Source organism: Phoenix dactylifera, unplaced genomic scaffold (genome assembly GCF_009389715.1).
Source record: "Phoenix dactylifera cultivar Barhee BC4 unplaced genomic scaffold, palm_55x_up_171113_PBpolish2nd_filt_p 000842F, whole genome shotgun sequence".
Classification (NCBI taxonomy): Eukaryota; Viridiplantae; Streptophyta; class Magnoliopsida; order Arecales; family Arecaceae; genus Phoenix; species Phoenix dactylifera.
Genome location: NW_024068207.1, coordinates 55,957 through 200,135, shown reverse-complemented (window position 1 = coordinate 200,135; position 144,179 = coordinate 55,957). Strand labels below are relative to the sequence as shown.

The following is a 144,179-nucleotide window of genomic DNA, read 5'->3' as shown; positions in this document are numbered from 1 at the left end:
TTACCCAAAGAGTAAAAGATCAAAATGACAACCCCATTTGGATCTTCTCACATTGAGGGCCAGTCCACACATAGACCTCCATTCTTTAATGGATCCGACTACTCATATTGGAAGGCTAGGATGAGAATATTTATCCAAGCCCAAGACTATGAGATGTGGACCACCATTCTAAATGGACCATACATCCCATCCATTTATGTAGAGGGTGTCACCATACCCAAGCTTGAAAAGGATTGGGATGACAATGACATTAGGAAGGCACAACTAAATGCCAAAGCAATGAATGTGCTTTATTGTGCATTAGATAGAAATGAATTCAATAGAGTCTCTACTTGCATTTCTGCAAAAGAGATTTGGGATAGACTTGAAGTGACCCATGAGGGCACAAATCAAGTAAAAGAATCCAAAATAAATATATTAGTTCATAAATATGAATTATTTAAGATGGATTCTAATGAAACAATCACTTATATGTTCACTAGATTTACTGACATTGTCAATGGCCTAAAAAGCCTTGGCAAAAATTATACTAACAGTGAGCTTGTCAGGAAGATTCTTCGTTGTCTACCAAGGTCATGGAAAGCCAAGGTGACGGCAATCCAAGAGGCTAAGGATTTAAACAAGCTGCCACTCGAGGAGCTACTTGGATCCCTCATGACGCATGAGCTAACGATGAAACAACACAATGAAGAAGAGTCCTCTCACAAGAAAAAGGTAATAGCACTAAAATCTGTTTCCACTAACAAAGATGTGTCTTGCAGCAGTAGCAGTGAAGAGGAAGACAATGAGGGAGATGATGATGAGGCACTCCTTGTAAGAAAATTCCGAAGATTCATCAACCGGAAGAAGTCCTCTCATCAAAGGAGAGGCCCCTTAAATTCCTATCACAAGGATAAAGGTAAAGAAAGAGAAAATGAGGGGATTGGATGTTATGAGTGTAAGAAGCCGAGGCACTTCAGAGCTGAGTGTCCTTTGCTGAAGAAGGGGAGCAAGTACAAGAAAAAGAAAGTCCTTGTCTCCATCCTATCGGACTCCAACACATCATCATCATCATCGGATGAGGAACAAGAAGAAAAGGCCAACCTTTATTTTATGACTAACGACAATGAGGTAACATCCGGAACACATTTAGACTTTACTTTCGATGAGTTATATGATGCCTTCAATGAATTAATGGACGAGTATAAGACAATAAACCTTAAAAACAAAGAATTAAAACTAACTAACCAAACTCACCTCCGTAAGTATGATACATTAGTTAAGGATGAAGATGTTATTATTAAAGAAAATTCAGAACTTAAGACAAGCAACCAAATCTTAATTCAAAAGACTAATACCTTAACTAAAGATAACGAAAGGCTGACCAAAGAAATATTAGAACTTAAAAATAATAAACAAATCTTAAAAGAGAGTCTTACAAAAGATTTAAATGGACTAAAAATAGAAAAACAAAAATTGACACTAGAACTTGAAAAGTACAAGCCTTTTGTAGAAAAATTTACATATAGTTCAGAAAAATTAGAAATGATACTTAATAGTCAACGAGCTGTATTCAATAGAGCTGGTTTAGGGTATAAACCTAAAAATAAGCAAAAAATTCTTAGTAATTTCTTTGTTAAAGCAGGGGAAAGTAAAACTAAGAAAATAACATGTTTTTGCTGTGGAACATTAGGACATAAAGCAAATGTGTGTGATTATAGAAAAGGAAAAACTAAAAGAAAAATTTAAAGGGTTTGGGTTCTAAAAGGAACCAACATTACTAACCATGAAGGACCCAAGAAAACTTGGGTACCTAAAATTGTATGAATTGCTTGTGTAGGAGTGTCTTGCAGCCAAGGTCGACAAAAATTATTGGTACTTGGATAGTGGCTGCTCAAGACACATGACGGATGACAAAGACCAACTCTTCACCCTTGAGGCTAAGAAGGGAGGTGCTGTGACTTTTGGAGACAATAACCAAGGTCACATCATTGGTATAGGTAAAGTACAAATTATCCCTTCAACCTTTATTGATAATGTTCGATATGTTGATGGTCTTAAACATAATCTACTTAGCATTAGTCAATTGTGTGATAGAGGTTTTGATGTTTTGTTCAAACCATCCTTATGCATCATAACCAACTCAAAAGACAATAGTTTAGTTTTTAAAGAAATAAGACGAGGGAATGTGTATGTAGTAGACCTTGAGGATCTTGCCAAACATAACCCATGTTTAGTTGTAAATGAAACTAAGGATAATGATGCTAGTTGGTTATGGCACCGTAAGTTAGGTCATGCAAGTATGGACACAATTTCAAAACTAGTTAAAAGAGATTCCGTGATAGGTTTGCCAAAACTAAAGTTTGAAAAGAATAAAATATGTGAAGCTTGTCAATATGGCAAACAATCAAGGAACTCCTTTAAATCCATAAATTGTGTCTCTACCTCTAGACCTCTAGAACTACTACACATGGATCTATTCGGACCAACTAGAACCACAAGTCTAGGAGAAAATAAATATGGTCTAGTTATTGTAGATGACTTTTCTAGATATACTTGGGTCATGTTCTTAGCTCATAAAGATCAAGCATTTTCAGTTTTTAAGAAATTTCATAAGGAAGTAACAAATGCTAAAGATACTTCAGTCATAGCTATTAGAAGTGACCATGGAACCGAATTTGAAAATCATTTATTTGATGAGTTTTGTAGTAAAAAGGGAATAACTCATAATTTTTCTGCACCTAGGACACCACAACAAAATGGAGTTGTAGAAAGGAAAAATAGAACCCTAGAGAAAATGGCTAGAACCATGCTATGTGAAAGTAACCTCCCTAAGTACTTTTGGGGAGAAGCCATTAATACCTCATGTCATATATTAAATAGAGTTTTATTGAGACCCATTATAAAAAAAACACCTTATGAACTTTGGAAAAACAGAAAACCAAAAGTAAACTATTTTCATGTCTTTGGATGTAGGTGTTTTGTTCATAATAATGGGAAAGATAATCTAGGTAAATTTGACTCTAAATCTGATGAGGGTATATTTTTGGGATATTCTACAACTAGTAAAGCCTATAGAGTTTTTAATAAAAGAACCCTTGTTATAGAAGAATCTATACATGTAGTTTTTGATGATTCTAGTGATATCTCTTCTAGCAAGAGAGTTGATCTTGATGATGATGCTGAAATACTTGAAGAAAAGATTGATGAGATGACATTACAAGAAGATGAACAAAAATTAATTGGAAATGCATCATCAAGCCAAGAGGCTATTGTGGATCATGGGCTGACTAAGGCTTGGAGGTATGCTCACGGGCATCCTAAAGAATTGATTTTAGATGATCCATCTCAACCTGTTAGAACTAGAGCATCTCTTAGGAACTTAAATAATCATCTAGCTTTTGTCTCACATTTTGAGCCCAAACACATAGAAGAAGCTGAAAAAGATGTAAATTGGATAAATGCAATGCAAGAAGAATTAAACCAATTTACTAGAAACAAGGTATGGAATCTAGTTGAACGACCTTCTGAATATTCAATTATAGGTACCAAATGGATTTATAAAAATAAACTTAATGAAAATGGAATTGTAATAAGGAATAAGACTAGACTAGTAGCAAAGGGGTATAATCAAGAAGAAGGTATAGATTTTGATGAAACCTTTGCTCCTGTAGCTAGACTTGAGGCAATTAGACTTTTACTAGCATTTGCATGCTCTAAGGACTTCAAATTATTTCAAATGGATGTAAAAAGTGCATCTTTAAATGGGTATATTAATGAGGAGGTATATGTAGAACAACATCCTGGTTTTGAAAATCATCAATACCCTAATCATGTATATAGATTGAACAAAGCACTTTATGGTTTGAAACAAGCACCTAGAGCATGGTATGAAAGACTTAGCAAATTCCTACTAGATCATGAGTTCTCTAGGGGAAATGTAGATACAACACTGTTTCTTAAGAAGAAAAACAAAGATATGTTAGTAGTGCAGATTTATGTTGATGATATTATTTTCGGTGCTACTAACAATCTTCTCTGCGAAGAATTTGCTGACTTAATGCAGAGTGAGTTTGAGATGAGCATGATGGGAGAGCTGAACTATTTCCTCGGGCTTCAAATCAAACAATCAAAAGAGGGGATCATCATCAATCAAGCTAAATACATCAAGGAGATGCTTAAGAAGTTTGATATGGAAGGAAACAAGCCAATCAGCACACCCATGAGCTCATCATGCAAACTAGACCAAGATGAATCAGGTAAATCTGTAGATCAAAAGTTATATAGAGGTATGATAGGATCTTTATTATATCTCACTGCAAGTAGACCTGATATCATGTTTAGTGTATGCATGTGTGCTAGATATCAGTCTAATCCTAAGGAATCTCATCTAATTGCAGTCAAGAGAATCTTTAAATACCTAATAGGAACAAAGAATATAGGTTTATGGTATTCTAAAGATTATAGTCTGAACTTAATAGGATACACAGATTCAGACTTTGCTGGTTGTAAACTTGATAGAAAAAGCATCAGCAGGTCATGTCAACTCTTAGGAGAAAATTTAATCTCTTGGTTTAGCAAGAAACAAAACTTGGTTGCATTATCTACTGCTGAAGCTGAATATGTTGCAGCCGGGAGTTGTTGTGCTCAAATCATGTGGATTAAACAACAACTTGAAGATTATGGCATTAAACAAGATAAAATTCCCATTAATTGTGATAATACAAGTGCCATTAATCTAACTAAAAATCCAATTCAGCATTCAAGAACTAAACATATTGAGATAAGACATCACTTCATAAGAGATCATGTACTGAATGGTGATGTGACACTTCAATTTGTTTGCACTGATGATCAATTAGCTGATATTTTTACGAAACCCTTAAGTGAAGAGAGATTTAGTGTGCTTAGAAGGGGATTAGGAGTGATTGATCCATCCTAGTGGTGTTCTCCTCTAGTTCATTGATTTTGATGTTTAGATTGTGTTAAAAATAGAGTTTCTCAACTATGATCATCAAATTAGATCATAACTTAGTGAGTGTCTCTGGTTTGGTACGAAAATAGCATGATTTTTAGGTGCGTGCCAGAGTTCGAGTCGACTCGGATACGTTTCAGAGTCGGCTCATGACGGGGAGTCGACTTGCACATAGACGGGAGTCGACTCGAGGTCGATGGCAGCATAAGGGGAGTCGACTCGCGCATATTTTGGAGTCGACTCGAGGTCGAGTCGACTCGAGGTCAAGTCGACTCGCAACTTACTGGAGTCGACTCGCGGTCGGGATCCGAGGTTTTAACCCTAATTCAAGCGTTTAATCAACACTTCTATTCACCGCCTCTACTGTTCACAAACCCTAGAGCCGTCTCCGACATCGTCTCCGACCTCCGTTAGGGTTTTTCCGTCGAGCTTCTTCCGTCCATTAGGTTTTTACCCCATCTCTAGGTCAAGCATGCCCCGTAAGATGGTTGTCCCAAGCCGAAAGAGGCCCCAACCCGCGAGCGGCGCCGAGCGACGGTCCAAGGCTCGGAATGATCCCGTGAGGCCACAACCTCCGGTTCGTTCCCCGCCGAGGCCGGTTCCCTCGCGTCCGTGCGTCGGGAAGGCGGTCTCCACCGGGAGATATGTTAACTTCGACTATCTCTCCCGGAAAGGCTTCACTATAGGGGATAGGTTGAGGGCCCAAGGACTAGAGTTCTTTTGCTCACTAGATCTCCCCACTTACCCAGGGCTAGTTAGGGAGTTCTATGGGACAGTGTCCAGGGGCAATGGTGGAATACAGGGAACCGTAGCGGGTGTCCCTTTATTCATTTCTGAGGATTTTATAGCACAAATCCTACATCTTCCCCAAGTAGGAGTATTTCCTACTCACCCGGCCGATAGGACTGAGGCCCTTACGGCCATATTAGGGAGTCCACCCCAGTCCCCACTAGATGAGGTGTCCGCTAGTTCACTATCAGTTGAAATGCGGCTCCTCTTGAGTATTATTTCTAGGACCCTATTTCCTAAGACCGGCCGCTTCGACTTTGTATCCGAGAGGGACCTAGCCCTCATGTATTACATTCTCCAAGACACCCCAATTAACTTCCCTAAACTGATCTACAAATATCTATGTGAGCCACTAGACAAACCTAGGCTCACCCTTCCATATGGGATGATGTATACCCTGATTTTTAGGGAGTCCGAGATCCCTATTCCTGAGGGGAAACCCTCTCGCGCACTGCGACTCCAGATCGCGCGAGTCGACTCCGATCCCAACGGAAACATTATCAGGATGTGCAGAATGTGCAGAACGGCTAGAAGATTGTGTCTAACGGCTAGTTTCCGTGGGGAATGGCTTAAATAGCCACAGAGAACTGTAGCAAGGTAGAGAAGTGATATTCCTTTCAAAGAAAACACGAAATCTTCATCTGCCAAAGGATTTCAACGGAAAAGAAGGAAGAGGGCCATTAACTCCATTCAACCAACTCTTCCCAGCATTAAAGAAGTCTCCTTCAGCCTTCAAGTCTTTAAGACATTCAAGAGGAGACCCAGAGTTCGAGAAGCCCTCCTCTACATCATCATAAACTTGTTTGAGGGCTCTTAACTTCTCTTCTATTTCATATTGCTGAATATCTGCTTGTTTAGAAGCTGTATTTTTCTGTTTGTTTTTCTATTCATTTGGTCCTTACTTGATTCAATCAGGGGATTGAATCAAGGGTGTAAAGGTTTGTTGGTGAGCCTAGGTTGAAACCAACGTGTAAGCGTTTGATTGTGATCCCGGGAAAACAATCGGGTGGTTCTAGTTGGTGAGCCTGGGAAAACCGACCGAGTTCGTTGCGATCTCGTAAAACAACAAGTTAGGTTGTGAGCTTGTAAAACAACCGGCTGTAATCCGAGGGGTTATAGTGAATTCCCAAGTGAGGCTTGGGGAGTGGACGTAGGAGCAAGGGTTAGCTCCGAACCACTATAAAATCATTGTGTTTGTGATTGCCTTGTTGTCTTTTACTTTCATTTCTTTTACTGCACATAGCATCTGTTGCTGGTGGTCCAAACCGAGAACGATTGACACAGCGGTGTGAACGGGGTTCCGTCTGAGTTGTCTTGGTTGGTGTTGGTTACGCTCCACCTTCCACCGGAAAACCTGCAAGCAAGCCTCGCACCACCACTGGGGTAGTGGGGGCCCTCCGACGATCAAGTCAGAGGAGATTGGAGGAGGAGGAGAGATGATAATCGCAAGCAAGAGAGTGCTCTGGAAGATATTGCTTACCCTCCCCCTTCTCCCCCCAGCCGCATATATACCTGGCTGGGGGGTCTCTCAGGGGGGTTTGTCATCGTGGGGCGCGATGGAGTGGCCACTGACATGGCCGTTACAGGGCGTCGTGGAGCAGCGCTGGGTACGGCCATGACAGGGCGTAGTGGAGTTCCGCTTTGTACGGTTGATACAGGAGATCGTGGAACAGCATCGGATACAGCCGTTGCAGGGAGTAGTGGAGCAGGAGGTCTCGGCGTGCCTCTGGGAAGCAGCCTGTCGTTATCAAGAGATCTCCGACTCGGGGTCGGAGTGCTGGATCAGGGGGCAGCCGACTCGGGGTCGGGCTGCGTTGCTGAGGACATCCAACTTGGGGTCGGATTGCTAGATTAAGGGACAGCCGACTCGAGGTCGGGCTGTGGAGCCGAAGATGTCCGACTCGGGGTCGGATTGCTGGATCAAAGGACAGCCGTAGTCTTCATGGGCGCGCGTGCCGGTCACGTGGAGCATGGCGGCTTAGTTCCCCCGTAACAGTAGCCCCCCACTTCCGAGCCTGGAACCAGAAGGGGAACGGGTGAAGGGAGTGATGCTTCGAGATTGCCGCCATCCCTTGGAGAGGCGCGCGCGCTTCGAGCTCCCCGCCTTCTTTATGGCGTATGGCGGTTGTTGCTGATCTGGCAGTCTAAGGATTTCGGCGGACATCCTTCCTTAATGGTGTCGATTCGCCTTTGGGGCGCGAGCGACCCTTCGGCGGCCAGGCGTCCTCTGGCGTCATCGAGGCATCACCCGCCTTTCCGCCTATTTAACCGGGGACCCTCCCCCGTCCGTCTTCCTCTTTACAGACATTTTCGAGTTTCCCCTTTGCGCTGCCGTTGTTGCCGTCGGACTGTTCGCTTGCTTCTCCTTTGACGCTCTCGGAGCCGTTCTTCCTTCTCTTCCGGTGAGTTACCCCATTCTTCTACTTAGGGCTCTTCATACTTTCTCCTTTTGTACTAGTGTACCCCAGTCGTCCCGGTCTTTCCTTCGGTTTCTCAGCCCTCGACCATCTCGTTCTTGTTGCAGAGATTGACGACGTCATGCGGTCGGACAAGGGACCGGCTGTTGGTAGGTCGTCCCTACTGGAAGCGGTCCGGAGGAGGAAACGAGCTCCTCCGAGCGGGGCCCCGCCGGCGAAGAAGTCCCGCAAGGAGGTGCCTCCGACGCCGACCGACGAGTCCGGGCCCACCGATCAGGGAGACGCCGTGGGCACGGACCGGCAGCTGACGCTGTATCAGCCCTCCGGTGGTGAGACTGCCGCTATTCCGGAGGTATCATCCGAGCCCGCTCGAGACGGACGGGTCGGACGTGATCGGTCCCCGGCCCGGCCTTCGACTCAGCCGGCTCCTGATGATCCGAGGAGGGACGCGCCGAGGCCCCGGCCGAGCGGGGCCCTATCAATTCCTGGAGTGACCCCCGCCCCGAGCACAATCAGCAGGACTCTTCCCCAGACGATGGATAAGGGTAAGGCTGCAGAACCACCATCCGGCTCCGGGGAGAAATCGGGGTCGGCCTTCACTACCGATGGCGCCCGAAACCTCATCGAAACAGTGCTGCTGGAGAAGGACCGTCGGCGGGTCCGGGAGTTGGGGGTCTCTGACGTCGGGGCTGCCAGCTGTGTCTGTCTCATGTCGGTGAGTGTTCTTCTGGCCGCTTTTCACCATTTATTAGCTCTGTTGTTCTCCGCCTGACGCCCTCACTTTTCCTATCTCTTAGCTCGCCCAGTACATGATCCGTCTAGAGGAGTGCTACAAGGAACAGGCGGGGCTTCTGGCGAAGGCCGAGGACCGACTGAAAGCAGTGGAAGAGGGAGGCCAGGCTGTGGCGGGCAGGACGACCGGGGACCTCGAGGCGAGGCTCCAGGAGGCCGAAGAGCAGGCACTCGGCTTCGCCGCCCTCGAGAAGCAACTGTTGGAAGCTCGGGAGCAACTCAAAGTCGCCTCGGGCCTCGAAAGCAGGGTTAAAAAGGCGGAGGAACGAGCTGAAAAGCAGTCCCGGAAGGTCGCGGACTATCGAGAGAGGTGGGAGAAGGCTCAGCGGTCTGCCGACAGCGCCCGCAACCGAACCCGATCTCTTGAAGCCAAACTAGGCGAATTGGAGTCAGCCTTGGAGAGGTCCCGCGCGAACGACCAAGAGCTCCGTTCGCGCCTGGAGGAAGCTGAGGCCGCTCGCACTGCTGCCGAGGCGGAGCGTAAGGAGGCTCAGGCTAATCTGCTGAGGGTCTCCTCCGAGGCTGAAGACCGGATTGTGGCGAAGGTCTTGGAGGCTAAGGCTCAGATTACGGAGCGAGCAGAGGCGGCGCTGACCGAGAAGAGTGCGGAGATCGGGCGCCAGGCGGTACAGGCTTATCGTCAGTCCGCCGAGTTCACCCGTGATATGTCGGAGGCGGTACGGGCCTATCGTCAGTCTGACGAGTTCGTCCGTGACGTGTCGGACGCGGGGTCCGAATCCTTCATCTTAGGCTTCGAGGAGGGCCTGGCAAGGGTGTCGGCTAAGTACCCCGAAGTTGACCTGAGTGGGATTTCCCTTCTCGACTCCTCTCCGGCGCCATCGCCTGCTGATTCTCCTACCGCCTCCCTACCCCCTGCGGACGAGCCCGACGCTCCCGACCCGGGGGTTCCTCCAAGCTGACCTCTTGTACCTTTCGTTGTCCTCTTTTTTTGTATGTCGGCATTTTGCCAAATTGTATGGGCCTTGGCCCTGAAACAATGAAAATTAATACAAGTCGAATGTTTCTTCATCTCGCTTTCGTCCTCCTCTTTTTTTTTCTTTTTAACCCTTGGCAGCGTCTTGCCGACTCCTGACTCTCGAAGTTCTTCCGACCCTAAGCCAGGCATCCGAGGGTTAGGCCTCAGGAAATTCTTCCGGCGCTAAGCCAGGCATCCGAGGGTTAGGCCTCAGGAAATTCTTCCGGCACTAAGCCAGGCATCCGAGGGTTAAGCCTCAGGAAATTCTTCCGGCACTAAGCCAGGCATCCGAGGGTTAGGCCTCAGGAAATTCTTCCGGCACTAAGCCAGGCATCCGAGGGTTAGGCCTCAGGAAATTCTTCCGACACTAAGCCAGGCATCCGAGGGTTAGGCCTCAGGAAATTCTTCCAGCACTAAGCCAGGCATCCGAGGGTTAGGCCTCAGGAAATTCTTCCGGCGCTAAGCCAGGCATCCGAGGGTTAGGCCTCAGGAAATTCTTCCGGCGCTAAGCCAGGCATCCGAGGGTTAGGCCTCAGAAAATTCTTCCGGCGCTAAGCCAGGCATCCGAGGGTTAGGCCTCAGGAAATTCTTCCGGCGCTAAGCCAGGCATTCGAGGGTTAGGCCTCAGGAAATTCTTCCGGCACTAAGCCAGGCATCCGAGGGTTAGGCCTCAGGAAATTCTTCCGGCGCTAAGCCAGGCATCCGAGGGTTAGGCCTCAGGAAATTCTTCTGGCACTAAGCCAGGCATCCGAGGGTTAGGCCTCAGGAAATTCTTCCGGCACTAAGCCAGGCATCCGAGGGTTAGGCCTCAGAAAATTCCGCTCGTTGGTCGGCCAAGGCTGGCGCAAGCCAAGGCGACCGGTCGGGGCTTCAGGCTAGTCTGCTCCCGGGATGATCATCGGGTTAGCCTGGCATCCGAGGGCCGAGCCTCGGGAGATTCCGCTCGTTGGTCGGCCAAGGCTGGCGCAAGCCGAGGCGACCGGTCGGGGCTTCAGGCTAGTCTGGTCCCGGGATGGTCATCGGGTTAGCCTGGCATCCGAGGGCCGAGCCTCGGGAGATTCCGCTCGTTGGTCGGCCAAGGCTGGCGCAAGCCGAGGCGACCGGTCGGGGCTTCAGGCTAGTCTGGTCCCAGGATGGTCATCGGGTTAGCCTGGCATCCAAGGCCCGAGCCTCGGGAGATTCCGCTCGTTGGTCGGCCAAGGCTGGCGCAAGCCGAGGCGACCGGTCGGGGCTTCAGGCTAGTCTGCTCCCGGGATGGTTATCGGGTTAGCCTGGCATCCGAGGGCCGAGCCTCGGGAGATTCCGCTCGTTGGTCGGCCAAGGCTGGCGCAAGCCGAGGCGACCGGTCGGGGCTTCAGGCTAGTCTGCTCCCGGGATGGTCATCGGGTTAGCCTGGCATCCGAGGGCCGAGCCTCGGGAGATTCCGCTCGTTGGTCGGCCAAGGCTGGCGCAAGCCGAGGCGACCGGTCGGGGCTTCAGGCTAGTCTGGTCCCGGGATGGTCATCGGGTTAGCCTGGCATCCGAGGGCCGAGCCTCGGGAGATTCCGCTCGTTGGTCGGCCAAGGCTGGCGCAAGCCAAGGCGACCGGTCGGGGCTTCAGGCTAGTCTGCTCCCAGGATGATCATCGGGTTAGACTGGCATCCGAGGGCCGTGCCTCGGGAAATTCCGCTCGTTGGCCATGCGCCTGTCGCTTGCAGCCCGACGGGGTTTCTCCGTGGCCAGCTGCGATCGTGTTTCTCCTCTTCTCCAAGCGTTGCCTGGGGAACACCAGAAGGGCATTAAACGCTAATTGATGCGTTACCTGGGAAATCGGATCGCCAGTTGCTGCTTGCGAGGAGTGTCAGTTAAGCGGCCGCGATGCGCGCGTTCTTCGAAGCGGATGCGGCCTGGGCGCGAGCGGAGATACGTGGACCTAGGGGTACAGGCCATCCGGAGTGTCCTGCACAAAAAATGCGATTAAGGAGAATGACGCTTAGGAAATCGCGGGAAGATACGCCTTGAGAGCCGGATCGGCTCCGGATTCAATGCGCCCGCATTTATCGGAGCCACCCGTATCGGAATGACCGGGGGGCCGCAGTTTGGCTATAAATATAGGTGCAGGTGCGATGGAGCCTGCCAAGCCGGAGCTGTTCAAGTTGCCATGGATCGTGGACCTTCTCTCTGGCGCATGGCTGAGAGACTCCTGCCGAAGGAACGGGAGGCGCGCCCCTCGCGACTTCAGCCAACTAGCCGTTTCATCTGGGATCAGCAAGGAGGGTCTCCCCGGCGGAACTCCGCTCTAGGCGTTTCATCCGGGATCACATCTCCCCTCCTTGAAGTTCAGCCTCCCGATTGAGCTCTGCACCAGGCGCCTGATCCGGAACCGCGCCTCCATATGCTCTTCCCCCTCGTATTCCTTCTCTCCCCTAACACTGGGGAGGTCCGGAATATCCCTTGGAGGTGGCGTTCCTCTGGAGGCAGCGGGAGCTTCGTCGGCAGCGGCTCCTCATCCTCTTCGTGGGGCGTGGATGGCGCCTCCGGTTGGAGGCGGTGTGGACTTCTCCTTCGTCCACTTCTTCTTCATCCGCGCCGGCTCTTCATCTCTTTCATGAGACGCCGATGGCGCCTCCGGTTGGAAGCACCCACTTCCGACGGGATTGCAACCGCTTCAGATGGAGGTTTCGGGATCCCAGATCTTCAGCTCCTCGGAGTCTCCACCTCTTCTTTACTTTCTTTACACCCTAATTCCCCCCTGGGAATTCCTTGTAATCACACGAGCACGCCGTTGTAACCAGAAATTATTGAAATGCAAAGTGTTATACATTTTTGAACTGTCTTTCTGGCATCGTCGTTCTACTGGTAATACATCCGCAGGTTAGCGGAATTCCAGCTCCTTAGAATTTCTCGACCATCTAGGGCCTCCAGCTGGTAGGAGCCAGGTCGGTTTACCCAGCGAACCTTATATGGGCCTTCCCAATTTGGCGCTAGCTTCCCACCTTCCGCAGGTCGAGATGCTTTAGCTCGCCTTAGCACCAGATCTCCGATTCTGAAAAGCTTCGGTCGGACCTTGGAGTTGTAATATCGGGCCACCCTCCGCTGATACATCGCCATCCGAACCTGCGCCATTTCCCTCGCTTCTTCCAAGAGATCCAGGTTCCCTCGGAGTTGTTCCGAATTGGCCTCGGGTCGGTGCGCGGCCACCCGAGGTGAGGGGAGTCCGAGCTCCACGGGGACAACGGCTTCCGTGCCATAGGTTAGGCTGAAAGGCGTCTCCCCGGTAGGGGTCCGATGCGTGGTCCGATACGCCCAAAGGACATTCTCGAGTTCTTCGACCCAAGCTTGCCCCGTCCGACCGATTCGCGCTTTGATTCCTTGGAGGATTGTCCGATTTGTGACCTCGGCCTCGCCGTTGGTTTGGGGATGCAACACAGATGTGAACCGATGCTCGATCCCGAACTCCTCGCAGAAGTCACGGAAATGCTTGTTGTCGAACTGTCGCCCATTATCCGAGATGAGGACCCGAGGTATCCCAAATCGGACAATGATGTTCTTCTTCACGAACTTCCGGACTTGCACCTCCGTGATAGTGGCCAGCGGCTCTGCCTCCACCCACTTGGTGAAGTAGTCGATTGCAACAATCAAAAATTTCCGCTGAGCTGAAGCGACGGGGAATGGTCCGAGGATATCCATTCTCCACTGGGCGAAGGGCCAGGGTGCAGTGATTGGTGCCAAGGGGACAGAAGGGACTCTCTGGACGTTGGCGTGGCGCTGGCAGGCGTCGCATTTCCGCACATGATCCTTTGAGTCCTCCTACAAGGTAGGCCAATAATAGCCTTGCCTCATGATCTTATGCGCCAAGGACCTAGCCCCCAGGTGCGATCCGCAGATGCCTTCGTGGACTTCGCTGAGGGCATAGGCCGCTTCCGAGGGGCGGAGGCACCTTAAGAGGGGGGCGGTGAACGAGGTCCGATACAGCCTCCCTTCATAGAGTACGTAGTGGGCGGACTTCATGACGAGTCGCCGAGCTTGATCTTCGTCCTCTGGGAGGATCCCTTCGGCGAGGTAGGCGACGAGCGGGTCCATCCAAGATGGCTCCGGATCAATCGCCATCACCGCTCCGGCCTCGCCGATGCTCGGGGCATCCAGGGTCTCCAGGTAGATCGCCCTCGACAAGTTGTGCGCGTCTGCGCCCACCAAGCGGGACAGCCTGTCGGCCCTGGCATTTTCGCTTCTTGGGACCTGCTGAATGTCAACACTGCCGAGGTCGGGAATGAGTGCTTGCACCTTCCAGACATAGCTCTGCATGGTCGGGCTCCGAGCCTCGAACTCCCCTCGGACCTGCCCGACCACCAGCTGGGAGTCGGTGAAGACCTTCAAACGCCGGATGCCGAGCTCCTTGGTGAGTTTGAGTCCTGTGACTAGGGCCTCGTATTCCGCCTCGTTGTTGGTCACTGGAAATCCGAACCTCAAGGCATACTCGGCTATCACTCCATCGGGACTGGTAAGGACCAGCCCGGCCCCTCCACCTTCGGGGTTCGACGACCCATCAATGTGAAGCGTCCAGATTGGGAGGTCGAGGCTGGGTGTTTCCGGTGGCCTAGGTTCCGCCTCCTGCACAGTGCACTCAGCGAGGAAGTCCGCGAGCACCTGGGCCTTGATGGCGGGTCGGGGCTGGTAGCGGATGTCGAACTCACCAAGTTCTACTGCCCACTTCACCAGCCGTCCCGCATTCTCAGGATTGCTGAGGATCTGCCGCAGTGGTTGATCGGTCAAGAGGGTGACGGGATGAGCCTGGAAATAGGGGCGAAGCCTCCTGGCCGCGGTGAGCAGCGCGAAGGCGATCTTTTCCGCCTTCGTATACCGCGTCTCGGCATCCCGTAGGACCCGGCTGATGTAGTACACAGGCTTCTGGAGCTTTGCCTCTTCCCGAACCAGTACTGCGCTGACTGCGGTTGGGGAGACCGCCAGATAGAGGTAGAGCATCTCCCCCTCTTGCGGCTTGGACAGCAGGGGAGGAGACGCCAAGTACTCCTTGAGTTGGTCGAATGCCACTTGACATTCGGCCGTCCAAAGGAAGTCTTTCGGGCGCTTCAACACCTTGAAGAACGGTTGGCAGCGTTCGGCCGATTTTGCCACAAATCGTCCGAGCGCGGCGACCCTTCCAGCGAGCTCCTGAACCTCCTTCACTTTGGTCGGAGGGGACATATCTTGGATGGCCTTGATTTTGTCAGGGTTGGCTTCGATCCCCCGCTGGTTGACAATGAAACCGAGGAACCTCCCGGCCGAAGTGCCAAAGGCGCACTTCGCTGGGTTCAGCTTCATGCGAAACTTCCGCAGGGTGGCAAAAGTCTCCTCCAGATCCGCAATGTGCTGGTCGGCATGGCGGCTCTTCACCAGCATATCGTCCACGTACACCTCCATGTTCCGGCCGATTTGCCCTTTGAAGATTTTGTTGACGAGGCGCTGGTAAGTGGCGCCAGCATTCTTCAGACCAAAGGGCATTACCTTGTAACAGTACAGCCCCCGGTCTGTTATAAAGGCAGTTTTCTCCTCGTCCTGTGGAGCCATCATTATTTGGTTGTAGCCGGAGAAGGCGTCCATGAAAGACAGCAGCTGATATCCGGAAGTCGCGTCGACCAGTTGGTCTATCCGTGGAAGCGGAAAGCTATCCTTGGGGCACGCCTTGTTCAGGTCGGTGTAGTCGACGCACATCCTCCACTTTCCGCTCGCCTTCCGGACAAGTACGACATTTGCCAGCCATTCGGGGTAGCTGACCTCCCTTATGAATCCTGCCTCCAAGAGCTTGTCTACCTCCTGGTCGACCACTCGGATCCGATCCGGGGCACAGTGTCTCTTCTTCTGCTTTACTGGTCGGTGGGTTGGGTCGACGTTGAGGGCGTGAGAAATGACCTCCGGGTCGATCCCAGGTACATTGGCCGCCGACCAGGCAAATACATCAGCATTGGCTCGGAGGAATTCCACTAACCTGAGCCGAGCTTCCGAGTCGAGGTTGGCACCGACCCGGACTGTACGGTCCGGGCGACCCTCTTCAAGGGGAACTTCGATCACACCCTCGGCCGGCTCCCCGTGCCGCAAAGCCACCTCGTCTCTGGCGTCAAGGGACTCGACGCTTAGGGCCTCCACGGGCTTCTTCCCTTTGAGAGTTGCTAGGAAACATTGCCGTGCGGTCGGTTGGTCACCTCGGACCTCTCCAATCCCGGCCGCCGTGGGGAACCGCATTACAAATGGTATTTAGAGACTACCGTGCGAAGGGCGTTCAGTCCGGGTCGTCCGAGGATAGCGTTGTAGGCCGAGGGAACACGGACGACCAAGAACCCGAGCCGCACCGTGGCTTCTGCGGGTGCAACGCCCGCAGTCACAGGCAGCTCAACGACACCTTCGGCCGAGATAGCGTCTCCAGTGAATCCTATGAGGGGGGTGGATGTTTTGTGCAACACTTGTCGGGACAAGCTCATCTTTTGAAAGGCCTCGTAAAACAAAATATCAGCTGAGCTTCCACTATCCACAAGAACACGCCTTACATCATAGTTCGCCATAGTGAGGGAGATCACCATGGCATCATCATGGGGGGTCTGAACCCCCTTTACATCCTCATCACAAAAAGTGATTACATTTTCGACCCGCTGCCTCTTCGCGACGGCCACCCCTGATGCTTCCACCGAGCCACCTGCGTTCCTCACGGGCCGAGAGCAGCCCCCAGTGATGGTGTGGATCACGCCCGCGACGGGTCGATTCTGCTCTCGAGGCTCCTGAGGGGCCGGGTCGGCCGGACGCGGGTCTGCGGGGGGACGTCGGTCGTTTACATATCGACCGAGACGCCCTCGGCGGATGAGAGCCTCGATCTCATCCCGAAGCTGGAAGCAGTCTTCGGTGTCGTGGCCGTGGTCTCGGTGGTACTCACAGTACGCTCGAGAGGGCCTCCTCCCAGGGATTTTCTTCATCTGCCTCGGGACCGAGAGGTTCTCCCGCCCCTTGACCTCCATAAGGATCTGGGCCCAGGGGGCCAGGAGTGGGGTGTACCGGTTGAAGCGTCGGTGCGGAGAACGAGGGCGTGGGGCACCGCGGTTCCTCGCCGGTGACGGGCTTCTGCGCCGATGTTGAGGCGTCGGGCTCCTCCTCTGGGGTGCCTCTTTTCGCCTTTTCTTCCCGAGCTTTAGAGGGGCCTCGGCGGCCTCCTTGTTCCGGTGGGCGGCTGCCTCCTCGGCGTCTGCATACTGGTTCGCCCGAGACAACAGCTCCGGGAAGCTCCGCGGCAGGCGTTTGTCCAGGGAGAAGGTGAGTCTGCCCTTCCGGAAGCCACGCTTCAGGGCTGAAAGAGCCACCTCCTGGCTCAGGTTCCGGACCTCCAATGTAGCCTTGTTGAAGCGGGTAAGGTAATCCCGCAGGCTTTCTCCCTCGTTTTGCCGGACATCAAAGAGGGAGTCGGAAACCAATCGCCGCCGGCTACTGACGGCGAAATGGCTGATGAAGAGGCGAGTGAACTGGTCAAAGGACTGGATAGAGTCAGCCTCCAGGCCGGCGAACCACGCCCTGGCTGGGCCACAGAGGGTCGCCGGGAAGGCCTTGCAGAGGAGAGGATCTGATGCTCCATGGAGGAGCATAAGAGTCCTGAAACTCTCCACGTGATCCCGCGGGTCCGCCGCCCCGTCATAGGGCTCGATCGCCGGCATTTTGAATCCCGGCGGATTTGGGGTCCGCAGGATCCTCGAGGCAAGCGCCGGTTGGGAGGAGATCTCCAAGTCGGCGAAGGGATCTTTAGAGTGGCCCTTCAGGACCTGGAGTTGTCGGTGGAGATCGTCCACCCGCCGGTCCAGGGAGCGCGACCGATGGGTGGGGGACAAGGAGCACCGAGAGGGGGACCGACTGGAGCGCGGGTTCCTTGAGGACTGGGGGGTCTGGGAACGCGCCCGGGCCCGCCTCTTGTACCCCGCGCAGCTTCGATGGGACGGTCCCGGCAGAATGGACCGTGCTCGAGAATCTCCCTCGCGCCGGCGCTCCTCCCCATGGGAGAGGAAGGAGCGCGGGTTAAGGAGGACAGGTGAGCGCTCAGGGAGCAGCGGCTCCTGGGCCCGCTGCGGCGCCCGAGACATCACACCCTGCAGGTTCTGCACCGCCTCCGCGAGGGTGCGGACCTGCTGGGCTAACTGGTCGAACTGAGCGGCTTCGACCATTTGAATCGGGGGTGGAACGGTGGAGTGTTGCTGAGAATGTGTTGGAGACGCAGCGGCCTCCCGGCCGGAGGCGCGAGAGGCCCCGCGACCGGAGGCATTGGAAGCTCCACGACCACCTCGCCGTGCCATTACGATCGCTCTGAGATCAGTCCCTTCCTCCAGCGCCAACTGTTGCTGGTGGTCCAAATCGAGAACGATTGACACAGCGGTGTGAACGGGGTTCCGTCTGAGTTGTCTTGGTTGGTGTTGGTTACGCTCCACCTTCCACCGGGAAACCTGCAAGCAAGCCTCGCACCACCACTGGGGTAGTGGGGGCCCTCCGACGATCAAGTCAGAGGAGATTGGAGGAGGAGGAGAGATGATAATCGCAAGCAAGAGAATGCTCTGGAAGATATTGCTTACCCCCCCCCTTCTCCCCCCAGCCGCATATATACCTGGCTGGGGGGTCTCTCAGGGGGGTTTGTCATCGTGGGGCGCGATGGAGTGGCCACTGACATGGCCGTTACAGGGCGTCGTGGAGCAGCGCTGGGTACGGCCATGACAGGGCGTAGTGGAGTTCCGCTTTGTACGGTTGATACAGGAGATCGTGGAACAGCATCGGATACAGCCGTTGCAGGGAGTAGTGGAGCAGGAGGTCTCGGCGTGCCTCTGGGAAGCAGCCTGTCGTTATCAAGAGATCTCCGACTCGGGGTCGGAGTGCTGGATCAGGGGGCAGCCGACTCGGGGTCGGGCTGCGTTGCTGAGGACATCCGACTTGGGGTCGGATTGCTAGATTAAGGGACAGCCGACTCGAGGTCGGGCTGTGGAGCCGAAGATGTCCGACTCGGGGTCGGATTGCTGGATCAAAGGACAGCCGTAGTCTTCATGGGCGCGCGTGCCGGTCACGTGGAGCATGGCGGCTTAGTTCCCCCGTAACAGCATCTAATTAATCAACTTGCAAAAAGTATTAATTAGTATTTCACAAACCATTTAATTGCAATAATTATTTTAAAACCCAATTCATCCCCCCTCTTGGGTTGTCTATCTGGGCAACATTTTTCTTACTTGATTCAATCAGGGGATTGAATCAAGGATGTTAAGGTTTGTTGGTGAGCCGAGGTTAAAACCAACGGTGTAAGGGTTTGATTGTGATCCCGGAAAAACAATCGGGTGGTTCTAGTCGGTGAGCCTGTGAAAACCGACCGAGTTCGTTGTGATCTCGTAAAACAACAAGTTGGGTTGTGAGCTTGTAAAACAACCGGTTGTAATCCGAGGGATTATAGTGAAATCCCAAGTGAGGCTTGGGGAGTGGACGTAGGAGCAAGGATTAGCTCCGAACCACTATAAAATCTCTTGTGTTTGTGATTGTTTCATTGTCTCTTCCTTTTCCTTCATCCACTGCATATAGTAACTAATTAATCCACTTGCAATAAGTTTTAATTAGTTACTCACAAGGTTTTTAATTGCAATAATTACTTTAAACCCAATTCACCCCCCCCCTCTTGGGTTGTCTTTTTGGGCAACATTTGATTTTCACTAAAAATCAACCAAAACTACTCCCAAGCCTCCTTCTAGGCTCAACATAATCCAATTCAAAATTTAGATGAACCTTTTTTCCAAGTTTCAATCCCCAAAACTTATCAACAACAAAGTACAGAGAGAACTACATAGTAAATGGATTACAACTTCTAAAATTTAAGTACATGAAAATAAATGGAGCCCTAAATCAATTGGTTGCTCTTGATTGCACTTGAATGCTCTTCACCAACTCTCTCGGTAGTGAAGGAGGTGATCTTTCAACACTTAATGACTACACTTAAATGTTCTCCTTTTTTAACCCCTTTTGTTTGTCTTGGCTATTCAATTACTCTTAATTTATTTTCTTCACAATCACTTCTTGTCCTCCTTTTGGCATTCTCATGCAATTATACCATCAAAGAATTGTTGGAGGACACTTCTAGCCGTTAGATATGCCAAAAAAGCCGTTATGAAACAACAATGGTTATTCTTATCAAACGAGTCAACTCGTCTCTTTCAGGGGTCGACTTATTATCTTTAGGGGTCTACTCGAACTAGATGTTGTTTTTGTCGCACTCTGTCTTTCTTCTATGATAATTGTAGGGTCGACTGGTCGATTAACAGGGGTCAACTGGTTATTTTCATGGGTCGACTCTCCAACAAATTAAATTTTGTTGTTTTCTGTCTTTTGTCTATGGACATTCAGAGGTCGACTCGTTTGCTTTTGGGTTCGACTCTTCTCTGACTAGAGTCAGTTCATGATCTTCATAGGTCGACTTGCTAATATGCCGAATTTTATAGCTCTCTATTTTTTATCTATGGCCCCTTAGGAATTAACTCGTTTGTTTTTGGGGTCGACTCTTGTTTGACTGGAGTCAGCTCGTGATCTTCATGGGTCGACTCGCCAATATGTTGAATTTTATAACTCTTTGTCTTTTGTTTAATACTATTCTGGGGTCAACTCCTTTGCTTCTAGGGTCAACTCGTGAAGATGTATTAGTCTATATTAGTGTGCTAGGGTCGATTCATTGTATTCTAGCGGTCGACTCTTGAGATAGCCTTTGTTGAATTTGTTGTCATTACATGTGAGCGTTCAATGGTTACTTCGAGGTTTTTTTAAAGTAGAATCTTTTTTGTGCATAACTAAATTTTATTTCTTCATATTTGAGAGTTACAAAATGATATCTTTTTGGTTTTCTGCAAACATTCTAGGACACTCCAAGCAACTGTTTAGTAAACTTTTTGCTCAACTATTTTGTATCATCAAAATCAAACCTTTTGGGTCAACAATCTTTTCTTTTTTGATGATGACAAAATCTTTGAGTTTCAAAAGAGAATAGTATAAACAAGAATGACATCTTTTCGATGCTTTAGTCAAAATATATACACTTACTCTTATTCTTGATTAAATAGTGCCTGAATGGAGTAATATTTTTTTTTGAAAACTGTCACAATATTAGCTTTGTATGCTACCACAAACTTTGCTATATAGAGCAGTTCTCCCCCTTTTTATTGTAAATATTGGTTCTTTCTTATTACACTTTTTAGAGGTTTTAATTACTTCTTTTGTTTTCATATTCCATAATCTTCTTTCTACATATTTTATTCTTGGTTCCCACTAATAAGAGTAATAATTTTTTTGGTAGTTCTCCCTTTTTTTGCAATATTCAAAAAGGTAAGTTAAAAAGGTAAGTTAAAAAGAGGAACATACACAAGAGAGATACATTGAGAATTTCATAAGATAAATTCATAACACTAAAAAATCCATATATTAATTCCAAAATACTTAAAGCTGAAACAGAATACAAGATAAATAAACACATACGTGCAAGATACATAATATGGTTGAACCAAGGAAAGCATAACAAAGAAAAAAAATCTTTAGTCCTCGTTAGATGAAGAAGAAACATTAAGATGAGTTGGCATGTTTGACAAGGCACCAGCTCGATGGCTTTGTAGTGGATAACTAAAAATAGAATGATCGAAAGATGATGATAGAAGTAGCATAGGTCCAGGTGCCTCGATCTACATGAACTTTCACTACTATCATATTGCCTATTTGAAAAAAGATGAATAGGATATGATATGGTATAGCTAAGGCTACTATCAAAGTAATCTACTGCTACCGCTACTCCTAAGAGTAAATTAGAGTTCTATTGGTAAATTACGAGCAAGAAAATTAAAGGTAAAGTAAAGAAAATTTAAAGATAAGCTAATTTCGTTAATAGGTCAAAAGGTCTTTTTTGAAATATATCCACTTTTTTATACTAGAAGATAATCCAAACATAATTACCTACTCTTAGAAATAGTATGTTTGACCTTCACTTTTGGCAATTATAGTAACTAACTCTAGCTGACCTCCCACTATCCATATTCGTTAGTAAAACCAGATCTTATATTACCTATTAGACCGATAATCATGCTCAAGGGCCTCCATTTGTTACTAATCTTCATTTGGCTTATTTCCTAATAGTTTGCTTTGGCTATCTCCCTTTAATGGACCTATAGCACAATCCTCTATGCTTCGAGGTGCCTTTGAATTGGTCCAATCAACTTCCCTATATCACATTTCTTTGCTTCAACCTATCAAGCTTTTTTCATTTTAACTAGCCTTTTTAGGCCTCCTACAAGCTCTAGATCTTGGCTCAAGGCTTGGGGTTCCTTTTAGATCCTATTTTAGAGTCGCTATGTGGACAATGATCCATAGGTACTAGGATGTGGTGCGAATAGTTTTATTTTTTACTTTTCTTTAGGTAATGATTGCAATTTTATGTTGAGGATTCTATTAGATCTGCATCCTTTGCTCTTAGATTAGATGCCAAGAAATACGAAGTTATGTAACCTATGTTTGATGTCTAATTTGTTGCATTAGTTAGTTGGTAATACAAAAGTTATGTATTTTCTGTATATAGAAAGATGATAATTTTGGTTTCACCTTAAAGATCAGAATAGTTGCAAGAAAAACTTATGTGTTCCAAATTATGGTTGATGAATACAACCTCAAAATGTAATAGCGAAGCTACATTGTTCTTAGAGTGTCTTTTGATGATGGATTTGAGGAATTATGAGGCAATAGAAATTAAGGAAGCTCTAACTTAAGTTATACGTGCTCATTTTGTTGGTTATGAATGATTTTTTTTATGTATTTTGTTGTCATATTTGATAATGCTTCACTTTTTATAGATTGAAGGTAATGAAGATTAAAGTGCTATTGCTGATAGGATTATGAAGAAAAGAGCTGTGCAAAGGAAGCAAATAAGTGGTCATGTTCTAGTAAATGATGAACATTCTAGTTGATGATGAAAATAATGCTTCAAGTTATACAAATGAAATTGTGGGCAATTCTAAGACCCAAAAATATAAGAAAATATCTAACTAATATTTCCATTAGAAAAATAAAAAATGATTGCATCACTCCATACTACTTTGCTATTCAAACAACTTGACTTTGTATTATGATTTAAAATACCTCATTCTAATTATGTCTTATTTTCTTATTGAAATAAAATTTCTAATAATTTTATATCATGCGATTTGAATAGTTTTTTGCGTCATGCTATCTTTTGATTTATAAATTTTCTGACATCGGACAAATATCGGCTTAAACAACAGACTTTCAAGACTTTGTTTGAAAAAGAGAATTTTATTTGAAATGATTCCTATCCGATGAAATTAGGAAATAAATTTTCATGATCATATCCGTATAAGGCAAATATATATTAAAAATAAAAGAAAACAAAACTCATGTATCGCCAGGATTATATGCTAATTTTAAGAATTTTGAGAGCACATCATCCTAATTCCTAATCTCCCTTTGCCTTTGAGCCTGCCCCTATTGTAGTGCAGGGGTTTGGGTCGTTTTGATTGCATCCTTACTGGTATCATAGGCGACATAAATGTAAATAGTTACATTCACTCGAGCCAAAAGTTAAAAGAGTCCAGCTGAAACTTCTTACAGAATAGGAAGCGTATGCGGAAAAAATCGAAGTGGATGGAGCTCCAAGGGCATTTCCGTTATTCTCCGCCTAGAAAGGGTGGTTCTATATACACCCCCCCTATTGCTAAGGACACCCCCCAAAAACCAAAAAAAAAAACCCAAACTAACCTTTAGTGTAATTACCATATTGCCCTTGAAATTTTCTCATACACCCCCCTTCCTCCTCCTCCGTTTCGTTTTGAAAAGAAAAAAAAAAAAAACCCCTCAAACCCTCCTTAAACCCCTCGATCCATTTACATCGTTTAGGCGATCTTTGAAGGAGATTTAAGCCCCATTCGAAGCATGGACAAGCAACTAGTGATTTGGGACGAAGAATCGGCCGCAAAGGTACGTGTTCCACCTTGTTTCGAATTTTTTTTTTTTCACGGTTCATGCTCCGTTCGGCACTGGATCGCCGAACAAAAGGCTTCTGTTCGGCTGAACAGTGCCGAACAGAAGCCTTCTGTTCGGCAACCCTCAACCGAACAGATCTGTTCGGCTGCACAGTGCTGAACAGAAGGCTTCTGTCCGGCACCGTTCAGCCGAACAGAAGCCTTTTGTTCGGCGATCCAGTGCCGAACGGAGCACGAACCGTGAAAAAAAAAAATTTCGGAAGAAGCCGGCGAGGTGGTTCCGGGAGAAGCCGGCGAGGTGGTCGGAGATCGGGAGAATGCCGGCGACGAGAGGGAGAAGGGGGAACGAGGGGGTTTTGGGCGTTGGCGAGGTGTTTTGGAGGGGAAGAGCGGGGTGGGGGGGGTTTGGGGGGTGTAGAGAGCAATTTAGGTGAGGGGGTGGGGAGGGTGGGGGGTAATTTAGGAATTTTTATTTTTTTAGGGGTGTCCTTAGCAAATGGGGGGGGGGGGGGGGGGGTGTAGAGAGTATTTAATTTTTTTTTAATTTTTGGGGGGGTGTCCTGAGCAATAGGGGGGGTGTATATAGAACCACCCGCCTAGAAAGGTCCCAGAAGTCATTTTAATGGACCTGAAGGGCGACCTCATGAAACACGTCGGAATGAAAAGGGACGCCTGGAGCTCCGCCGGCCACCGCTTTTCGACCAGGGACTCGCCCCAACTTTTTCCCGAGTTTCTCTTCCTCTGATTTCATCACCTAAACGAAGAGTTCTCCACCTCTGATCGCCTCCGTGATCTCTTCTCCCCTCGAGAAGGGGTCAATTCCCAAATTTCCAGGTTTGATTCGATTCCGGAAGCAATCCGATCGTTTCTTGATGTCCTGGCATGGAATCCGATCTATTTTTGAAAGAAATCCATGTGGAATGGGTACATTTTTTTTTTATTCCTTGATTATCTTTTTGGTTTTTTTGTGAATTTATTGAAGAATGTTCTTCACGGGAGATGCATCCTCTCGGAAGAGAGTGGATTTGAGGGGACGGAGCTCGAAGGAGAGGGACCGGCAGATGCTTTTGGAGCAGACGAGGCTCGAGAGGAAGCGCCGGTTAGGGTTACGGCAGCAGACCAACGCTGCCATCAAGATCCAGGTTAGTGGGTGATCATTTCTCTGCGTGTTGTTCTCATTTGATGCTGGGTGTGCCTTTTTCATGTATTATTTAATTCTCTCTGGATTGGAAAGCTCTATCATGGAGTTCTCTATCTTCGAATTGACTATGAAGAGAACCTTAAATAGAATGTTGAGTTGGTGACTTCCATTCTCACTCTTCTTCTCCATTGGCTAGTTTTAAGTTTTAGGATTTCACTTCAGGAAAGCCTCTGGAGGTGAACAGCAAGTTGGTTCGATATGATGGGGTCATGTTGTCGGTCAGAATTTGGTGCTTGCTTGTAGAATTCACGTTACGATATTTAGTAACTTGTAATCTTGTATGGTGCTAAGTTTGACATAGGAGCAGAGTAGAATTGGTTTAGGAGAATGAATATACTTTGTACATACCAGATGCCCGGAATTTGATGATTCGACACAGCGTGATGGACTTTCCCTAGGTTTTCTTGTAAACATGATTCATTGATGAAGATCTTTTAATCATACGTGTCTGTCTGAAATTTTAAGGCCAATTTTGGGGTCACAAAGACCCCTACAAAGAAGCTAATCTCACAAAGACTCTTAAAGATAAAAATACCTAAATAAGCCCAAAGGCTATCAAAATAAAACAAAATCACTCTAACCCCAATGAAACTGGCTGGATCATTTTTCTGCGACGACTGTAGACCTGAGTGACGGGTGATCTGGTACTGGTGTCTGCACTATTACAACTCTCAGCTGCAAACATCCAGTAGAAAACAATAGGTGCTGCATCTAAAGCTGTAGCTTCCCAAACAGAACAACTCTAGCCACTTGCAACTCAATTACGTGCAATTCTTGCTGCATGCAACTTTGAGTTGCTGTGCATCTGCTGTTGCAGTGTTCCCAACAAACCCTAAGTATTCTAGACAATGAAAGGGTCTTTAGGGTACAAAAAAAGGCTAAAGGGGATTTAAACATGACATCTTGCGATTTCAAAACTACCATTTTTTATAAAATACTATGGAAGATTTCCATTTTTGTGCTAAAATCCGTAGGGAAAACGAAATCTAATGAATAAAAGATCCATAAACAGCTAAATCTGAAATCTAATGAGTGAAAAACAAATGTGCCGAAATCTATGTTTGTTTGGAGAAAAGTTAGTGCAAAATGAAAGGGTATGCCACAACTTTAAGCTGTCCTATAAAACAAACCTGTGCAAACTCTGCATTTGGTGTAATGCTTGAAAGTTCTGAAGTTTGAAATGCTCACTTTCGATCTATTTGGAGTTGCCCTTGTTTTTGTAGCACATTCTTAGGGATGCATAGAGGTTTCAATTTTGTTCTGTTTGGAAAGCTCCTTTCATCAATTGAGGAGGAAAAATGTGTTACATGTCATACCATATTTGGTGTGGAGGGCTTTTAAAAAGAGAGGAACGAACATCTTTTCGAAAAAGTCTTCAGTTGCTAGTGGATTTTGGCCAAATATCACTGAAGTCTGAATGGTTACCATAAATTGGCCCATGTAATATATTCTCTTCATTTCAAGTGTACTCACACTCATGGTATGCTGTACCGATCGGTACCGGGCGTACCGTACCCGTACCGATGGATACCGGTATCGATACGCCAGTGTCGGTACGCCTGACGTACCGCGTACCATACCGTACCGACATTCGGTACGCTTATGCTAGTGCGGCACCGGTACGGGGTTCGGTACCGGTATGGCGAACCTTGAGTCACTACTGAAAAAAATAATGCAGTTATTTTTGAAGGAGCAATAATCTAATGAACTTCTACCTAGTTTTAGAAAAACTGCAACAATAATAAATGAATTGATTTTAAAATATGAAAAATCCATCATTATCAATTAGCATAGAAATATGATTGCAACTACATATGCTGTAGCTGTTGTGAACCCTAAAAGGTGAATTGCCCCAACTAATATATTCTATGAATGACTATATGCATATTTCATATTTTGTTTACTGTCCCATGTGACCCGCACTGGGATAAGACAGTCATGGTTCTTTGTGGATGATATTTGTAAAACTTATTGTAGGTAATATAATCTTGTTATCATGTTGTAATGATTTCCAAGAACTTACATTTTTGGTTCATTGGTGTGATGATAAAATGAGTTTTTTTTTGTGTTTTATACCTACATAAATGGAGTGGCATTAACTTTCTGTTCTTATAAATAATCATGAATTTATCAACTCAAACGGGCAACATCATCTCTTGGTTTTATTTATGGTTATCTTTTTTTTGTAGGATTTGTCTTCCATAAGATAATGCAATCAAGTGTTTGAAACACATTTATCGAAGACTTGGCTTCCACTTTTTTATATATAATTTTAAGGAAAGACATCCTCTTTACTCTTCCTTTCCTCTTTATATGGAACTTGACTAGTTATTAGCTGCAGAAATGCTTCAGAGGGAGGAAGGCTGTTGAAACAGCATGTTTAAAGGTGCGAGAGCAATTCTCCTTTGCTTTTGGTAACCGTTGCCAAAAGGCAGATTGGTAGGTTGATTCTTATCTTCAGATTATGTTCTCAATACTATCTACCTTTGCCATATATTCTTCTTGCATTTCTTTTTTCTAATGCTTTGTTCTGTGAAGCCAGGCGTTGTTTTGGTCCTGATTCAGAGTTTCTTCGCCAGTTGCTTTTCTTCTTTACTGCCAGCAACAACGGTGATGTCACCATCCTTCTGGAGGCATGTCAATTGTTGCTCCAATATGTTCACCATAATGGTAAGCCTAACAGGTGTACTGACTATTTAGCCCATCAGTACCTTGTCTTAACTATATCTTATTTTGATAACTAGAGCCAAGTGTTCGCAGTTCATTTCACAATTCACATTGTTCCAAACATGTGACAACAGCTGTCACATGTTGAGCCATCTCTCACAAGCTATGGATCTGTGTTCGAGCTTGTCAGATTCAATTATTCTGTGTTTTTACTTCGAATATCTACCTGGAGAAACAGTAGAATAATGCACAGGGTTTCTTGTATTTTATTATATTTAAGAGGTATATCCACATCATGGTACTATTTAGATTCTTGATGTAAGTGTAAATTTGATTTTTGAACTGAAAGGTAATCATGTATAAAACAGTACACAATACTCCTTATAGATGAACATTACCATATTTGAAAGACAAAGCAGTCTCACAAAAGAAGAAACCAGAAGCTAGTTTTTCTAGCTACTCCTGAAAGTGCCGTTTTGACTAGGAGAGGCACTTCTCAGATGATGTTATCACACACTTATTTTTTCAGGAAGTTCTTTATTAACTTTAGAAATTGTAAAAGGACTTTCCTTAAGTAGCTTCAATTATGCCCTAAACTATGAAAAGAACTGTGTTATTCCATTCAATGTTCTTCTTCTTCTTCTTGCTCCCCTTCTTCCTCCTCCTCGTCTTCTTACTTCAGTCATCAAATTAGAAGAATTGTTAATTGGAAACTAAAGATTCATATGCTCGATGATGGAGTGTATGTACCAATAAACAGAAGAATGTTTGAATTTTGGTACCAACTTATCCTCTCTCTAACTAAATTCATATTCCAGTTCTATGCTGCCGATGTAACAGTGTTTGACTATAAACAGGTATGCAACAATTTTGAAGCTTCAATTTATAATTAATTTGGACACATAGGTGAAAATCCGACGTTTCGAATCGGATATCGAACGGGAGAGCCTGAACTTCGGGTTTCACAGACTTTTGTTTCCACCAGTCCTAAAGTAGTAAACATGGTGAATCTGTCAAAAACACCATGAGGTGCCACGAGAGTGGAATAAATCCAAAGTCGAAGACATATTGATTAAGAGTTAAACATGCAGGAAAATATAATGGTGGTGTCAAGTCTGTCTGGTATGGAAGAAGAAAATTGTATTGTGTTCCCCTTTCTTTGTAGTTTCATAACCTAGCTTGCTGCTGCTGCTGGCAGATCTCATATTGGGATATTGCATTTGTTGTTTTGTGAAATCTAACTTATATTGCAGTATTTTTATGTCTTTTTTGCATTCCTTTCAAGGGAGAAAAAATCAAGGTTTTGTTAGCTGTCTCAATATTTCATATCATGTAGGACTCGTTTGGTTCATGGGAAAAGAAGGGGGGGGTGGTCAACAGGAAAACAAAGAAATAACTTTTGTTTAGTTGGAGTTTTCAAAGGAGAAGGATGGAAAAGTAGCATTCCCATAGGAATAAAATTTCATGTTTTATGGGAAAGAAAAATCCATGAAAAATATGAAAAAGCTACTTTTCCACCGGTTGGAAATTGGAATCTTTTTTCCAAAACTATCCTTAAGCCATCAAAATCCACAGATAAGATTTTTCTCTTTATTAAGGGTATAATGGATATTTCACACAACTTTTCGAGCAAGGTAGATGCTCAATCAAACATAAGTCACTCTGGAATGTACTATTTTTCCATGGCCAACTAAACATGCCAAGATCATTTTTCTAGGCATCTTATTTTCAGGAATAAACTTCCTAAAAAAAATATTCCGGTGAGAGAAATTTTTTTTTTGCGAACCAAACGAGTCTGTAAAGTTTTCACCAAAGGATGAAACAAAAAGACCAAAGAAAATTGCCTTTACTATGAACGATCTTTTGCACTCGTGAATTCTTATTTATTTATTTTGAACTTTTTAGTCCATGCCAAAAATAACAAATGTGAATCCTTAAATGCAAGATCCGCCGTACCGGTTGGCAGACGCGTCGGTACCGACATATGGTATGCTTGGGCATGTCGGTTCCATACCAACACACCTATTTTTTAGTTTTTCAAGTTCAATTAATTGGTAATCAAATTTTTTCAAAATTTTCAATGATTTTAAATCTAATTTGATGTTTTTTTGAATTTTTTTTGATGTTTTTTGATTTTTTTTTGATATTTCTATGATTGTGGTTTAACCTAAATGATGCATCTTGTTGTTTTAGAATGATACAAAACATAAAATGATTAGTGAGATGTTGCATACTACAAGAAGCAATATGAAATATTCTTAAATCAAGTAGTGAGGTAAAAAATATAAAATAATACAATCAATTACATATATTTAAAGTGCAATATACATACCGATATTTAAAATCTCGTCGAGTGGCGATGCCTTTCGTAGATATTCGGATCATTAGCATAGTCAGGAGGTACATCGGCCCATCCTTCTAACCAAGCGGCCTTGTAGTCTTCTATGTTTATCCCATAAGGAACGCGCTCTGGATTATAAGCACTCTTGAATCTCTTGCTGAAGCTCTGGCTCTGAGAGGTATCCTCTAGCTGATAAAATGGTTAGTAAAACGACTGTGAAGGAGCCCATCCAAATAAGTCGGCAGCAAAATTCAATCCGTAAGATGCTTCGAGCTACGTAGGATAGTAGCTACTGGAAGATGCCTCGGATGCACCATATCCATATCCGTATCCGTATGATCATAGGTTGCCATGGCTGCGGATAATAGGATCCAGTATACGACTCAGAACCTGATATGTCTATGGATTCTACTCCACATGCGAGGTCATCTACAACTGCATTGTGCTCTTCTGAATGATCTTGAGGTGCTCGTTTTCTATATGCAATTGTATCCTCGTGGGCTCCACTAGATCGTGCATCATGGTTCCTATCTTGTGTAGCATGTATAAATTGGGACTCATCAGTGAATCAAAGACCACTCTGCAGCTGTCTCATAAATGGTGGTCTCATCTTATCCACTCTTCCTGGCCAACAAATCCATAACCACTAGAACTACTACTCCTGATCTCTAAATCTAAGTGAATTGGCTTTTTCTCCACACTTTCTATTGGGGCTGCAAATGTCTTTTGTTTTTCTTTTTTGGTATGTTGAGCACCTGTCTGCTTATCCTTCGTGCCACTCGCTTTCTGCTTACTCTTTGTGCCACTTGCTGTCTGCTTACCTTTCGTGCCACTCTTTATCTGGCTATATTGGGGAATGTATGTCACCTTCCTGACCGAGACGACCGGATAGCTTAGTGGCCTCGTCTAAGCATCTCTCAATCATGAAGGCGTCCTCGCTCATCAAGCTCTGGCTCCTGCTGCTGGCCCATAAACCATCCTATTATAGGATCATCCTCACATCAATGAAAGCACTATGGATCAGATTCGTGTACTTAAGCTCTACTTCCTCCTGAATGTACTTCAGTCTCAATCTTAGATTATAGTAAACATGTGCAAGGTTGGTGAGACGCTTCTGTGTCAAACGGTTTTTCTGCTTACTGTGGATGAGGACGAAGGTGGACCAGTTGTGCTTATAGCTACTAGAGGAGATCGTCTATAAGAGGATCCAGATAGCTAGCCTCTTAAAATTTTTTACGCACTAACCAAAATAAATCCACCATTCATCTGCAAAAATATTGAATTTTTTTTATAAGATTGTATCATATTAGTAACCATCTAACGCCAAGTAAATGCCCTCCTGATGTGTAATATATCTGAATTCATACTTTTCTTACTTCCGGCAGCTGTCGAGACTCCAAAGCTGTCAGTGTCCTCTCTAAATATTTTGGTCTGTAAAAAAGAACCATGTTGTAGTATTTTAATAATTGAAGATACTAGTTAACTTACATGTTATTTAAGTTAACTTATTTCTTCTAGACATAGTGCCGCAACTTTTGAATCAGGCTCTATCTTGTAAATCACATTACGTAGAGCGGCCGAAGCTTGTCATCCATATTGATTCCAGCTATGATGTACTGAAACCTCGGTTTAGGTAGTATACTGCAGATAGAGTTCGTTAATTATCTTAGTAAAATTGTACAAGTACAGAAGCAGTCTAATTTTCAATGTTCTTACTTACCTGCTAGATACAAGTCTCTACTCATCTAGCATTCCCACCGCCGCTCAATAATGTTGATATACTTTTGGGCATACATCGAATCTGCCTTCTTGATCTGAATCTTTGCCCTCTCCATTATATGATACAAGAAGCCCATCTAGGGGTATCTTTTGCTGTCCATGGCCCGAAGTACTTCATACAATGGTCTGATAGCCTTCACTATCGTAGTGTCTTGTTGCTAGAATGTCTGTATTATCACCAAGTTCTTGACAATGCTTATTGGTCCTCATATCTGTACTTTTCTGCCACTCGAGGCTGACAGATATCTGATGTAGTACTGCTTTCCTCTTAAGAAGGCTATCAAATGCAACGTAGTTGGTAGCAAATTATGTGACTCCTAGTCTCAAGATCTCTTTCTTTCTGATACTTCTTTATCAGTGAAAAAACCTATGTATGGTTATAAATATATCTATTGATGGTTTGGGCTGTTCCATTATTTGCTGCACTCTATGAATCTTCGCAATGTCCATCAATATGAGGTCGATACAATATGCAACAGATGGGGTCTAGAAAATATTTAGCCGTCGCTCCATCAAGATCTCTCCGACGGCTTTATATTGTGGCCCATTATCAATGATGACCTGCACAACATTCTTCTCTCCTATTTTATCAATCACTTTCCTTAATTTGAGGATGTACGTGGCGTCATGCACCTGATGGGAAGCATCAATCGATTTATGGAAGAAAGTCTTCGTATCACAATATGTTAAGAAGTTGATAATGCCTCGCCTGGTGGGATCGATCCAATCATCACACATCACCGTTAGTTTATATGTGGGCCACTTGCTCTTGTATGAGGCAATCCACTTCTTTAGCTCTTTAATATTGTCAAAAAGCTCACCATAGATGTTCTTCAGTCTTGGAGGATCTACACCGGGATCGACAATCTGTATGAAAAAATGATAGACCTATAGTACGTATTGTCTACCATATTCGCTAGGATCTGGCTAAAATGGAACCAGGATCCAATAGCTCGCCACATATCCTTCTTCAGTATTGTGTCAATCCTCTGCTGCTTCGAATCTCCACTAAGGAAGGCATGTGGATCTAAATCATGGATGTTGCTCCTGCTGAAATCTCCTTGGATGACTTTTTTTTCGCTACCAAAAGCTCCCAATATAGATGCAATACGGCCATCGCCTCTGCTAACGACCTTACTGACTGAGGTTCTCTTGAATTCTAAATCTGGCCTACTGCTTGCAGAATCGAAATCCGACTCATAATACGAGAGCCCAAATCGAGCCCTATGCTTGGCCACCTCATTCTGCTGCCACTAATCATCCAGGGTCGCTTGCATGGCAGCCTGGATCTATGCTGTCTCGTCATCTGGAGCAGACGCCTCCTCTGACTTCCTCAAGTGATAGGAAGGGCGCTCTGCCGTTCGACGGTCCACTCTGCCTTCCTTTTGGAAACTGTCCTTCGCTGCTTTGAAATTAGCGAAGTGCTTCTTCATTAGTTGTCGAACTTCTTGTGGGCATTTCCGACATATAGATATGTCGAAATAACCACCAGCTAAGTGTTGCTTCAACTTGGTTACTCCTCCCTTAAACTCTATGTTGTACCAGTTGCACTTCCAATGGTGCCAACCCGAGAGCATTTGTCCATGATCCCAACCAATATCACGCTCTGGTTTCTTTTTCTTTGATGGTTCCATTTCTGACAGTTTATTAAGTACGCCGGTTTATCAATTATTTAAAAAATAGCAAAATTTTGTTACGATGAAGATAATCTTTTTATTTCAAAAAATATATCCAATTTGTCCAATACATAATACTAATCTTTCATATTTATTCATTATAATATTTTAATAATTTTTAAATTTAAATATTCTTTAAATATCATAAATTCCTTTATAAAATACTTCTGAATTATTCAATATGTACTACTAATTTTTTATAATTTTTGGTATTAATTATATATTTTTAGTTATTTTTTAAATTTAAAAATAATTTTTTAACATAAATATTAAAAAAAATTAATTTCAGCTCATATTCATATAGAACTCAATAATGGATGTTACATATATTTTTGTAGGCTTGTGGGTATGCATTTAAAACTATGTATTTCTTTTTTTTTCAAACTTAGGCCTAGGTCACTGTGTGCATGATCGCATCAAAACTTGAATAAATAGAAACCAAATTTTTCTGAAAAGTAGCTTGCATGCCCCTAAATACGCTTCTGATTTTACAATTTTTTTCATTTTATTATATATATATTTTAATTATTTTTTAATTCAAAAATATATTTTAAATTTTTAAAAATTATATATAATAAAAAATAAAATTTTTTATGTCATCGTGTAACTCATCCATAGATCTACAACATATCGTAATATCAAGCCTAAATCGAAAATTTTGACATGATTTTTTCTGATTTTGTAAATTTTGAGCTATTTTTCGAACCCAAAAAAATAGAGAAAATGAGATAGGGGAGAGGAAGTACATCTTATTTAGGTTTGGGTCTTTCTTCAATCGTGCTGAATCAGTATGATTTTGCAAATGGGGAGGAAGGTCTAAAGTAAACAGAGGAGAAGATGCTGGAAAGGATTTTCCAACACCTTTTAACAAAAGAAGCAAAGGGGGAGGGGGCCCGGCTTCGAACTGGATCGACTCGGTGCGAATCGGATGGTTCCCACCGAATTCGAAAGGAACTAGCCGGTTCCGGCCAGTTCCAACCCTTTTCAGCTGGTTCCGGCTGGTTCAGAACTCGTTCCGGCCGGTTCGGATCCGGAACCAAATTTAATGGAACCGAGTCGGCTCCGTATGGGCTGAACCGGACGGTTCAGTCCGGTTTGGCCAACCTTGCTTAAATGTATATTAGGAGTTTTAGTTGTATTTAATCGAAAAATCTTCTAGATTAGTATCTCTTGCTTAATATTTTTAATAAGGGAATTTTATTTGCTTTGTTTATATTACCATGTACTACTCTGCATTATGGTGCAAGATGGTCAGCTAATACCATAATTTTCTAGTCCAAAGCACTACATCATCAACAAAATCTGCAGCAAATGGTAAACATTATGCTTCTACCCTACTATAAGTTAATCATATGAGTTATTTGCCGATGGTTGCTGCAAAGAGCTAAAGCAATGATGGAGATAGGGGTAGTTTGACGGATCTTCCATGGAAATGTGACAAGAAACTAGATGTGCTGGATGCATGGTATGCTGAACCGGCCCGTACCAGCCAGTCCGGTCTTTGACTAGTCTGATTATGCAGTGAAAAATGGGGCTGGAACCAAGCGGTACGGAGCCCGTACCGGCCTGAACCAACCGGCATCGGCCGGTACAAGAGTGAACCGGACGGAACCGGACTGGTTCTGTCCTGTTTGGCCAGTGCGAACCGGCACCGAAACTTATGGCATTTAAATGCCCCGCGCGCACACTGTGCGCTGTTGGCCGGTTCGGTACCGGTCTGGTAGGCGACCGGTACGCTTACTGGTACCGGTACGGCATACCTTGGCTTGATGCCAACTGAAATCATTGGCCAATTCTAAATTCTCTATCACAACCTTTTTCTGTGCTGTCTTATGCATTTCCCTTGTTTTTTCTTGCTCAACATAATTCTTAATTTTGTATTATATTGTCCCTGAATTTTTTGTTGTAGATTCCCAAGTCATTTGGTTTGGCTCTCCACTGTTTGAGTGTAAACTATTGGATTTGTATACTTTCTTTGATTTTGTTCCGACCATTGTCATTATTAGTTTTACAAATAATCCACTCAATATATCTTGATAAGTTAAATAATTAGGTGAATTATCATAATTTAAGATAGGAGAAAATGTTGATTAGCGTGTTTAATATGGGAGTTTTAGTTGTGTTTAATCGAAAAATCTTCTAGATTAGTATCTCTTGCTTAATATTTTTAATAAGGGAATTTTATCTGCTTTGTTTATATTACCATGTACTACTCTGCATTATGGTGCAAGATGGTCAGCTAATACCATAATTTTCTAGTCAAAAGCACTACATCATCAACAAAATCTGCAGCAAATGGTAAACATTATGCTTCTACCCTACTATAAGTTAATCATATGAGTTATTTGCCGATGGTTGCTGCAAAGAGCTAAAGCAATGATGGAGATAGGGGTAGTTTGACGGATCTTCCATGGAAATGTGACAAGAAACTAGATGTGCTGGATGCATGGTATGCTGAACCGGCCCGTACCAGCCAGTCCGGTCTTTGACTAGTCTGATTATGCAGTGAAAAATGGGGCTGGAACCAAGCGGTACGGAGCCCGTACCGGCCTGAACCAACCGGCATCGGCCGGTACAAGAGTGAACCGGACGGAACCGGACTGGTTCTGTCCTGTTTGGCCAGTGCGAACTGGCACCGAAACTTATGGCATTTAAATGCCCCGCGCGCACACTGTGCGCTGTTGGCCGGTTCGGTACCGGTCTGGTAGGCGACCGGTACGCCTACTGGTACCGGTACGGCATACCTTGGCTTGATGCCAACTGAAATCATTGGCCAATTCTAAATTCTCTATCACAATCTTTTTCTGTGCTGTCTTATGCATTTCCCTTGTTTTTTCTTGCTCAACATAATTCTTAATTTTGTATTATATTGTCCCTGAATTCTTTGTTGTAGATTCCTAAGTCATTTGGTTTGGCTCTCCACTGTTTGAGTGTAAACTATTGGATTTGTATACTTTCTTTGATTTTGTTCCGACCATTGTCATTATTAGTTTTACAAATAATCCACTCAATATATCTTGATAAGTTAAATAATTAGGTGAATTATCATAATTTAAGATAGGAGAAAATGTTGATTAGCGTGTTTAATATGGGAGTTTTAGTTGTGTTTAATCGAAAAATCTTCTAGATTAGTATCTCGTGCTTAATATTTTTAATAAGGGAATTTTATTTGCTTTGTTTATATTACCATGTACTACTCTGCATTATGGTGCAAGATGGTCAGCTAATACCATAATTTTCTAGTCAAAAGCACTACATCATCAACAAAATCTGCAGCAAATGGTAAACATTATGCTTCTACCCTACTATAAGTTAATCATATGAGTTATTTGCCGATGGTTGCTGCAAAGAGCTAAAGCAATGATGGAGATGGGGGTAGTTTGACGGATCTTCCATGGAAATGTGACAAGAAACTAGATGTGCTGGATGCATGGTATGCTGAATCGGCTCGTACCAGCCAGTCCGGTCTTTGACTAGTCTGATTATGCAGTGAAAAATGGGGCTGGAACCAAGCGGTACGGAGCCCGTACCGGCCTGAACCAACCGGCATCGGCCGGTACAAGAGTGAACCGGACGGAACCGGACTGGTTCTGTCCTGTTTGGCCAGTGCGAACCGGCACCGAAACTTATGGCATTTAAATGCCCCGCGCGCACACTGTGCGCTGTTGGCCGGTTCAGTACCGGTCTGGTAGGCGACCGGTACGCCTACTGGTACCGGTACGGCATAGCTTGGCTTGATGCCAACTGAAATCATTGGCCAATTCTAAATTCTCTATCACAACCTTTTTCTGTGCTGTCTTATGCATTTCCCTTGTTTTTTCTTGCTCAACATAATTCTTAATTTTGTATTATATTGTCCCTGAATTCTTTGTTGTAGATTCCCAAGTCATTTGGTTTGGCTCTCCACTGTTTGAGTGTAAACTATTGGATTTGTATACTTTCTTTGATTTTGTTCCGACCATTGTCATTATTAGTTTTACAAATAATCCACTCAATATATCTTGATAAGTTTAATAATTAGGTGAATTATCATAATTTAAGATAGGAGAAAATGTTGATTAGCGTGTTTAATAAGGGAGTTTTAGTTGTGTTTAATCGAAAAATCTTCTAGATTAGTATCTCTTGCTTAATATTTTTAATAAGGGAATTTTATCTGCTTTGTTTATATTACCATGTACTACTCTGCATTATGGTGCAAGATGGTCAGCTAATACCATAATTTTCTAGTCAAAAGCACTACATCATCAACAAAATCTGCAGCAAATGGTAAACATTATGCTTCTACCCTACTATAAGTTAATCATATGAGTTATTTGCCGATGGTTGCTGCAAAGAGCTAAAGCAATGATGGAGATAGGGGTAGTTTGACGGATCTTCCAGGGAAATGTGACAAGAAACTAGATGTGCTGGATGCATGGTATGCTGAACCGGCCCGTACCAGCCAGTCCGGTCTTTGACTAATCTGATTATGCAGTGAAAAATAGGGCTGGAACCAAGCGGTACGGAGCCCGTACCGGCCTGAACCAACCGGCATCGGCCGGTACAAGAGTGAACCGGACGGAACCGGACTGGTTCTGTCCTGTTTGGCCAGTGCGAACCGGCACCGAAACTTATGGCATTTAAATGCCCCGCGCGCACACTGTGCGCTGTTGGCCGGTTCGGACCGGTCTGGTAGGCGGCCTGTTCGGCACCGGTCTGGTAGGCGACCGGTACGCCTACTGGTACTGGTACGGCATACCTTGGCTTGATGCCAACTGAAATCATTGGCCAAATCTAAATTCTCTATCACAACCTTTTTCTGTGCTGTCTTATGCATTTCCCTTGTTTTTTCTTGCTCAACATAATTCTTAATTTTGTATTATATTGTCCCTGAATTCTTTGTTGTAGATTCCCAAGTCATTTGGTTTGGCTCTCCACTGTTTGAGTGTAAACTATTGGATTTGTATACTTTCTTTGATTTTGTTCTGACCATTGTCATTATTAGTTTTACAAATAATCCACTCAATATATCTTGATAAGTTAAATAATTAGGTGAATTATCATAATTTAAGATAGGAGAAAATGTTGATTAGCGTGTTTAATAAGGGAGTTTTAGTTGTGTTTAATCGAAAAATCTTCTAGATTAGTATCTCTTGTTTAATATTTTTAATAAGGGAATTTTACCTGCTTTGTTTATATTACCATGTACTACTCTGCATTATGGTGCAAGATGGTCAGCTAATACCATAATTTTCTAGTCAAAAGCACTACATCATCAACAAAATTTGCAGCAAATGGTAAACATTATGCTTCTACCCTACTATAAGTTAATCATATGAGTTATTTGCCGATGGTTGCTGCAAAGAGCTAAAGCAATGATGGAGATAGGGGTAGTTTGACGGATCTTCCATGGAAATGTGATAAGAAACTAGATGTGCTGGATGCATGGTATGCTGAACCGGCCTGTACCAGCCAGTCCGGTCTTTGACTAGTCTGATTATGTAGTGAAAAATGGGCCCGTACCGGCCTGAACCAAGCGGTACGGAGCCCGTACCGTCCTGAACCAACCGGCATCGGCCGGTACAAGAGTAAACCGGACGGAACCGGATTGGTTCTGTCCTGTTTGGCCAGTGCGAACCAGCACCGAAACTTATGGCATTTAAATGCCCCGCGCGCACACTGTGCGCTGTTGGCCGGTTCGGTATCGGTCTGGTAGGCGACCGGTACGCCTACTGGTACCGGTACGGCATACCTTGGCTTGATGCCAACTGAAATCATTGGCCAAATCTAAATTCTCTATCACAACCTTTTTCTGTGCTGTCTTATGCATTTCCCTTGTTTTTTCTTGCTCAACATAATTCTTAATTTTGTATTATATTGTCCCTGAATTCTTTGTTGTAGATTCCCAAGTCATTTGGTTTGGCTCTCCACTGTTTGAGTGTAAACTATTGGATTTGTATACTTTCTTTGATTTTGTTCCGACCATTGTCATTATTAGTTTTACAAATAATCCACTCAATATATCTTGATAAGTTAAATAATTAGGTGAATTATCATAATTTAAGATAGGAGAAAATGTTGATTAGCGTGTTTAAATAGTTCACCTTTGTACAACAGTAATCAAATGAAATCCAATGGCAGTTTGTTGGAAATCACAGACATCAAGGTTTTGGATTGGGGAATGTTGTAATATTATATATATCATGAGAAGGTTATCCCTCTTTTCTTAAACTCTGTATCATACCAGTTGTACTTCTAATGGTGCCGATCCGAGAGCATTTGCTTATGATCCCAACCAATGTCATGCTCTGGTTTCTTTTTCTTTGATGGTTCCATTCCTGCCAGTTTATTAAGTACGCTAGTTTATCAATTATTTAAAAATAATAAAATTTCGTTACAATGAAGATAATTTTTTTATTTCAAAAAATACATCTAATTTATCTAATACATAATACTAATTTTTCATATTTATTTATTATATATTTTTAATAATTTTTGAATTTTAAAATATGTTTAAATATCGTAAATTCAGAAAATATGTTTTCTACTGCAGAAAATACTTTTGAATTATTCAATAAGTACTACTAATTTTTTATAAATTTTGGTATTAATTATATATTTTTAATTATTTTTTAAATTTATTTTTTTTAAAATATAGGTATTTAAAAAAATTAATTTCATCTCAGATGCATATAGAATCCAATAATGGATGCTACATATATTTTTTTAGGCCTGTGGATATGCATTTAAGGCTATTTATTTTTTATTTTTTTTCAAATTTAGGTCTAGGTCACTGTGTACATGATCACATCAAAATTTAAATAAATAGACACCAAATATTTTTGGAGAGTAGCTTGCATGCCCCTAAATACGCTTCTGATTTTACAATTTTTTTAAAATTTTATTATATATATTAATCATTTTTAATTCAAAAATATATTTTTAATTTTTTAAAAAATTATATATAATAAAAAATAAAATTTTTTATGTCATTGTTTAGCTCATCCATAGATTACAATATATTGTAATATGAAGCCTAAATCAAAAATTTTGACACGATCTTTCCTTATTTTGTAAATTAGCTATTTTTTCGAGCCCCGAAAAATAGAGAACATGAGATAGGGAAGAGGAAGTACACCTTATTTAGGTTTGGATCTTCCTTCAATTGTGCTGAATCGGTGTAATTTTGCAAATTGGGGATAAGATCTAAACTAAACAGAGGAGAAGATGCTGGGAAGAATTTTCCAACATCTTTTAACAAAAAATGCAAGGGGTAAGGGGGGTTGGTTCTGAACTGGGTCGACTCGGTGCAAACTGGACGGTTCCCGCCAAGTTCGAAAGGAACTAGCCGGTTTTGGCCAGTTCCAGCCTTTTTCGGTTGGTTTCGGCCGGTTCGGAACCCGTTTAGGCCGGTTTAGATCCGGAACCAAATTTAATGGAACCGAGTCGGCTCGGTATAGGCGGAATCGGGCGGTTCGGTCCGGTTTGGTTCGATTTGGCCAACCTTTCTTAAATGTATATTTGGGGTTTTAATTGTGTTTGAGCGGAAAATCATCTAGCTTAGTATCTCTTGCCTAATATTTTTAATAAAGGAATTTTATTTGCTTTGTTTATATTACATGTACTTCTACTCTGCATTATGGTGAAAGATTGTCAGCTAATACTATAATTTTCTAGTCAAAAGCACTACATCATCAACGAAATCTGCAGCAAATGGTAAACATTATGCTTCTACCCTACTATAAGTTAATCATATGAGTTATTTGCCAATGGTTGCTGCAAAGAGCTAAAGCAATGATGGAGATGGGGGTAGTTTGATGGATCTTTCGTGGAAATGTCATAAGAAACTAGATGTGCTGGATGCATGGTATGTTGAACCAGCCCGTACCGGCCGGTTCAGCCCGTACCGGATCAGTCCGATATTTGATCGGTCTGGTTTTGCAGTGAAAAATGGGGTCGAAATTGAGCGGTATGGGGCCGGTACAAGAGTGAACCAGACGGAATCGGACCGGTTTCTTCTGATTTGGCCAGTGCGAACCGGCACCGAGTCTTGTGGCATTTAAATGCCTATGGCATTTAATGCCACAACGGGATGCTACAACTTGCTGTGGCATTGTGGTTGTGGCATTTAATGCCACGGCGCGCCGCGCGCGCATTGCGCGCTGTTGGCTGGTTCGGTACCGGTCCGGTAGGCGACCGGTATGCCTACCGGCACCGGTACGACATACCTTGGGTAGATGCCAGCTGAAATCATTGGCCAGATCTAAATTCTCTATCACAACCTTTTTCTGTGCCGTCTCTGCATTTCCCTTGTTTTTTCTTGCTCATCTGGTTTGGCTCTCTACTATTTGAGCGTAAACTATTGGATTTGTATACTTCCTTTGATTATGTTCCTACCATTGTCATTATTAGTTTTGCAAATAATCCACTCAATGTATCTTGATAAGTTAAATAATTAGGTGAATTATCATAATTTAAGATTGGAGAAAATGTTGATTAGTGTGTTTAAATAATTCACCTTTGTACAACAGTAATCAAATGAAATCCAATGGCAGTTTCTTGGAAATCACAGAGACATCAAGGTTTTGGAATGGGGAATGTTGTAATATTATATATATCATGAGAAGGTTCTAAGAAGTTCCTCCAAATATTTGAAAGGTTGACTTGATTGGAATTGAAGTGCTCTTTCCTTGAAGGGTGAAGAATTTAGAGTGATTGTCATATGAAGTGTCGAGTTGGTGAATATATTGAGTTGGTCATGCTTGCTCGTAGCTGCTTCCTTCTTACAGTGAAGGATGCTTCAACTTTGTCCTTGAGATTTAAGTTAGCATGCCAAAACAGTGCACAGATTGCTTATAGCTGTTGCTAAACATAATGCAGCCAATCTAGAAAGAGATCAGAGATGGGGATAGAGGCTGAGGGGTGGGGATTGGGTTTGACAGCTACCTGTTGTGATTTTTAATCTTGTGCTTGCTCTCTTCCTGACATGTTTCTCGTTAATTGCTTCTCTTAGATCTCTGTTAACCAATCAAAAGATGCACGTTTAGGTGTTTGCTCTGATGGCATATCTGGTTTCAATGACATCCTCTGCCTTTCTTTTTCTCCCTTGACAAATTAAATAATTACTTTAGTGCTTCACTTCTTCTTATTTTGCCTTTTCTTGACTTCTTGTCCAATGTTCTGTTGGATTCTACTATTTTTGTAGTGATTGGTTCACTCTAGTTGGATCTTTTGTTATTGCTGACATGATTTTCTTTTTTACAGGGAATATTGTCTCTTTGCCGGCCTGGATTACTCTTCAAAACATTTTCTTGTGGAGCATAGAGTAAAAAAACTTGCATATATCTGTCTGCAAGAAATCTATCAGAATAGGCGAGTTACACATGTCATGCAGTTTTTGAAATAGCTGCTTGGGCCTTGCAGTAATGAGCACTTTTAATTTTTGTTTCCCATGCCTTTTAATCATTTAGAAGTGAGGTTTGGAGAATCTAAATGTCTGGTACGTCTTTGTCCTTCAAATTTGTACTTTCGAGCTCTGTATTGATAATAATGGAAAATATAATTGGAAAAAAAACAATTTTTTCATCATCCACATCAAAAGGATCTCGTTGGCTTATTATTAAGTTCATTTAAGATTGTCCTTTCACTGAGGGTAGCTGTCATTGAGTCAAGTCCTGATTGTTTGCTGTTAGGATGATGCATGCACTGGTTCTGTGACACTGAAAACCTCATATGGTGGTTATCGGTCCGCAGGGCCGGCCCGAGCCCTAGGCGACCGAGGCGGTCGCCTAAGGCGTTGGCCCAAAGAAAGGCCTCCGGGAGGCAAAGAGAAGATAACCACAGAAGGAAGGGAGAAGGCAAAAAGGCACCGACTTGCAATGAAATAAAGAGAGGAGAGGAGAGAAAGAGATTGAGAGAGAGAGAGGGGGGGGGGGAGGGAGGTTCCTTACCTTGTTTTCTGTGTCTGACCGTGACCAAAAGGAAGCAAAGGCCCCATATAAAAACGGGAACAAGAGCTGGCTACGAGTCTTCCCCCTCGATGGAAGGGACGTGGAGAGTTTCCTGGCCTGCAGAGGGGCAATTTGGGAAGTTGGGGACAGTAGTTTTGTTTTGGGCGGAGAGAGAGAGAGGAGGGATTTGGTTGGCTTGATACACTTGTCTGAAGCCACTCTTATCTTTCATCCCTTCTCTTTTTTGGTTTTGGTCTTGGTTTTCCTTCCCTCACATTACTCGTGATCCAGCTGGGCCATCAGCAAGAAAGATAGGGGGATTGGAGATGGACTTCTTGGAGGGTGGAGATCCTTTTAATTTTCTCCTCTCTGTTTCTTCTCCCCTCTTGGGTGGTAGAGAGAGAAAAGGAGAGAGGGGGTTGAATGGCTGCTGTGCTGTGATGTTGCAGTTGCTGCTTGGGTACTCACTTGAAGGGGAGATGGTGGGATGGGACTTTTATTAATTAGATGGAGTGAATTTCCCATAATGCCCCTACTTTCTCTTATAGAGAGGTCCCTTTCTGGACAAATTTTTTTCTTTACCTTGACCACGAAATGCCATGGGATAACCTTTTCCTATTCCGCTCTTGCTTGACATGGTAAACAGTATTGCCAAGCATTATCTCAGTTATTTAATTAGTTTCATGGCCTTCTTTTAGAGGAATTACTTTTCCATGCTTCCATTCAAGAATTATATTAAACTGAAGAGGCATCTTGCCTATCTTTATTAGATTCATGCATCTTTGTTGAAATAGTGTACTTGACAGCTATATATTTCCATATCAATTTTTTAAGTATTTTATACTTATAAAATTTTTTTTTATTAAAAAAAAGGCCTCATTCACTGAATTCGCCTTAGGCCTCCAAATGCATTGGGCTGCCCCTGTTATCGGATCATCCATCATAATTTTTTTTCTATGAAGTGGGATTTTGAATAGAAAGTAATGCAGGCTGAAGCCTAAGTCAGATTTAAAATTTAGATTAGTATAACTCTATAAGTGTATAACCAACAGTAGGTAAGGATGTTCCATTTGTGTAGGAAATTTGGTCTTGTTAACGACAATGAAGTCCTTGATCTCCTAGCACAACATTCTATAGTGTCCGGTTGAAAGTTAAGTATTGATATTTCAATAAAAGTACTCAAGCTATCATTATGGATTAGACATTTTGTGAGAGTTTTGTAAATGAATTTTGGGATATATATTTTTTTAAATGGCCTTTTCAAGTGAACTGCTAGTGGAGATTTTGATGGTTATTAGAGCTGAATTCATCTTCTATTAACTTAAAAATAGAATTGCTTGTTACTGTTCAACATCTTGCCTTAATATATATAGTGGTGGTCTAGATATATTTACCATGCTATGCCCAAAATATCTACAGAACTACTGTTTTTTTTTAACTCTCCATAAAACTGTAAGCATTCTTGAGTTTTCCATGCATTAATTAATTGTTTCTGCAAACTTTTGATACAATGTTAATTATTTTTGTTGCTAGAGCTATCTATAATGCACATATTTACATGTGAGTCCCTTTTTACGTGGCATCGGTTGCAATTCCTGATCTTATTTTTTTTTTCTCTTTGTGTAGGAGTCATTTGAAAAATCAAATTCTGATGCCATCCTAATACTCTAGCATGCCTGCAATCATCTTGCTAGAAACAGTAGTTTGTTTAACAAATCCCGATCTTCCATGGGTCTGCAAGGTTATTGATTATCTCCTGCAGAGAAAAGTTTTCTCTTTGTTGCGTGGCATGCTCCTAACTGGTGTGGTAAGCATTTTATTTTAAATTATATACCAAATTACATGTTACAAGATGACATCAACTTGATTAGTACACATTATGTACAAAGAAAGAAAATAGCCAAAATTGTGTAGTGCCTTTATTTGTATCCTCATGCTGTGATCTTCCTGATAGAAATGTCTTTGATGCAGCAAAATGTGAAGACTCTAGAGTCCCGTGAAAGTGTATCTTCCTTGGAGCATGTTCTTATCCTAATTGCTTCACATATTTGTCAGCATCCATGTTGTTGTTCAAATGTTGACCCACAATGGAGTTTTTCCTCACAACTTCTTACCATTCCTTTTCTATGGCATCGTCTACCATACTTCAAGGAGGTAAATTTCTTCAGGATATCTATGTAGATGTATATATTAGGACAATGACTTTTAGAATAGGCGCTTCTGTCAGTAGAAATTTCTGGAAGGGAGTCAGAGCCATATAAGTTGGATGATGTGGTAAAGAAATTCTTCATGTTAAAATTTCACCATGTACAACCATGATATGTTGAACCGGCCTGTACCGTACCGGTCCGGATCCAGACCGGTACGGTTTAGCTGTGGAAAACGGTACCAGGCCCGTACCGAGAGAACCCAGCCGGAGCCAGGGAAGAAGAAGAGAAGGAGAGAGCGAGCGAGGGAGGGAGGGAGAAGGAGAAGCCTCTGCCGCGCCCCCGCGGCGAGAGAGCGAGGGAGGGAGGGAGAAGGACAAGCCTCCACCGCCCGCGGAGGGCCGCGGGGGCGCGGCGGAGGCCGCGGTCGCAGCCGCGTCCCCTGTTTCAAAAGAAATAGGGGACGCGACAATGGAAAAAAATTTGAGGCCGACTTTACTTAAAAAATTTCAATTTTTTTCCGCGGTCGCGTCCCCTGCTTCAAAAGAAATAGGGGACGCCGCCGCGGCCTCTGCCGCCCCCCTGCAGGCTCTGCCGCTGCCCCGCAGCCTCCACCGGCCCCCTATGGCCCTCTGCGAGCGGTGGAGGCCTCTCCTTCTCCCTCCCTCCCCCGCACGCTCTCTCTTTCATCTCGTCTTCTCCGGCTTCGGCTCTCGGTACGGGCCCGATACCGAAATGGTACCGAGAGCGAGGAACCGGTTCGATAGGCCACCGGTACGCCGGCGGTACCGGTTCGGAATATCTTGTGTACGACTACATTAAATTGTTCTTGAACTAATCTGAAACCTATTTTATAGCTAATTCTGAAGTAAATTATGAAATTTCCTACAACTGATAAAAAATTAAGATTTGAGCTACACACTTTACATTAATTCCTTCAGAAAAGGAGTTAATGATTTACAAGCAATGATGGACTGTACAAATTCAAGATCCAAATTATTGAACATGATTTATACTAAAAAAATGATTAAAAACCAAAATTCATGTTTTTTGGTGGTCTCTAAACTAATCATCAAGAAGGTGCTCAAATGGATGATTTTAATAGCGTGATGCTATGTTTTACTATCATTTAATTATCAAAACCTAATGAACTTATCACACATGTTTTAAGATATGTAGATCATGATCCAAAAATGGATTTTCAACTTCTGTGTGCTATCATCTATTTTATTACACTAGTGCAATTGATACTATTCATTTTTGTACTGACTTGATCTATAGTTTAAAAACCACCAAAATGTGCTAATTCTGGTTGCTAGGCATTTTTTGTGGTGTAGCTTATATTCAATGGTTTGGATCTTCAATTTAGATGACATGATTGATTTTAAAATTATTAAGTCCTTCTACAAGGAGTTAATGTAAATTGTATAATCTAAGTCAAAAATTAAAGGTCTAGTTATTGGGTGAGTGTAAATTATGTTGTTAATTGTATGTGTGAAATCTATCAAGTTAGCTACAGTGACTAGGCTTGAGTGGCCATAAAAAAGTTATACCTTCTTTGCATGCCAGTGGTTTATTCACAAGCTGTTACTTTGGTCTTATATTAAGTGTTTCTACTTGGATTAAGCTATTGGTGTTTCAGGGTTTTTCAACCAAGGGACTGGGCAAATATTATATTCATCAGATGGCATCATGTTTGCCTAATCATGTCCGTGTCCTTCCGAATGATGCAGCACTTGAATATCCAGGCTATGCCTGCCTGCTTGGAATTCTAGAGGCTGCTGGTGTTGCTTTGTCTGAACGAAACTGTGCTTCTAATACAGTAAGGGGCCTTTAAAAACTTGTGACTGGGTTTTAAGCTGTTTATCATGTGAATTGCTGTTCTTTTGTATATGATCTAGGAAGACTAATTTTGTTGCTTATATTGTCAACCCTTTATTTTATTTTATGTTCATATGAAGGAAACACTAATTTTTCATACGTTTGCTTTACATTCAAGATTAAAGCATGTCCCAAGCTTACTGCCATTTTTCATACATACTAAAAGAACAGTGTATTTCACAAGTAATTGCATCACTATATGCTTTGCTTGTTGAAAAATGAAATATGCAAATTAAAGTGAAGATTGTAGAGAAAGAATAACTCGTATAGTTGAATGAACCTCTCAAATAATTTTTGCCACTAGTTAATTGAACAGAACTTTGAGATAGAGAAAAGGAACTTTCAGTATAGTTCAATGAATTTCTCAAATAATTTTAGCCACTAGTTAATTGAAGATAACCATGCCATTGCTGTTAGTGGTCAACTTGGACATTTATGGAAACAATGCTGGTTATCTGTCTTGATCTCTTATAGTGGCCTTAAAGTTGTATTTAGTAGTTGAAATGCATACTTTTGACCAGTCCCCAAAATTACGATTCCATTAGACTTAACTCAATTATGAGTTACATGTTATCTTGATAAAAATGCAGTCGTAGCTTGGTCATGACCTATACTGGTTGACTATTGGCAGCTGATAAATGTCATGGCACTTAGACCAAGCACCTGTGGCATACTTATATTCATAAATCATAACCATTGGTAATGATCATATTTCGTAATTACGAATTATTGCAGATTGTTAGTCAGAAGTTGTAAAATAAATTATTTAATATAGTATTGTTTGTCAATTGTTATTATTATTTATTTGTGTTTATAACCCAGTTCTTTAAATATTATTTGCAATTTTACATGTTTATCATTTCGACAACTTCCAAAACAATTTTCTGGACAATATTCTCCAGGCTCTAGAGTACTTCAAATGCTTGATGTTAGGCACATTTGTAGGAATTATATTACCAGAGTACCCTTCAAATAACAAGTAATTGCATTGTCTTGCTAGTCATTCCAATATTTTTTCCCTTGGTCAAAGTAGAAGTTGATCAACTTTCTTCGGCCAATGAAATGCCTCCTCATCCAACTGATGCAAGAGCTAGATTCTCCATTTCCCTCCATTTGCTTATGCCTGCCATCTTGCCTTCTGCCTCATAGCCTAGTGATCTATAGCTTCAAAATTCAAAGCCTTCTTCGTTTGCCTTTGCCATATGTACATCCTTCGGACCCTGACAATACCTTTGTTGTGGTTTAAAACCAGTTGATAATACTGAAGCTCACTGAAGCTCAGCTTCGAGAGGGGTCCTCTGGCTGATAATACTGCTGTGGAGGTCATATCCAAATATGCGGATAGCTAAATCCAACACGTGAGGTCTTTTCTTAAATTCTGTGTTGCACCAGTTGTACCTCTAGTGGTACAAATCTGAGAGCATTTGCCGATGGTCCTAATAAATATCACGCTTTGAATTTAGTTTTTGGAGACATGCATTTTTGGTGGGCTTTTAACTTTGAGTAGTATATGTTACAACCAGATCCCCTTGATGCTTATTACTGCTATAATGAGATTGCTTTCGTTCTATTTTTTCCGCCATTTTTTTTTTGGTTTCTTATTCCGGTGTTTTAACTTGTAAGGTTCTTTTAATGTATCTGTGATGAGTGTTCAGAACCAAGTGACAATGATGTAATCATGGAAGAAGAGTTCAAGGAAACTCTGAATATTGATTTGGAAAGACAAATATGCAGTGCAATGGATTTATGCCTTTTTCTGCATTTGGTATGCTACATCTTTATTAATTGTTTTAGCCAATTACCTTCCATAAGGGTCCATTCCTCTCTATGCATATGTGGATTATTGTCTCTTCCTGGAGCTGAAATTTACATTCTGAACAGGTGCGCTTTGTTTAGAGATACATTACATGCTGATATTTCTGATAGGGATGGGCCATCCAGTGAGGAGGTGGAAGCTATAAGTGCTGTTTGTGCTTTCCTTCATGTTACATTCAGTACACTGCCTCTTGCACTCATGATGACTGGACTAGCTTACAGAACTGAGCTTGTTCCTGCACTTTGGAATTTCATAAAAGGATGCCGTGAGAATACCAGATGGCCAATATATTCTAAGCTAACAGCACATTTACCTGGAGATACTTCAGGTTGGCTATTGCCTCTGGCTGTTTTCTGCCCAGTATACAAGTAAGGCTGCTTATCTGATCTTGATATTGCTCAAAAACTATTTGTTTCTATGATCTTTTGTTTTTCTTGCCCCTGTTCCGTGAATGTGTTGTCATTTCCTTACATCAAAAAATTGGAAGGTTTGCCTGCTAAAAAAGCTTCAATATAGCATTGTAACTGGCACATTACTCTATGATCTATCAGGCATATGCTGATGATTGTCGATAATGAGGAGTTCTATGAGCAGGGGAAACCACTCTCACTGAAAGATACTAGATCTTTAATTGTAATTTTAAAGCAGGTAATTTGTTATTTAAAAACTTCATTATGAATGTTTCTAGAGTATGATGACTGGCTTAATGCAGTGACTAAACTGTAATTAGATTATGGTGCATGTATCTTGTTTTTTATAACTATGTCCATATATAAGTGAAATGCAATTCATTTTGAGGCATGATCTCTTTTGCAGGCCCTATGGCAGCTCCTCTGGACAATACCTATGCATGCCTCTTCATCACAAAAATTTTCAACCAGTCTGTCCTCCGGACATAAGAAGCTGTCTGTGGAAAGTATCAAAAACAGATCCAAGTATGGAATGCCGTACCGGCCCGTACCGGCCGGTACGGGCCGGTACGTACCGGTCCGGTCCTAGACCGGTACCGGAACGGATAAAAAACCGGTATATCCCGGTTTTTTATCCGAACCGGCCGGTACCGGCCTCGTACCGGTGCGAACCGGCCACCGGTACGATTTGATTTTTTTTTTTAGAACCACAGCGCCGCGCGCTGTGGTTTTTGAAACCACCGCATACCGGCCGGTACGGTACCGGTACCGGCCGGTATGGACCGGACCGGTACCGTACCGGTCCGGCCGGCCACCGGTACGCCGACCGGTACCGGTACGACGGACCTTGGATCCAAGGATGTAATATCTGAACTTCTGAGCCAGGTACATAAAACTGCTGTGGACCTTTTTTCTTTTTTATTTTAATTTATATATTAATGTGTACTTGTAATTGTGGATGGAAGCACCGATGCTTAACAGCTGGTGCCAACTGTACTGTCCTACAGTGTTAGGGTATCATTGCTGCTATGCCCCTATATACCATTTTGCATCAGCACATGGTACAACATCTTAGTTCTACAGTGTTAGAACCAGGAAGTGTGTTGTGTTTGAAATGCTTAAGGGGGCATTTGGTGACCCAAATGAGATCACCGTGGTGTTATAAGATCACCGGTGATCCTCATCCTGGGGTAATATAATCTCTAGTGATTTAAAATGATCTCATTTGGTCTGCCATGTTCTTAGCGATTAAAGATCTTCGGATATCCACAAGTAATCTATTTGGTATGTCATTGGAATCTAAGATCACTAGCCGTACAATACCAAAAATATCCATGACCATAGTTTGTCGTACTGGCCTGAACCGGGTGGTACGGGACGCACTGTACCATACTGTACTGGTTTGGTACTGGTATCTGGTACGGATAATGTACTAACACTCGGTATACTGAAAAGACTCTGTACTGTATTGTACCAACAAAGTGCTAGTGTGGTACAAGTTTGGAGTCTGGTACCGAGACGACAAACCTTGCCCATGACATAGGTCAGGTAGATCTCTTAGGTGTGTTTGGTTCACGTCCGGAATTGGAATCGAAATGGATTGGAATGGAAAGTGGAATGGTTATATTCCCCGACGCGTTTGGTTCGTAACCGGAGTCAGATCAAAGTCGTAATAAGATTTGAATGCTAGGTGAGAATCCGGATTGGATTTTGGGGGATTGGGGCATTCAAATAATTTCTCTTAGAATCGGAATGGAAATGGGACTCTCCCTAACTAAACAGGGGAATAGGAGTCAGTCATTTCCATTCCCATTCTAGAATCTAACTTCCTCCAACCAAACATGCCCTTTATGTATTTTCAATTCTCATGAATTAAGAATGTGAGCAAATATGCTGATTCTTATGGCGGCCCTATCATTTTGTCATAGACTACTTCTAATGGCCCCTACCTCTAGAAAATTAGACTATGTTCTAGTTCTAGATATGATATATCTCTAGTATAATGAAGTGCAAATAACATCTCCATTGACCCCACAAGGTAAACTAAGCTCACCCCACATGGGGTGGGAATAGATAGATCAAAAATACTCTTCTTGACATGGTCGGCGGAATCGTCCCGAACCGTCCGGTTTGGGGCGTCCCGAGCCATACCAGCGGCGGACCGAAACGATTTCGGTAACCAAACCGAGACGCCATCGCTGGAGGGGGAGAAGAAGAAGGAAACAGAGGAAAAGAGAGAAAGAGGGAGTTTAGGAGCCCGGAGGGTGCCCCTTTTATTTTTGCAGATTTTAAGTTGAAGTCGGCAAACCAATTGCCGACTTCACTTAATTTTTTTAAAAAATATTTTTTTAATTTCACGATATTTAAGTGAAGTTGACAAACGATTTGCCGACTTCACTTGAAAATAGCAAAATTTTTTAGCGTCCGGATCCCTATTTCGAACAAAACAAGGACTAACTACGATTTCCGCCTCCTGTCTGGGCAATGGCCTCCGCCGGCCTCCTTGTCCCTCCCTCTCCCCCTTCTCTCTCTCTGCCTTTTCCTCTCTCCGGTTCGCTCTCTTCTCTGCCTCCTCTACTGTGTTGGTATAGACCCGGCACAGCGCGGGCCCGTATCGACTCGTGTCACTAGGCAATCGGTACGGTGCTCACATAGCAGACCGTGCTTCTTGACATCAAGTTTGGACATATTGAATTATAGTTAAATCTTTTTAGGGTCAACCATTTGCAGCATGTTCTTATTATTCTATTAAGGCCACCATGACCTGACCCAATAGCCAGTGAATTTATTTTCATGGTCTGGGTCCCTTTCAAGTACAAAATTTCTCAAGGATCTGGGCTGGCCTAGAATCTGCGTGTTGATTCTAATTAATGGATTTGCAGGCTATCCAGTTCCGTTTGATTCTGTTAATTGAGCAATTTGATCACATAGAAGTGGGTAGATTGGGCTTGGATGTAGCTTGGTCCCGAGTAAGCTTGCTTCAGATTTAAGATTCAGACACAATTCTTAGTACGACAGATCTAAGGATTTTAAATTTAGGTTCAAGCTTTTGACTTTCTATTTATGTGCGGCCATGTTACATTTTGGACATGATTATTTGTAAATTTAATAATCACTTGGAAGTTGGCACTCAAGCTCCATTTGTGTGTGATTCATGATTTCGGGTGTGGGCCAGGTCTATTCTATGATTTATTTTCATGATTGTATTTTGACTGCTAGACTAACATAAGATTATACTTATGGACTGTCTCTTTGACAATGTCAATTCAAAACTACAATTAGAGTTTGTAGGAAATAAAATACAGTAGTTGCTTGCCTATATCAAACATTTGCTGTTTCATCATGCTGATATTGCAGATCAGGGATATGAACTTTGCAATGATTGGCTCAAGTTTTGTCTCTCGAAAGCGATGGAGTCATCCCACTTATTTACATCCTGACAGTTATGTCCAGTGCAAGTTTAGAATTGCAAAATAAACCAGTATACCACTACAAATTTAAATATCCTACACAGAAAATAGCTAATTAAAAGAAAGGCTCAAATATGTAGAGGTGCACTGCGTAACTGTTTCCTTCTCTGTTTCACTGTAGTCCATGCGTAACCAAGTATAGCATTTAGGATAGCATGAAATTTTGTGATGAGAACATTGATTCTCTGTCCTATCAAAAAACTTCATCTGAAATTCATTTAGAGTGCAAGAGATTATGCTATAAAGAAAACAAAATTGATCCTAGTACTAAATTATTCTCTGCACCAGATATGAGCATATCTCACAAAAAAAAGGGGATGACGCTTCCATTTCCTCTCCTCTTCTTCGATATCTCCATGGCTAAAAGAGGGATGGTTGCAGATGTGAGACTTTGCTCTTCCTCGGTCTCTCCTCTTAACCACCGTATAAAACAATGCTCAGAGGAGAGACTCTTCTATTCCTACTCTCCACAGTCAAAAATGGGGGCAATCTCTCCTCATCCTCTTCCTCTAAGTTCCTTCTCTTCCGTGGAGAGGATGACACGAAAACCCTAACCAACCTTTCCTTTGTTTGCATAGAGTTATTTGAGAGGATGGAGTTCCTTCTCACGAAAGACGTGTGGCGATTATGAGGGGCATTTTGGTCATCGTCTTGCAGTTCAATATCGTTGCGCTAGGGTGATCTTGGATAACTATCCTCAGGGATGGGTTTACCATCACCGGGTTATGTGATGATTTGAGAAATGGGGATAATCTGGAATCACTGCCACGTAGAATCACCGGGGTGCAACCAAACATAGTGATCTCGTTATCTTCACCTAGATCACCCTTGATCCTAGGGTATTCATGTCATACCAAACGCCCCCTAACAAAGTTCGTCGTTTCGGTACTGGACCCTGTACTGGTGCCACACCATCACAATGTTGGTACGGTACGATAAGAAATTTTTTTGGTGTACCGAGTGTCGATACACCACCCATACCGGATACCGATATTGAATTGGTACGGTATGGTATGCTCCGTACCGCTCGATTCGGGACGGTATGGCAAACCATACCCTCTAATATACTATTGTATAATGTCAACATGAGTATACCTTGACTGTAGCTGTATTTTTTTAAACATATATATATATATATATATATATATATTGACATCAAATCAAAGGTAATCATTTTTATACATACAAGGGATTGCGAGTGATCCTGGTGGGCCAGGCTTAACATCGTCCAAATCAAGGTTCTAAAGTTAGTATCGTGTTGGTATTGGCTTATGTCAGATTGTTACGTTGCTAGTTCATCACATACCAACACACGGTATTAGGCTTTGTCTCGGTACCTTACTAGGATTCCAAAAGTCTCACTTTCTTTTAGTTTTTCCTTTTTTCTTAAGGCTTGTTTTGCTATTGGTGTGAAATTTTTTAGTGTTTTAGTTGCATTTTCAATGGATGGATGTGCAATACTTGAGTGTCGACATTGGTATTGAACTGATTGAGTTCACATGGATTAATAAACTAGCTGTATTGATAACTAAAAATGATAAATAAAGTATAGTATTGTAAAAAGAGAATGTACAATAATTTACTTTATAAATTTAATCTCAAGGAGGATGTCTATGTCCTCGTAGATGTTCGAGTTTTGTTCATAGTCCTTACTTGGTATCTTGTTACCAACCAAGATATTTTCCCCATCCTTGGTGGTCATAAGATGCTTGATTGTAACCCGATGAAGCTTTCGATACTATAGTTATGTATGTGGTAGTCATAGGAGACTGACCCTCCCTGCTAGGAGGTAGCACCGTACTCTATCCCCTGTCTATACCTATATCGTAGGAGGGACAATGTGCACATTCGGATCCCCTCAAATGAGTAGAGGAATGCTTAATGATCATACATGGATGGAGCAGACAGTCCACTATCTGATCCAATAGAAGGTCCACCTCCTGCATAAGATGAGATGTGTCATGCATTGTAGCTATCCGATGCACATGCAGATCTATACAAAGGTCCATTCTCCCATTCGGCATAACAACTCTCATGTATTCTTATTCGGCTACTTATCTCCTTTCACCGCCTGCCTAATTTTTGCCATCAGCTTGGCTTCTAATATTCCAGGTACTATAATCCTCCTAAGCCTGAACATAGCTTATCTCAACCAGCTCTCCAATTTCTATATATCTACCCCCATAATTCTGATTGAGTGTGACATGAGTTGCAATATCCTTGGATCCTCTCCTTCTGTATGATATCTCCTTGTCATGTCTAGATTTTGTTCAGATTGTGAAGATCTGATCCCATGTGGTGTATGAACTCTGCCTAGCCGGTGGATGGACTGAACCGTGGAGAATAACTGCCACCATCTCCAGACCATCTATCCTGACCTCTAGACTCATCACGAGAATTGCCATTATTGTCATCGCTGATATTGTGAGATGATATAGGCAAGCTGGGATGTGATGGCTTCGATGTCTTATTCTCATCTTCCTAGTTGAAATGTCATCAGCTACCTCAATGGATCGATAACTGGTGCTTTCCCTTTGGACTTGCTGTACATACTGTCCTTGCTGCCCCTAGAGGGTTGTCTACTGCCCTGGGTTGCTGATAGTGTTTGAAGTGGGGCATCCTGGTTGGCTTGTCTACTTGTCCATACAAACCCCAGTTCGGCTGGTACAATGCATGTTGCAACTGGAATAGAAGTACCTTGACTATAACAAGCTAAATCACTTGACAAGCAAGAGGTTGCACAACTTGATTTTCGTGCACTATAATATAAGGTTGTGATAGAGGTAGAACCAAGTCAAGGAGAACAGATAAGAAGACCTCTTTGCTGATGATTTTGTTTGTAATGATGATGATCCTATGATTCGATGGGTTGTAGATCAGCAGGCTCGAGATGAGCCTGTGCTAGATGAGATAGGGGATCCTCCATGACTAGATATAACCATCGTGAGGAGGTGTGCGCGCATGAGATGGACAGTTTCACAGAGAAGAATATTTCACTCACCATGAGTGAGACTAAAAAGGAGACCTGATAGGAGTTAGAGAACTCATTGGCAATCCGATTGGCAGATGTTTGGGTCATGCCACAGTGCACGGGCCTGTAGGGCTAGTCATGGTAGTAGGCAGTGCAAATCCAAGGGGAACCATCAGTTAAGGTAGCTAATGATATACCAGTTCAGGAAGATGACAGCGAGACACTAGAGCTACCATATCTTGGCTTGCTTAGTTCATCTCATGATACTAGCGTCGATGATAATGATATCTCTAGTGATGGGTCTGAAGTGGTGGTGGTTATTCTCGGGGGCTTAGTTTGTTCATCGGTGAGGCAGAGTTCACCCATGCCATATAGAATCGGCTTCACAGGGCTGGAACAAAGTCTGGATATGATAGGAAGATGCTGCTCACAAAAGGAGAGGTTTTTGTGTGCAGCATTATGAAGGTGATGTTCAGAATTAGAACTGTACTTTGTCATTGTAAACAATGAATACGGAGAACAAAGAGAAGAGGAGCTACTGCCTGGTGGGAAAGAAAAACGTGTTACTAATGATAATGTTATTCAGTTCATTCATCTAATTTCAAATCATAGATTGAATTATCAGGTAAGATCATCTATTGCAAGTTTCTTTTCTGCAGCTGTATCTCAAAGGCTTATATGTCTACTTTTTGTTTCTTTCCTGTGTGCAGCTTCGCCATCAAAGTTCACATTGTTTGCGAGGGTTTGAACAGCTTATTCAGAAAGAATGGATTGGAATGTTCAATGAACATGAAATTCAGGTAAAGACATTTGCGGACACCGATATAGCAGATCTATGAGTGACAGATGCTCGTCTATTCTTAACATCTTAAGGATTCAGATTATTGATCCGAAATTGATAGGATAAACTTATAGCTGGCTTGTCTGCGAGGACAACAACAAAACTTCTAGCTATAATACTGCTGTTATTTTGATTGGCCCATATTATGGCTCCATTTAGAGTTCAATTTATTAAATAGCATCTTTTGATAGTTCAACAGATCACACTGTTCCTCTAGTCCTTATTCATGTCACACTTTTAGAAATGAGAGTTGAGTCTTGCCCATATATTACATGTGATTTCCATCCGAACTATAATATGCTTTTTAGTGTCATTTCAGTAGAATTCCTGATAAAAATTATTCTAATAACCTCCTTTCACAGATTCTCAAAGAAATTATTTTCTAAGTCTAAGATCTGATGCTATTATGATGATAGTATTTTAAATTTGTAGATGGTGGAAAGATGATAGTAATGATAATTTAGTTGTTCTCATTGGCTATTTGATATGCAGTGTATTCTCTCTCTATTAATTTGCTAGTTTTTTTTCCAATTTTGCCTTTCTTGGTTAGCTCCTGTGCTGGTCTCATAGAACTTACTAAGGCCCTGTTTGGGGGAGCTGTTGGCAGTAGAGCTGTTGGAAGTAGAGCTGTCTGAAGTAGAGCTGTTATAAAAAGCTGTTTGCTGTTTGGTAACTACATTCGTAAAGTGTTGTGGTACTTTGTTTTGTGTTTGGTAAACAAACTGAGAAAGTACTTTTATATGACAAAATTACCATAAAAGACATTGCATGGTATTATACAACAGAACATAATAAAACATAACATAAATCAATACATAAATATACGATATAGTATAATATTATTGTAATATAAAATAATATTATGTTAATATAGCATAATAGTAATATAATTATTAGAGTAAATTAATATTTGGTAATATAACATAATATTAAATTATTTAACATAACATATTAATGTATTATGATATAATGTAATATATATTATATTTATAGTATAATACAATAATAAAAGTATAAAATATTATAATTATTAGTATAAATTAATTTCTCATAATATAACATAATATTAAATTATTTAAAATAATATATTAATGTATTATAATGTAATGTAATATAATACAATATTTATAGTATAATACAATAATAAAGGTATAAAATATCATAATTATTATTATAAATTAATTTTCCATAATATAACATAATATTAAATTATTTAAAATAACATATTAATGTATTATAATGTAATGTAATATAATATAATATTTATAGTATAATACAATAATAAAGGTATAAAATATTATAATTATTAGTATAAATTAATTTTTCGTAATATAACATAATATTGAATTATTTAACATAACATATTAATGTATTATGATATAATATAATATGATATTATATTTATAGTATAATACAAAAATAAAGGTATAAAATATTATAATTATTAGTATAAAATAATTTTCCATAATAATTTTCCATAATAATTTTCCATAATTTCTCATAAAATAATTTTCCGCGGTCCAGGGGCTCTTCTTCGTGGTCCACGCTCGAGGAGGACCTCAGCGTGGGCCGCGAGGTTGATGATAAAAAAAAAACAATGGATTGATTTTGGAAGGTATGGAAAAGGATTAAAATTTTTTTCTTCTAAAATATGGTTCAAGAGATGCATACAAAAATTGAAAAGAAAAATACCTTTTCTTACGGAAGGGAGTCTGACGGCTTGGGTTCTTGGCTCCAGCAGATTTTTAGATTTATAAAGAGATAAACTATGTAATTATGTTATTTTAATATGAGCATTTTTGTCAAAAATACAGCTTTCCGAAAAAGCTGAAACAACTTCCTCCCAAAAGATCCAAATTGGAGCTTCCTCCCAAAAACTGTTTTCAGCTTCCCGCAAAAGCTGAAATAGCTTTTTGAAAAATTTACCAAACACAGTTTTTCATCTAAAAGTACTTTTGGAGGGCTAAAAAGTGCTTTCTGGCCCTCCAAAAGCTCCCCCAAACAGGGCCTAAATCAGTTTAGTCCATTAATTTGATTATTTATGTCTTAGATTTATCAGTTATAGAAACATAAGAAACCTATTTTTCTTTGAATGGTTTTTAAAGTGAAATTTCCTTTTGTTCTCTTTGTTTCTTAAACCTTTAATGTTTAGTTTTTCTGTTGTCAATGTCCTAATGAAGGGTTTATATAGTCTACAAATTCATATGCTTGTAGGATTAAGAAGCATGAGCAATTTAGCAACTATTTGGTAAATCTTATTCTCAGTGCAAGTAAATAAAATAACATATAGAAATTTAATCAAGAGATTAAGTGAATAAGTTTTAGTGGTCTGGAAATTGTTTTGTTATTTAGTAACTAATTTCTGTTGTAATCTACAGTTTGAATAATCATGGAGACTTGCTCCTTAGTTGCATGAACACAAACTGCATAACCAATATAACAGGTCTCCCAAGCTGTCAACTGGTCTTTTGGCTTCATGGTTGGCTTGCCTCTTTTCCAAAGTTACATTGACCAGTTTATTGGCACTGACTCGTAGAAGAGTCCTGTTAAGTTCTAAGCTGGTTGCAAAACATTCTCAAAGATGGATGGTTTGTATCATGACTCGTAGAGCTGTTCCTCTTGGGTTGGACAAAAATCCGTCGGTTAAGCTTGCTCTCTAGTTATTGTTAATTGGGGAACTCTTTATCCTTATGTGCCACTTCTTAAGAGTATCTGTCCACAATACAGGTTTGTTAGAGATCTCTGTAAATTCTAAGGAATCTAATGTATATTCTTGTCTGGCTTATATTTTTGTTTCTATTAATCAATAACTAAAATGTTTTATCTTAAAGATTCGGCTGACCCATCTAACAATCCATTCTTAAAATCAACTGGTGCATGTCTATTTTTGCTAATTACTTTCAAGATTTCACAGTGCACCATATCATTAATACTTAAGTAAACGAATATCCAAAAAAATTTATATATTTATCATAATTAAATAAACAATTTGAGTTTTAGATGATTAACTAAATTGAGTGGAATCAACCATGCTGATTAACAGATATGTAGAGACAAACAAGGTTTTTATTTGCAGAGATGATTAAATCTTCAAATCAATGCATACAAATCAAAGCAACATAGCAAGCGGTCATGCTAGTAATAGAATCACAATAGTTTTTCTGGATTCTCACAACACCAGATCAAGTGATGGAAGAAAAGTATCCTCTTCTCTATTGTTTTGGATGATAAGAGTGCTGGTAAAGTACAATAATATTAAACCTAACTCATGTAAGATTGGCATAACTGTTGGACCATCTTGAGTACTCTTGACTTTATATAATCACCTTGAGACGGCCAAACAAATGAATCCCATTGAAAGCCACTATTGAACAACCAAGAAATGGCCTCTGGAGAAGATGCTCGGGACTGAGTTTCCAACTAAAATCTGCCATGAGATACAGTTACTTCCACTTGGACTTCAATCCTACTTTCATCTTTTTGGGTCATCCACTTGTAAGTTTTTGACAATTTTTAAGCAACAGCTGAACTTAATAGTGTAACAGCCATTCCTGTTATTATATCCGTTATATAACAGGAATAATGGCTGTTTACTTTTCCACTATTCAAGGTTTCGCCATATTATTTCTTTAAGAAAAAAATTGAAATGTCCATAACAGCTCAAGAAAATATATTTTATAATACAAGTAGCCCCTTCCTAAAAAAAAGAGAGAAGAAAAAACCCGATCTGAGGGAAAAAATGATTGTGGAATAGTCACTTGAGCAAATAACACTGTTGTTTTCCCATTGTTGTCCATAATTTTCTCATTATCACAGTGACTAGTTCTGTTATAACAGTAAGCATTTCAAAGGGCTTCCATCATCTGAACTTTGCTACTATTAGAACCTTACTTTTTGTTCAACTCATTATCTCAAAGAATTGCAAATTGAGGTTTATGCCAATGGTCACAGTGTTTGATTTAAAAACCACAGGTTCTTAGTTTGATTCATGGGTGGTACATCCTTGAGGATTTGAGCCTAATTATAGTGTCAGTAGGTCACCCTCCCTCTCTCTATCAGAAAAAGAAAAATCTCATGGAATACACCATTTATTTTACAATATGCTAAAATTGATATACTATCTTGCCCCACTTGAAATGCCATGATTTCTTTGTTGATTCAGGTGCTACATGGTGGCCATAGTTAGGATATGGACAAATTCACTTTTAAAGGCACAAGTTTTATTCTTACTTGCTTACCGATTTTAAAGAAGCTTACATTATGTAGACTGAAAAACTTTAAGAGAGAATAAAGGGTCAAAGATTCATGTAGATGAAACAGTAAAGTTTTCAGCAAAATGTGGGACAAGTTTGAAAATATCATTCATTTGCAAAAATCATCAAACTAGAAAGGGATTCTTCCAGTGAGTCGTGATAAATTCAAGGACAGAACTGCGTATGAAAGTTGTGGATAATCTGAGAGTTTGGTGGAAAGCCAGAAATGTTTATCACTTTGCAAGGGCATGATAAAGTTACTTAATGTGAAAAATCTGATGGCCCTGTTTTGCTTTGTTGTCTTCTCTTTGTCTGATAAGAAAATCATTTTTCCCAATTAAAAAGCAAGAAAAAGAGGTATGTTAATGTGGAGTGATTGATTATAACCCTATTTGATTTTGATGAGCTCAAAGCATTTGAGTATATCTTATGTTGTACTAATGAATTCAATCTAGTGTTTCAGTCAAATACTTGTAAATTTATGGTTAAGTGTCTCTAGATTTGGTTCAATACACTTTGGATAAGTAAAGAACTCAATTTGAACCAAAGTCTGAGACTCGAGTCGACTCCGGGAGATTACGAGTCGACTCCAAGCGTATCAGAAGCACTGGCACAGGCTTGAGTCGACTCCTGTACATTACGAGTCGACTCCGACTGAGAACAGACAGACGGACAGAAAGATCCATCTCAGAACCTGTCAACGAGTCGACTCCTGAAGAGCGCGAGTCGACTCCGATGCTTGGCGAGTCGACTCCAGGGTAGTACGAGTCGACTCCAGGGAGTTATAGACAGAAAGACAGAGAAGTTATTTTGGACCCTGAGAGCCGAGTCGACTTCCGAAGAACTCGAGTCGACTCCGATGGTTGGCAGTGTTAGAAGTATGCCCTAGAAGCCAATTTGGCTGACGCATTATTTTATTCCGGGACATAAATTTGTATTTGACCTAATTATGAATTTATTAAGTTGGGCATTCTTTTCATTCATGTTCTTATGTGTCCATGAATCGTCCAAGAAATTAATAAGATAATGACGCATATTCTCAAGAGTTGAGAATTTGAGGCATGTGTCATTGGTGATTAATTTCTGAATTGCTCCTAATCGATGGATCATCACGAGGACGGTGATCGATCCGCTGAGATTAGTGCACAGATCGCTTTCTTTGATGGACGAGTCTTGAGTCCACAGTGTGGCGACACTGGAGCAATTGTGCAAGTGCTTGTTAGAGAACAAGGGTACTGAGCGTGACCATAGCAAGTAGTCACTTGGATGTCTATCCACTCGTCAGTGACTTACTTGATGCTGCAGTTGTATGACTGGTCCTTTGACCTGCGATGCCTCGGCTATTCACAGTGAGGTTGCTGTAGTTTGACGAGCACATAAACATGAGCCCTAGCCAATTGGGTTCTTGTGGTGCAGATTGACTGCAGTAGGTTCATTGTAGGAGTAGGGGTGCATCTAGATGGAATCTATCGATTTTGATAGGTTAAGAGAGATCCTATGTGATTTATGAGACTGAGTTCGTAAATCCTCGGCCGGGGTAGTATGTACATTATTGGGGTAGACCCCAATAATGCCCGGGGTGCTAGCTCCCTTGCAGAGATACGTTTTGATGGCTGAAATCCTCTCTTTTGAATCAACTCTTGATTGCCTTAGAGAGGAGGAAGAAGGATAGATCAAAAGGAAGAAGGCAAAACCCCTTTGCAGCCTTTTCCTTTTTCTTTTCTTTTGGAACCAAAGAAGAGAGGGAGGAAGGGCTACATGCCTCCTTTTTTCTTTGTTTGCTGGTGGCTGAAACCCAAGAGAAAGAGGCTCTCCCACGGCACAAAAACCAACAGAGGGGTAGGCTCTCTCACGGCACAAAAAGGAGAAGAGAGATCCATCATGTGGGCCGCCCCTTGTTTCCCTTTTTTATTTGTTTGTTTGCCGGCTGAATACCCAAGGGAAGGAGGGCCATCACGGCTGAAAATCCAAGAAAGGAGATGGTCCTTCACGGCTGAAAAGAGAGGGGGAGGAAAAAATTAGGGTGCTGCCCCTTTTCTCTCTCTTATATATGGCATGTGGAGCTCCTAAAATTTAGGAGCTCCCATCCTTATCTCTTATGCCCCTCTTCTTTTCTTCACGTATTCAGCCAAAAGGAGGGGCGTAGCCCCTCCCTCTTCTCCCTATTTCACGCACGCCCACTTAATCCAATTAAGTGGGGTGTGGGGCCATGTACAAGGTGGGTCTAATCCTCTTCCAAAGAGGATTGAGTGCACCCATTTCCTTTTTCCTTCAAATCCTAATCTAATTAGGATTCAATTGAACCATGACTCAATTGAACTCTTCAATCCTAATCCAATTAGGAGTCTTTTAATTAATTAGATTAAAATTAATTAGGACTTAAGAAATCCTAATCTAATTAGGACTTATTAAATTTCAGTCCTAATTCAATTAGGACTTTAGAAATCCTACTCCAAGTAGGACTTTAATTTAATTTGAAGTCCTAATCTAATTAGGATTCTAGGAATCCTACTGCAAGTAGGACTCGTATTTAATATGATCAAGTCCAATTAATTAAATCCAATTAATTCAATTAAATTCAATTAAATTGCAATTATTCCTTCTTCAACTCACTAACTCTTAGTGGGTTTACCAATTATCAATCAAATTGATAATTATAAATTATTTGTGATTCCAAATCACAATTCAACCATCGGATCGGTCAATACCTCTAATGTGTGTGACCCCGTAGGTTCTATTCTGTCTGGTAGTGAGATATATTGCGATCTCTATCACAATATCATTGAAAACTCCTTTCAATGGGTTGGAACAATTCCAACTCAACTCACCGGGGATCATCGGCCATCAAGATGGTCCCCGTGAGTCTCACCATCCACCAGTGACACCTAGCAGTATATAGTGGCTACCCAGCAGAATAGAATGATGAACCTCTAGGTGCAGTTATCGTGTGATACAGTCTTTCTATCATGGATTCCTACAGAACGGAGGTCATGGATAACTCGTCAAACCCCATCGTCTGTCATATGTCAAGATTTATTCGACTTAAGTTCGAGAATGAAAAACTCCTTTTCCACTGTACATACTACCCCGGCCGAGGATTTACGAACTCAGTCTCATAAATCACATAGGATCTCTCTTAACCTATCAAGATCGATAGATTCCATCTAGATGCACCCCTACTCCTACAATGAACCTACTGCAGTCAATCTGCACCACAAGAACCCAATTGGCTAGGGCTCATGTTTATGTGCTCGTCAAACTACAGCAACCTCACTGTGAATAGCCGAGGCATCGCAGGTCAAAGGACCAGTCATACAACTGCAGCATCAAGTAAGTCACTGACGAGTGGATAGACATCCAAGTGACTACTTGCTATGGTCACGCTCAGTACCCTTGTTCTCTAACAAGCACTTGCACAATTGCTCCAGTGTCGCCACACTGTTGACTCAAGACTCGTCCATCAAAGAAAGCGATCTGTGCACTAATCTCAGCGGATCGATCACCGTCCTCGTGATGATCCATCGATCAGGAGCAATTCAGAAATTAATCACCAATGACACATGCCTCAAATTCTCAACTCTTGAGAATATGCGTCATTATCTTATTAATTTCTTGGACGATTCATGGACACATAAGAACATGAATGAAAAGAATGCCCAACTTAATAAATTCATAATTAGGTCAAGTACAAATTTATGTCCCAGAATAAAATAATGCGTCAGCCAAATTGGCTTCTAGGGCATACTTCTAACAATCTCCCACTTGCACTAAAGCCAATCAACCATAAACCTAAGCCCCATCTTCTTAAGATGTGCTTCAGTTTTCTGCTGACTTATCTGCTTAGTGAATGGGTCCACCACATTTCCTGTGGAGTCTACTCTCTGATCCTCTACTTATTTCTTTTCTGGGTAGTCGCTTATTTGGTTAAACCGCCGCTCTATGTGCTTCGGCTTCTGGTGAGACCTTGGCTCTTTAGCTAGTGCTATGGTGCCTTTGTTATCGCAGTAGAGTGTTATGGCATCTGATGACATTACACCTAACTCAGCAATGAACTTATTAAACCAGAAGGTTTCCACTGCACCCTTAGATACGGCTAAACATTCAGCTTTTAAGGTAGAATATACAATGATCGGTTGTTTGGAACTCTTCCAATTAACTAAACCACTATTGCACATATTCTGATGTAGACTTTCTATCATCAATATGTGTGCATCCTTCTACCTTCAACTCTGATCTTCTCCTAAAGACCAAGAACATGTCCTTAGTTCTTCTCAAGTACTTAAGACTGTTCTAGCGCTTCTTGCCTGGATTTGACCGATATATGCTCGTGACACTCACAGCATGTACTATATCAAGTCACGTACATAGCATGGTATACATGAGGCTCCCTATAGCCGAAGCATAAGGGATCTTGCTCATCCGCTGAATCTCTTCAGATATGTTGGGGCACATCTTCTTGGAGAGATTTATCCCATGCCTAAGGGTTAATAATTCCCTTTTAGAGGTTTTTCATGCCGAACCTCTTTAGCACTCCTCTATGTACATATTCTGTAATAGGACAAGCATCCTCTTAGATCTATCTCTATAGATCTTAATTCTCAAAATATAGGATGCTTTCCCAAGGTCTATCATGGAGAATTCCTTACACAACCAAACCTTGACCTAAGTTAGTATGGAAATATCATTCCCAATTTGAAGGATATCATCCACGTACAATACGAAGAATGCAATGGCCCTCCCACTAACTTTCTTATAAACACATGGTTCCTTCTCGTTCTTGATGAAATCAAACAATTTGATTACAACGTTGAAACGAGTGTTCCAACTCCGAGATACTTACTTTTATCCATGGATGGACCTTTGCAGTTTGCAAACCTTGTGATCACCATCACAGTATCTCATAATCATATTATGCTGCAATAACAAGCAATATTCGAATGAACTTCAGCATGGCTACAGGTGAAAAAGTATCCTGATAATCAGTGCCCTCGCACTGACTATAACCTTTCGCCACTAGCCTTGCCTTATAGGTCTCTACCTAGCCATAAGAACTTAATTTTCTCTTATTGATCCATTTACATCCAATAGGTACTATACCTTCTGGTGGATCTACTAAGGTTCAGACTTGGTTGGAATGCATGGAGTCCATCTCTGACTTCATTGCTTCCAGCCATTGCTCGGAATCGATGTCTAACATCGCCTCTTGTAGGTATTGGGATCCTTACCTTGATCCCTATCTCCCATGAGGAACACTTCCTCTACATTCTCTGTAAGTATACCTAAGTACCTTTCAGGAGGATGGAAGATCCTACTAAATCTACGAGGTGGAGGAGGTACGACATGTACTGACTCAATATAAATAGGTTCTATAGGCACAATGGCTCATTGCTCTTCAGAGACTTTCTCTTAGAGCTCATTTTTCCTTCCACTGTCTCTATCAAGGATAAACTATTTTCCATGAAGATAGCATGTAGGCTCACAAACACTTTGTGATCCTTTGGGACAAAAAATCGTATCCTAATGACTCTTTAAGGATATCCAATAAAACGAGCATTAATTGTCCTATCCTCTAACTTGTCCGCCTGTTGTCGTTTGACGTGGGCCGGACATCCCCAAATCTTGAGATGACCAAGACTCGGCTTCTTACCATGCCATATCTCATACAATGTGGTAGGAACAGACTTAGAGGAAACACTATTCACTAAGTAAATTGCTGAAAGTAGGGCATCTCTCTAAAGAAACAAGGGTTGATCAGTGAAGCTCATCATGGACCTGACAATATCCAATAGGATCTGATTCCTCCTCTCCGACACTCCGCTAAGCTGAGGTGTACCAGGAGGGATCCATTATAAAACTATACTATTCTCCTTGAGATAATCACAGAACTCTCCACTAAGGTATTCACCTCCTCGATCTGATCGAAGAACCTTAATGGGTTTTTCTGTTTGTTTTTCTACTTCATATCTGAACTCTTTGAACCTTTCAAAAAATTTCAGATTTGTGTCTCATACACATATCCATACCGTGAGTAATCATCGGTAAATGAAGTAAAAAATTACAACCCCTAGCCTGCACATCGAATGGGCCACACACATAAGTGTGTACTAGGGTAAGTATCGCAGTGGACCTCTCCCATGTCCTAAAAAGGATAATTTGGTCATCTTTCCTTGAAGGCAAAATTCACAAATCGGATATGACTCGAAAGTCAATGAGCTCAGAAGCCCATATTTCTTTAATTTGTTTATTCTGTCTTCTCCTATATGACCAAGCCTGAGGTGCCACAAATACTTTAGATTTATCTCATCTCTAGATCCTTTTGGATCCTATAGTACTCACTGTTTGCTCAGATACATTCACAGGTACATCCAAATGTAAGTGATTGAGACGGTCAATCATAAAACCATATGCATCCAATTTATTTCTCAAACAAATTGAACAATAGTCTTATAAAAATCTTTCTGTGCTAAACAAGATACAGAAATCAAATTTCTGCTTGCAACAGGTAACAGTCCTTAAGTATCCTTTTAATAATGAGCATATCTGGCATACCTTCTGAAGGTCTGTCACCCTTCTTACTCTTTATGCTTTCCATGTATGTAGGACAGTTCCTCTTCCAATGGCCGTCTTATGATGCAATGGAAACACTTTCCCTTGCAATCGGCCTTTTTCTTGGAACTTCCTTACTTGGCCTTTTCTCGATCTTCTGCCTTTTCACAGGTATCTTCTTCTTCCAAGTAGACTCTCTTGGAAGTAGAAACCAACTCGACAGCGAGAACGATGCCCCTTGAACTCTTCAAGGTCCCTAAGGTAGTTACCAATTTTATTTAACAATTCTATTTTGGTGCATACAATCTTGTTCATATGGTAATTTACTATAAACTGTTCATAAGAAGCTAGAAGGGATTGCGGGATCAAATCCGTTTGCAATTCCTTGTGCATGGTCATGCCGAGCTTCTCAAGCTCCTCTAAGTTCTTTATCATGGTCAAACCATGATCATGGACAGACTGCCCATCACGCATCTTGGCCTTGAAGAGCCTCTTGGACACTTCAAAACATGCTGTGTGACTCTGTTCACCATACAACTCTTGTAGGTGATATAATATGTCCCTGGTGGTCTTCATGTTCTCATGCTGGCATTGTAATTCATTGGACATGGATGCCATTATGCAGCACCTAACTTTATTGTTATTGTTCGTCCACTTAGCATGCGTCTTATGCTGACCAGTAATCGGACGGATTGGTAACACAGGGATTCCATGGTCTAGCATATACCCTAATTTCTCACAATTCAAAACTATTTTGAAATTTGCTGAGCCAGTTTTTATAATTGGATTTGGTCAAACGGTTGTTCTATAGGATATGAGTTAAGAGTCTAGAAGCTGACTTTATAATCCTCAGAGAGTAAAGATTCTAGTTAGAATTTTGTACTTGAACTCTATTTGTTTTAGGGCCTTTTTTTTTTTTAAAACAAATACACCTCCCACTATTTCCTCGAATCTCTCACACTCTTCTGGTAGAGAAACGGAAACCTTGCGACTCTAGGTTTCAAGTGGGGTGCTACGGTCCCACCAATTTACATGCCACCTCACCTAACAGTTATTAGTGACATATAAATGATGAGTGTACAACTCTTGTACAATGCTTCTCAAGCAAGTTGTAGCGCTATCAGTTCTCTAAGTAATGAAGACCTCACCTAACAGTTATTGGCCCCATTCCTTAGTTAAGTCGGACCCACCGTATAACCGCAGAAGCAAAGCCGTCATTGGGTCCCTCACCTAACAGTTATTGGGCCCAACCCTATCTTTACCCCTACAACATCTCATGCCTAATAGAGAGGTCCAGTCCTCCGATGCAACTTGCCCACTATATCCAGCCGAGACAAATCAACGCCGGAAAGACCTTAGCAGCTCTACTACGGTGGAAGACCTATGGACTTAATATTTTTTGAGGAGATTTAATTTAGGTCTCTTTTATTTAATTATCTACATCTCATGCAAATAATTATCTAACCGCTATGCATAAACATAAACATAAACATCCAGGCATAATAACAAAAATTAAACTGGTGATGATCATGGATCCAGGATGGGGTCATAGTACAAGCACATGCACGTCAATTGGTTAGATCGTCTTCAACTCTTGACTCGATCTTGAGCACCCTTGGTCCAATTGCGATCAACTCCTTGATCCATCTCCAATCAACCCTTGATCTCGATCCGCACAAATCGTGCTTGTAGAGGCATGCACCGATCAACCATTGACATGCAAACACATCACAGATTACATCCCAGATAACTTTAAAAATAAATAAAATTAAATAATAGTTACAACCCTTTTTCATGAGACACGCAGGTCTCTAATACATCAATATAAGATGCACGCAGGCATCTGAAAATCTGATTTACATGCCATCACATAACATCACAGAACATCTCAGACATTGCAGAACATTTCAGCACAATTAAAGGGTCCATCCATGATCATCACCATACGCATCTCATGCATTAAATAAAATTTACAGATCTGAATATTTAACAGATTATGTCATCTTATGAGTTGCTGATCATGCAAGATATGATTATTTTTAATCTCATTAACAAATCAATAGAATCATTAATCTAATCGCATAAAAAATCAGCATGCAGAAAAATCAGCAAGCTGAAAATTCTGCATGCAGAAAAATCAGCAAGCTGAAAATTCTGCATGCAGAAAAATCAGCAAGCTGAAAATTCTGCATGCAGAAAAATTCAGCAAGCATAATCTTTAAATTTTCAGATCTATTATGCCTTAATCATTTAATCCTAATCTTAATCTACGCAACCATGGCTCTGATACCACTGTTGGAATCCCTCACACGCCGCAGAAAATTTCAGAAAAATTCTTCGCGCAGCGGAAGAAATGCGCGAGATCCCGTTCATCTCATGAACTTATTTTAAAATCGATGTTCGTAGATAGATTAGGATTAAATACTTTTTACATGATTAGAAAGATCAGATCTTCACCTTGTGCGGGTAGATATTCACCGCAATCTGATGATCGTGGTATTTGTTGGAAGGTTCGGTTGAAGCCGCACACGCGTCCGACCTCTACGGGTATCCACACGAGGCAGAGGACCAATCCAAACTCACTAATCTCCCCGGGGTGCTAGCTCCCTTGCAGAGATACGTTTTGATGGTTCATGAGATGAACGGGATCTCGCGCATTTCTTCCGCTGCGCGAAGAATTTTTCTGAAATTTTCTGCGGCGTGCGAGGGATTCCAACAGGCAGGTCGACTCCAAAGGAAGCGTGAGTCGACTCCCAGTGTGATACAAGGCAAAAAGTCAGAGAACAAATCTCGGACACTGAGAGCCGAGTCGACTCCCGCAAAATCCGAGTCGACTCCAAGACAGCGCGACCCCAAAAGACAGAAGACGGTATTTTCGTCTCTGAGAGGCGAGTCGACTACAAGACAGTTCGAGTCGACTCCAAGGCAGCGCAACCCCAAAAAGATAGAAGACTGTTTTTCGGATACTGAGAGCCGAGTCGACTCCGAAACAGTTCGAGTCGACTCCAAGACGGCACGAGTCAAAAGACAGAAGATCGGGAGTTCGGACTCTGAGCGCCGAGTCGACTCCCAGAATTTCCGAGTCGACTCGAGTGAGCAAACTTGAAAAATGCATCCCTGGATTCCTTACGTCGAGTCGTCTCCAAAAGTGCCAGGTCAGCTCCAGACTTTGGGGAGTCGACTCCGGGTTAAGTCGAGTCGACTCCCAGTCGAGACAGCACTTTAATTCAAATCCGGAACAGTTGCCGAGCCGACTCCAGAAAAGTATGAGTCGACTCCTGCAGCAGCCGAGTCGACTCCAGATCGCGTGAGTGGACTCCGATCCCAACGGAAACATTGTCAGGATGTGCAGAATGTGCAGAACGGCTAGGAGATTGTGTCTAACGGCTAGTTTCCGTGGGGAATGGCTTAAATAGCCACAGAGAACTGTAGCAAGGTAGAGAAGTGACATTCCATTCAAAGAAAACAAGAAATCTTCATCTACGAAAGGATTTCAAAGGAAAAGAAGGAAGAGGGGCATTAAACTCCATCCAACCAACTCTTCCCAGCATTAAAGAAGTCTCCTTCAGTCATCAAGTCTTCGAGACACTCAAGAGGAGACCCCGAGTTCGAGAAGCCCTCCTCTACATCTTCATAAATTTGTTTGAGGGCTCTTAACTTCTCTCTTATTTATATCGCTGAATATCTGCTTGTTAAGAAGCTTTATTTTTCTGTTTGCTTTTGTTCAAACCATTTGTTCCTTACTTGATTCAATCAGGGGATTGAATCAAGGGTGTAAAGGTTTGTTGGTGAGCCTAGGTTGAAACCAACGGTGTAAAGGTTTGATTGTGATCCCGGGAAAACAATCGGGTGGTTCTAGTCGGTGAGCCTGGGAAAACCGACCGAGTTCGTTGTGATCTCGTAAAACAACAAGTTAGGTTGTGAGCTCGTAAAACAACCGGTTGTAATCCGAGGGGTTATAGTGAATTCCCAAGTGAGGCTTGGGGAGTGGACGTAGGAGCAAGGGTTAGCTCCGAACCACTATAAATTTTCTTGTGTTTGTGATTGCTTTGTTGTCTCTTACTTTCATTTCATTCACTGCACATAGCATCTAATTAATCCACTTGTAAAAAGTATTAATTAGTTATTCACAAACCTTTTAATTGCAATAATTTTTTAAAACCCAATTCACCCCCCCTCTTGGGTTGTCTATCTGGGCAACAAGTGGTATCAGAGCCGGAACTCTTTTACCCAAAGAGTAAAAGATCAAAATGACAACCCCATTTGGATCTTCTCATATTGAGGGCCAGTCCACCCATAGACCTCCATTCTTTAATGGATCCGACTACTCATATTGGAAGGCTAGGATGAGAATATTTATCCAAGCCCAAGACTATGAGATGTGGACCACCATACTAAATGGACCATATATCCCATCCATTTATGTAGAGGGTGTCACTGTACCCAAACTTGAAAAGGATTGGGATGACAATGACATAAGGAAGGCACAACTAAATGCCAAAGCAATGAATGTGCTTTATTGTGCTTTAGATAGAAATGAATTTAATAGTCTCTACTTGCATTTCTGCAAAAGAGATTTGGGATAGACTTGAAGTGACCCACGAGGGCACAAATCAAGTAAAAGAATCTAAAATAAATATATTAGTTCATAAGTATGAATTATTTAAGATGGATTCTAATGAAACAATCACTTGCATGTTCACTAGATTCACTGACATTGTCAATGGCCTAAAAAGCCTTGGCAAAAATTATACTAATAGTGAACTTGTCAGGAAGATTCTTCGTTGTTTACCAAGGTCATGGGAAGCCAAGGTAACGGCAATCCAAGAAGCGAAGGACTTAAACAAGCTGCCACTCGAGGAGCTACTTGGATCCCTTATGACGCATGAGCTAACAATGAGACAACACAATGAAGAAGAGTCCTCTCACAAGAAAAAGGTAATAGCCCTAAAATCTGTTTCTACTAACAAAGATTTGTCTTGCAGCAGTAGCAGTGAAGAGGAAGACAATGAGGAAAATGATGATGAGGCTCTTCTTGTAAGAAAATTCCGCAGATTTATCAACCGGAAGAAGTCCTTTCATCAAAGGAGAGGCCCCTCAAGTTTCTATCACAAGGATAAAGGTAAGGAAAGGGAAAATGAGGGGATCGGATGTTATGAGTGTAAGAAGCCGGGGCATTTCAGAGCTGATTGTCCTTTGCTGAAGAAGGGGAGTAAGTACAAGAAAAAGAAAGTCCTCGTCTCCACCCTATCGGACTTCGATATATCATCATCATCATCGGATGAGGAACAAGAAGAAAAGGCCAACCTATGTTTTATGGCTAACGACAATGAGGTAACATCCGAAATACATTTAGACTTTACCTTCGATGAATTATATGATGCTTTCAATGAATTAATGGACGAGTATAAGACAATAAACCTTAAAAATAAAGAATTGAAACTAACTAACCAAACTCACCTCCGTAAGTACGATACATTAGTTAAGGATAAAGATGTTATAATTAAAGAAAATTCAGAACTTAAGACAAGCAACCAAATCTTAATTCAAAAGACTAATACCTTAATTAAAGATAACGAAAGGCTGACCAAAGAAATATTAGAACATAAAAACAATAAACAAATCTTAAAAGAGAGTCTCACAAAAGACCTAAATGGACTAAAAACAGAAAAACAAAAGTTAGCACTAGAACTTGAAAAGTACAAGTCTTTTGTAGAAAAGTTTACATATAGCTTTGAAAAATTGGAAATGATACTTAATAGTCAACGAGCTGTGTTCAATAGAGCTGGTTTAGGGTATAAACCTAAAAATAAGCAAAAGCTCCTTAGTAATTTTTTTGTTAAAGCAGGGGAAAGCAAAACTAAGAAAATAACATGTTTTTGCTGTGGAACATTAGGACATAAAGCAAATGTGTGTGATTATAGAAAAGGAAAAACTAAAAGAAAAATTAAAAGGGTTTGGGTTCCAAAAGGAACCAACATTACTAACCATGAAGGATCCAAGAAAACTTGGGTACCTAAAATTGTATGATTTGTTTGTGGAGTGTCTTGCAACCAAGGTCGACAAAAATTGTTGGTACTTGGATAGTGGCTGCTCAAGACACATGACGGATGACAAAGACCAATTCTTCACCCTTGAGCCTAAGAAGGGAGGTGCTGTGACATTTGGAGACAATAACCAAGGTCACATCATTGGTATAGGTAAAGTACAAATCACCCCTTCAACCTTTATTGATAATGTTCGATATGTTGATGGTCTTAAGCATAATCTACTTAGCATTAGTCAATTGTGTGATAGAGGTTTTGATGTTTTGTTCAAACCATCTTTATGCATCATAACCAACTCAAATGACAACAGTTTAGTTTTTAAAGGAATAAGACGTGGCAATGTGTATGTAGTAGACCTTGAGGATCTTGCCAAACATAACCCCTGTTTAGTTGTTAATGAAACTAAGGATAATGATGCAAGTTGGTTATGGCACCGTAAGTTAGGTCATGCTAGTATGGATACAATATCAAAACTAGTTTAAAGAGATTCCGTGATAGGTTTGCTAAAACTAAAGTTTGAGAAGAATAAAATATGTGAAGCTTGTCAATATGGCAAACAATCAAGGAACTCCTATGTCTCTACCTCTAGACCTCTAGAACTACTACACATGGATCTATTCGGACCAACTAGAACCACAAGTCTAGGTGGAAATAAATATGGTCTTGTTATTATAGATGATTTTTCTAGATATACTTGGATCATGTTTTTAGCTCATAAAGATCAAGCATTTTCAGTATTTAAGAAATTTCATAAGAAAGTAACTAATGCTAGAGATGCTTCAGTCATAGCTATTAGAAGTGACCATGGAATGGAATTTGAAAATCATCTATTTGATGAATTTTGTAGTAAAAAGGGAATAACTCATAATTTTTCTGCACCTAGGACACCACAACAAAATAGAGTTGTAAAAAGAAAAAATAGAACCCTAGAGGAGATGGCTAGAACCATGCTATGTGAAAGCAACCTCCCTAAGTACTTTTGGGGAGAAGCCATTAATACCTCATGTCATGTATTAAATAGAGTTTTATTGAGACCCATTATAAAGAAAACACCTTGTGAACTTTGGAAAAATATAAAGCCCAAAGTAAACTATTTTCATGTTTTTGGATGTAGTTGTTTTGTTCATAATAATGGGAAGGATAACCTAGGTAAATTTGATTCTAAATCTGATGAGGGTATATTTTTGGGGTATTCTACAACTAGTAAAGCTTATAGAGTTTTTAATAAAAGAACCCTTGTCATTGAAGAGTCTATACATGTTGTTTTTGATGATTCTAGTGATATCTCTTCTAGCAAGAGAGTTGATCTTGATGATGATGCTGAAATTCTTGAAGAAAAGATTGATGAGATGACATTACAAGAAGATGAATAAAAATTAATTAGAAATGCATCATCAAGCCAAGAGGATATTGTGGATCATAGGCTGACTAAGGCTTGGAGGTATGCTCATGGGCATCCTAAGGAATTAATTTTAGATGATCCATCTCAACCTATTAGGACTAGAGCATCTCTTAGGAACTTAAATAATCATCTAGCTTTTGTCTCACATTTTGAACCTAAACACATAGAAGAAGCTGAAAAAGATGTAAATTGGATAAATGCAATGCAAGAAGAATTAAACCAATTTACTAGAAACAAGGTATGGAACCTAGTTGAACGACCCTCTGAATATTCAATTATAGGTACCAAATGGATATATAAAAATAAACTTGATGAAAATGGAATTGTAATTAGGAACAAGGCTAGACTAGTAGCAAAGGGCTATAATCAAGAAGAAGGTATAGACTTTGATGAAACCTTTGCTCCTGTAGCTAGACTTGAGGCAATTAGATTGTTACTAGCATTTGCATGCTCTAAGGATTTCAAATTATTTCAAATGGATGTAAAAAGTGCATTTTTGAATGGGTATATTAACGAGGAAGTGTATGTAGAACAACCTCCTGGTTTGAAAATCATCAATACCCCAATCATGTGTATAAATTAAACAAAGCACTTTATGGTTTGAAACAAGCACCTAGAGCATGGTATGAAAGACTTAGCAAATTTCTACTAGATAATGAGTTCTCTAGGGGAAATGTAGATACAACACTGTTTTTAAAGAAGAAAAACAAAGATATGTTAGTAGTGCAGATTTATGTTGATGATATTATTTTCGGTGCTACTAACAATCGCCTCTGCGAAGAATTTGCTGACTTGATGCAGAGTGAGTTTGAAATGAGCATGATGGGAGAGCTGAACTATTTCCTCGGGCTTCAAATCAAACAATCGGAAGAAGGGATCTTCATCAATCAAGCTAAATACATCAAGGAGATGCTTAAGAAGTTTGATATGGAGGGAAACAAGTCAATCAGCACACCCATGAGCTCATCATGCAAACTAGACCAAGATGAATCAGGTAAATCAGTAGATCAAAAGATGTATAGAGGTATGATAGGATCTTTATTATATCTCACTGCAAGTAGACCTGATATCATGTTTAGTATATGCATGTGTGCTAGATATCAATCTAATCCTAAGAAATCTCATTTAATTGCAGTCAAGAGAATCTTTAAATACCTAATAGGAACAAAAAATATAGGTCTATGGTATTCTAAAGAATCTAGCCTGAACTTAATAGGATACACAGATTCAGATTTTGCTGGTTGTAAACTTGATAGAAAAAGCACCAGCGGGTCATGTCAATTCTTAGGAGAATTTAATTTCATGGTTTAGCAAGAAACAAAACTCGGTTGCATTATCTACTGTTGAAGCCGAATATGTTGCTGCCGGGAGTTGTTGTGCTCAAATCATGTGGATCAAACAACAACTGGAAGATTATGGAATTAAACAAGATAAAATTCCCATTAACTGTGACAATACAAGTGTTATTAACTTAACTAAGAATCCAATTCAGCACTCAAGAACCAAACACATTGAAATAAGACATCACTTCATAAGAGATCATGTACTGAATGGTGATGTTACACTTCAATTTATTTGCACAGATGATCAACTAGCTGACATCTTCACAAAACCCTTGAGTGAAGAGCGATTTAGTGTGCTTAGAAGAGGATTAGGAGTGATTGATCCATCCTAGTGATATTCTCTTCTAGTTCATTGATTTTGATGATTAGCTTGTGTTAAATTTAGAGTTTCTCATCTATGATTATCAAATCAGATCATAAACTTAGTGATTATCTCTTGTTTAGCACGAAAATAACATGATTTTTAGGTGCGTGCCAGAGTTCGAGTCGACTCGGATACGTTTCAGAGTCGGCTCATGAGGGGGAGTCGACTCGCACATAGATAGGAGTCGACTCGAGATCGATGGCATCATAGGGGGAGTCGACTCGCGCATATTTTGGAGTCGACTCGAGGTCGAGTCGACTCGCGACTTATTGGAGTCGACTCGCGGTCGGGAATCCGATGTTTTAACCCTAATCGAAGCGTTTAATCGACACTTCTATTCACCGCCTCCACTGTTCACAAACCCTAGAGTCGTCTCCGACTTCGTCTCCGACCTCCATTAGGGCTTTTCCGTCGAGTTTCCTCCGATTCCTCGTGTCCTTCCCCCTTCTTAGGTCTAGGATGCCTCGCAAAATAGTTGTCTCGAGCCGGAAGAGGCCCCAATCCGCGAGCGGCGCCGAGCGACGGTCCAAGGCTCGGAATGAACCCGTGAGGCCACAACCTCCGGTTCCTTCCCCGCCGAGGCCGGTTCCCTCGCGTCCGTGCGCCGGGAAGGCGGTCTCCACCGGGAGATATGTCAACTTTGACTATCTCTCCCGGGAAAGCTTCACAATAGGGCATAAGTTGAGGGCCCAAGGATTAGAGTTGTTTTGCTCCCTCGATCTCCCTACTTACCCGGGGCTAGTTAGGGAGTTTTACGGGACAGTTTCTAGGGGTCATGGTGGGATACAGGGAACCGTAGCGGGTGTCCCTCTATTTATTTCAGAGGATTTTATTGCACAAATCCTTCATCTTCCCCAAGTAGGGATAGTTCCCTCTCACCCGGCCGATAGGACTGAGGCCCTTACGGCCATATTAGGAAGTCCACCCCAGTCCCCACTAGATGAGGTGTCCGCTAGTCAGCTATCAGTTGAAATGCGGCTCCTCTTGAGTATTATATCTAGGACCCTTTTTCCTAAGACCGGCCGCTTTGACTTTGTATCCGAGAGGGACCTAGCCCTAATGTACTACATTCTTCAAGATACCCCAATCAAATTCCCTAAGCTTATCTACAAATACCTATGTGAGCCTCTAGACAAACCTAGGCTTACTCTTCCCTATGGGATGTTGTATACCCTGATCTTTAGGGAGTCAGAGGTCCCCATTCCTGAGGGGGAACCCTCTCGCGCACTGCGATACACAGATCGCATGGGTGAGGGAACCCTTCACAGGATGGGATTTCATAAGGTTGAGGGAGTCTGGGTCCGAAAACCATCCTCTTCCACACCTACAGACCCTACTACTCGACACTCCCCCAGCCCTGATCATGATTCCGATTTTTCCACCTATCCCTCCACCTCAGCACCATCCACTTCAGCCGGACCCTCCTCTTCAGCACCACCTACTCAGCCACTAGAGGTCCGGATCTCTCCTGAGCAGCTCCGGGAGTTGCGGCAGGAGATCGTGCGGGATCTTCGGGACGACCTACTGAGGGAGCTCCGAGGTCCAGCGACTGCCCCCTCTACTGCATTGGTTCCTTCATTGGCAGCTGTGACCGAGATGTCGGCTCATCTGAGGGAAGAGATTTACAATGTCAGAAGCCTTATACAAGCCCAATTCTCAAATATGAGCGATGTCACAAGCAACACAAGAAAGATGTGAGATGACATCCGACACGACTTAGGTAGCCAGAGTCAGGGGGCCGAGCGTCTGGCAAATGTATTGATCTCCAAGTTGGATACCCTCCAGGCGAATCTGACTGAGCTCACCTCGATCCATAGTAGGGCCACCTCGGCGATCATCACGCAGCTAGGGAACATCACAGATGGGGTTAGTCTACTTATGGAACAATCCAGACTAAGCAAGGGAGCCACATCCTTCTCAAAGAAATCATAGATTGTTTTTCTTTTTCTCTTGATGATATGTACTTACTACTTTTTGATTGTATCTACAAGTGTACTTAAACTTACATCAATACAATGAGTAGACATTTTTTTCTTCAGTATTGTGCACATTTGACCTCTAATTGCTTGTGTGATGTGCTTTCTTCCTTTTTGCTATGATGACAAAAAGGGGGAGAAAATATATTGAATAGACATGTAAAGGGAATCAATGAAAATCAATAAAAAGAAAACTTTTAAAACATACAATAATTTGTTCTTAGTGGATTCGATACCTTGAGGCTCATTATCTCTCTGTTGGGGCTCCTAACGGAGTAATCTCCAGAATCTATTCAAGGGATATTCGGAGATTAGTTGAATCATACTCAAGAACAAATTGGCAGATTTTTCCTCTAAAAACCAAAAATTTAAGTTCAAAAGCTTCAATGCACTAAAAGAAAATTCAGAGAATCAAAACAAAGTTGAATGCATGTGTTGAGGGGGAGAATCTGAATTTTTAAGAAAGCAAACTTATTAAATATATATAAGCCAAACAATTGATTGCATGACATGAAGGCTTATATAATTCCAAATGAAAGGGGGAGCTTTAACTTCAAAATTTACTGTTTCACACCTTTCAGTTTTGGATAAATTAAATAACTAGACACTTGAATTCATTTTGAAATTTTACTATAAATTTTCTTTTTGGTTGAGCAATTCACTTTACATATACTCAATGTTTTGTTATCATCAAAAAGGGGGAGATTGTGGAGTGATTGATTATAATCCTATTTGATTTTGATGAGCTCAAAGCATTTGAGTATATCTTATGTTGTACTAATGAATTCAATCTAGTGTTTCAGTCAAATACTTGTAAATTTATGGTTAAGTGTCTCTAGATTTGGTTCAATACACTTTGGATAAGTAAAGAACTCAATTTGAACCAAAGTCTGAGACTCGAGTCGACTCCGGGAGATTACGAGTCGACTCCAAGCGTATCAGAAGCACTGGCACAAACTCGAGTCGACTCCTGTACATTACGAGTCGACTCCGACTGAGAACAGACAGACGGACAGAAAGATCCATCTCAGAACCTGTCAACGAGTCGACTCCTGAAGAGCGCGAGTCGACTCCGATGCTTGGCGAGTCGACTCCAGGGTAGTACGAGTCGACTCCAGGGAGTTACAGACAGAAAGACAGAGAAGTTATTTTGGACCCTGAGAGCCGAGTCGACTCCCGAAGAACTCGAGTCGACTCCGATGGTTGGCAGGTCGACTCCAAAGGAAGCGTGAGTCGACTCCCAGTGTGATACAAGGCAAAAAGTCAGAGAACAAATTTCGGACACTGAGAGCCGAGTCGCCTCCCGCAAAGTCCGAGTCGACTCCAAGACAGCGCGACCCCAAAAGACAGAAGACGGTATTTTCGTCTCTGAGAGGCGAGTCGACTCCAAGGCAGCGCAACCCCAAAAAGACAGAAGACTGTTTTTCGGATACTAAGAGCTGAGTCGACTCCGAAACAGTTCGAGTCGACTCCAAGACGGCACGAGTCAAAAGACAGAAGATCGGGAGTTCGGACTCGGAGCGCCGAGTCGACTCCCAGAATTTCCGAGTCGACTCGAGTGAGCAAACTTGAAAAATGCATCCCTGGATTCCTTACGTCGAGTCGTCTCCAAAAGTGCCAGGTCAGCTCCAGACTTTGGGGAGTCGACTCCGGGTTAAGTCGAGTCGACTCCCAGTCGAGACAGCACTTTAATTCAAATCCGGAACAGTTGCCGAGCCGACTCCAGAAAAGTATGAGTCGACTCCTGCAGCAGCCGAGTCGACTCCAGATCGCGCGAGTCGACTCCGATCCCAACGGAAACATTGTCAGGATGTGCAGAATGTGCAGAACGGCTAGGAGATTGTGTCTAACGGCTAGTTTCCGTGGGAAATGGCTTAAATAGCCACAGAGAACTGTAGCAAGGTAGAGAAGTGACATTCCATTCAAAGAAAACAAGAAATCTTTATCTACCAAAGGATTTCAAAGGAAAAGAAGGAAGAGGGGCATTAAACTCCATCCAACCAACTCTTTCCAGCATTAAAGAAGTCTCCTTCAGTCATCAAATCTTCGAGACACTCAAGAGGAGACCCCGAGTTCGAGAAGCCCTCCTCTACATCTTCATAAATTTGTTTGAGGGCTCTTAACTTCTCTCTTATTTATATCGCTGAATATCTGCTTGTTAAGAAGCTTTATTTTTCTGTTTGCTTTTGTTCAAACCATTTGTTCCTTGATTCAATCAGGGGATTGAATCAAGGGTGTAAAGGTTTGTTGGTGAGCCTAGGTTGAAACCAACGGTGTAAGGGTTTGATTGTGATCCCGGGAAAACAATCGGGTGGTTCTAGTCGGTGAGCCTGGAAAAACCGACCGAGTTCGTTGTGATCTCGTAAAACAACAAGTTAGGTTGTGAGCTTGTAAAACAACCGGCTGTAATCCGAGGGGTTATAGTGAATTCCCAAGTGAGGCTTGGGGAGTGGACGTAGGAGCAAGGGTTAGCTCCGAACCACTATAAATTTCCTTGTGTTTGTGATTGCTTTGTTGTCTCTTACTTTCATTTCATTCACTGCACATAGCATCTAATTAATCCACTTGTAAAAAGTATTAATTAGTTATTCACAAATCTTTTAATTGCAATAATTATTTTAAAACCCAATTCACCCCCCCTCTTGGGTTGTCTATCTGGGCAACAAGTGGTATCAGAGCCGGAACTCTTTTACCCAAAGAGTAAAAGATCAAAATGACAACCCCATTTGGATCTTCTCATATTGAGGGCCAGTCCACCCATAGACCTCCATTCTTTAATGGATCCGACTACTCATATTGGAAGGCTAGGATGAGAATATTTATCCAAGCCCAAGACTATGAGATGTGGACCACCATACTAAATGGACCATATATCCCATCCATTTATGTAGAGGGTGTCACTGTACCCAAACTTGAAAAGGATTGGGATGACAATGACATAAGGAAGGCACAACTAAATGCCAAAGCAATGAATGTGCTTTATTGTGCTTTAGATAGAAATGAACGGTGATAGTCCCTCTTTCTCTGTGTAGTGAGACTCTGCTCCACTATATTCCTAAGTCTGTTTGCAATTCGGAATTATCTGTTCATTGCCTCATCTTTTTTTCATTGTCATGGCTTCGAAAGACACTGCTAGCTCTGTTTTTATGGCCATTTGTTGTTATGGTAGCGAAGCTGTGATTATTTCCATCTCAAAGGACAATTCTTGATCAAATTTTTAAGGAAATAGTTGAAAGGTGGAGACATTTATTTTCTACAATGATAGAAGTTAAGTTTTATATTCCAAACAAGTCTAGAATGCTTGTTACGCTCATGAGCGATAAGGATGTTCGTAACATGCATCAAATACACGTTAACTTAAATGCCAAGGTGATCGAGATGGTTGTTACTCATTCTTAAACCTTGATCGAAGGTGCTGCTGTGGTAATTGAGAGGTATTCCGTTTTTAAAATTTTAGTTTGTGCAACAGACTTTAGTAAGTTTGCTAAAATAATGTTTATCCTATTGTATGGACAGTGGCTCATCCCATTGTGCTGAAATTAGTTCGAGAGGGAAAATTTTTTCGAAGGGTAGCTCAAGTAATTTTGGTCAAGTTGTTGAAGAAACAAGAGCCGCAATTGAAGAGGAAGCAAGTCAAAAAAATTCGTTGGATGATTGAAAAAATAGTATAGAGGGTGTTGGTCAAGAGTTCATGAATGTGGAAACTCTACGTGACACCATTCGCAGCTGTTGCATTGCAAATTGCAGGGATTGTCTTCGTGAAGAACGATCGTTTTCGAGTTACTGTAGAATGTGTTTATGAAGGTTGCGAATGGCGTATCCATGCTTCTCGCCTTGGGAATGGTGAAAAGTTTGCAATTAAAAAAATGCACTGTAACCACACATGTGGAGGAGGGTTGCAAGTGCGGTCTCATCCAAAGGCTTCAAAACGTTGGGTTTCGAAAATTATTAAAGATCAACTTCAAGATATGCCGTTATATAAGCCAATTGATATTGTAAAGGATATTCGTCGACAATATGGTGTTGAATTGCCGTATCATCAAGCTTGGCGTGGTAAGGAGGTGGCTATGATGGATCTTTATGGTAATGGCCGGCTATCTTATGAACGGATTGGCTGGTATTGCGATGCCATTCTTCAGACCAACCCCGACAACATTGCAGAGTATGAAACAATTGAAGGTCGATTCAGACGTCTATTCATTTGTTTTCATGCTTCACTAATGGGTTTCATAAAAGGATGTCGTCCTCTGATTTTTATGGATGGCACATTTATAAAGCATAAGGATGGATCATGGAGGTGTACTGCTTGGAGCCACTTCCAAAGATGGAAATGATGATTTGTTTCCTATAGCTTATGGTGTTGTAGATACAGAAAGTGATGAAAATTGGAAATGGTTTTGCCGGTTTCTGAAAGAAGCTATTCATAGTTGTAGTGAGTATTGTGGTCAACAGTTCACATTGATGACAGATAGACATTAGAGCATTATTAAATCCGTGCCGAAGTACTTTCCTGATTCTTACCACTTATATTGTATACGTCATGTGAAAGAAAACTTCAAGAATCAGGTTTGCATCGTCATATTATGAATAATTTAAACTACAAAGTATCTAAGTAATATAGCATGTGGTATATCTGATTTTAATTATCAATGCAGGTCCTTGTCCATTATCGTGCAGCTGAGAGAAAGAGGCTCATTGATTTACTAAATGCTGCTGCCTATACACCAAGGCTTAGTGTATTCCGAAAGCTAATTGCAAAGCTTACATCAGAAGCCCCTGGTGCTACCATCTTTCTCCTACATGCAAAGCTGGAGCATTGGGCGAATGTTGTATTTCCAGGTCCACGCTGGGGTATCATGACATCGAATGTGGCAGAGTCTTTTAATAGTTGGGTCATGGAGGCTCGTCATCTCCCTGTGCCTCAGATAGTTGACCATATAAGGATCCAAATAATGCAGATGATGCATGAACGGCGTAATCGAGGATATAGCATTCAATCCCAACTTTGTCCGGATGCTGAGAAAGTATTGCATAAAAATGCTGAAGATGGTCGGAAATTAGCTGTATTTACGTCCAACATAATGATATATGACGTAAAGGATACGAACTACTCATGCAAAGTTGACCTGCAGATGTGTAGCTGCTCTTGTGGCGAGTGGCGAATCTGCCGCATGCCATGTAAGCATGCTTGTGCATGCATCGAGAAGGCCGGCAGATCACTATACCAATTCACTGACAATTGCTTCCAAGCTGAATTGTATAGAGTAACATATGCCGAAGCAATCAGTCCAATTCTTGATATGGAGAAGCTCCAAAGTGCCTCTGAAGAGATTCACATTCTACCCCCTATCAGAAAGACACGTCCTGGCAGGCCTAAAAAGAAGAGAAGACCTTCGCAAGTAGAGTCAGTACGTGAAATGAGATGTGGACGATGCGGGAAGGTTGGGCACAATAGGATTTGTAATGAGGTCATCAACTAAAGAATATGGAGATTATGAAGAATGTATCGAGATACCTGCAATGTATTTTCATGTTAGTCACAGCATATTAAGTGAGAATCTCTTGTATTGATGTTAATGAAGTGCAAACTGAATTGTATATGTTGATTTTTTGTTAGATTTTGATTTTTGTACTTTAAACCGAAATGCAGTTAAAAAATTGTTACAAACACGTAATGATACACAGTTAATCAACAGTTGGCACAACATTCCACATCAGCTCTGGCAATTATAATAGTTGAATTTGGCGTGGAAAAATATATATTGACACCTAAAATCCCGTTTCCTGGCTTTCCTTCGACTTTGCCTAACTGTGGAATTATCTGAGACTCTTAACAAGTCGACTCCGAAACTATTGGAGTCGACTCGAGCTGTCCAGATGTCGACTCGGTAGGAAAAGAGGTCGACACTTAGGCTTGGCTGAGCTAAGGGTTTCTCTCTGTCTTTGTTCTGTCCCACTTAACGGGGCGACTCGCCTTTCACCGAGGTCGACTCGAACTGCCCAGAGGTCGACACTTAGCCTTCGCTGATTTCCGCAGCTCTCTGTCTTTGCTCTGCGCCACGTAAGGGGTCGACTCGCCTTTCACTGGGGTCGACTCGCACTGTACAGAGGTCGACTTAAAACTCGGTGAGGTCGACACTTAGGCTTCGCTTATTTCGGCTGCTCTCTCTCTTTGCTCTGTGCCACCTAAGGAGTCGACTCGTCTTTCACCGGAGTCGACTCCCACTACACGGAGGTCGACTCAAAACACCATGAGCATGACACTCAGGCTTCGCAGATTTCGGCTGCCCTCTGTCTTTGCTCTTTGCCACTTTAGGGGTCCACTCGCCTTGAAATGGGGTCGACTCAAAATGTGGCAGTTTGACCCAACTAATCATGGGAACACAGTTAACTTGTCTGGGAACACAGTTAACTTGTCTGTGAACTGTTGCCCAGAGATGGTCACCCAAGAGGGGGGTGAATTGGGTGTTTTAAAAACTTTTGACTAATTAAAAATAAAACACACGAATATATGCACTAAAGTAAAGAAGGAGGAATGAGAAAGGTCAATCGCAAACACAAGGTTTTATAGTGGTTCGGAGCTTCCACTGCTCCTACATCCACTCCCCAAATCACCTTTGGGAATTTCCACTATAATCCACGATTACAGTACGGTAGTTTTGCGAGTTTACTACCCAACTCGTTGTTTTACACCGGGCTCACAACAAACCCTAAAACCCCCAATTTCACTTAGGCTTGGGACGCCTTTCCCTTGTTCCAAGTCCCTTGACTGGAACAAGCACCACAACGAAAGAGTTTACAAAAGAAAGGAAAAGCTCTAAAAAGCAAATATTGCAATTATGAACAATAGAACCCGGAAGAATCCTTTTGCCGTTGGAAGCGTGGGAGATATTGATTCTTCCGATGTGGAGCGCGTAGGATTGAGTGTGAGCTTTGAATCCCAAGCGCACGAGAGTGGTTGAGCTTGAAATCACTTGGGAAGCTTGAAAACACTTGATTTCTTCACTTGAATGCACTCACTCCCTTGAACTTTTCTTTCTTACTTCTCTCTTGAATGATCTAGCTTTGGGTTGGTTGAAGAGTTGTTGAGAAGCACTTAAGAGGTCCCTTTTATAGCCCAAAAAGCAAATATAGCCGTTAGAGACAAAGAAAGAAGGATTTGAAATTCAAACCAAACCTGAAAAGCTGTCAGTCGCGTCCCAGTCACTCCGGGGACGTCTCCGCTTCAACGGGAGACGTCTCGGCTACAAGATTTTACTTTTTCCGTTGTCTGGGGTCGACTCGGCACTTTCAGGGGACGTCTCGGCTTGTTTGCACTTTTTGAATGGGGACGACTCCGCTGATCTGGGGACGACTCCGCTTCTTTATCTCCGAAGAACATGTCCTCTGGTATTTCCTGAGAGAGTCGACTCCGCTCCTTCAGGGGACGTCTCGGGTTGTCTGCACTTTATGCATGGGGACGACTCCGCTGTCTCAGGGTCGACTCCGCTTCCTTATCACCCAAAAAACCATTCTCTGGAAAACCCTGAGAGAGCCGTCTCCGCTATCTTGGGGACGACTCGGGAAGTCTCCTTTTTACTTGCGGGGACGACTCGGCTTACTGTGGGGACGTCTCGCGCATATCTCTTGAAAACTGCCTTTCTGCCGCCACTGAGAGAGTCGACTCCGCTACTGAGAGAGTCGACTCCGCTAACGCGGGGACGACTCGGCAGGTGTCGGGGACGTCTCCAAGTGTGCCGGTTCTTCCTGTTTGTGCCAGAGACGTCTCTGAAACTATCCGGAGACGTCTCGGCTGTCCCTGATCTGTTTTCTTTAACTCAAAATATTCTTCAATAAATTCATAAAAATTATGGGAACTTGCCTAGACATTTCTTAACAATATTCTTAATAAGACACATGAATTCCTCAATTAAATTGTTAAGATATAATGGAATTTTACTCTAGTGTTTTGTATTCATCAAAATCTATTAGGGGGTCAACAATCTCCCCCTTTTTGATGATGACAAAACACTGAGTATATGCAAAATTTGAGATTTAAACATATACACAATATTTGATCAGATGTACAAGTATAATGTTTTGATTAGAACTAGATACAATGTGCATCACTCAAAGTATTCAATTTTCAGTTCTTTCCTTGTGCATAAGATTGATCTTTATAGTTCTTAAATGATTTTAGCATATCAACTGAATTTGAATCAAGTTAAAATGAAGTATTGATGCTGAGGATAATTGAAAGCTAGATTCTTTTTGACTCCCCCTTTCTTTTCCAGAAGGGCAATTATCTTAAGGTCAATATTCTTCAATTTTATCTTTTCTAAATCAACTTTGGAGTATGATTATAAATTTTGCATTCCATATTCAATATCCATATATATAACTGCTCCCCCCTTTCACTATCTCTACATTCAATATCTACTCCCCCTTTTTGTCATCAACAATGAAGGGGACAAATTATCTCTATATTCAATATATTCAGTGTTCATTTTACTCCCCCTTTGATATTCAGGTTGTGCTCCCCCTGTTTCATATGCTTTGATACGTTGTGCCAAGTCTGAATACTTAATGTATGTTATGAGATTCTTATGACACATCAAGAGGCACATTCACATTCATAGAAACACATACATAGAGTTGGCAATGTACACAGTTTTCAAAAGGGATTGTATTCATGTATCATTGTGAACCTTTGAAGTCAGTACATAGTCAAAAAGAAGAAATCATTACAAGTATTGATTTCTAATACAAAAGTGTTTCAAAAATAGCCTAGGATTTACAAAAAGAAGATCCTACAAGATATCCATCATTGGCGACGTTGCTCATGGGCCCTACCAGCTGTATTTTGTTCATAAACCTTACAAGCTGCATCTATGAATGTGTTGATGGAATCCATGAGGGTCTTAAATTGATCTCCCTGTGACTTGTGGAAACCTGCCACAAGTGCCTCAAACTCTATAGTTGCCATTTCAATTTTTCCTCTGAGTTGGGCAACTAAGGTGCTCACATTGCCATCTGGTTTTGTTAGCTCTTTAAGACTCTTGGAAATGCTCTTCAAGCTGTCCTTGAGCTCTAATGATCTGATGGTTTGGGTGGCACCCACACCAATTATTTCTTGTGTTGTAGCTTCAATTTGACTTCTAATATCCTTCATTTCTTGTAGAAGCCCTTCATGTGAAGCTCTGATGGGGACCAACTCTGTAGAGATCATGGATCTCATCTCCTCCCTCATCTGCTGGCAAATGGCAGATGCTAAGGTACGCATCTGATCCTCTGACAGAAAGGAGGGCCCACTAACTGGAGGAGGTGGTGGCATGGATGTGGAAGGTCCAGCTGAGCTGGAGGGAATATCAGGGATATCCATGTGGCTAGGTGGAGGAGAGTGATGGTCAGACTCATGATGTGGGATCTCAGGCTCTAGGATTTGGGTTTTTCTCTTTGGTACCTTGACCCACGATCCATCTATCTTATGAAATTCCATTCTTCTCATTGTGCCCTCATTGTAATGGTCGGTGTTTCTCAAGGGCTTTGCAGGTTCATTTGTTGGAATGGGAACCTTGAAGTGTTTAAAGATTAAGGTAAAGATCATGCCATAGGGTATACTAAACCTAGAATACCTATGACATAGGGCAATGTAATTTAGCATGAGTCTAGGGAGGTTTAGAGGGATCCCTAGTAGGATGTGGTGCATTATAACTAAGTCTCGCTCCGAAACAAAATCGAAGCGACCGGTTTTAGGAAATAGGACCCGGTTGACAATACTTAAGAGAAGTCTCATCTCTGCATTCAGGTCCTGGGAATTGACAACATCAAGAGGGCCGCAGTCCTCTCTTCCTAAAAGTAAATTTAGGGCTGACTCCCTTTGGGGATGTGAGGTTGGAGCCTCACCGTCCCTAGGAATTTGTAAGACAGTGGATAGGACATCTTCATTGACTTCTACTAATGTCCCTTGGACATATCCAGTGTACCCTAGGTCCCCTAAGGCCATATTGCTAAAAAGTTCTCTAACTAGGCCGGGGTAGGTCGAGGTATTGAGGGTACAAAAGTGTTCCCACCCTTGGGCTCGGAGTCTCTCTCCAATAGAGAACCCCTCATGATCTAAAAAGAAGAAATCTATGTACCTTCCTGTCGTGACTGTGCGATTTGCACAGGAAATAGTCGTGGTTGGCGGAGCAACCGGAGGAGACGGCGCGGAGGGTTCTTCCCGTCGTTCCTCACCGTCGGCCGCTACCCTAGGTCGCCTTCCACGGGTCGTCCTAGCCTTCTTTGGTGCCATGGATGCTAGGGTTTGTGATGTAGAGCAAACGGAGGCTAGGATTTGAGGTGGAGAGCAAATGGAGGCTAGGGTTTTTCGTTTTGGTCGGGAATGAAGGAGAAAGCTCGAGTCGGCTCGAGCGATTTCGACCTATTTAAAAAGCCCTCCTTCGGTCCCCGAGATGTCTCCGCGACTAAGGCGAGACGTCTCCCCTGGGGGGACGTCTCTGCGATTTGCCAGAGACGTCTCCGGCACTGAAAAATTTTAGACTGAATTCTATCTTCTCCCAATTTTTGTTTAATCACCCTAATCAACATATTTTTTTTTTTGATAAACTTAGAGTGAATTTGTTTGTGATCCTCCCCCTTAATGATACATCCTATAATAATTTGATAATGATTTTTGAATTATTAATATTGAAATGAGGAGTGTTTGACCAAATTTCGAATACCTATGAAATAGGCTCTGAAAATATCTCCATGAAGAGTCCAAGGGAGGGTAACCATCCTCTGGAAAGTCAAACAGTTCGTCATTTAGCTTATATGAATTCATGTTTTCACTTATGTTTACCTTGAGGTTGATTATTAGTTTGAGTAGCAAAGCAATGCAATACAAATTCAACTCATTTGCTAGGATCATACAAGCTCAAGGCATTCCTTAAGAAATTGAATCTTTCTTTACAAAGGGGCTTTGTAAAGATATCAGCTAATTGATTTTCAGTACATACATATTCAATCATCACATCATTTTTCAGCACATGATCCCTAATAAAATGATGCCTAATCTCTATATGCTTTGACTTAGAGTGTTGGACAGGATTTTTTGTTAAGTTAATTGCACTTGTATTATCACATTTAATTGGTATATTATCCATTTTGATACCGAAGTCTTCAAGTTGTTGCTTAATCCAAAGAACTTGGGCACAACAGCTTCCAGCTGCAATGTACTCAGCCTCAGCTGTGGACAAGGCAACTGAATTTTGTTTCTTGCTAAACCAAGAAACCAAATTGGCACCCAAGAGTTGACATGTGCCACTTGTGCTTTTTCTGTCGAGTTTGCACCCGGCAAAATCAGCATCGGAATAAGCAATTAAGTTTATGTCAGATTGTTTAGAATACCATAAACCTACATTAGATGTCCCTACTAGATATCTAAATATTCTTTTAACAGCTTGCAAATGTGATTCCTTAGGACATGCTTGGTATCTAGCATACATACAAACACTGAATAATATATCTGGTCTACTAGCAGTAAGGTAAAGTAGAGAGCCTATCATACCTCTGTACAATTTGCAGTCTATACTTTTACCTTTTTCATCTTTGTCAAGCTTGCAACTTGAGCTCATGGGTGTGCTGATTTCCTTTGCATCCTTCATCTTGAATTTTTCCAGCATTTCCTTGATGTATTTGGACTGACTGATGAAGATGCCTTCCTCTGATTGTTTTATTTGTAGCCCAAGGAAGAAGTTGAGCTAACCCATCATGCTCATTTCAAATTCTCCCTGCATAAGCTTGGCAAACTCTTGACAAAGACTATCATTAGTAGCACCAAAAATTATATCATCCACATAAATTTGTACAAGCAATAAGTCATTTCCTTTTCTTTTAATAAAGAGGGTTTTGTCTACATTTCCTCTCTTAAATTTGTTCTCAATTAGAAAATTGCTTAATCTTTCATACCATGCCCTAAGAGCTTGCTTAAGTCCATACAATGCTTTATGCAATTTATACACATAATCTGGATGTAAGTGATTTTCAAAACCTGGAGGTTGTCCTACATAAACTTCCTCCATTATATAGCCTTTTAAGAATGCACTTTTTACATCCATTTGATAGAGTTTAAAATCCATGAAGCATGCATATGCTAAAAGCAGTCTAATAGCCTCTAACCTAGCAACAGGAGCAAAAGTTTCATCAAAATCTATTCCTTCCTCCTGATTATATCCTTTGGCCACTAGCCTAGCTTTGTTTCTTATTACTATCCCATCTTCATCTAGTTTATTTCTATACACCCACTTGGTGCCTATAATTGAAACATTAGGGGGTCTTTTCATTAGAGTCCAAACTTCATTTCTTTCGAATTGGTTTAATTCCTCTTGCATAGCATTCATCCAATTATCATCTTTTTCAGCTTCTTCTAGTGATTTAGGCTCTATTTGCGAAACGAAGGCAAGATAATTACTAGTGTTTCTTAAAGAGGATCTAGTTCTTATACCTTGTGAAGGATCACCAAGGATTAGATCCTTTGGATGACCATGTGTATACCTCCATTCTTTAGGAAGATCTTGATTTCTTGATGGAGGTTGATCTTCATCATCTCGCTGATTTGTATCTTCTTTGATCTCATCCTCATGTTGTTTGTCTTGAGTGGAGAGTTCCTTCATTTGGTCTTCAAGTATACCTACATCACCATCTTCTTCTTTTCTAGAAGAATCTCCATTAGTTTCATCAAAAACAACATGAATGGATTCTTCAACAACGAGAGTTCTCTTGTTGAAGACCCTGTATGCTCTACTAGATGAGGAGTAACCTAAGAAGATCCCCTCATCTGATTTAGCACTAAATTTACTGAGATTGTCCTTTCCATTGTTCAAAATAAAGCATCGACAACCGAAAACATGAAAATAACTTATATTTGGTTTCTTACCTTTTATCAACTCATACGGTGTTTTCTTTAAGATGGATCTAACTAAAGCACGATTTAAGATATAACATGAAGTATTTATTGCTTCAGCCCAAAAATACTTTGGTAGATCCGATTCGCACAACATGGTACGAGCCATATCTGCTAGTGTGCGATTCTTCCTTTCTACCACCCCATTTTGTTGGGGTGTCCTAGATGCCGAGAAATTGTGATTGATACCATTTTCGTCACAAAACTTTTCAAAGTACTGATTTTCAAACTCGGTACCATGATCACTCCTAATTGCTTTTAGTTTAAGATTGAGTTCATTCGAAACCCTATTATGAAACTTGATAAAAGCAGGAAAGGACTCATCTTTATGTGCAAGAAATGAAACCCATGTAAAACGTGAAAAATCAACAATTACAAGATCAAATTTCTTACCCCCTAGACTAGCAGTTCTAGTGGGTCCAAACAAATCCATGTGAATTAGTTCTAAGGGTTTTGTTGTTGAGACTATATTCTTAGACTTGAAGGAACTTCTTGTTTATTTCCCTAATTGACATGCAGCGCAAATTTTATTCTTCTCAAAGTCTATTTTTGGTAGTCCTTTGACTAGATCTTTTGTAATTAATTTGGAGATTAAGTCCATGCTAGCATGCCCTAACCTACGATGCCATAACCAACTAGTCTCATTGACTTTGGGATTCATGGCTACAAGACATTGGCCATCCTTCATGGTGAGATCATCAAGATCTACCATGTAAACATTTCCATGCCTATGTCCTGTGAGTATGATCTCATTATCATTTGGACTACTAATTATGCATAGTGATGATTTAAATGACACTTTAAAGCCCTTGTCACAAAATTGACTTATACTTAATAAATTATGTTTTAGTCCATTAACTAACAATACATTATCAATAAATGAGGAGGGTGATATGGAGATTTTACCCATACTAATAATTCGGCCTTTAGCATTATCTCCAAATGTGACTACTCCTCCTTTTGATTCCAAGGTGACGAAGAGACTCTTGTCACCGGTCATATGCCTTGAGCAACCACTATCAAGATACCACATTCTCTTTTTATTCCCGGCTGCAAGGCATACCTGCAAAATGATCATGTGAAGCTCTTAGGTACCCAAGTTTTCTTGGGTCCTTCGTGGTTAGTGTAGTTGGTTCCCTTAGGCACCCATACTTTAGTTATGCTTTTAGCTTTTACAAATGTATTCTTGTTAGTTTGGATTTTTCTTTGAATACAAGAGTAGGCTTTATGTCCATTCTTTCCACAAAGAAAGCATGTTGGTTTTTCAGTTTTTACGTCTTTTGCTTTTACAAAGAAATTCTTTAGATACTTTTGTTGCTCATTAGTTTTATATCCTAATCCGGCTTTATTAAAAACAGCTCTTTGATTTGAAAGAATAAGATTTAATTTTTCAGAACTTTGTGTAAATTTTTCAACAATTGGTTTGTATTTATGTACCTCATTCTTAAGATTCAAATTTTCTTTGACTAGTTCTTCCTTATCCTTTTTAAGAGATTCAACATTTTGTGCAAGTGAGGTATTATTATCGAGTAGGGATTTTACTTTTAGATTTAATTCCTTAATTAGTGTTTTTGCCTTTTCATTTTCAATGCTCAGTTTTGAATTTTTGATTTCTAGGTTAGTAGTGTTAATATTTTTAATGCTCTCCTTTTCAATTAATAAGTTTTCAATATTTTTCTTTAGTTTTTGATTGGAGGCTTTTAATTCTTTATTCTTTGCTCCTAACATACTACAATCACCCATAAGTTCTTGAAAAGCCTCATATAATTGTTCTAAAGTAAAATTTATGGTTGGGTTTTGACATACCTCGTCGTCTTCGAACGCCATGAAGCATAGATTGGCGGTCTCTTCCTTCTCTTCCTCGGAGGATGATGTGTCATTATCATCCCATGTTGCCTTCAATGCCTTCTTCTTCTTCTTTCCAAAATACTTCTTTTGTTGAGGGCATTCGGAACAAATATGTCCTGGTCTCTTGCAATCATAGCATACGATTGGGTCTCTTTCTTTTTCCTTTTCTTTTTCCCAATCATTTCTCCCTCCAAATTTCTTTCTTGGGAAGGGTTTCTTTCTTCTAATGAATTTTTTAAACTTCCTTACTATCAAACCCAAGTCCTCATCTTGACTTTCTTCTTCACTCTCACTGCTCTCTTCTTCACATACACTTGAGGTAGCCTTGAGTGCGATTGTCTTTTTCTTTGGCAACTCTTCTTCATGCTGCTTCATCGTGAGCTCATGCGTCATCAATGAGCCCAAGAGTTGTTCTAGCCCCAAAGTGTTGAGGTCTTTGGCTTCTACAATCGCCGTGACCTTTGCTTCCCATGCTTTTGCCAGTGACCTGAGAATTTTACTCACAAGTTCGGGGTTAGTGTAAGATTTGCCCAAGCTTTTTAGGCCATTAATAATTTCGGTAAAACGTGTAAACATGCATGTGATGGTTTCATTAGGTTCCATCTTAAACAATTCATATTTGTGCACTAGAATGTTCACTTTGGACTCTTTGACTTGATTTGTACCCTCGTGGGTAACTTCAAGCCTATCCCATACTTCCTTAGCGGAACTACATGTAGAGACTCTATTGAACTCATTTACATCTAAAGAACAAAATAGTGAGTTCATGGCTCTAGAATTGAGTTGAGCCATCCTATCATCATTCTCATCCCAATCCTCCTCAGGTTTGGGAACTCGAATGCCATTAACCACATGTGATGGTTCTTGTGGTCCCTTGACTATAACCCTCCACAAGGCATAGTCTTGTGCTTGAATGAAGATTCTCATTCTAGTCTTCCAATAGGTATAATTTGTCCCATTGAAGAGTGGAGGTCTATTGGTTGCTTGCCCCTCGGCAGGGACATTGTTAAAGGGTGTTGCCATCTAGATCTTTGGCTAAGACGGTTAGGTCTTTCAAGAAATACACAGAGCACCAGCTCTGATACCACTTGTTGCCCAGAGATGGTCACCCAAGAGGGGGGTGAATTGGGTGTTTTAAAAACTTTTGACTAATTAAAAATAAAACACACGAATATATGCACTAAAGTAAAGAAGGAGGAATGAGAAATGTCAATCGCAAACACAAGGTTTTATAGTGGTTCGGAGCTTCCACTGCTCCTACATCCACTCCCCAAATCACCTTTGGGAATTTCCACTATAATCCACGATTACAGTACGGTAGTTTTGCGAGTTTACTATCCAACTCGTTGTTTTACACCGGGCTCACAACAAACCCTAAAACCCCCAATTTCACTTAGGCTTGGGACGCCTTTCCCTTGTTCCAAGTCCCTTGACTGGAACAAGCACCACAACGAAAGAGTTTACAAAAGAAAGGAAAAGCTCTAAAAAGCAAATATTGCAATTATGAACAATAGAACCCGGAAGAATCCTTTTGCCGTTGGAAGCGTGGGAGATATTGATTCTTCCAATGTGGAGCGCGTAGGATTGAGTGTGAGCTTTGAATCCCAAGCGCACGAGAGTGGTTGAGCTTGAAATCACTTGGAAAGCTTGAAAACACTTGATTTCTTCACTTGAATGCACTTACTCCCTTGAACTTTTCTTTCTTACTTCTCTCTTGAATGATCTAGCTTTGGGTTGGTTGAAGAGTTGTTGAGAAGCACTTAAGAGGTCCCTTTTATAGCCCAAAAAGCAAATATAGCCGTTAGAGACAAAGAAAGAAGGATTTGAAATTCAAACCAAACCTGAAAAGCTGTCAGTCGCGTCCCAGTCACTCCGGGGACGTCTCCGCTTCAACGGGAGACGTCTCGGCTACAAGATTTTACTTTTTCCGTTGTCTGGGGTCGACTCGGCACTTTCAGGGGACGTCTCGGCTTGTTTGCACTTTTTGAATGGGGACGACTCCGCTGATCTGGGGACGACTCCGCTTCTTTATCTCCGAAGAACATGTCCTCTGGTATTTCCTGAGAGAGTCGACTCCGCTCCTTCAGGGGACGTCTCGGGTTGTCTGCACTTTATGCATGGGGACGACTCCGCTGTCTCAGGGTCGACTCCGCTTCCTTATCACCCAAAAAACCATTCTCTGGAAAACCCTGAGAGAGCCGTCTTCGCTATCTTGGGGACGACTCGGGAAGTCTCCTTTTTACTTGCGGGGACGACTCGGCTTACTGTGGGGACGTCTCGCGCATATCTCTTGAAAACTGCCTTTCTGCCGCCACTGAGAGAGTCGACTCCGCTACTGAGAGAGTCGACTCCGCTAACGCGGGGACGACTCGGCAGGTGTCGGGGACGTCTCCAAGTGTGCCGGTTCTTCCTGTTTGTGCCAGAGACGTCTCTGAAACTATCCGGAGACGTCTCGGCTGTCCCTGATCTGTTTTCTTTAACTCAAAATATTCTTCAATAAATTCATAAAAATTATGGAAACTTGCCTAGACATTTCTTAACAATATTCTTAATAAGACACATGAATTCCTCAATTAAATTGTTAAGATATAATGGAATTTTACTCTAGTGTTTTGTATTCATCAAAATCTATTAGGGGGTCAACATGAACACAGTTAAGTAGGTGTCGGGGAACACAGTTAACTTGTTGGGAAACACAGTTAAGTTGTTTGGGAACACAGTTAAGTAGGTGTCTGGGAACACAGTTAATCTATCGGAGAACACAGTTAAGTTGTCTGGAAACACAGTTAACTTGTCTGGGAACACAGTTAACTTGTCTGGGAACACAGTTATGGAGTTTCTGGGAACGCAGTTAACTTATCTGGGAACACAGTTACCTTGTCTGGGAACACAGTTATGGAGTTTCTGGGAACACAGTTAACTTGTCTGGGAACACAGTTATGGAGTTTCTGGGAACACAGTTATGGAGTTTCTGGAAACACAATTATCTTATCTGGGAACACAGTTATAGAGTTTCTGGGAACACAGTTAATTTGTCTGGGAACATAGTTATGAAGTTTTTGGAAACACAGTTAACTTGTCTGGGAACACAATTAACTTGTCTGGAAACACAATTATGGAGTTTCTGCGAACACAGTTAACTTGTCTGGGAACACAGTTACCTTGTCTGGGAACACAGTTATGGAGTTTCTGGGAACACAGTTATGGAGTTTCTGGGAACACAGTTAACTTGTCTGGGAACACAATTAACTTATATGGAAACACAGTTATGGAGTTTCTGGGAACACAGTTAAATTGTCTGGGAACACAGTTAACTTGTCCGGGAACACAGTTAACTTGCTGTCTGGTAACACAGTTAACTTGTCCGGGAACACACTTAACTTGTCTGGGAACACAGTTAAGAGGCTGTCTCGAAATCAGAGAAACCAAAGGATCGACCCCAGTAAGTCGAGTCGACCTCGGCACCGATTGAGTTGACCCCAATGATATGTGGAGTCGACCCTATAACTCTCAGAGTATTCCAGAGAGCACCTGCATACCCATCAAGGGGAGTCGACCTCCCATCAAGAGGGAGTCGACTCCATTTCCTAGGAGTCGACTCGGGGAGTTATTCGAGTCGACCTGTAACTCGAATAACGAAATAAAACCCCGAGTCAATCGACTCCCTCTTCCCTTCTATTTTCGTGGAGTCGACCTAATTTCTTCCTTTCCCGTGCTCCTTGCATCTTTTCGTTCCGATTCCTTGCTTCCCTCCTCTCTATCTATCATCCATTCGTCGCCATGCCGAGGAAGCAAGTCATGCGATCTTCAAAGAAGAGAAGTAATGTTCTCGAAGCTACCGAGCTAAGGTTCAAGGCAAGAAACGATGTTCCTCCTCGTCCGCATGCTCCACCTTCTCCTCCTAGGCAAGTACCCTTGGTAACTCGTCCTGTTTCTCTCGGTAGGAAAATAGATTTCGATTTCTTAGAAGCCGAGGGTTTTACCATAGGTCTGAAGCTCAAAGCCATGGGTTGGAAAGTCCTATGTTCCCTTAACATTCCGACGTACCCGAACCTTGTTCGCCAATTCTATGCCAATCTCAAAACCGGAATTGCTAGCTTTGAAAGTGTGGTAAATGGAACTCCAATCTGCTAAACCCGGAAACCCTAGGGAGTGTTGTGAACATGCCAACCTCTGGTTCAACCAAAGATTTTTTAGAAAATAGAGTGTTGGGCCTTCAATATCTTCTAGGTACAGAAAATGTACGTCCACTTGAGGAAATTTCAGCCAACCGACTTAGTGTGGAAAATCGACTATTACATCATATTGTTAGCCGAATCCTCTTTCCGAAAACAGGTAGGTTTGATTTTGTGTCCGAAAGAGATATTCTTGTTATGTTCCACATTCTGAACGGTAGCCCCCTTAGTTTACCTCACCTGATGATTAGACACATGCTAGAGTCTGCCTCTAGAGCTAAGACATCCTTGCCATATGGAATGCTCTTAACCTTAGTCTTCGAGGAGTTCGGTGTAAATACTGAAGGGGAGCCATCTACAACTCTTTCACGTTGGGATACTTACAATGACCGGTCCCTACATCGAATGGGTTTTCGTAAGAAAGATGGTCAATGGATAAGAAAAGATGAAGGGAAGACCAGTGTGTGCCATAGAGAAGAGCAGCGACCTGTCGAAAATGAAGAATCATTTCATCCTCCCACTGAAGAACCAATTGCCCAACCTCAGCAACCCACTGAAGTTAGACTTAGTGCTGAGCAGTTCAGAGCACTAAGGGAAGATATCGTGCAAGAGTTAAGAAATTCTAGAGATGTTGCTTGTACAGACTTGGTACCTTCCAACGCAACCGTCTCTCAATTGGTCGCTGATATGAGGGCAGAAATGGTCAGTCTTCGATGTCTTGTTCAAGGACAGTACCAGAGATTTGTGGACATAGAAGAGGAGACAAAAAAGCTTCAACAATCTGTCAGAAAGGACATGGAGAAACTGAATGAAAATGTAGAGGATGTATGCAACAAACTTCTACAAGGACTTCATAAGAACAATCAGACTTTAGCTCAGCTGAACAAGTCCTATCTCCAGTCCAATTCTGAAGTTGCAGCCATTCTGCAGAAAGTTACAGAGGTACTAAGTCTTCTATTGGGGAGACAGGCAGGAGCTTCTTCGAGTTTCACTGCCCCTTGATTTCTTCTTTTCCTAGAAACTTAGGTTAGTTTGTCTGCAAGAGTTTAATAGGTCTCGAGGAGACTCATTGTAATATCTTTTTGTAATATGTACAAGTGCAATGAAATGTTCTATTTTTGACCAACATGGCTTATATAATGATATTTTTATTCTATGGTAATTGTGTATTCGTAACATCGAGAAGATTGCTAAAAAAGGGGAAAGAAATAAAAGTTAACTTGATTAAAATTTAAAACAGAACTTGTGTAAGTTAAGTAGTCTGGGAACATAGTTAAGTAGTCTAGGAACACAGTTAAGGAGTCTGGAAACACAGTTAAGTAGTCTGGGAACACAGTTAAGGAGTCTGGGAGCACAGTTAAGTTGTCTGGAACCCAGTTAATAGCTGTCTGGGAACACAGTTTAGTTGTCTGGGAACACATTTAACTTGTCTGGGAACACCGTTAATTAGGGTGCTCATTATGGAGTCGACCCCAGTCAATGGCGAGTCGACCTCTGGACATAAGGGAGTCGACCCTTAAGAGCGGCTGGTGTGCCAGAGTCGACTCCAGTCTAAGGGAGTCGACCCCAGTGAATGGCGAGTTGACCCCTTAAGTGGCACAGGGCAAAGATAGAGAGCAGCCGAAAACAGCCAGAGCCCAAGTGTTGACCTCAGGCAGACTGGAGTCGACCCTGGACATAAGGGAGTCGACCCTTGAGAGTGGCTGGTGTGCCAGAGTCGACTCCAGTCTAAGGGAGTCGACCCCAGTGAATGGCGAGTCGACCCCTTAAGTGGCACAGAGCAAAGATAGAGAGCAGCCGAAAACAGCCAGAGCCTAAGTGTCGACCTCAGGCAGACTGGAGTCGACCTCTGGACATAAGGGAGTCGACCCTTGAGAGTGGCTGGTGTGCCAGAGTCGACTCCATTCTAAGGGAGTCGACCCCAGTGAATGGCGAGTCGACCCCTTAAGTGGCACAGAGCAAAGATAGAGAGCAGCCGAAAACAGCCAAAGCCTAAATGTCGACCTCATGCAGACTGGAGTCGCCCTCTGGACATAAGGGAGTCGACCCTTAAGAGTGGCTGGTGTGCCAGAGTCGACTCCAGTCTATATATTGAGTCGACTCGTGGAGAACAAGTGTCGACCCCTGAATTTAGGAGTTGACCCCAGGAATGTAATGCTGAAGATAGTTTCTCAAACTCCGACACGCTTTATGAAACCAAAAATGTTGATGCATATCATTGTTAGTTTAGTACGGGTTGATAATGTTACGATGAACTCGCACTGTACAAATCGATTTTCAACCATTCTGAGATTGCATTTGATTTACGAGAAATTTTCAATATGAATTACGTGACAATCTGAAAATACGTTTAAGTGGCTCAGTTTAATAAGTCACCGTGGACTTTTCATTTAAGCGATGAGCATGACAGGAAGTTGAAAAAATTGCCAATCAATATAGACAAAAAAGGGGAATAATGATATTATCTGTGAAAATGTTATATTACACAGAACATGAAAATTATAGTTGGACAAACATCCTTTAGAACACATTTACAATAAAGTTTTACAACTCATTTGCATTCATGTGATACAACAAGTAGTCTACGATTTCTCTGTACAAGTCTTCGCATGGTACATTGACCTAAACCTATCAAAGGCAACGCTCCCGGAATGTAATAGAATACTCCCTACAACCCAGCTCCTGTATAAAGATGGATCCTTCAATTCTTCCTACAATGGTCTCGTGCTGCCTCGGGTAAGTCCCTCTGTAAACATAAGCATATATGCCCCGCAGTCAACACTATCATTTCGTTGTTGTGCACATTGTCGAATTTCACAATATGCTAATTCAGGGATACGAAATCCGACATAGTCGTTTAGCCACGATCTCAAAAAAGATGCCTGCAATAATGTGAAGAATGCAAAATTTTAAGAACATACCTATGATAAAGAAGGAAATCAGTAATATCAAATTTCACAAGTGATACCAACATATCTAACAGTGTCCACCCCAACGTTGAAACTCCACAAGGAGTTGTAGCATTCGAAACGCTGGTCCTTCAAGTCCAGAGAAAGTAGATACCAATGTCATCCTGTATTCATCGGAATGAAGAGATATCTACACTTTTGAAGATCGGCATATCCGAATTCTCGAAGCCATGTTTGAATACTGGGCACCAATGACTATGATTCTTTTGGTAACATTAATGGTAATTGAGAGGTAATCCAATGGTAGATGCTGGAGCACGGCAACCTGCATACAATTTATTTGTTACAGCCCCGTTGGCACGCTGAATTTCAATTGGAAAAATGTAAGGACGAGACATCATGAGCAGTAAGTCAAAACCTGGATCTCGCAGTGCAAATATAAACACGGATTGTCAATAATCTCAGTATACGCACAAGGCAGAAGTCCAAAATGCGAAAGTACATATTGATTACCTGTACGCAATAAAAGTATGCAGTCAATACCAAATTATATTTCTCCAGTAGTAGTTCATTGTAGGAGCATACATCACTCCGTAGTGGCTTGTCATGCAGGAGCTGCACTAAGGCATCAGGGCTGCATGCAGGTTTGGTACGATCTTCGTCCTTCCATATTATATCCCTACATAATTCAAATGTTTAAGCAACTTTCAATGCGATAATTGTGAAAAATGGTAAGTTACCAAACTCATGTTCTTCAAGGAAGAATTTAATAGCCTCTTCATAGTAAATAGGGAGTATACCTGTCCCCTTCCCATGAAAGCTACGTTTCAGTGCCACTCTCTCAAGATCATTAACTTTAGTGGACGACACTATATGCTAAGTTGAATAAATGGTGAAGACAGATATTTTGGTTAGGAAACTTAACTGTATAGACTTAGCAAATTCAATATGGATAAATAAACACATATGGACGAGACAACATTTCTATACCGTTCCCGAGGGGGAGGTTTCCTCCCATGTTGGAGCAAATTTTTGGAGTTCCATTAATGAACTTGTCGGTGGGTCGAATATGTTGGTTGACCGAGCGGGCGAATCCTCGGTATCAATAGTAATTCCCGTACAAACCTCACCTATTTGGGCAACTTTGACCCTTTTTTTAGCCCTTTTATAAGTCTTTGGCTGGTGTGATATGGCCTTCGCTTTCTCCGATGGTTTGCGCTCGCGTGCTCCCAGCTTCACGCGCTTGCATAGGGAGGACACATATGAGCTCGGAGCTCCAGCTTTCTTCTTAGCTTCAGCATCAGTGGACCAAATAACCTGATAAGAAAATGCATTTTGAAGATAATTTATACTACCATTCTAAAAACTGCGAACACTACGTACCAAAAAATTACATACCTCCACCGAATCAGCACTATGCTGCATATGATCTTTCTGAAGAGCATCGTCGTGAATAGGTGGATCAACTGTAGTATGCTTCTTCACGTAACCAAGGAAGATCATATTTAAATCAAGCAAGTCGATTCATACTAGAACTGATAGTTAACTTGTTAGACCTTATACAGAGGAAGCATGCTTACCTCAGCGGGAACTGTAGCATGCTCCCCAGGTTTGTCATCAACCAGAAGGCCCATATCTCGTAGGACCTTCTCTATTGTCGACACCCTCTTATCGAGCTGTTCTATGCGGGTATTCTCGACATCCCCAATAGGATGAGGGTCTGGTAAACTAAAGCCATGTTGTAGCAAACACGTCTCAAGCACTGTGATACATGTGTGAATTCCCCGCAGTGGATGTCAATCACTTTGGCTGGATGACGGAATCTAAAACAACACCATAATGAATGTGGTGTATGAATTGAACAAACTGTAGGCATATATCCATGTGTGCAGACTTGAACTATGTGCCGGCAAGTGAAAAGTGCATGCCAAATCAAAAGTGCTTTTAACTGTGTTTGGAAATGCTATGTCACAGTAAGCTGCTAATACTTGAGTTCCGACATGCACGGATTGCTGCTGTTCTGTCTCCGTACGCCTCTCATCAGGCCGTAGTAATTGTGGCCTTCCTGGCGAGAGAAGGTGCAACTCCTCTCTTGGTTCTAGCTTCTTAATAACCTAAAGCATGCGAACAGTTAAATTTACGTACAAGTTAAAATATTTCCAATGTAAGAATTCAACATTCAAACCTCAAATCGTTTTAAATTTTTTATAACATCCGCAATCACGTCCACCCTGCGGGGGAATGGGGTGTTGTTCCAGCGTACGAGACGTGGATACATGAACGGTGGCCGGTGCCTTCCAACAATGCTGTTAGCATGCTCAACAGCCCATACCTGCCAAAAATGCATTGTAAACATCAAATTACATCTAAATATATATATCGTAACAATGAAATTTTAAAAAAAACATCTTATGATGCTTACCACCAGGGCGACCGTGCAGCCATCCATGTATCTACCAACCCCTTGGCCTGTGACGTTTCTAGTCTTCACACTATCGGCTAGACTAGGTATTGGCTGCCGAAGAAAAGAGAAAACGGCAAGAGCCCAACTATACGAACCTAAGCGGTCTAAATCATCGACATATGAACATAATGTCTTAGGGACATAGTAGCGTACGGTTGGGAAGAGGATAGTCCCAAAAAGAGAAAGAACCCATAATTTTGTAAAATCCTCCACATCTTGTCGACTGCTCTTACCGACAAGGACTTGTAATCTACTTTTAATTGCATCTCTACTGGCTTTTTGGTGGTCACTATCAAAAAACCGGGTGATGAGGTCACACGTAACCCTCCCTTTCCTATGCAGTTGCACCTCATCATCCGTCGCACTCAAACCAAGGATTAGTGCGAAATCAGTCTTTACAAAAGGCACTATAACCCTACCAAACCAAAAACCCTCCTCAACATTATCCCAAAGGGAGAGCAATGTGTCCAAGATAGGCCTACTCTGTTTTATATACGGTAGATCTAGCATGTGCCCAAATGGAGTGTCACGTATTCTATCCTTCTGTTCATCAGACATGCACGGGATTAGGGTGACCATAAAATTTACAAAGTGGGTGAAATAACACCTTCCATTAACCATATTACTCGGGCCAACAGAGGATTTTTTGCCGGTACTCTGCTTTGGGGCCATCTTAGATTTCTGCATCACAAATATAGTTACAAATTATATTTTTAAACGCAGTCAACGGAAAATAAATCATCCTAAAAACTAAAACAAATAACACAATTAGCACGGAATAGAAAAATTTTTTCACAACAAATATCTCAAATGTGCTACCACAACCTCTCTGTCCATTAATTCGGCAAAACCACTAGACCATTCCAGCAACTATCTGGAATGCCGTACAATACTGTATATCACGTTCGTGTTCAATACATTATTCGAGAAAGTATGCGGTGACAAACTTGTTGAAGGAATGCAGAGACGCCTCAGGAAAGGTTGGAGAGACCAATGTCCACCTAAGCTTCCGCTACAAACGAACAGGGCGAAGTCGGTTCGAAGGTCGACTCCGAGGCCGGACAGAAAATATCTCCTTGCTCCTCAGAATCGGGTCGGAAGGGTTCTACTTTTCCAAAAGGGGAACGGCTTAACAGGGAAAAAGAGGAAGATCGAGTACCGTTGGGAAGTGGTTTGCAGTTCTAGGGTTTGAAACCGGGGCGTAAAAATTAAGTGGAATCGGGCGAGATTTTTATGGAATTTTTTCTGTCGGAAGAGAGGATTAGGATACGAAGATTGGGGACGAAACGAGGGCTGGAATCGGTAAGTTTGAATAGGGCTCGTTCAAATGAACACAGAGCATACGAGGAACGACGGAAGAGGAAAAAAGTCAGGGGTATTTTGGTCTCCTTATGGCATTTCATATGTCAATGGACCGCTTATTAAAAGAACAGTCAACAAGGACTATTCGTTATAAACGGGTCTAACTTCGGACCGCTAAGCAACTTCCCCTATTTTGGGTTGATCCATCACATAGAAGCTCACCCCTCCATCTCTCTATCTCTTTCTCCTCCCATGTGTGTCATTTGATTAGTTTCCTTTGGTATCTGGAAGTTGTCATGAGATTAGTTTCCTTTCTGGTTATTGGCCCACTTGTTTTTGGGGGGTTTTTGGCGTACATATCCTCCTAAATATTAAAATTTACATGAATACCCTTCCAAAATTGATATTTGCATTATACCCTTATAAAAAATATTTGTTTTGCGTGTATATCCTTCATTTTTTTTTCTTGCATATATATCCATGCCATCTAACGCCATTAAGAAATTAGCGGTTTAAAATTAAAAATGACTGAAATACTCTTAATGGGTAGATATACAAAAAGAAACATTTGATAAGAGTATATATGCAAATGACACTTTGTGAGGGTATTCATGCAATTTTATATATTTAGGAGGGTTTACATGTAAAAAAAAAGAGTCTAATTTTACTTTTTTTCTATTTCAACATGTTTTAACATTGGGATTTGTCTGGTGTTTGTTCCTCAATATTTTCTGTAAAAATATTTCTTAAGAAAAAGATTGATCGACAGTTAGATAACAAAAAGAGTTATGAAAGTTCTTTTACTAATTATGGGATTATTCAACTTTATTCTTTTTCATTTATAACAACCACCATATCTTATTTCATCAAAACATAGCTTATAATATTTATTGTTATAGATGCATATATGAGAGTATGTATTAGAATATAAAAAATGATTAGAATCTCTTAAAGGCACACAATAGATTGCAATGATCAAGCTTCCTTGCTACTGCTATGCTCATGGATGGAAGAACAACATCAATCATCCGCAAACAAAATCATTAAAGTTCTTCAAATCCTTCAGACTTATTAACAACCTCCGCGGCCATGTGGTAGAAGGCCACCCCTTGTATACCTTAAGCTACTTTTCTTTGGAGCTTCAATTTTCTAGACAAAAAATCTAATGTATGAGGTCCATCTTGTCGCCGTAATTTTAAATCAGCCACCAGCCTGCCCATGAAAAATTTTTCAACTCTAAAAGATAAATATTGCAAATCTCATACACTTAAATATAAATGTTGCAAATCTCTCACAACACTTTTTTTTAAATAATTCATAAAACTAAAAGCAGGATCTGACCATCTTCATGTAAAAAAGAATACAATGAAGGGTTGTCTATGGTTGAGAAGGGACTTGAGGGAATGGTTTTGATTCCAGACGAAGAAGTGAAAAAGAAGGTCGAGGGAGATCAGAAAATTTCTCAAAGGAGATGGAGATATTAGTTTTCAGTGAGACCTGGTAACATGTTACCCACTTCAAGAATAAAAAGATGCTTTCATAATTTTAATTAATTTAAATAAATATGATTTTGGCTAATTATGTTAGCTAAATCGCTATGTCAAAGGTATTCATAGAAAAATAGTGTTTTGTGAGGGCATGCACGTAAATATCAATTTGGAGGATATTCATGCAAATACCAATATGTAGAAGGGTATTTATGCAAAAATCTAAGGATTTTTTTTTTTGCGTATATACCCTTCTATATATAAAATTGCATGAATATCCTCAAAAAATGCTGTTTGCATATATACCCTTATAAACGTTTCTTTTTGCATGTTTACCTATTAATAGTATTTTTATCATTTCAATTTTAAACTGCTAACTTAACGGCGTTAGATGGCATAGGTTCATACGCAAAAAAAAGAAAAAAGAAAAAGAAGTGTATACATACAAAACAAGTGTTTGATGAGGGTATATATGCAAATATCAATTTTTGAAGGTATTCATGCAAATTTCAATATTTAGGAGGGTATGTATGCAAAAAACTCTTTTTCTTTTGATAAATCAAGCCTTAGAGTAGTTTTTTTAGGAAATTACATTACCAATGCTTAATTTTACCTAATTTGGGTGGCTACTGGAGGAATCAATTCACACCCTTTCCCAGCCTTATATAGTTAATCTTGTTTGTCATATCTCTTCTGTCAGGACCTTGACTGTTCATGTTATATGAGGCAATGAATTTATTGGTTATCTTATATTGAGTTTTTTTTTTATATCAGCTTCTTATATCAGGCTCGCTAGAAGGCATGGATGTCGATGATCTGCGCTCGAATGCTCATTATAGCGGTGGCTATCATCCAGTAAGTTCTAATTGACTGAACGTAAAATAGAAATAGATGGTGATCTGTATTTTGGACTTGTGGACTTGATCATAAGAGCATGTCACTCTGGAAGCTTGCTGCCATTGTGCTTTATTTGTAAATATGTTGTTTTTTGCTTATGATCACAATATATTGTAAATATATTGTGCTTATGTTGATACCAGTTCAAAGTGATGTACCCGTTCTGACTTTTCAGGTCAATGACCTTCAACCTAGGACTGGCAAATACTTCAAATTGCATGCCATGTTCATATCTGCTAGCTTACTGGATTTGATACCTGTTGTATATGGTTAGCACTTAGGACGTGTATGGGGCACTTATTTTTAAGTATTGCGTTATTTAAAATTATGCCAAAGATGAGGTGAAGCGGGACTCACCTCCCTCCCCTCCGTCCGGCGCTTGGATGAGTATTGATCTTTTAACATTGGATGGTTCCTGTTTGGCATTGTTGTTTTTTTTTGCTTTTGTTTCAATAAAAATTGGTAGAATACCGTGGGGAGATTGATGTTGATGATAGCATTTGCACACAACTTTTTCCATCCTTGCTTTTATTTTCTTTTTTCTTTTTCCTGAAAGCAACAAATCTTGTTGTCGAAAGCTATAAAGGTTTTGCAACCAATCTGAAAAAAGGGAAGTGTTTCATCAAGCTTTTTGTTCAATCTAGTTCAGTTTCTTCTTAGATTTTTGAAAATGAAAACAGAAAAAAAAAGCAATACCAAATGGGTCCTTAGTTTTAGTGTTTCTTATGTTCATATCATTGTATGTTATTGTGATAACCCATTATACTTTATGGATGCTCTTTGGCAGAAATATATAAAAAATGATATGTATGTATCTATTTATGGTTGTACCCCAGCCCTTTTTGCTTTTTTTTTTTGTGACTTGATCGGTTGGCTTATCCATATTGTGTCATAATCATATCATGTATTTGAATGTGTGCTTCATAGTCTGCATCCCAGTGTTCATTATTGTTGTGATTATTATCCAGCAGTGTGCTATTTTTTTTTTTAATTTTTCGTTGCATAGATCTTATCCCTTGGATGCATGCGAAGTTGTTATTACTTTCTTTTCCTATAAGAGAGGTGTTTGATTCAGTGTCACATGGACACAGATGTGAGAAGCAATACATTTAGTTTTTCTAGAATGTTAATAGTAGAAAGTTATTATTTGGTTATTCCAGAATAATCAGAATAAAAAGAGTTAATTGAAAGATTTTAACGCATTTGGTAAAATTTTGGTACAATGCTCAAAAAATTTTTGGTACAATGTTCAAACCACAATATGTTATCAATATAAATATTCATAGAGGTACATCATTGACAAAGAGCATACAAAATGGGGGTATTTCAGATCATGTGAAATGAGAGCGATAAAGCTCTGGTAGCAAGCATCAGATCGAGTGGCAACAGAGTTGCTTTGGCTCAAGGGTTTTGAATTGGATCGTTACACTTTTTGATGTGAAGGGAAGGTTTCCACGGATTGAAAAATATGAACTTTGCACCATTTAGATTGCATACAACCAATTCATGTTTCATCATCCAAGAACAAAACCAATGCTGGGTTTCAGCAAATTAGCCAATCACCACCAAAGCTACGTACTTCCGAACCACAATCATTACAAGTTGCAACTAATAATGTTATAAACAACTATTACTTGCTCGTTTTCTTGGCATAGCTTGTACAAAACCACCATGCATGCTTCCACCTACAGAAATGTTGTTATTGAACACATTAATTTGTTCAGGACCTCATTGTCAGTGAGGTGACCATTCAATCCAATTTGACACAAAACTTCTTAATGTCATTAAACATATGATGCTTCCCAACCATCAAGTAGAGTGCCCTTCTAGGCAATCTTGGGTGCCTGTAGGGGTGTCAAACGAACTGAGAAGCTCGAGCTTTGTTCGGAAAGAGCATGAATCAGGCTTGATTTGGAGCTAAACAAACAAAGCTTGGACCAGCAAAGGCTCAAATTGATTTCAAGCCAAGCCAAAAATGATCCTAGCTCAATTAGGCTCAGCTCGATAAAGCTTGAATATATTTAAATTATATTTAAGTACTTTTATGTCTAATAGATCATTGAATGAAGGTTGTATTTGGTGCATATTTTTTATTATTTGGGTTAATTAAATGTTAATTTATGCTTGAACCAAATCTTAAGCTTCAATTCAAGCTTGAAACAAGCTTCATTTAGTCTCAAGTTGATTTCAGTTCGATTTAGGATTATAATGCTGATAAATGGACCTGTTTTTGACTTGGTTCGAAAATTGAGCGCGAAATAATGGCAAACAAATCAAGCTTGATCTTGGAGTTCAAGATTGAAATTAATTTCAAACCAATCTTCAGCGAGCTCTTTATCAGACCCAAGCTTGAAGCTTGGCTCAGTTACTGTCCCAGATGCCCATAAGTGTAATAATCATCCTGGTCAAACATCAAAACCTCGCTTGGTTCCCTTTCTCACTACTCAAGTGAATCCCCAAATCTAACATCCTTCCCACTTTTCCACTCTCTAGTTTCATATGAGAACATCTTCCTATCACATAACTATATTTGGTGGTTGAATAGTATCAAGTCATCTGGTGATGCTGGATACTTGTTTATTTGAATGTGCATGTTGTCTCAGTCTATAGCCATTATGGTGTTAGATGCATTGAGTCAAACAAATTGAAGTTTCCTTTCTGTTACATGTGTGGCTTGTTATACAATATTCTCTAATTGGTGACACTGCTTACTCCTGAGAACATATGAAGACTAGGATCTAGCATCCTAAGGCTACTTGTGGTACTTTATTATGCAAGTAGACTAGTACAAGCGCTGCTGGTTTTCTTTTTGATTGATGGGCAAGAGCCAAATCTGATGTGCTCCATAATTCATTCTGTTGGTGTATGAATGTGTTTCTTGTTCGGTATACCATCTATAGGCTGTTCGATGCTATTGGTTTGACTATGTCTATCATCGCAGGATCATCATGTGATTGAGATGTTCTGGGAAGTCCTTAAAAGCTTTTCTTTGGAATATCAGAAGAAATTTGTTAAGCGAGCCTTTTTCCCAGTTTGATATATGCAGACATACATTCACTGATTCACCTACACTGACACGCAGACATGCATGAAACCTTCTCTTATAGACAAGCCCGTATATGTGCTCTTATGCGTGCATGCACACATACTAGCCATTTGGTGATCTCTTGTTTTCTTTCAAGTCTTCCACTTTTTTTTCTTTTTTTTTGATTGTCTTCAAGTATTTAACAGTAAGATGAGCAGCTGAACTAGAAAAAGGTTCTGTGCAATTCATTCTGTGTTAGCAGTTGTTGCCCAAGGTGACAAGCCAAGAGGGGGGGGGGGGGGGTGAATTGGTTTCTTTTAAATTTAAACTATCTTACTCAAGTCAAATGGATGGTTAGTAAGCTAAAGCAAATCACAACACAAACAACACAAAGTATAGTGGTTCGGTGCTCTCCTTAGCACCTACGTCCACTCCCCAAGCGACCCCTTGGGAATTCACTATAATCTCGCGGATTACAGTTGGATTGTTTTCCGGGCTCACAATCCAAAAACCTTTGTTGGTTTTACGGGCTCACCAACGAACCTTTACACTTTGGTTTTCCGGGTTCACCAAAAACCTTTGTTGGTTTTACGGGCTCACCAACGAACCTTTACAATTGGTTTTCCGGGTTCACCAATCAACCTACTCCGTTGGTTTTCCGGGCTTACCAACCAACCTTTACAAGTTGTTTAACAAATAAAGAAGGAAGATTTAAACTCCTAAATGAGCAAATGAAACAATATAAACTACAAAGAAGAGTATAGAAAATATTTATCGCTTTGAAGTGGCTTCTCTCTTCTTTGTCAAGGATGCTTCACTCTACAAGGGAGGATGGAGCTCTTGATGACTCTTTGAATCTGCTCAACCCCTTTCTTTGATTCTTGAATGAAGCACTTGGATGAAGAAGATTAGGGCACTTTTGTTTTCTTGTGTACTCTTTGATATTCCTTTCAAAAGTTGTTCTATCTGATGAATAGTGCCACTTTAAATAGTCTCCTACATCCATTGGACAAGCCCCAATGGTTAGAATTCAAAAACTAGCCGTTACTGACTCTGGGAAGGACAAAAAGTACATCTGCAGAACTAGCCGTTATGCTTCAGCCCGTGTTTGGGTCGGCTCAACCTGTCCTTGGGTCGACCCAACTTTCACTTGGGTCGACTCAAACATTCCTTGGGTCGACCCTCTCAGAAAACACAGAAACTTGAAATTCAGCCTTCCTTCCCTTGGGTCGACCCAACCATTCTTTGGGTCGACTCAAAGTTCACTTGGGTCGACTCAACTTCTTCTTGGGTCGAACCCTCTCAGTAATTCCAGAGAACCATTTTCTGTCTTCTTTTCTGTCTTGCCTTTGGGTCGACCCTCTCAGGGTTTGGGTCGACTCAAGCGTGGGTCGACTCAACTACTTCTTGGGTCGACCCTCTCAGTGAATCCAGAGAACCATTGTTCTGTCTTGTTTTGAGGATCTTGATGTTTGGGTCGACTCATGCTTTCCTTGGGTCGACCCAACTCACTGTTCATCTGTGCTATTTTTGCAGAAGTGTGCCAAATGATTTCTTGATGTGCCGGGGTCGACCCAATCATCCTTTGGGTCGACTCAATCCACACTTTGCTGCATCTCAAGGTTAGATTCATTCAAATAAACAATAAAATGTATCTATATCAATTTAACTTATAACATACTCTAGATAATTGCTTGTTAATCATCAAAATAACACTATCATCCTCAATCTCCTTCTTTTTGATGATTACAAAATAAAGAGTATGAGCCCATTGATATTTGTCTTTAAGATCAGTTTTTGAAAGGGCTTAACTTGCTGAATTTCAGCTTTTCATATATAAGAGTGAAATCTCCCCCTATTTCATTTAAATGTTGCCAATTTGACTTTTTGAATTGCTCCCCCTTTCATTTATAATTCATTAACGATGAAACTTCAAAAATTTGAGATAAAATATGAGTTTCAGGTTATGTATCGGGGTGCGAGAGGTGCGTGCCAAATTCTGAAATTATATGTGCCAAATTCTGAAATTTGATAGAAATTTTTGATTTGATGATTTTCATTGTTACAAATTGCTCCCCCTTAGATGTATAAGCTTTCTTATATGATTTTCAATTTGTTTGCCCAATTATTTCTCTTTTCTTGCATAAGTTCTTATTTCTCTTTCTTTACATAACTTCTTATTTCTTTTTCTTTACTTCTCCTTTCTTTAACTTTCTTTACTTTTGCTCTTATTATTCTTTCTTTACTTACTCTAAAGATATCTTTAGTTCTCCCCTTTTTGTTACTTTATTTACTCTAAACAATATCTTTACTTCTCCCCTAAGATCTTTACTTCTCCTAAAATAAATACTCTTTCTTTACTTCTCCCCCTTTTTGTTATCATCAAAAAGATACATGGGAAAGATGCAATAAATACCAAACTTCAAACTTCATTGATCAAAATGGGAACATTTTCATACATTCATGCCAAAAACAAAAACAGATACAATGTTCCTGAATCAAAGTTTAAAGATACATGATAAAAGCAAAATACATATGAGAACTAGATATCTAGCCTAGGCTCTAAACATAGATGCTAAGATCAGCCTAGGGAGACTCTAACGGCTGGGATCTAGTCCTCATCCTCCTAGTGTACGTGGCGAGGGGAGGTCGAGCCTGGTGAGACTGTGTCTGGCGTGGAGCACGACGAGCTGGATGACTCTGTGCCGAAATCTCTGACTCAGCAGCCTGTGGCACAGATGGTCCATGGGTCTCTCTCTCTCCGGAGTGCTCCTATCTGCTGCCTCAGATCACTGATCTCAGCAGACATGACGTCCAATCGGGCGTCCAATCGGCTCGTCAGCCCGTCAGTGATAGTCCTTGCCTGAGCTGACATGAGCTCAGTCATCCTGCTCCAGAACTCATCCGTATCTCTCGGAGGAACGGATGATGATGGTCCAGCCTCTGAAGGTGCAGTAGGATGATCCATATGCTCCTCATCCTCATCCTCTGGTGCATCTCCCTCTGGTGCCTCACCCTGAATGCCTGCTCCAGTGTGAATCCACTGCCCGTTCACTTTCTCATATCCCATGCGTATAAGTGTCCGTGCAGTGTATGTGTCAGTATGATGCAGACTCTTGGATGCCTCCTCCTCGAGAGCTAAACCATGCTGTCGAAAAATCAAGGTGAGTATCATACCATAAGGTAGTGATACCCTGGAGTTGCACATCACCTTCCTCATCTGTCTCAGTATCATGGCCGGAAGATTTAGGGGAATCCCCTGAATCATACACTCCATCACTGCTAGATCTCGCTCTGTGATGAGATCGAATCTTCCGGTCTTTGGAAATAAGATTCTATTTATTATACTGAGCAGTAATCTCATTTCAGCAGTAAGAGAACTAGCTATTACCTTCGCGGAAAAGTCGAAGTTCTCATTTTTCATGATCAACTGTAGAGCTCTCATTTTGTTTTCAGGCTTTTCCGGAGTGGCTCCTACGCAGGGTAGATGAAGTAGCTCAAGCTCTCCTCGGAAACTCGAACTCGAACCCCTCGAACTTCCGAAACAAGCCCTCCCATACCAGTTTTGAGGAAGGCATAGAACTCCTGAACCAATCCGGGGTAGATCATCACGTCTAAGGAGCAAAGATACTCCCAACCTTGCCTTTGGATCCATTCCCTCAACCGAAACCCTTCTTGATCAAAGAACTCGGAATGGATCCTTCTCCCCGTTGTAACCGGTCTCCCCGCAAATCTTGCAAGTATCACTGAGGGGGAAGGAGGAGGGGCCTCCGCACGTGCCTCACGTCGTGGAGACACGGTAGATGGCTCCGTAGGTTGCCTTTCCTCCCGTTGGATCCGTGTGACTCTTCCGGATCTCTTGGCTACGGCTCTTTTGGGTCCCATTTCTCTAAGATCTCAAGGTAATCTACTGTTTGGAGGAGTTTGGAGGAGTTTGGAGAGTGGGGATTAGAGTATTCAGAAGAGGACAAGGGCAAACAGTGCCCTAACAATGCTCTCGGGTCCCCTTTTAACAGTGGGGTCCCGACGTTGGGTCGACTCAAGATTTTTCTTGGGTCGACTCAACGTTGGGTCGACCCTATTCTGGGTTGGGTCGACCCAAGTGCAGAATTTTTTCTTTTCTCTTTTTTTTTGCTTCTAAGAATTTTCCTTGCTTCCAATCCTTATAAACTCTTTATGGGACAATGATACATGAGTAAGGAATCTCTAGATAACAAATTTGACTCATGTTTCATGGGATTTTAGAAATTGGAAGAATGTATCATGAGACTACTAGCTCCCTTTTATATTTCTTCAATAAAAAGGATCACATATGCCTAATTTCCTCCTTAGCATGCAGAATCTATCTTCACTCAATGGTTTCGTAAATATGTCGGCTAATTATTTTTCAGTGCATATATGCTCAATACATATATTTCCATTTTGCACATGATTCCTAATAAAATGGTACCTTATTTCTATGTGTTTGGCTTTAGAGTGCTGAACTGGATTTTTAGTAAGATTGATGGCACTAGTATTATCACACTTAATAGGAATATTATCTAGTTTAACTCCATAGTCCTCTAGTTGTTGCTTAAGCCATAATACTTGAGCACAACAACTGCCAGCAGCTATATATTCAGCTTCAGCTGTGGACAGTGCCACTGAATTCTGCTTTTTGCTAAACCATGATACTAAGTTATTTCCTAAGAATTGACATGTGCCACTTGTGCTCTTCCTATCTAATTTGCATCCGGCAAAATCAGCATCTGAATACGCAAGCAAATCTAGACAGGAGTCCCTTGAGTACCATAGCCCTATATTGGTAGTTCCTCTTAAATATCTAAGGATTCTCTTAACAGCACTTAAATGTGACTCCTTAGGATCCGATTGGTATCTAGCACATATTCCTACACTAAATACGATGTCGGGTCTACTAGCAGTAAGATAGAGCAAGGATCCAATTAGTCCTCTATAGAGCTTGATATCAATACTCTTCCCTTTTTCATCCTTGTCTAGCTTGCTAGTAGGATTCATTGGAGTGCCTACTCCCTTATGATTTTCATTTTCAAACTTCTTTAGTATTTCCTTTGTATACTTAGTTTGATGAATGAAAATGCCTTCTTTAGTTTGTTTGATTTGTAATCCTAGAAAGAAGCTTAGTTCTCCCATCAAACTCATTTCAAATTCTCCATGCATTAAATCAGCAAATTCTTTGCAAAGAGTATCATTTGTGGCACCAAAGATTATGTCATCTACATATATTTGTACCACTAATAGATTTTTGTCCTTTCTTTTGAGAAATAGAGTTTTATCTACATTTCCTCTACTAAAGTCATTATTAAGCAGAAATTTGCTTAATCGATCATACCAAGCCCTAGGTGCTTGCTTTAATCCATATAATGCCTTATGTAGTTTAAAGACATGATTTGGCAATTCATGATTCTCAAAACCTGGAGGTTGTTCTACATATACTTCCTCCTCAATAAAACCATTTAAGAATGCACTCTTCACATCCATTTGATATAATTTGAAATCCATGAAACATGCAAATGCTAGAAGTAATCTAATAGCCTCTAATCTAGCTATAGGAGCAAATGTCTCATCAAAATCTATTCCTTCTTCTTGATTGTATCCCTTAGCTACAAGTCTAGCCTTATTTCTTATAACTAATCCATTTTCATCTAATTTATTTCTAAATATCTATTTTGTTCCAATTACTGAATTATGCTTTGGTCTTTCAGTTAATGTCCATACATTACTTCTTTTGAATTGATTTAATTCTTCTTGCATGGCATTTATCCAGTTAGTATCTTTTTCAGCTTCTTCATAAGTCTTAGGTTCTAATTGTGAAACGAAAGCAAGATAATCATTTAAATTCCTAAGAGATGATCGAGTTCTTACCCCTTGAGATGGATCACCAATGATTAAGTCTTTAGGATGTCCATATGCATACCTCCATTCCTTTGGCAAGTTTTGGGATTGTGGTGGCACGCTATCATCTCCCTTATCTTGATTTGGCACGTCATCAATATTCAACTTTTCAAAGTCGATAATTTCCTTTCCAATGATATGCCCTTTACCATTGTCTCCATAGGTTACTACTCCACCTTTCTTTGATTCCAAGGTGACAAATTGATCTACGTCACCGATCATGTGTCTTGAACAGCCGCTATCTAGATACCATCGTTTTTCCACTTTATCAGCTGTAAGACACACCTGCAATCAAGATCAAGAAGAAACTTTAGGTACCCAAACTAAGTTGGGTCCTTTAGGGTTAGTACTCCATGTTCCTTTTGGAACCCAAACTTTCTTGAATTTAATCTTTTGATTATAACTTGATTTGTTTTGACTGGACTTTCTAAAGTTACATTCATATGCTCTATGTCCTAACTTATTGCAGCAATAACAAGTAATATTTTCACTTTTAGCTTTTACAAAAATGTTCTTTAAGAATTTTTGTTTCCTATTTGTTCTATATCCTAAACCAGCCTTATCATATACAGCTTTTTGGCTATCAAGAATCATATTTAATTTGGTAGAACTAAGTGTAAATTTATCTACCAAGGATTTATATTTTTCAGCATCTTCTTTTAGCTTGATATTTTCAGCAATTAGATCCTTGGTTTCATTTGTAAGTTTCCTACTCAAAGTTTCACAGGTATGAGACAGTTTTAACTTGTCCTTAATAAGAGATTGATTTTCTTCTTTTAGAATTTTATTTCTATTAATTAGTTTGTTATGTTCTTCCATGAGTTCTAAGAATGCATCATGTAATTCATCAACAGTAAAATCACAGTCAAGTTCAGAATCTACCTCATCGTCATTGGCCATATGACACATTTGGGCCGTCTCTTGATGATCTTCCTCCTCCGAACTTGATTCCTCACTTTCACTCCATTCAGCCATGAAATTCTTCTTTTTCAACTTTCTTGCCATCCACTTCAAATCTGGGCAATCTATCTTATAATGCCCGGGTTTGTTACACTCATAGCAAATGGGAGTTTCTTTTTCCTTTTCTTTGTCCTTACCCTTTTCTTTGCTTGAGTTACCTTTAAGGAAGGGTTTCTTTTTATGGAACCTATTCTTACCTCTCATAAATTTTCTGAATTTTCTCCCAAGCACAGCCATCCCTTCTTCATCGATTTCTTCATCATCATCTGAATCTTCTGATTCAGTTAGTTGTTTAGGGATGGTAGTCTTTAGGGCAATGGGCTTTCTTCTCTTGACCTCATCTTCTGAATTTTGCCTCATTGTCAACTCATGGGTCATGAGTGATCCTAAAAGCTTCTCTAACTGCAGTGTGTTGAGGTCCTTTGCTTCTTGAATAGCGGTTACCTTGGCCTCCCAATTCCTTGGTAGAGACCTGAGAATTTTTCGCACCAAATCAGAGTTAGAGTAAGACTTTCCTAAACTCTTAAGCCCATTTATAATGTCAGTAAAACGAGTAAACATATCAGTTATGGACTCAGTAGATTCCATTTTAAACAATTCATACTTGTGTACTAATATGTTTATCTTTGACTCCTTAACTTGATTGGTCCCTTCATGTGTGACCTCAAGTCTGTCCCAAATTTCTTTGGCAGTAGTGCAAGTAGATATTCTATTAAATTCATTTACATCTAATGAGCAGTAAAGTACATTTATAGCTTTTGCATTTAACTGTGCTAATCTTCTATCACTTTCATTCCAATCCATTTCTGGTTTGGGTATGATAGTGCCCTCTATGTTAAGTGTGGGTGTGTAAGGTCCTCTAGTGATGATTTGCCATAGTTCATAGTCTGAAGCTTGAATGAATATCCTCATTCTAGCTTTCCAATATGTGTAGTTTGTGCCATTAAATAGAGGTGGTCTATTTGTGGATTGCCCCTCACTCATAGAACATCCCACTTGGGTTGTCATGATCTTTAACTCTTGATTGTGAGATCAATGAGTACTATTAGAGCACCTTGCTCTGATACCACTTGTTGCCCAAGGTGACAAGCCAAGAGGGGGGGGTGAATTGGTTTCTTTTAAATTTAAACTATCTTACTCAAGTCAAATGGATGGTTAGTAAGCTAAAGCAAATCACAACACAAACAACACAAAGTATAGTGGTTCGGTGCTCTCCTTAGCACCTACGTCCACTCCCCAAGCGACCCCTTGGGAATTCACTATAATCTCGCGGATTACAGTTGGATTGTTTTCCGGGCTCACAATCCAAAAACCTTTGTTGGTTTTACAGGCTCACCAACGAACCTTTACACTTTGGTTTTCCGGGTTCACCAAAAACCTTTGTTGGTTTTACGGGCTCACCAACGAACCTTTACAATTGGTTTTCCGGGTTCACCAATCAACCTACTCCGTTGGTTTTCCGGGCTCACCAACCAACCTTTACAAGTTGTTTAACAAATAAAGAAGGAAGATTTAAACTCCTAAATGAGCAAATGAAACAATATAAACTACAAAGAAGAGTATAGAAAATATTTATCGCTTTGAAGTGGCTTCTCTCTTCTTTGTCAAGGATGCTTCACTCTACAAGGGAGGATGGAGCTCTTGATGACTCTTTGAATCTGCTCAACCCCTTTCTTTGATTCTTGAATGAAGCACTTGGATGAAGAAGATTAGGGCACTTTTGTTTTCTTGTGTACTCTTTGATATTCCTTTCAAAAGTTGTTCTATCTGATGAATAGTGCCACTTTAAATAGTCTCCTACATCCATTGGACAAGCCCCAATGGTTAGAATTCAAAAACTAGCCGTTACTGACTTTGGGAAGGACAAAAAGTACATCTGCAGAACTAGCCGTTATGCTTCAGCCCGTGTTTGGGTCGGCTCAACCTGTCCTTGGGTCGACCCAACTTTCACTTGGGTCGACTCAAACATTCCTTGGGTCGACCCTCTCAGAAAACACAGAAACTTGAAATTCAGCCTTCCTTCCCTTGGGTCGACCCAACCATTCTTTGGGTCGACTCAAAGTTCACTTGGGTCGACTCAACTTCTTCTTGGGTCGACCCTCTCAGTAATTCCAGAGAACCATTTTCTGTCTTCTTTTCTGTCTTGCCTTTGGGTCGACCCTCTCAGGGTTTGGGTCGACTCAAGCGTGGGTCGACTCAACTACTTCTTGGGTCGACCCTCTCAGTGAATCCAGAGAACCATTGTTCTGTCTTGTTTTGAGGATCTTGATGTTTGGGTCGACTCATGCTTTCCTTGGGTCGACCCAACTCACTGTTCATCTGTGCTATTTTTGCAGAAGTGTGCCAAATGATTTCTTGATGTGCCGGGGTCGACCCAATCATCCTTTGGGTCGACTCAATCCACACTTTGCTGCATCTCAAGGTTAGATTCATTCAAATAAACAATGAAATGTATCTATATTAATTTAACTTATAACATACTCTAGATAATTGCTTGTTAATCATCAAAATAACACTATCATCCTCAGCAGTATGGTTTAAAAATTGACCATTGACTCACTTACAGCTTGATGTTACATGAGGTTTATCTTGAGACGTCAGCCAACTTTCATAAGCAATTTTGCTTAGGATTAAATAGAATGTTCAGGATTGAATGATTGGTGTAAGTTGTAACAAGTTCATCTTGAGACAATTTATGCATGTGTCAGCTAGCAGCAACTAAAATTCTCAGCAAGAGTTTGTATGTTCATGCCTCTTGATGAATTGATCAAAATGTGGGTAAATTGGTATTCAGATCTTTCCTTATGGTCAACAGGTGTCACAAGAATTAGCAGATCTGCCTCATTTTCTGATCTGCTCCTTCAGATTTTTCTCATCTACAAGGATCGGCTGTTCTTTCTCAAACATTTCTCTGTCAGAAGGAAATATGAAAAAGCTCAAGATTGCCACCAGATATCTGGTGGACATGCATTTTATTAGTCATTGTTATTAAATCTGGATTATACTGTCCGGTCAGACAGGAAACCCATATACTGGCCCCTTGTCCAGTCTGTTTTCATAATGGGACTAGAAATGTAATTGACCCAGTGAAAAATCGGATGGTTTTTGGGAATCAAGTATCGAAGCACCCCTGCACGCGTTGCGACGATCGCAGCGGAAAGACACGCGAGGTCGTTCATCTCATGAACGTTCTAGAGAACATAGATTTCAAAAATTTTATAGAGTTCTCTAACTCAGATTTATGAAATCTAAAGGGAAGATTAAAATTAAAAGACTAGATTAATTTCAGATCTACTACAATTCCTAATTGTATAGAATTTATAAAGATCTAATCTTTACCTTTGAGCAGGTAGAACTTCACCGCTATCCGATGATCGTAGAATTTTTGGTTCGCTCGAAGTCGCACAAGCGTCCGGCCTCTACAGGTATCCACACGAGGTACAGATCGCTCCAAGATCTCACCGGGGTGCTAGCTCCCTTGCAGAGATCACCTTTAATGGCTGAATTCCTCTTCCTTTTAATCAACTCCTTGATTACTTTGAGAGGAAGGAGGAAGGAGGAAGAAGATGAAGAAGACGCCTCTTCTTCTTTCTTTGCTCACGCCAGGGAGAAGGGAGGAAGGGTGGCCGGCTGCAAGGGGACTTCAATGCTCCTATGCTTCACGCTAGGGCCCTTTAAATAGGCATCTCATGCCCATACAAACAGGAATAATTTCAAGAATCAATCACTCCTTGATTCATTCCTCTAAAATCAGCTACACCCCTTACTTAATTCTATCACAATCCTTACTTAAAAGTGATTGAAAAGAATCCAAGGGACGTGCTCATGCCATGTAGCAATCTGCGTGAACAAGGAGGAAGAGGAGGGGCGGATGCGTGAACAAGGAGGAAGAGGAGGGGCGGATTGGCGTGTGGACCATGAAAGGAAAGGAGGGGCGGACACCCCTCCTTTCTTTGTGCGTGTGAGGAGGGGCGGACGCCCCTCCCTCTTTCCTTATTTGCCTCACATGCATGGAGGAAGGGATCTTTCCTTTCCTTCCATGCATGGGTCTCCGAATCCAATTAGAAATTTCATGGTCCCACTTGATCAATTGAAGTTTAATCCAATTAGAACCTAATGTGTCCTCCAAATTGATTTATGTGAATCGTAATCCAATTAGGATCCAAATTGGACTTCATGAATTAAGTTCTTTATCTAATAAGGAGTTCTATTTAATTAGGCCTTCCCATCCTTATCCAATAAGGTTAAGCCTAATTTAATTAGGTCCAATTAAATCAATTAAATTGCAATCCAATTGCAAATCCTTCTTCTTTAATTCACTAACTCTAATTGTCAATCAAATTGACAATCAAGATCAATTGCGATTCTAAATCACTATTCAACCATCGGAACGATCAAAACCTCTAATGTGTGTGACCTCGTAGGTTCTATTCTGACTGATAGTGAGATAAATTATGATCTCTATCATAATTTCATCGAAACTCCTTTCAATGGGTTGAAACGATTTCAACTCTACTCTTAGGGTTCACTGATCACCAAGTGAAACCTTCGAGTCTCACAATCCACTAGTGACACCTAGCAGCATATAGTGACGATCCAGCAGAACGGAATGGATGAACTTCTAGGTGCAGTTAGCGTATGATACAGTACCTCTATCATGGATCCCGACATGACGGAGGTTATGGATAACTCGTCAAACTCCATCGTCTGTCTTATGTCAGATTTATTTGACTCAAGTTCGAGATTTAGAAAACTCCTTTTGCAGAACTGCCCTGGCCAAGTTCTTTCGAACTTAGTCTCATAAATCACATAGGATCACTCTTAATTTATCAAGATCGATAGATCCCATCTAGATGCAACCCTAATCCAACAGTGAACCTACTGCAGCCAATCTACGCCACAAGGATCCTTAGGGTCTATGTTTATGTGCTCGTCAAACTACAGCAACCTCACCGTGATTAGCTGAGGCATCGCAGGTCTAAGTACTAGTCATACAACTGCAGCATCAAGTAAGTCACTGACGAGTGGATAGACATCCAAGTGACTTCTTGCTTTGGTCACGCTCAGTACCCTTGTTCTCTAGCAAGTACTTGCACAATCACCCCAGTGTCGCCACACTATGGACTTAAGACTCGTCCATCAAGGAAAGTGATTTGTGCACTAATCTCATCGGATCGATCACTGTCCTTCGTGATGATCCATCGATCAGGAGCTATTCAGGAATTAACTATTAATTACACATGCCTTAAATTCTCAACTCTTGAGAATATGTGTTATCATTTTATTAATTTCTAGGACGATTCATGGACACATAATAACACGAATGAACAAAATGCTTGATTTTATTAATTAATAAAAGATCAAGTACAAATTTCATGCCTCCAGAATAATTACAATGCGTCTGCCAAATTGGCTTCTAGGACATACTCTTAACATCCAGTGACCCGGTCAGGTGGAAAACCGGATAAATTGGACTCTAAATTAGAGAATTGGAAGAATAATGCTTGAATTGAGATTCGATCTCATGATCTCGTATGTGCTTAAGAACTGGTCAGCCATTTAGACAACGTTTGATGCTGTAGTATGGTGATTATTTATTATACTTCCATATTTTATTTATGTCATTAGATGAAGCTATTATAAATAGATAGTAATTTCAATAATCAATTCTTTTTTGTAATAGACAGTCAATTCCTTTTGCCTTTTGTGGTAAATAAAAAGCAGATACGCTTCTTTTTTTTTGGATATTATCAAAACTTTTCTATTTATGATTATAAAAAATACCAATATGGTCTCCATTTTCCTACATTAGATATAATTTTTTCTATATTTTTTTAAAGTATTAGATGATTCATGATTATTTTCTATTTAAGCTGCAACTAAAGAGTAGTGCAGAACGTTGGTCTATGTGACCTAAGAGTAGTATTTAAAGTAGAAAACTTATTAATAGTTATGCATAATTTTCTTACATTATATCAAATTTTCTATGATATATATATATACACTCTGACCGATTGAGCCCACGGTCGGACCAGTGAACCGGTGATCCAGCCCCTTGCTTGGCTGGACTCTGGTCCGTGCAAGCTTTGAGTTATCGTAGTTTGCAAGCTTGTTAGGTTCAGCTTGCATTCCATGATTGTTGACAAATCATTGTAATCTTTGATAAGTTTACAATGTTTTTGTTGAACAATCTTGCAGGTTTGTGACTGGCTGTTCTCGTGGACCACTTCTTGGATTTAAGTATCTTGAACCAAAGTTCTGCATACAAAGGTTTGTTGCACTTTTCTTTTTTTATTCTCGTCTTAATATTGACAGTTGATCTTGATTGGGCTTTTCTCAAATGTAGGGCAGCTCCTCTGATTGTTTCTGAAGAGGATCTTGACGTCCTCTGATTTTTTATTCTGATTGTTCATTATCATTGGCTTACACAACAGGATATCAAAATTGCATAATGTTTCATATGTTAGAGATGGTACAGCATTATTAAGTATTTTTAGATAATTATAATAGAGCCACTCTTTATTTTGAAGTTGTTGATATATTGTTTTTGTATTTCATTCCTTGAGCTGGCCTGTTCTAGATGAACATCTAATTGATGCCAACAATATTGGCGTCCTGGTTGTGTATTAAGCACTCATGCATTCTCTGCTAACAATGTTCTTTTTCCCGTCTCTTGATGGCTCGGACATTGATGGTGGTTCAGTAAAGAACAAATGCGGACCAAGTTGATGTACGCGATAAATGCAGATGCTGGTTTCGACTTAGAGTTGATCACTGCTTGGATTAAGGATATATGTCTTATATGATTGTGGTGATGGCTGCATGAACCTGGCCCAACAGAGCGATTCTGTTTTCTAGTGGAATTCAAGGACAGGTTAAGTTACTGAATTACAGGAGCCGTGGCAGGGCTCCAACTTCAAAAGCTCAAAACATGCAGAGGTAAGCAAGAGAGGTGAAGAACCTGTAAATATTTGAAATATTGGTATGATTTACCCATGAAAGCATACATATGTTTGGGTCCTACAAAATTGTAATTTTATCTAAGAACAGAGCTTGAATCATCAGATGTCTCCTTGGGTACATTTGTAAAACTGGAACAGCATTTAATTAAAGGCAATAGCCCTTTGATTCATCACCTACAAAGTGCTTTTGTGTTGCTTCTATAGATGTTATTCACAATACAGTAAGGGGCAAGGTTTGCCATACCATTCAACACCGGTGTGTATCGACCGTACCGTACTGTATTGGTACTAAACCGGTATGCTGTATAGAGAGTGCACCGAGTATGCCAGCTCTCATTACCGGCATACCGATACTATAATAGAATGATACCAATATAGGGTTCGGTGCTAAGATGGTGAATCTTAGTAGGGGGTTTTGTAGGACTGGAAAGTTATTGTTTTTAGTGTGGTGCCATCTTTGCTCACAATTTCTGAACCCACTGAATTACCTGCTGCACTTTGCGGAAGATTTAATTTGGTAGCACATGTAAACTAACAGGTTTACCCGATTTCCTGTCAGCAAGAAATGATTACAGGATGGCGTATGCCTGCTTCAGTCTATGTGGGTTTAACATGCAAGCATACGAATCCAGATGGTTGGGAGGAATTCAGTTTGGCGTAAGGGCAAGAAAAGCACTTTCAACGTATAATGTCGAATGTGGGGTCAGAATGTTTTGCTTTCTGCTGAGGTCCTTGTGCAGGCAGTGCATTGGGATTTATGATGTTCATTGGTATGGAAGCTAACGGCCTTAATTGGTTAAGTTGTTCCAACAAGTGCGATTCAAGGGGGAATGCCCAGTAATGCACAGAACACTTGATACTATTATCATTGCGCTGAAAGAGTGAAACTGATCACAGGAGCCGCGGACCGTAAGCCAGGAGTAGACAATCGTTGTGCTTGCAGAAGTGGCCAGTTGTCTACGCGATATCATACAAGTCTGAAAAAGTTCGATAATGGCATGGTGAGAGCGAACAGGCTGACAGAGGGCCGTGCGATGTTATCCTGATCAGACTCGATTTTCCACATTACAAGATGATATGCGCCAAAAAAATAAAACTAAAAATAAAAGACAGAAAGACTTTTGATTCATCATCGTCAGAAGAATGGCACATAGTCTAATATGCATGAACTCACTCTTCTGTGTTTTTTTTTTTTTTTTTTTTTTGTGGTAAAATCGGCATTTCATATAGTTCTCACTCTTCTGTTTTTTCCACGCGACTCATCCGGCACTAGATGGTGACTGTAGTGATGTAAAACGGGAGGCTAGAGTTTGTCAAGTAGATTGCTGGATCTGTTTCTTGGTATCTGGAGGCCACAAACAGAAGAATAGATCAGCAAAATTGTATGTACATATGCTGACAAATAGAGCAAACATACCAATTGCAGAAACCAACGAAGATGAGATTTAAAACAATATTTGAGCTTCTGCGACTAGTTCGGTTGATTGTAGATGGAATTAGAGATGGGCATCGGGTCGTGGCTCAGGCCCACCGGGCCACAGACCAAACGGGCCGTGCCTGGCCCGGCCCGCTTAACCTAAAGGCTAAGCCTGGCACGGCCCTAGGCCCGTGGGGTGGCGGGCCATGCCGGGCCCGACACGGACCGTGCCAGGCACGTGACGGGCACGGCCCGTCTGTCAAAAAAAACAGCCATTTTTTTGCCTATAACGGCTATTTGTGGCTTTTTACCATTTTGCCCCTCCCAACAACCATAAAACGGCTAATTTGAGGTGTATTTTGGCTAATTTCCGGGCTAGCCCGCGGGCCGTGCCGTGCTTGGCTCATGAATCGTGCCAGCCCAGGCCCTTATAGGCCGTGCCGGGCTCGGCCCGCGGGCCAGAAATCCTTAATCCAGCCCGACTCCTTTTTATGAGCCGTGCCTAGCACGGCCCATTACTGTAGCAAGCGGGCCGTGCCGGGCCATGGGCGGCCCGGCCCAATGCCCACCTTTAGATGGAATGGGGCTAACACATGAACCTCCATTCTCTGAATTAGGAAAAAGAAGATGACGATAGAATATAATTACATAAAAAAGTGTGAGATCGGAAGAACCAAAGCCTTCAGCTTTTTCAAATCCTAATTGTCAGCTCGATATGCAGAGGCATGCTAAAATTTTTCCCACCCCTAGCCAATGAGAAGAGCATGCACCCAATATTGACCAGAAAATACGTGATCGATTAAACTCCTGTCGTCCAAAGGATCACTTTTGAGAAGTCTCCGATACCACCTTATTAAGAGCAGAGGTTCTATTATTCCACTAATGAAAAGCATAATTGCAATAAGTGATATTGGTTTAGTTCAGTCAAATATTACTGCCAAGGCAACTAAGCATGTTAGGGGAGCAATACAGGGCAGACGATCTTTGACAACAAAATATTTCAACAGAGGCATGTTGTTTCCCTGCTACAAACTTTAGCAGGCATTTATACTAAAATTATTCTAACTGATCATTTAGTTCGAAAGTTAGTTAAAATGTAGAAAAAAAAGCTTAATTTAATGATAGTAAACTCGTTTCAACACGTCACCATCAATTAATCACTATTGTGCATCCCAGTAGGAGTTCAACACATCTTCTGCGGAGCGAGCCATGGTTTAAACTAGAGCTGGTATAACATTATGACGGCCACCATGAAATTTCCAGTACCACCCCTTACAGATGTACATAATACCTACACAACAGGAATTTGGATACCAACCCATAATTTAGATATCATCCCATGATGACATCCATATAGGCACAATTTGACATTTGCACTTCATCTGATTATTTTTTAGACTAGCAAATTGCACATCACAAGTATATAAGTGGATGTGCAGTACACGATCGATGCTTGTGATTGTCTAGAAACACTCAAGTCATTTAGATTCTTGAATGGTTCAGACTGAAGATCAATCTTTTTTTTTTTCTTTCGAAAAAATGATCCAAAAGGAGCACTAGACTCAATAGCCACTACGGGGATGATTAGATGGGGTCTAGGAGTGGGATCTGCCATATTGGAACCTGAATTGCGTGCCAAATTTTTAAAGACTATAATTTGTCTATATAATGCATGATTGCTATGTTCTTTTCTTTTTCTTTTTTTTTTTGAAATTATATAACTTTTCGAGCTCTATAAGATGGCAGCCCCCCTTCTCCCAAAAGGATGTGGCGCATGAAATGATCAGGGCCAAATTCTATTGTTTGGATCCTAAAATGGGCCGGTAAAGTGAAAATTTTCTTTTCGTAAAAGACTTTGACTAGATATATCTTCTAATATGGGAAGAATTAGGTAGAGTGGCTGAAAGCAAAGTCGATTAGAAGTCAAGATCTAACTTATGTAGAACTTTAGCTTTTTTATGATTACTTCTACTAGTCATATCTATTTTTGGAAAGTTGTCATCTTTTTTTTTTCGAAAAAGGGATCTGACCCAAAATGTGCAAGAGCAGACGTCACTAGGATAAATAAAAGCTAGATATCTTAGTTCGTTATACATTAATGAAAGAATAAGGGACCTACACTTTACTTTCGCCAATCTTTCTACTTTTTTCTAAATTTTCTTGAAAGGTTTGAGTTGAGTAGGTTGAGAGAATTATTTTTTAAAAGATAGTAGATATAAAAACCTGAATCCCTAAAATTTCTTTGATGTTTTATTTTATTATGGGACGCAAACTAAAAATTGCAGTACAATCAACAAGATAACCTAGCTATTAGGTTGATTTGGCGACAATTTATCATTTAGTTATATGCTCAGAACTATTATCACTATGCATGAACCCATGAACTATGCAATGCTAAATGTTGTGTTGCCCAGATAGACAACCCAAGAGGGGGGGGGGGGGGTGAATTGGGTTTTAAAATAATTTGGGTATTTAAAACGATGTGGATAAGTAATTAAAACTAGTGTAAGTTATTTAATTAATTACTATGTGCTGTGAGTGATATGAAAGGAAGAAGAATAGAGACACGCAATCACAAACACCAAGTTTTATAGTGGTTCGGAGCTAACCCTTGCTCCTACGTCCACTCCCCAAGTCTCACTTGGGAATTCACTATAACCCCCTTGGATTACAGCCGGTTGTTTTCCAAGCTCACAACCAAACTTGTTGTTTTACGAGCTCACAACGAACTCGGTCGATTTTCCCAGGCTCACCGACTAGAACCACCCCGATTGTTTTCCCGGGATCACAATCGAACCCTTACACGTTGGTTTTACACTCGGCTCACCAACCAACCTCAATACTCTTGATTCAATGCCCCGATTGAACCAAGCAAAGACAAAGGTGTAGATAAAAGAGACAAACAGAAAAATACAGCTTCTCAAAAGCAGATAAATGGCAATATGAACAATAACGAAGTTAAGAGCCCTCAAACGCTTTTAAGTTGGAGAAGAGGAAGGGCTTCTTGAACTTCGGGTCTCCTCTTGAATGTGTAGTCGACTTGAATGCAGGAGAAGGCTCTTTCAATGTTGGGAAGAAGTAGGTGGATGCAGTTAATGCTGCTCTTCCCTCTTTTTCGTTGAAGAACAAGTTGCAGAGATTGAAAGCTTGATTACTTGGAGTGGAATGGTTCTTCTCTGCCTTGCTACAGTCTTCTGTGGCTATTTAAACCAACCCCCACGGAAACTAGCCGTTAGAGAGCTTTTTCTGCCCGTTCTGCACACTCTGCGCAGCCTGACAATGTGTCCGTTGGTGGGTTAGAGTCGACTCGCGCGATCAGGAGTCGACTCGGCTGTAGCGGGAGTCGACTCAAGCTTTTCCGGAGTCGACTCGGCAACTGTTCCAAATTTGAATTAAAGTTGCCTTCACGACTGGGAGTCGACTCGTCTTGACCTGGAGTCGACTCGCCAACTTCTGGAGCTGACTTGGCAATTTCGGAGTCGGCTCATCCACTGAAGTCCGTGGATCCAATTTTGAATTTGATCCACTCGAGTCGACTCGACTATCCTGGGAGTCGACTCGAATCTCAGAGCCCGAACTCCCGATTCTCTGTCTTTTGGCTCGTCCAGTCTTGGAGTCGACTCGAACTTCCTCGGAGTCGACTCGGCTCTCAGTTTCCGAAACTTGGTCTTCTGCCTTTTTGATGTGAAGCTGTCTTGGAGTCGACTCGAGCTGTCTGGGAGTCGACTCGAATCTCAGAGGCAGTAACTTGGTCTTCTGTCTGTTGATGGTCGCGGAGTCTTGGAGTCGACTCGCATATTGCGGGAGTCGACTCGAATCTCAGAGTCCGAAAATTGCTCTCTGACTTTTTCTTGTGTTCCTCTGAGAGTCGACTCTCACCTTCTTTGGAGTCGACTTGCCATCCATCGGAGTCGACTCGCGTTTCACTGGAGTCGACTCGAATCTCAGACCCGAAAACTGCTCTCTGACTTTTTCTTTGTGTTCCTCTTGGAGTCGACTCGTACTATCCTGGAGTCGACTCGGTGAATATCGGAGTCGACTCGCGCACTTTGGGAGTCGACTCGTTGACAGGTTCTGAGTTGAAGCTTTCTGTTCTTCTGTCTGTTCTCAGTCGGAGTCGACTCGTACAGATCTAGAGTCGACTCGAGCCCGTGCCAGTGAACTTGATACGCTTGGAGTCGACTCGTGATACTCTGGAGTCGACTCGAGTCTCAGACTTTGGTTCAAGCTGACTTCTTAACTTATCCAAAAATTATGAACCAAGTCTTGAGACACTTAGACAAGATTTTCACTGAAACACTTAATTGAATTCATTAGTAAACAAGAAATATACTCAATTGCTTTGATCTCATCAAAATCAAATAGGGTTTTAATCAATCACTCCACATGTTGTTTTACAAATGCTGCATATGCTGGATTAACCTAGTCAAGAAAATTATGTTGTGCTAAAAAGAAGCAACTTCGACTATCTTGTTCATAATTATTCAAAATAAATGCATAGACTTGGGTTACAAATGGGTCGGATTGGACTGAGCATATTCGATCTTGATCCGATCTGATTTTTTGTCCAGGTCACGATGTTGGATCGAAACCCAACATAATAGAAGATTGGGTCAGGTCGTGCTCATGTATGACCCAATCCCAATCAGAAAATTGCAGGACTAGTTCCAGATCAGGATCAAAATTGGGAATAGCTTTTTGAACTGTCCAAATTGGGAAGGGATGTGGACCCTTTTTTTTGGGGGAGTCAGACTTGGAAGGTTAAGAGGGAATTTCATTTCTGACAATTAGTGTGCATTTTGCCAGGTTAATACAGGTGATTTTACTCCCTGGTGAGCAGTCAATATCTCGCATATCGCAGGCCAGTCTTTGGACAATGGTTGAACTAAGGAATAATAATAAAAAACAAAGATGTGGTTATTTAACTTTTTTAAGTGCAAGTTGCACTCCTCATGCAATTCGGTGCTGAAGCACAAGAAAATAAAATATGAGCATCATAAATCACCCACGAGATAAAGAAATAGGGTCCTTAAGAAGCTGGTCCGTTACAGTTACAGGGATGTTATCAAAGGCTGCTGCTTCGTATCATTATGGCGCTCTTGATGTATTAACCTGTGCAGGGCCGCAGGACTTTACCTTTACCCATCCGGCAGCTCTTCTGCCAGTGGGATATTGCCATCAACTAGATCATGATGACCAGGACTGGCATAAAAGGGCCTGCAAGGGCTTCAGAAATGAGAATCCACTCTGCACAAAAAGTGGGAAAAGTTCGATTTAGAACTCAAGTTAAACAGCCTTAACTGAGACAATTATAATTAATCATAATAGTAATTATCAAGCCTCAAAGAACTACTTGGGATTCTATTTTTAATCAGACCTTGCTTCTAAGCAGGACTAATTAGGAATATCTTAAAGTGTCTCTCTACTACTTGTCAATCTCTGTTCTAGAACAGCATCTTCAGAGACATCCATTTTGACGGCCAAAAAGACTATATTAGAAACATGGAGATGTTTGTACGTAATCACAGCTTAAGCTTGTCATCTGTAGCGACGTTTTTTTATCACTAAAGAACATTTAGCAAGCTGTTCTTTGCCTTCAGAAATCCAAGAGCGGAGGGTATCAGTAGGCTAAGGGATGTTAAATTTTGTAGAAAGAAAGCTGGTACCTCAGGCTGAAACCTAAGCATGTAACATGGACCATCACCTCTGCTTGAGCAATCCTCTTCCGAAATTCTGAGCCATCTCATCTGCCAATAACAAAAACATTGGAACAAAATAGTTAATAGTCATAAACTGTATGGCCTTAAAGAAAGAGAAGAATTACATGGAGAGAGCATAACTTTCCCGAAAACAAGCCTTGGATTGTGAATCATATTACCAGGTGTTGGCTCTAGCATTCTTGCAGAGGGAGCCACTTGGCCTCTTTCCAGGTCGATTCAAAATCATCACCATTTAGCAATAAGAAGCTTTCTATGAACCTTCTTGAAAACATTAGATCAAATAAGAGAACATGAAAGCAAACATGGATACCTTTAGCCTGTCACCAGGTTGCAGGACTGTTGCTACGTCCAAAACACGGTTATGACTTATCTGGCTAATATATAGAAGGCCGATAACTCCACCAATGTGAATTAAGGCATCATATAGTTTCAGGCTCAGAACAATTCCAATGACAACTAATCCTACTCCAAAATGACCTTGACTGTTTGTCACAGCTCACAACATCACAGTTACTGCGAACAAGCCTACATTGTTCTCTATTAACCTCCACCTATTTCATATTGGAATATAGGAAGAAAGACTCTCTAGAGAGGACAGGATGAAGAGGTGAAATACTTCAAAATTTTTATTCACTTTGGCTCTTACCTCTTACGAAAACCACAAGACTTACATAGAATTTATAGTACTCCTAGGTACACATAGAAAACCTAAATACATGAACCACTTAAATGCTTATTGAAAACCCAAATGAATTGAAAGCCCAAATACATAAACTACCTAAATACACATTGAAAACCCAAATACATGAACCACCTAAATGCACATTGAAAACCCAAATGAATGCTCATTGAAAATCCAAATTCATGAACCACCACTCTCAAAGTGATCCTTCATATTTTCATAAACCTCCCAAAAGGCATTTATTAAGTTTATTTTCTCAACACCCCCCTTTAAACTTAATTCCTCGTAACTCCAAGTATTATCCTCAACTTGCTAAAAGTGTCATACTTGAGAGGCTTCGTAAAAATATCCGTAACTTGATCATGGGTCATCATATACTTCACTTGCACTTCGTTCTTCTCAATGCAATCTCTAAGGAAATGATACCTCGTATATATATGCTCGCTTCTATCATGAAAAATTGGGTTCTTCGCCAATGCAAGGGCTGACTTGTTGTCAACAAAAATCTCTGTAGCCTCCTCTTGTGGTATTTGTAACTCCTTCAACAATCTTCTTAAGCATATGACATGACAAATACAAGATTTAGCGGCAACATATTCAGCTTCACAAGTAGAAAGTGTCACGATTGGTTGTTTCTTACTCAAAATAAAAGCTGTATTCTCCAAGTATAAAACAAAGTTGATAGTGCTTTTTCAGTCATCCATATCTCTAGCCCAATCACTATTACTATAGCCTTTAAGCTTAAATTCATTAGAAAATAAATAAAGCAAGCCAAAACTAATTGTACCTTTGATATAATGAAGAATTCGTTTTGCTGCTTTGAAAAGCGTCATACTTTGTGACTCCAAAATCGACTAACAAGCCCAACTACGAAAAGTATGTCTGGTCTTGTGCAAGTTAGGTATCTCAAACTTCCAACTAGACTCTTGAAGGTTGTAGAGTCTACCTTCTCTCCTTCTTCATGCTTGACAATTTGACTCCGCATTCTACCGGAGTGCTCACGGATTGACAATCTTCCATCTTGAACCTCTTAAGGATCTCCTCGGCAAAACATTCTTGAGAAATAAAAATTTCATCTTCTATTTGCTCGATCTCAATGCTAAGATAATAAGATATGAGACCAATATCCGTCATTTCAAACTCTCTAGTCATAGCTTGCTTAAACTCTCCAAACATATTTGTATTATTGCCCATAAAAATCAAATCATCAACATATAAGCAAACAAACAAAATATCTCCATTTTTACGCACCTTAGCATAGAGAGCATACTCATGTGGGCACTCGGTAAACCCATTTTCTTGAAAATACTTGTCAATCCGACTACTCCAAGCCCTTGGCACTTGCTTCAAACCATACAAGGTTTTTTTCAACTTAACACTTTGTCTTCATGGCCTTTGATTACGTAGCCCAAAGATTGTTCAACATAAACCTCTTCCTCAAGAATACCATTCAAAAAATCTGATTTGACATCCATTTGATAAATCTTTCACTTCTTTTGAGCCGCAAGTGAGATTATCATTTGGATGGTCTCCAACTGTGCAACAGGAGCAAACACTTCATCATAATCAATCTGGGGACGTTGGCTATATCCCTTGGCGACCAATCTTGCCTTGTATCTCTTTACTTCACCCTTAGCATTCTTCTTTTCTTGGAAAATCCACTTCACACGAATGGGCTTTTGACCTTCTGGCATGGTTACCAACTCCTAAGAGTCATTGTTAAGTGCACAACTGTGCACATTTTAGCACTCTTTTGGACCTAATTTTCTAAAGTTCTTCTGCATATTACTCTTAAAAAGATATATTTCTTTATTTTGGTTTTCTTATTGTAATTAAAGGTCCTTTCGGGCCAAGCACACTTAAAGTCTGCGTCACTCCCTATTTTTCCACTGTATCATCACGATTCATCCCAATTGTTATGGATAGATGTTCACCTCAACCAATTGCGATCAGGCACATTTCAGCCATGGATCCCTTCTCTTTGCATCACTCTCACTTAATCACAAAAGAGAAGATCTTTTAGCATCCAATCCCATGAACAGTAACTGAAATTACTATTCATGGCTGAAATTACTGTTCATGGCTGACATTACTGTTCATATGAATATTGGTGCGTGAAGAAACTATCCATAAGAATAGTATTTCGTGAAGAAACTGTTTATATGAACAGTGTTACGTGATGATACTGTTCATATAAATAGTGTTACGATACAAAACTTTTTTTTTTCCCACTATTTTTCTTCTTCCTCCCACGTCCCAGGTTTTCCAATACTTGCACCCAAGCGTCCGAGCCCGCGTGCGATATCCCAGCATCCGTGCGTCCACCTCTTTCCCTAGATCCCCACACTCCTAACATTTCGTAGCCCAAAGAAGGAAATAAGAAGCAGCCTCCCAGCGCGTTCACAGCAGCAAATCCTCCCATGTGCGTCTGCAGCTCCTTCCATTTCCAGCACCCCAGCGATTCCGTGGCATCCTTCCTCTTCCACGTGCGCGGACGATCACCTCCTCCCAGCGTCCGCCCGTCATTCCGGATTAGCGCCCCATTCTCCGTAATCAGCATCCGTTCCGAATTAGCCTCCTCCCAGCAAAACTCCCTGCATTCCTATCCTTCTGTGGAGAAATCGGAAGCAATCACAGCTCCCTCCCACGATGCTTGCAGCCCCCGCGTCCGAGCCACTCGGATCCTGCGGCCAGCCGGGATATGCATTTCAATCGATCGCACCCGTCCTCGGCTTCCCATCCGTCCGCCTCTTCCTTCCGCGTCCAGCGCGCCTCAGATTCCTCCCTTTCCGGATTAGTGAAGCATCCAAGCCTTCCCGCGAGCATCATCCTCTTCCGTTTCTCGCCATCAAGGAGCCGTTCTAGCCGCGTTACAGCTCCCCTCCGCATCCCGCGACCCCCTTCTCCGTGATCCCTGCATCTGCGCTGGATCTTCACCCATGATCAGCTCCCAGCGATCACGCATCCTCTCCACATGCTCGCTGGCTGATGGGATCTATATAAAGAGGCTCTTGGTTGGCGAAAGGTAGGAGAGGCCATCGGTTGGGGAGGAAGAGGGAGGTGGGTTCTCGGCTGGGTCAAAAGAGGGGGAGAAGAGAGCTCACATCAAAAAGAAAGAACAGAGGATACCCTGTTCTTGAAAAAAAAAAAAAAAAGAAAGAGAAAAAAAAAGAGAGTGTTCCACCGAGAGGGGTTTCTTTTTTTTTCCTTTGTTTTTTATTTTTTTACTCTTGTAATCATTTTTTTATGCAATCTATCAATTTTCTTTTATGCAATCAATTTTCTAGGTTCAGTTTAATTTCTACAGTTTATTTTATGCATTCTGGAATTTTTATTTTATTTGCAAAAGTTTTCTTTCTTTTCTTTGTTTATTTTTGAATAGAAAACTAGCTCTGATTGGTTAGAGATTAATCGAATATCCTTAAGGAATTATTTATATATATATATATAAATATTGCCATGAATCTTAATAGGGTTTTTGTTCTCTATTTGTATGCTCCAATCGCTTTCCTGTGGATCGACCTCCTACAAGCACCATTCATCGAATAGAGGATGGTAAGAGTAATATAAAAATATATGTTTGTTGGTTAAGATTGTGACAACGATACCCTTTTTAAGTCATCCTTAGGTCAACATGATGAAGCAACAACATTTTGGCACCATTGCCGGGGAGGCAAGGCGAGTCACAAGGAAGATTGAGCGAACACCACTAAGATCAGGTGTGAAATTTTCAATTTTAGCCTTGATTTATTTTCTTAGATTATTTTAATCTTGCCTTATTTAATTCTTCCTAGATTAAAATTTAAAAAATAAATAAAAAATTAATTAATTAAAAAAATTTGCTAGTAATTGATAGGGTGCAATCCCTCAAGGTTATCATACCTCTATTGGGGCTCCTCACGGAGTAATCTCCAGAGCTTATTCAACGAGCATTCGAAGATTGACTGATGCATAATGATTAGTTTTTAGTTTACATTCAAGTTCTTCCTATATAAATTTTTTTTTAAATAAACAAAAAATATAAAATAAAAAAATAAAAAAATAAATAAAAAAAGAATTTTCTTGATCATTTAATTAAAAGAATTTAATGTCATGCTATAAAACTTTAAATTTTTTTTTATGATTATTGCATGTAGTGTAAAGCATTTGCATAAAATATTCTAAGGGCAGATCCCACTAAAAAGATAAGGTTGGGATTTCATCACTCGTCTTTAGCCCAAAAATCGTCACAGTATATAAATATCCTAAGCCTAATCATATTAAAAATAATTAGACATTGGCCTTAGGGTGTTCGAGCTCAATAGGCTCTTGGAAAGAAGCGACTGAAGGCCACTCCAGTGAGAACTTTAGTAATTGGTGATGTCTAGGCAAGTTTTATAACAGTAAAAACTGTTACAGAAATTGTGGTACTTAAGTGAGCCTGGTGCACCACCACATATCCTGGGACTTACCTGGTCACTAGTTACTAGATCTTCTTAACTGGTATGCTCAAGTTGTTGGGATTTGTATCTTAAATGTCAATCGTCAGCATATTGATGATTGAATTTGTAAATGAATTGACCAATTAATAAAGTGTTATTTGGCATTATTCATCATTTCATCTTCAAATGAACTCTTATATGATGAAGTCCTTAGGACTTATGTTATGATAAAGGAGGATTTATCTTTGAGTCCTTAAACTTGTTCACGACCAAATGATATGTTGTTACTAGGACGACAGCATTATCGAGATTAGGTCGTTGTGTGATATATACGTTGGTTGTCCTCTTAACCAAGGAGTGTGGAGACACTGGTATGCCACACAGGTGAAGTGTAGGAGTACATTTCACTGAACGTGACCAATTCCGGAATGCTCTACTGTCGAGAGATGTTCCGAGTGGAAATGGGTATAAGTTTGGCCCTCTGACCTGAGACAGCAACCTGTAACTAGCAAGCAACTCACTGTACTTTGGTACCGGACTACCTGAATTTCTAATTCAGTGACGGAAGGTCACTGGGTGCAGTCAAGTACTTGCTTAGTCAGTTGTGAGTCAAGATGGAATTGACCCCTCCTAAAAACAGGAGATAATGTCTTGTGATTAATTTAGCAAAACCTTGGCCAGGGTAATCCCAGTGAGGAGTCACGGGATATCTAAAGTTAATCACATAATGGATGTACTACTTATAGGGTTGACAGTGAGCTAGTCATCCTGGCATTAGGAGTCAAAGGGATTGAATTATACAGTAACCATAGTTCAGAATTCCAGAATATTTGCTTCGCATATATTAGGCCTATCCGGACGTTGGGTACCATTGCTAGATGGTCACATCAATTAGTGTAGGAAATTGTTCCTATACTACCGGCTTAGGTTCGAACCTATGAGGTCACACGCATAGAAGATTCCTGATTGATCAAGAAAGCTGATTAATGATTAAGAATCATTCAGGAATAATTTGGTCAATTTGATTGACAAATTATCTTATAAAATAATTAAAGTAATTATTGAAGAATTAATTAGTAGTTAAATTACTAATAAACTCAATTTGATTGAGTAATTGTGCTAAGGATGAGCCAAATTGAATTGGATTCAAGTTTGGGCTCAATCAGGATTTTGACCTGATTGGATTAGGTTAGAACCAAAAAGGACTTAAGCTGATCAAATTAATTTTAAATTAATTTGTTCTTAATTGGGGATTGACATAATTGGATTTGGTCCAACACAAAGTAATTAATTCAATTTGATTGAGTTTGCATGAGCCAAAATTGAATTGGATTCAATTTGAGCTCAATCAGGGTCTGACCTGATTAGATTGGGTTCAACCAAATTGCTTTGTTTTAATTCGGGTTTGACCAAATTTGATTAGGTGCAACCCAAGGGGATTAGGCTCAGATGATGTGGCAATTATTGGCGACATGGAATTGGATTTCATGAATTTTAAATAAACCAAAATTATTGCATGGCACATGGACCCATTGCTTGACACATGGCGACATTGTTTGTTATTTGAATTTAAATTCAAACATTAAGCAATGTGTTAAATGATTTTAATCACTCAAACCATCAGCCAAGGTGGTGTATGAGTTTTTTAATGGATTAAATTCGAATTTTAAGAGGTGATTTCGAAATTATGAAGTGTTTTACCTTGCCGCATGGATTTCAAATTCCTTCCCTCTTGCACATGTGTTTAAAATTTGAATTTAAATCAGATTTGGTTGAGATCTGATTTGGGTTGTTCCTATTCCTTTGCATGTGCCAACTAAAAGAGGTTTTCTGAAAATAAATTTTGAATTTTGAATGAAAATTCGGAGGCCATTAAAAGGGGTCAAACATGGGCACCAAAAATACATCCATTGCAGCCTTCTTCCTCACCCGCCTCCTCTTCCTCTTCTTCTCCATTTTAGATAGGGTTTTCAGGGTGAATATTTGGAAGATTCAAGATCAGATCTGAGTCCTCTACTTTTCTTACAAACCTCATCTCCATCTGCTTCAAGACGATTGATCAAGAGTTGATTGAATCCCGACGGGCAGATTTCAGCTTTCAAGTGTTCTGCAACTGCTAGCACTGTTGCGGAAGAAGATCCTTCAGGACTTCGCGTGTACTTCTCGTAGAGGCCATTCGTGTGCGTGGCTGCGAAGTCAAGAATCAGATTCACAACTTTCATCCATCATAAAAGGTATTAATCTAGCATTAATCATTTATTATGGTGTCAAGGTCTAGGTCCGATTCCCCGAGGTTTTACCCTCTTTTGGGGCTCCTCACGGAGATATCTCCAGAATCCATTCGATGGATATTTGGAGATTAATTGGAATAGAGTTCTTAAGTTTCAGATCTGATAGTTAATCATGCATAAAAGTTTTAGCATAATTGTTTAAACGATTCCGGCATAATCCTATGTGTTCTTAATGTGCTGATTTCTAGATTTGATCTTGTAAGCATGCATGAATTAAATTGTTTGATTCATTTTTTCACTGTATTTTTGAAATTTTAAAAGAACTACGTGTGGCTTGATTCCCCTTGTGAAGGGGTACGTAGGCAACCCGATCAGGTTCAGCCATGGTTTTCAAAAAAAAAAAAATTCAGCATGCTAAACATCGAAGAACCTAGGAATAACTTTCACAAGTTTAATCTGGAAGGGAGATTAGGAGCTGTCTAATTCAGGAGAGAATTTTATAAATTTTTACCTAATAATTCTCCATGCAACTAGATTTAAGAAGCTACTAAACCTCACTTAATTTTAAGACTAATAGAGCCAAATTGTTGTGTGGTGATGGTTGTGGTCATCTGTGTCTAGCCCTTTTTTTTCTCTTAGGATCTCATTCATTTTTAGGAGTCAAATCTAATGAATTGTTGATAGTGTATGCATGGTAGAATACCACTTGATCCTGAGATTGACAGAACTTTTCATCACCCTCAGTGAACTGTAAGGCAACCATCAATCTCTATAATGGGTGAACATATTAGAACTTTGAATGATTGTTCGCACCCGCATCCGCTAGTCGCCCTACTTGCATAGTGTTACCAATTAATAATGCAGCCCAATTCGAGATTCGGGCTTCAACAATAAATATGTTATCCAAATTTCATGGGTTTGAGAGTGAACAACCGTATATTCATCTAAATAATTTTTTGACAATCTGTCAAACATTCAGAAATCAAAACTTAGATAAAGAGGGTATTAAATTAAGATTGTTTTCCATGAATTTAGAGGATCGTGCCGCTGCATGGATGTATTCTCTTGCTCCGAGCTCCATCACATCATGGGAACAACTACCTAGGAAGTTCATGGCTAAGTTCTATCCCATGGTGCGGGCACTTGACCAAAAGATCATGGAATCTTTTCCAAAGTTGGAAAAATTCCTCCTCATAGGCTTGATCAGGGGTTTGGTTCATGAACCTACCTTTATGTATGGATTCAATCATATTCCTGTGTACTGGAGTAGCTACGGTCAGGAGGTTGATAGAGATGATTATGGGTCTAGAGAACCAAGTACCTACAGAATAAAAACAAACCTAGAACTTAAGAATGTCATGTCCAATCTGGTGAATGGGATGAACAATCTGAGCAAAAAGTTGGATGCTTTCACTGTTTCCACTAATTCGAACTCACACAAAGAGTCAAATCCCATCATGAAAGTGAAACATGAGCCACAAGGCTTATGTATCTTGTGTAACAGTTCTGAGCATCTAGTGGAGTGCTGTCCTAGTTTACCCAATATCAAACCCGAGCAGGCAAATGCTCTAAATTCATATAGTGCCTTCAAGAAACCCACTCCCAACTCATTCAGCCCAATTTATCATCCTAATAATAGATTTCACCTGAACTTCTCATACAGGCAGACTGAACCTATTCGGCATCAGGGTGGTCCACCAGGGTTTAGGAGAAATCATCATTCGGAGAGCCCTCCTAGATTTAGGCGCTAGTGTAAAATTGTTACCCTATTCTGTTTACACAGGGTTGGGTTTGGGAAAATTAAAACCCACAAACATCACTTTTTCATTAGCAGATATGACAGTAAAGTACCCCAAAGGAATTGTAGAGGATGTGATCGTAAAAGTTAATGAGTTTTACTACCCTGTGAATTTTGTAGTCCTTGAAAATGAACCAGAAAAAAATCTAGAAAGTCATATCCCGGTGATCCTAGGTAGACCATTTTTGGCTACTTCAAATGCTGTGATCAGTTGCCGAAATAGAATAATGACTCTAGCCTTTGGGAACATGACTGTCCAACTTATTGTTTTTCACAGTAGTAGTCAGTCAACTGAGATGGACGATTTGGAAGAAATTCACATGATTGAGAATATAATTAGCGGTTCTTTTGAAGAGTCGAGTTATTCTGATCCATTAGAAAGATGTTTGGCTAATTTCGGTCAAGATTGTGAATCCAGTCAGGAGGTGAATGCATTGTTAGATTCCATTCCTGTGATGGATACTAGCAGATGGGCTACCAAGTTTGAATCATTGCCTATTTCAAAATCTCAGTTGGTACCAAATCCAATGTCAAACCTCCCCAGTTAGAACTTAAAGACCTTCCCGAAAACTTGAAGTATGCATTTCTTGGAGACAACAAGACCTTACCTGTTATAATTGCATCGAATCTGACTAAAGAATAGGAAGAGAAGTTGTTAAGTATCCTTCGGAATAAGTCTATAGCTGATATCAAGGGGATTAGTCCTTCTGTGGTCCAACATAAGATCCATTTAGAAGAGGATGCAAAAATCTCTAGAGAGCCACAAAGATGACTTAATCCAGTCATGAAGGATGTAGTTCGAGCCGAGATCATCAAGCTTTTGTTAGAAGTATGCCCTAGAAGCCAATGTGGCTGACACATATTTGTAATATGGGGCACAAATTTGTAATTTGACACTTATTAATAAATAAGATTGGGCAATTTGTTTTTCATTCATGTTTGTATATGCCCATGAATCGTCCAAGAAATTAATAGATGATGACACATATTCTCAAGGAGTTGAGAATTTGAGGCATGTGTCATTAGGGATTAATTTCTGAATGCTCCTGATCGATGGAACCATCACGAGGGACCACTACCAGAAAACATACGTATAGTAACGGCGATTCCCGTCACTATACCGTGTTTCCGGTTACTAATACGGAATTTGTGACTGGAGCTTCCGTCACTAAATTGGTTACAAAAACACGTGTCACTAAATTCTTAGTGACGGCGGCGATTCCCGTCACTAAACTCCGTGACAGAACCGCTGTCACTAAGCCGTTACAAATCCAAAAATTAAATATTTAAGAAATTACATATTTTCCGTCACTATCCAGTCGCTGAGTTAGTGACGAAGGTAACTTGGTCACTAATTTTGTCACAGAACTTGGTCACAAGTTTGGTCACTAATCTGTCACAACTTTTAGTGACAGATTTAGTCGTCACAGACATGGTCACAAATTTTGTCACTAAATTTGTCATTAATTCCGTCACGGACCTAGTAATAAGATTACCGTTACTAATTTGTCACAGCTCACTGAGCAAAATTAATTTTTAGTAACCAAAATTCTGTCACTAAATTTATGGCTGCTCGTTACAATACTTGGTAAACAATTCAGTAACCAAATTTGGTCGCTGATCACATTCCAATAATCTGGTACATTGATTGGCTCATACTACTACTACTACTACTAATAATAATAATAATAATAATATCATTAATAGCAAAGGCATTCAACATTACGCAAAAGTTATTTAACATATCATTCAAAACAGACATCAACATGTCCTAAATCTATCAAAATCAAAGTCCAAAAGTATGTCATAGAGATCAACAGAGATTTCATTCCTCCTAGGAATGCAAAAACATATCATCTAAGGCAAAAGCAATCATAATGAAGCATTCCAACTTTAGCATGTGCAGAGACCTCCCTCCATGACAACCAAGGACCATTGAAAAATTGGCGCATGATAGCAACAGTTTTGTGACTGACCTCATAATCAAGAAACCTGCAATTTAAAAAATATTTATTAGAAAATAAACTAAGACTGTCTATCCTATTCAAAACAGAACCCATGGAAAAGATTCTTTCATCCAATATCACTAGAAGGTGCTTCTAAATATATTTATCCTTTGGTTTCACTCAGCAACAATTAAGCACTACATAGAACTGATTTTTGCAATAGTAGTTATAAAATAAAGGAAAGCCAAATATTTGCAACTACTAGCCAAGTTAACATCGCTCGCTCATGTGACCATTAATTCATTATTAAAAGCCAAAACAAATTGGGGATAGCCCACCCTAGAAGACTCCAATTGAATCTTAAGAGAGTTGGTGTGATCCCTTAAAGATTTCCATCATCGCATTCTTCTCCTTCTGCAACTTTGACATAGTCTCACCATTTTTCAAAGCATCAGCTTGAAGATTGCTATTGTACTACTGCAAGCTAGTATTGTATTCCAGCAACCTCTTGTTGGTTTCTTGGATCATTTTCAGCTGAAATAATATAAGAAAGCAAGGTTTATAGGGGTCCTTACAATCTCTGTCTACGAGCAAACACCCTTACCTGATCGCTGAAACGTCTTGCCTCTTGATTGACCTTTTCCAGCTCTTCGGACAATTTTGCCCGCAAATTTTCAACTACAATCCTTGCCTCTCTTTCCATCTCATAAGATTTAACGAAAGCCTGTCATTTTTCAAATCTGCCGTCAGAAACATGCCAAACAATTAATAGAAGAACTAGAAATTTTCAAAAGAACTATCAATTTGTTAGCTTCCTCCTTTCTGAAGCTTTCCAGCAAAGATGCATGCTGCCTCTGAAGGTATTGGATAATTACATTTAATTCTTCAACCTTGGCCCTCATCTGAGCCTCTACAGAAGATAAAAACCGACCAAATAAATACTACAAACACCTAGTTCTTCAAACTTCTAATCAAAAAAGATTTCTTTTAACAACCAATCAATGAACAATTAGCGGTCCGAATTAAAAGGCATAAGTGACATTTACCAATCTCTGCATGCCTTTTCTCTTCAGAATCCAACATACTTTTGAGTTTCTCCTGATCGGCCAAATACCCATCTTCAAGCTCCATGAACCATCTGATACAAGTCCTGAGTTTCTTTATGTACTCTATCATCTGCTCGCTCTTTCCCTATAATATAAATAAAATTCCCACAAAATCAGTTAAAATGGGCAAAAATTCAACAAAATGGGAAATTTCAGACCAATTACCTTGTAATCATTCTTGTTCTTCCCCTTCATCTTCTCACCCAAAAACCTCTTCACATCCTCCCTAGATGTGAACTCAACCCCACCACCACTGCTCCCACCATTAGAGCTCGGAGCGGCGCCGGCCCCATGATCACCATGCCCACCAGGATTCGTACCAGCATTGACAGTCGACAGCACCTGCCGCGCATGCGGGTTGGTTGCCGAGCACACCATCCTCCCTACTCCAATCTTCCTTCGCTTGTCCAGAGGCGCCTCATCTAAATTCTCCTTCTTCTGCAAGAACCGAACCAGTGATCAATCCAAAATCCTAGAAGCCAAAACCCTACCCTTAGGAGAATGATAGTAGAGGGCAAACCTTACATTTGAGGGTGATCGATCCACTAAGATTAGTGCACAGATCACTTAGTCAGATGGACGAGTCTCGAGTCCACGATGTAGAGACACTGGAGTGATTATGCAGCGGGAAGAAGGAGTTCTTTCCTCCACGCCCAAGCCCATTCTTCCTCCTTCTCCACGGCAGCAAGGGGGTCCTCTGCATCCTCTTCTTCCACGACATCAAGGCAAGGAAGATCCACGTGCAAAGGTTCCTCCTTCCTCTTCCTCCGTTGCGAGCAAGATCAAAGAAGAAAGGGTTCTTCTTCAAGGACGTATGTTGTAGATTTCTTCCAATCTATTCGATAGTCATCAGAGGTCTTTGCATAGAGCTAGCACTCCGGTAAGACCCTATCTTAGATGATTAGATCCTCGTGTGGATACCTGTAGAGGCCGGACATATGTGCGGCTTAACCAGGAATCTAGAAAGATCATCAGGCTGCGGTGTTCTACACCTGCAGAATTTTTG

General features: G+C 41.0%; 1 protein-coding gene, 1 long non-coding RNA gene and 1 pseudogene across 3 annotated transcripts; 2 read left to right on the top strand and 1 right to left on the bottom strand.

Moving 5' to 3' along the window:
• The first annotated feature begins 24,564 nt into the window (after positions 1-24,564).
• LOC103697813 lies at positions 24,565-123,230 on the top strand (annotated as a pseudogene).
• On the top strand, positions 44,861-49,567 carry LOC120103930 (E3 ubiquitin-protein ligase UPL6-like). 2 transcript variants are annotated; one of them, XM_039120619.1, is made up of 5 exons: positions 44,861-45,325; positions 45,490-45,672; positions 47,308-47,487; positions 49,170-49,311; positions 49,428-49,567. In XM_039120619.1, the coding sequence occupies exons 1-4, from the start codon at positions 45,191-45,193 to the stop codon at positions 49,188-49,190; spliced, it is 519 nt and encodes a 172-aa protein (XP_038976547.1). In that variant the 5' UTR covers positions 44,861-45,190; the 3' UTR covers positions 49,191-49,311; positions 49,428-49,567. The 2 variants fall into 2 exon arrangements, with proteins under 2 accessions (XP_038976547.1, XP_038976546.1); XM_039120618.1 differs by having other exon boundaries at positions 44,862-45,325; positions 49,202-49,311.
• A 19,701-nt stretch (positions 123,231-142,931) lies between the features above and the next one.
• Positions 142,932-143,430, bottom strand: LOC103699054. The gene is made up of 3 exons (XR_005509195.1): positions 143,339-143,430; positions 143,114-143,258; positions 142,932-142,977 (listed from the first exon to the last, which is right to left on the bottom strand). It is a non-coding gene; the product is annotated as an uncharacterized LOC103699054 (long non-coding RNA).
• Between the last annotated feature and the right edge of the window lie 749 nt (positions 143,431-144,179).

Excerpts from the sequence above, each read along its gene's own strand:
- LOC120103930 (XM_039120619.1), top strand. The coding sequence starts at position 45,191 with ATGCCTGCAATCATCTTGCTAGAAACAGTAGTTTGTTTAACAAATCCC. Across the intron at positions 45,673-47,307 it reads GTCTACCATACTTCAAGGAG|GGTTTTTCAACCAAGGGACT; the intron begins GTAAATTTCTTC and ends TTGGTGTTTCAG. Across the intron at positions 47,488-49,169 it reads GAAACTGTGCTTCTAATACA|GTTCTTTTAATGTATCTGTG; the intron begins GTAAGGGGCCTT and ends TTAACTTGTAAG.